The 136,981-nt window shown below is 35.8% G+C and overlaps 7 protein-coding genes and 1 long non-coding RNA gene across 50 annotated transcripts; 4 read left to right on the top strand and 4 right to left on the bottom strand.

The window, feature by feature from the left end:
* The first annotated feature begins 6,161 nt into the window (after window positions 1-6,161).
* On the top strand, window positions 6,162-9,256 carry LOC123899637 (E3 ubiquitin-protein ligase SIS3-like). Of its 18 annotated transcripts, none has more exons than XR_006805694.1 (9): window positions 6,162-6,439; window positions 6,529-6,572; window positions 6,804-6,886; window positions 7,111-7,377; window positions 7,478-7,547; window positions 7,723-7,816; window positions 7,991-8,093; window positions 8,298-8,454; window positions 8,990-9,256. XR_006805694.1 is itself a non-coding variant. In XM_045950819.1 (9 exons), exons 3-9 carry the CDS (start codon window positions 6,833-6,835, stop codon window positions 8,991-8,993), a joined length of 669 nt encoding a protein of 222 aa, XP_045806775.1. In that variant the 5' UTR covers window positions 6,162-6,439; window positions 6,529-6,572; window positions 6,804-6,832; the 3' UTR covers window positions 8,994-9,256. The 18 variants fall into 18 exon arrangements, 10 of the variants coding, with proteins under 10 accessions (XP_045806775.1, XP_045806772.1, XP_045806774.1 ...); XR_006805693.1 differs by having other exon boundaries at window positions 7,723-7,829; window positions 8,001-8,093; XM_045950819.1 differs by having other exon boundaries at window positions 8,378-8,454.
* Window positions 9,257-18,685: 9,429 nt separating this feature from the next.
* Window positions 18,686-19,354, bottom strand: LOC123896174. The gene has a single exon (XM_045946597.1). It carries the CDS (start codon window positions 19,352-19,354, stop codon window positions 18,686-18,688), a length of 669 nt encoding a protein of 222 aa, XP_045802553.1.
* A 23,342-nt stretch (window positions 19,355-42,696) lies between these two features.
* On the top strand, window positions 42,697-44,592 carry LOC123899598 (putative pentatricopeptide repeat-containing protein At1g64310). Its single transcript, XM_045950767.1, is given in 4 exon segments — window positions 42,697-43,023; window positions 43,025-43,812; window positions 43,815-44,196; window positions 44,198-44,592. Coding segments are annotated over 4 exon segments (1,401 nt in total). The 5' UTR covers window positions 42,697-42,880; the 3' UTR covers window positions 44,286-44,592.
* A 2,071-nt stretch (window positions 44,593-46,663) lies between these two features.
* Window positions 46,664-60,345, top strand: LOC123900108 (transcription factor UNE12-like). Of its 5 annotated transcripts, none has more exons than XM_045951423.1 (8): window positions 46,664-46,789; window positions 46,879-46,956; window positions 47,306-47,405; window positions 58,312-58,431; window positions 58,522-58,587; window positions 59,657-59,722; window positions 59,860-59,945; window positions 60,090-60,345. In XM_045951423.1, exons 4-8 carry the CDS (start codon window positions 58,330-58,332, stop codon window positions 60,142-60,144), a joined length of 375 nt encoding a protein of 124 aa, XP_045807379.1. In that variant the 5' UTR covers window positions 46,664-46,789; window positions 46,879-46,956; window positions 47,306-47,405; window positions 58,312-58,329; the 3' UTR covers window positions 60,145-60,345. The 5 variants fall into 5 exon arrangements, with proteins under 5 accessions (XP_045807379.1, XP_045807382.1, XP_045807383.1 ...); XM_045951426.1 differs by having other exon boundaries at window positions 59,860-59,976; XM_045951427.1 differs by having other exon boundaries at window positions 59,860-59,991.
* On the bottom strand, window positions 49,438-51,456 carry LOC123896173. Its single transcript, XM_045946596.1, has one exon. It carries the CDS (start codon window positions 51,454-51,456, stop codon window positions 49,438-49,440), a length of 2,019 nt encoding a protein of 672 aa, XP_045802552.1.
* Window positions 60,346-66,918: 6,573 nt separating the features above from the next.
* On the bottom strand, window positions 66,919-86,366 carry LOC123899413 (vacuolar cation/proton exchanger 3-like). 16 transcript variants are annotated; one of them, XM_045950526.1, is made up of 11 exons: window positions 86,172-86,366; window positions 72,581-72,637; window positions 72,409-72,472; window positions 71,923-71,979; window positions 70,953-71,081; window positions 70,356-70,472; window positions 69,933-70,233; window positions 69,181-69,819; window positions 68,993-69,078; window positions 68,690-68,755; window positions 68,351-68,490 (listed from the first exon to the last, which is right to left on the bottom strand). In XM_045950526.1, the coding sequence occupies exons 2-7, from the start codon at window positions 72,628-72,630 to the stop codon at window positions 70,156-70,158; spliced, it is 495 nt and encodes a 164-aa protein (XP_045806482.1). In that variant the 5' UTR covers window positions 72,631-72,637; window positions 86,172-86,366; the 3' UTR covers window positions 68,351-68,490; window positions 68,690-68,755; window positions 68,993-69,078; window positions 69,181-69,819; window positions 69,933-70,155. The 16 variants fall into 16 exon arrangements, 3 of the variants coding, with proteins under 3 accessions (XP_045806482.1, XP_045806483.1, XP_045806484.1); XR_006805590.1 differs by lacking the exons at window positions 70,356-70,472; window positions 70,953-71,081; window positions 71,923-71,979; ... (1 more) ...; window positions 72,581-72,637; window positions 86,172-86,366 and adding exons at window positions 66,919-67,530; window positions 67,644-67,765; window positions 67,883-67,979; window positions 68,068-68,162 and having other exon boundaries at window positions 68,272-68,355; window positions 68,458-68,490; window positions 69,933-70,146; XR_006805591.1 differs by lacking the exons at window positions 70,356-70,472; window positions 70,953-71,081; window positions 71,923-71,979; ... (1 more) ...; window positions 72,581-72,637; window positions 86,172-86,366 and adding exons at window positions 66,919-67,530; window positions 67,644-67,765; window positions 67,883-67,979; window positions 68,068-68,146 and having other exon boundaries at window positions 68,272-68,355; window positions 68,458-68,490; window positions 69,933-70,146.
* A 14,384-nt stretch (window positions 86,367-100,750) lies between these two features.
* LOC123898149 (LOB domain-containing protein 25-like) lies at window positions 100,751-103,221 on the top strand. 4 transcript variants are annotated; one of them, XM_045949039.1, is made up of 2 exons: window positions 100,751-101,060; window positions 102,107-103,221. In XM_045949039.1, exon 2 carries the CDS (start codon window positions 102,115-102,117, stop codon window positions 102,706-102,708), a length of 594 nt encoding a protein of 197 aa, XP_045804995.1. In that variant the 5' UTR covers window positions 100,751-101,060; window positions 102,107-102,114; the 3' UTR covers window positions 102,709-103,221. The 4 variants fall into 4 exon arrangements, with proteins under 4 accessions (XP_045804995.1, XP_045804996.1, XP_045804997.1 ...); XM_045949040.1 differs by having other exon boundaries at window positions 100,849-100,999; XM_045949041.1 differs by having other exon boundaries at window positions 100,849-100,999; window positions 102,102-103,221.
* A 14,088-nt stretch (window positions 103,222-117,309) lies between these two features.
* LOC123899106 lies at window positions 117,310-119,834 on the bottom strand. Of its 4 annotated transcripts, none has more exons than XR_006805509.1 (5): window positions 119,189-119,834; window positions 118,772-118,970; window positions 118,390-118,584; window positions 118,168-118,281; window positions 117,310-117,788 (listed from the first exon to the last, which is right to left on the bottom strand). It is a non-coding gene; the product is annotated as an uncharacterized LOC123899106 (long non-coding RNA). The 4 variants fall into 4 exon arrangements; XR_006805511.1 differs by having other exon boundaries at window positions 118,168-118,297; window positions 118,855-118,970; window positions 119,189-119,827; XR_006805508.1 differs by having other exon boundaries at window positions 118,855-118,970; window positions 119,189-119,814.
* Between the last annotated feature and the right edge of the window lie 17,147 nt (window positions 119,835-136,981).

Here is a 136,981-nt window from a genome sequence, read left to right as displayed (position 1 = left end):
AAGAAGTCCAAGTCTGTGGCTTTACAGTCAACTAGGACTCCTTCTAAAGCTCTTAAGACTCAGCTTCTTGACTTTGAAGAGGAATCTTCTGCAGATGGCCAAGAGGAGGAAATGGGTGAAGATGAGTTTGCTTTATTCACCAAGTTTCAGCAATGGAACAGATTTAACAAAAGAAACTTCAGAAGTAACAGCTCCAGAAATTTTGTCAACAAAAAGGATGATCAGAAGAACTGCTTCAACTGTAAGAAGCCAGGACACTTTATTGCTGACTGTCCAAAAATGTCTGCTAAAGACAAAAGCAAAAGATACAGCTCAAAGAAGCAACAATTTAAGAGCAAATTGAAAAAGAGTCTGATGGCTACTTTTGAAGAGCTATCATCTGAGGAAGAAGTTGAGGAAGAAGAAGAGGCAAATCTAGCCCTGATGGCTTCAACTGACTCAGATGCAGACTCAGAGGATGAATCAGAATCAGATTCAGAAGTAACAGATGAGGTATTTTCTGACTGTTCTAAATCTCAACTTATAACTGCACTTAACAAGGTCATTGAGAAACATCTCAGAGTGTTAAGTAAACAAAAAGTTTTACAAGAAAAGCTTAACACTCTGACTGAACAAGCAGAACATTTTCAAGGTCTATATCAAGAAACTCTGAATAGAGTGAATGACTTTGAAAAGGGTTGTGCTGTTTGTCACAAACCTATTGATGAGCAGGAAATAGCTCTTCAACAGTTTGTGCATCTCAACCTTGGGAAGAGCAAAGCTGCTAATAGAATTTATAATGTTTTGAGACATAGAGGAGAAGGACTTGGCTATGAATATGGTAGAACATATTCAAAGCTGAAGACCTTTGCCAAAAAGGTTGGAAAATCTTGGGTTTATTATGTTGTTCCACCCAGTGAAGAGGGAAAGAATCCTGGTATTGTTGAAAATGACAATGATGATCTGAGTGATTTAGAAGCTGACAGCTCAGAGGAACCAAGTTCCTCAGGATCTGGAAAGGAAAGTTCAGAAGATAGAAGTTGTTCAGAACCTGAGAACATTAGTTCAGAAGTTCTGAAAACTTCAACATCTGGGATTTCAAATTCTGGAACCAAAGGGACTTCAGTACCTGAGTCTAGTCAATCTAAAAGCTCAGAAGTTTTTAAAAGAAAAAATTCAAACTCCAAACCTCAGATGCAGTACAGGACTCAGATTATTTATGATTCTAGAGTCAGTAGATATAATCAATCAGAACATGGGATTGGTAATAAATACAAACCTTGGAATCATAAACAATCCAAATCCTGGAATAATAACAGATTTCAAACAAAGAAAAGGTTTCAAAAAGGTTATTATTCCAAACCAAGATCTTTCTCTAACACTAAACAACATAGTAAGCATTTGTGGACTAACAAGCGTGGACCCAGAAAATGGGTACCAAAAGCTGAAATAATGTATCATTCAGATTTACCAACTAGGGAAGGATATGTCCTACCTATAGTATGGAAACAAGTCCTATGCAAAGGGAGAAGGGCTTATGTCCTAGACAAATGGCTGACAAGTTCTCAAGTTAACAATCAGAACTTGAGAAATGAAGAGGAAGAATACTGGGATGACTTTATCATTAACTGTGATGAAGAGTTCTACCGCAATGATTAAAGTTGTTTCTCATACAGCCTGCCACTCAAAGAAGTATCATGAATCACTCATGGTATCTGGATAGTGGATGTTCAAGGCATATGACTGGTGACAAACAACTATTTTCTAAGCTGACTATGAAAGAAGGAGGATCTGTTGGCTTTGGAGGTAATCAAAAAGGAAAGATAATAGGTACAGGTACAGTAGGTAATTCTTCCCTATCTATTAATGATGTTTGGTTAGTAGATGGACTCAAACATAACTTATTGAGTATAAGTCAATTTTGCGACAATGGTTATGTAGTTGTCTTTAATAAGGAATCATGTACTGTGTCTAAACAATCTGATAACTCCATGGTATTCAAAGGTCTGAGAAAGAACAATGTTTATAAAATTAATCTTTCTGATTTGAATGAACAAAAAGTGATGTGTCTTTTGACCTTGAGTGAAGAAAAATGGATCTGGCATAAGAGGTTAGGCCATGCTAACTGGAGGTTAATCTCTAAGCTTAGCAAGCTTGACCTTGTCAGAGGTTTACCTAAAATCAAATATCACTCAAACACACTTTGTGGTTCTTGTCAAAAAGGAAAAATTACAAAATCATCTTTTAAACCTAAGAATGTTGTTTCTACCTCAAGACCATTGGAACTTCTTCACATTGATCTGTTTGGGCCAGTTAACACTGCCTCTATCAATGGAAAGAAGTATGGATTAGTGATTGTTGATGACTACAGTAGATGGACTTGGGTAAAATTCCTAAGAACAAAAGATGAAGCATATGATGAGTTTAGTGTTTTCTGCAAACAAATTCAAAATGAAAAAGGCTACACGATTTTAAAAGTTAGAAGTGATCATGGTGGAGAATTTGAAAATGAACCTTTTGAAAACTTTTGTGAAAAATATGGCATCTTGCATGAATTCTCTTCTCCTAGATGATGTAGGAGGATTTCTTCTGTATTTTATTATTTTAGTTAGATTTAGTTTTATTATATTTTAGGTTGATTCCTTATTTTTATATTTCACCTAGGTTAGTTATTTTTATATTTTAGGTAGATTTGTAATTTTTATTTAGCTAGGTTTGTTATTTTTATTTTTACAATCTTTTAGGAGATTTGTTAATTTTATTTTTCACTCCTATTTAAGCTAAATTATTGTAGCCTTGAAGGCAGTTTTTTTTATTCAATAAAATATTCGAGTTTTATCTCAATTTTCGGTGGACTCCGAAACTCTATCTTGACAAGTTTGTGCTTGCGGCTTGTCTTTATCAATTAGGTTTAGCGTTTTGCTAACCTAGCGCTTCCGTACTGCGTCAGTTGGTATCAGAGCAGGTTTCTCCTGTTCTTTTCTAACGTGATCAGATGGGAGATCAACCGGTGACGAAAGCAGAGTTTTACGGTGCCATGACGGCTTTAACCGCGGCCATCACAGCTCTGACAACACAGGTGACAACGTTATCCAACAACAATCGAAACTACAACAGCAATAGAAACAGTAACAACAACAGAAACGGCGACAACAACCCATCTATTCATGACTCGAGTTCTGAGGATGAGGAAGTTGTGTCCGAAGAGGGAGGTAAAGAGAATCCAACTAGGATAAAAAAAATTGTCTTGTGCAAGTCTGACGATCCACAGCTTGATGTCGACCTACCTGTGGCGGCTCCGTTTAGGCTAGATGTATTTGTGCGAAATCCGGCAACAACCTCACCGCCACTAGAACCTCCGGACACTAGGATGCAGGCGGCGACTTCCATCTCAGCAAAACCTCCGCATCACAGCCGTCACATTGAACTTAAGGATTTGCTTATAGATCGGGTTCAATTCGGATTTTACCTTAAATCTTATGGTTTAGGCACTAGCTCAAACATGTTAACTGAGTTGGGTCAAATACCCTTTTGTGATAAATTTCAAATTTTGTGTTCTATCTTTGAGCAATGGAACCCCGGTGGTTATTTGGATGTGTTGACACGAGACAGGTCCTCTCACTTAATTCAATGGGATCCAGGAGGGTGGTCTCTTGTTCATTGGAGGAGTCAACCTGCAAAGGAAGCTCTTTATCAAGACGAGAACTCGGGGTCGAGTTCTTTTGAGGTAGAGGAGTCTGATGTAGGAGGATTTCTTCTGTATTTTATTATTTTAGTTAGATTTAGTTTTATTATATTTTAGGTTGATTCCTTATTTTTATATTTCACCTAGGTTAGTTATTTTTATATTTTAGGTAGATTTGTAATTTTTATTTAGCTAGGTTTGTTATTTTTATTTTTACAATCTTTTAGGAGATTTGTTAATTTTATTTTTCACTCCTATTTAAGCTAAATTATTGTAGCCTTGAAGGCAGTTTTTTTTATTCAATAAAATATTCGAGTTTTATCTCAATTTTCGGTGGACTCCGAAACTCTATCTTGACAAGTTTGTGCTTGCGGCTTGTCTTTATCAATTAGGTTTAGCGTTTTGCTAACCTAGCGCTTCCGTACTGCGTCACTAGAACTCCTCAACAAAATGGGGTTGTAGAAAGGAAGAATAGAACTCTGCAAGAAATGGCCAGAACCATGATGCATGAAACTAATGTAGCAAATTTTTTATGGGCAGAAGCTGTAAACACAGCATGTTATGTTCAAAATAGAATCTATATCAGATCTAAGTTGAACAAAACTGCTTATGAATTGTTCAAAGGAAGAAAGCCTGACATTTCTTATTTTCATCAGTTTGGATGTACTTGTTATATCTTAAACAACAAAGTCCATCTAAAGAAATTTGATGCTAGAGGTTATAAGGGTATCTTTATAGGATATTCTGAACGCTCAAAAGCATACAGACTGTATATTTCTGAAACACACACTGTGGAAGAAACTATGCATGTCAAATTTGATGACAAAGAGCCTGACCAAGTGTCAGAGCTTGTGGAAGGTTTGTCTAGATTTCAGGTATCAGAGGATCAGTATTCAGACATTCCAAACTACTCAGAACATCCATTCTCTGAAGAACCTCTGAATATGACAGTTCCTACAGACTCTGAACAACAAAGAACTGAAGCAACTGCTGAACCTGCTGTTGATGAGTCTGAAGATGATGAGCCCCCAAGAAACACTTTCAAATACAAATCATCACATCCAGAGGAACTGATCTTAGGCAACAAGGATAGTCCAAGGAAGACAAGATCTCAACTGAGAAATGAGGAATCTTTAGTTGGTCTTATCTCAATGATGGAACCTTCAAAGATTGATGAAGCTCTGAAAGATGATGCTTGGATTGTAGCAATGCAAGAAGAGCTGAATCAATTTCAAAGAAATGATGTATGGACTCTAGTGCCCAAACCTTCACACAAGAACATTATTGGAACAAAATGGGTATTCAGAAACAAGCTGGATGAACAAGGTGAAGTGGTAAGAAACAAGGCTAGATTGGTTGCACAAGGTTATAGTCAGCAAGAGGGGATTGACTATACTGAAACCTTTGCACCAGTTGCTAGACTTGAAGCAATCAGGTTACTTCTATCTTATGCTGTTAATCATGGAATAACCTTGTATCAGATGGATGTTAAAAGTGCCTTCTTAAATGGTTTTATTTCTGAAGAAGTGTATGTTAAGCAACCTCCTGGTTTTGAAGATGTCTCAAACCCAGAACATGTTTTCAAATTGAAAAAATCACTGTATGGTCTGAAACAAGCTCCAAGAGCTTGGTATGATAGACTCAGTAATTTCCTTCTTGAAAAGGGGTTTGAGAAAGGGAAGGTTGACTGCACACTCTTTAGAAAAACAACCAAAGAAGACATTTTAATCATTCAAATTTATGTTGATGATATTATCTTTGGTTCAACTAATGCTTCCTTGTGCAAGAATTTTTCTAAGATAATGCAGGATGAATTTGAAATGAGCATGATGGGAGAATTGAAGTTCTTTCTTGGAATTCAAATCAATCAGAAGAAGGAAGGAACTTATGTTCATCAATCAAAATATACCAAGGAACTTCTGAAGAAATTCAACCTAGATGATTGCAAGATAGTGAACACTCCTATGCATTCAACTACCAACATGAGCAAGTCAGAAGATGAAGGAAAAGTAGATCAAAAGGTCTACAGAGGTATGATTGGTTCCTTACTCTATCTGACAGCCTCTAGACCAGATATTTTATTCAGTGTTTGCTTATGTGCAAGATTCCAGTCAGATCCTAGAGAATCTCATCTTACTGCTGTAAAGAGAATCTTTAGGTATCTGAAAGGAACAACTAATCTTGGACTTCTCTATAAGAAATCCAATGATTATGTGCTAAATGGATTCTGTGATGCTGACTATGCTGGAGATAAAATTGAAAGAAAATCCACAAGTCACTACAAGAAAATTGTCACTTTGCGACACTTGCATTGCGACGATTTGACCAAAACCGTTGCAATGTGCTAAATGTTAGAATTTTGAAACAGTTTATGCGACGGTTATATGAACCGTTGCAATGTTTGGACTTAATTTTGAAATTTTGCGACAGTTATATGAACTATCCCAATGTTTTGGCTTTGCCGCCCCTTAAAATTTTGCCTCTTTCTCTAGTAAATAAAAAATTCACTCAAATTGTTTTTTATTTTATTTTTCTATAGAAACAACATATAACCTTTTTATTGTTTATCTTTCCCCCAAATTTCCCAGAATCGCAAATCCTCCACCGAATCGCAAATCCTCCACCGAATCGCAAATATGGAACCACAAACCCCTCCGCCGAATCCCTAATCGAAGACTTAAACCCCTTCGCCGTTCTCCTTCGTTCAATTCGTCAATTTCTCCGCCGTTTTCCTTTACTCCTCCGCCTTTCTCCACCGTTCTCCGCGGTTCTGAGGTATCGAGTAACTCCATCTCTCTGTTGTTTCATTGTATTGATTGATTGCTTGCTTGTTGTTTATCTTTAGCTTGTTGTTTTGTTGTTAGGTATCGATTCAATTGTTCTCTCTGTGAATCAAAGAAGCCCCTTTGTGAGTTGTTCTTATGGTCTCAAGTTATGCTTTGTGTTTTTGTTTCTTTTAATGGATTTTTTTATTTCCCCTTAGAAGCCCCTTTGTTTTTGTTTCACTCTCAATTTATGCTTTGTTTCTTTTGCTATACTGTACTATTTTTTATTTCCCTGGATATGAGGTTTTAATCTTTGTGCTGATTTTAATTTTTAATGATATATTGATGATGTATGGAACAAATGCATTTTGTAGTAGTAGTGACCGAGCCTTGAGGATTGTATATGGTTATTCCAATCATGAAAACATTGGTCACCTTAACCCAGTTAGACTTACAGGTATGTATCCATTCATTCCAGATTACATGTGCAGATTCGCCGACTTCCATTGCGTGTGTATGTAGCATTTCTGCTACTTATTGTTAGCTTTTTTTTTTGACACAGTTACTTATAATGTATCTAATACTTAGACGTTGAAGAAGATATTTCCAACTTCATGGTTTTTGTAATTATATTTTTAGTAAGTGGATTATTTGATTTACTGCTATGGTTGAATACTAAAGCAATTTGAGAGGATCACTTCTGCCAATGCTGGAGCCATTAGTATCAAGTGGACCACTTCTCATGTTATACTCCAAAATTCCTTCAAGTGTATCCTTTTTCAATTCACCTTCATGCTTTTTTTCCCTAATTTTTCTATCATTTTGCATTTTCAATTGCCACATAGTATGCTTGTATTCTTGACACTTGAATTCTTAGAGTTATTGTTTCAATTAATTGGAAACGCTATCATATATTCTTGTACATACCCATTGCACATATGGATTGTGGTCAGTAACTTCCTTTACTCCTCCTCCTATTTATTCATTTTTACTTTTTAAGATCGCTTAGGATTTTTATCTTCATTATTAATCCCTTGATGTTCTTCAGGTGGACTATACTGTCGTGTTTGTTTTTCGGCTCTTGATGTTTGTCGATAATGGGTTTGCTGCAAGAATGGGTTTGTAAGCCCTTCCAACCATTCACTTTTTATATATTTAGCTGGTTTTCTTCATTATTACTATGGTAGATGAGATGCGGAGTTACACTGTTCTGATGTGTTTCTTTTAATCTATCTAATTGAAGTTAAGCTATATCTAAATGTACAATAACCCACACTTTATAATCATCGGCAGTTAATCATCTGCAGCTGCCTGAAGAGGAGCAGAAATGGGGATTTCTTATCTGGTTACTTTTTAGCTACTATGGACTTCTTTGCATTGCTTGCATGTCAGTGGGGATGGTTTGTGCTGATGATTTATTAACCATTAGATATTTCTTTGAGTTATTACCATGTCACAATCTCTTTTCACTCCATTTGATGTGCTGTTCTTGTTCTTAACAACTTATAAACATAGAATATCTGCAAAAAAATATTATTCATCTTCATTATTTCATATCTAGATTGTTGCAGGAATCATTTTGGCTTAACCCCTTGCAGCGGTTGACTCGACGACAAGCACACCCAGTGCGTTCCCAACAGGGTATCCCTGTGTCTGAATATGGGGTAAGTTTGACTTTATTGCAATATATTTAGAAGTTTTAGTAACATATGTCATGAAAATTGTAATCTTAGGACATGTTATTGAATCTTGCTTATCAGCTGATGCCATCATATTTGATAAGTGATAATACAATATTAGAGTATGAGTCTATGTTGCTCTGTTTTCATTTTAGTCTTGTTTTGATTTTGTCAACCTTACCATGATAGTTTCCACTTAAATGCTCAAGACCAATTTGTTTTTTTCCTCGAAGTATTTTGATGAATACAAATGTGGTGCATACTCTAAGGATAAGTTAGATGAAGTGAAGGACGAATGGACGAAATATATGGTCACAAATGTTATCCCCATGGGAAGTTGGATAATGTAAGTATACTCTACTATGGTTTGGGTTTATTCCAATTTTTAGTCATTATGATTGTTATGTTGCTGCCATAGAGCCTATTATTTTAGATTGCAAATGGTTAATGTCTAAGTTTGAGTTTGTCTCAATTAAGTATGTTAGGAGAACTATATATGAAAGTTGTTGCTCTTGATAATTTATTTAGTTGGACCGTTGGCTCAAAGTTATGTATGGGATATCCCACATCAGCTGCAAATTGCTCAATGCAACAATGTTCAATTTCAATTTCACTAGTGTTAATTTTTTATCTACTTGCTAGTTCTTGTTCCCTTTATTTGTGTTGGGTGATGCTAGGAGGCGAAGCAAACTATATGGTGCAGTTTAACTTGGCATCTGTTACTGTTAATGAGTTCATTTATTTGATCTTCTTGAAAAAGAGATGCATTATGCTATGTTTGAAAATACCATTATCTTGTGGAATTATGCCATGAACCAAGTCAATTTGTACATCTCAATTCGTTTTTTTAAGTATGCTAATATATACTTATATTTTTTCAGGTAACCGAATAAGAAGAGTCGAGCGATGGTAGGCGTTTCTGAGTCAAGTTAACACTAATTAAGGATTATGAAGCAACATCACATACTAGGGATTTTTAGATATTTTATGAACTAATTTTGACGTAATGTTATGTTTAACCACTCTACTAATATTTCTGTTTTAGTTTTTGAATGTTTGAAGTACATTAGTTTCTTTCGTTTGGAACTTCAAGTACTTGAATTAAATTTTTGATGTATGGATCTTGTCACTATTGAATGAATTATATAAATGAGAATAAGTTGTTTATATTTATATATTTGTGCATTTTAATTTCTTTTACTCCGGCATGGATATCGTAATTGTTCTTTAATAAGCCATCAAAATGAATAAAATGCTTTTTTTTATAGTGAATAAAAAATGTTTTAAATTATTTTTTTTAAAAAAAAAAAAACAAGTTTGCGACGGTTTTGTAACCGTTGCAACATTTGCTATTAAATTTAGTATTATGTGGGGAAAAACATAGCGACGGTTTGAAACTGTTGTAACAACGGTTTTCAGAACTGTCGCAAAGTTCTCTTGCGACACACAAATCAGCAACGGTTTGCCAAACGTCGCAAATGTATAATTGCAACAGTTTCAACCGTTGCAAAGTGCAATTTTAACCGTCGCAAAGTACTTATTTTCTTGTAGTGAGTGGCAATTGTCAATTTGTTGGTAAAAACCTTATCTCTTGGGCTAGTAAGAGACAAACTACTATAGCTTTGTCTACAGCAGAAGCAGAATACATTTCAGCAGCTAAGTGTTGCACACAACTACTCTGGCTAAAATATCAGTTAGAAGATTATCAGGTAAGCAGTCACAATATTCCTTTATATTGTGATAATACTGCAGCCATTCATTTATCAAAAAATCCTATCCTACACTCTAGAGCCAAACATATTGAAATCAAACACCATTTTATCAGAGATTATGTTCAGAGAGGCATTATAGATATTAAGTTTGTTGATACTGAAAATCAATGGGCTGACATATTTACTAAAGCTTTACCTGTTGAAAGATTTGATTTTATAAAGAAACATCTGAACATGTTTTCAATCTCTGAATGAAATTTTTTTTTTGGCAATTAAAGTGTAAGAGGTTATGTATATCAGAACTTATGATTCAGAACATCTGAAACACAAGCTCTGAAGTACTTAACTCTGATAGAGAATTTTAAAAATCTCAGAGGCTCTGAACTATTTAAGTGGGAAACGTTTAGCATTCGCTGCTGAACAGTTGTCCATTAAAATAGCAGTTACCGAGTAAATTTCTGCACGTGGTCTACGTGTGTCAGGTAATGGGTGGTTAATGATGACTTTTAGTATTCAACTTTTTTGTCAATTAGCGTAACTTCCCAAATTTGCCATTTTTGTGTTAACTGTGTGCATTTAAATAAAACTTACACAATACACTTGCACACTTCTCACTCTCACAACCTACACTTTCTTTTCTCTCTAAACCTCCAACAAAAATCTTCTTTCTCTCTCTTTAGTTCCTACCTTTACCTAAACTCCATCATGGTTGGTTCTTCGTCTTCGTCTTCAAAGATCCCTCCGTTTATGTTCAGACATCTTCAGATTGTTGGGAATGAAATGGAATTCCCAGAATCTCAACTAACGTAAATGGGTATGATGTGAAGCCGTACTTCTCTGCTCAAGGATGGAACAAGTATTTCGACATGTTGAATGGTCCTATCTATCCAGAACTCTTGAAGAAATTCTGGATGAAAGCAAGATTTTCTCTAAGTTTGAAGCTAAGCAAGAAGAACTTGCCGCAATCGAAAGAGATCCTAGTCTGAAAGGAAAAACTAGGAAGGAGATGGGTCTATTAGAGTTCACTGGTACACAGATTAAGTCTAACATCCGTGGTATCAATCTTACTTTTTCTCCAATTCACTTCAATGCGTTGTTGGGTTTGGACAACTCTGGTTTGGTGCTGGATGATTTCGAAAAGGACACAAGATTCAGAGAAGAACTTCTGCACAGGATGTGCATTGATATGAAGTTGAAAGGAAAGGTTAAAGGTCTGACAGATGAGTCCAGGGTTTTATTCAAGATTATCTTATCAACTATCAGTCCAAAAGTTGGTGGTACTGATACTATCTCGTGGCCTCATCGTCACCTGATTTACTTTCTTCTGACTGAAAGGAAAGTAAATTTGGGTAAATACTTCTTTGAGAGGATCTGTGAAGCCATCTTCCAAAGCAAGTCTCAGAGGAAAACAACCATTGTTTATCCTAGATTGCTTTCAGATCTTCTGTTCCAAGGTCACATTGTTCAGAATCTAAAGAAGTTTTATCCAGAGCTTATGGCTCAGAAGCTCTCGCCAGAAGTTCTGAATGCAAGCTTCTTAACAAAGATGCACTTAATCAACACCAAGCTGGTTCAACCTAAACAAGAGTTTAGAGTTAGTCTGGAAGATCGCCTGTATGTGGATGGATATCCAGTAATCTCTGAAATGGATGCTGAGCACATCATTCAAGATTATCTGAAAATTCTTAAGGATGAAGGTTATACTGTTGATAGGAGTATGGTTCCAAAGGCTCCAATAAACATGTATAAGCCTAAGAGGAAACCTAAAAGGAAAGCTGATTCTCAGGATGAACAAGTTAAGCCAGATCTTCCTGCTCAGAAGAAAGTTAAGGTTGAGCAAACTATTGATGAGCAAAGAACCAAGAAGAAACATGAAGCTGCTACTAGTAAGACTGCTGAAGCTCCGTCTAAAGAGCCAATCATTATTGAGGAGGATAGCTCATCTGATGAGACTGAGTCTGATGATGAGACTGAATCCGATGAAGAGACTATTGGTGCCAAGCTACGTAAGAGACAAATTCCTGATCCTAAAGGTAAGACTCCTAAGTACAATTTTAATGAAGCTGAGATTGGAATAGGGTTTACCAAACCACTTAGAACTATTCTTCCCAACATTTCAACTTCTGATAACCCCCTCTCTGAGCTAGAAAAACATCTTAGCCCTGACCCCCTCAATAATCAGCCTTTCACTCATGAAACCCACAAATCTTCATCACCCTCTAAAACAAAATCACCTTCACCTCAACCCCAACCACAAAAAGAATCACCTGACATTCCACCATCTGAACCTCAACCAGATATTCCAACTGCTGAACAAACCTCTCCCACCACACAACCTTCTCCACATGAATCTCCTGAACCAACCTCTGAACATAAATCTCCTGAACCAACCTCTGAACACAAATCTTCTGAACCTTCATCTGAACACATATATCCTGAATCAACATCTGACATCTCATCTTCTGAATCAACTCCTGAACCCAATCCTAATCCAAGTACTGAGCATGCTTCTCCTGCACGCATTCATACTTGTGCCCCTAAACCTTCAGAAGCAGAAGTTGTCATCATTGACAACCCTAAACACTCTCCCATTCCCAATATCTCACCCTCATCCTCTGACCCTTTTGGTAACCTCTCCAATCAGCTTTATGATGATTTACTTAGGTTATCACACATTCAGGACGGGTTTTTGGTGTGTCCCTCTGATGTGGATATGGAGGTGTCACTAATCAAGGCTAAAATCTGCAATGCTCTGGATGCTATGGGTGATGAGATCAAGACTGTGATTGGACAACGGGATTTGGATATGGTACATCTGCTGAAGGACAGCTTAGCAAGGGCTAGTTTGAAAAGACTGACTGTGTTTAACCATGAAGAGCATGAGCGTGCTAAGCTGGCGGCTATTTCTGCTACTGCAAGGCATATGTCTGCTTTTAAGGATTGCTGGGTGGACTCCAAGCTTTTCAAGAGCCTTGAGGATCAAAGGATTGAGAATGAACGTCTGGCTGAAGCTGCTGCAAGACTAGCTGAAGAAATTCCTGAGCTGAACCAAGAGGATGCTCCAGATGCTGATATTCTGATGATTGATTATCCAGAGGAAGGTGAACCCTCCTCTGATAAAGGCAAGGCACCTTTGGTTGAAGATCAGCTGCAGATTCTTCAAGAAGCTCTGAGGGAACAACAAGAAGGTTTGGAAAGGCAAAGGACAGCTCAACTCAATTTGGAATCTAAAGTGGATGGTCTAGTTTCCAACGTGGGTTCTCTGAATGACAAATTTGACCAGCTCTTAGCCTTTCTCAGAAAACCTTAGGATTCTTTGCACCTTATGTCTTTAATGTTATTTATCGTCTGAACAATCTTATTTTAAATTTTCTCTTATTTATTGGTTTGATATTGTTTTGTTGTGTGATGTTTACTTTTATTTTTTTTAAACAAGACAATAAGAACACAAGCTGAATTTAAAAGAAAATTTTTATTAATGATCTAACAATGTTGAGTACATTGGTAAAAAGAAAAAGACGACCTAATCCTAGTCAGATGGATAATACTCAGAAGAAATCTCAGATTTCTCCTCAGCATCCTCTGATGAAATTTCTATGGGATCTGGGTTCTGCTCTTCTTCTTCTTCTTGTTCTTCTTCTGGAACATAGCCAGCCAAGAACTCAACATAGTCAGCATCATCTTCATTTTCTTCAGCTTCAGAATCTGATGAAATGATTATAATCTCAGCATCTTGTGGTTTCTTGTTGTCTTCTTTATCTTTCTCATCTTTTTCGCGTTCTTCTTCTTCTTTCTTTCTCCGAACCTCTGCAATACGTGAACTAAATCTTCTCATTCTTCTTGATTCTTCTTGATATTTTTTTTGGTGTGAAGAATGTATGTTAACTCGTTCACCTTTTATAAACCCTTTAGCGCGTTGTTTTTTGTTTTTGAAATAAATTCACCTTTGTAACAACCACTCTTCTTCTTTGACTGTCTTGGTTATCTAATTTTTTTTTACTTTTTGATAATGACAAAAGGGGGAGTAGTTACGCATTAATTGATAAGTGATAAGTTTCAAAGCTGAAACCACGCTCACGCTTTTATCCGTTAAGTTAAAAGTTGTTTCTTTTAAGTTGTTTTACGTATTTCAATGTGGAGACTAAGTAAGTTGAAACTGAAATAAATTTCATAAGTAAGGATAAGTTAAGAGTGCAATTTTAACTTAGCCTTATGAGACTTAGGGGGAGAGCTTGCAAACCTCTCACTCTGAAGAAAGATATGAAATTTGTTTTATTCCAAATTATCTTAATCTTATACTAAATTAAAATATCATGGATAAAACTTAAAGCTTAGGCTTTAAGGAGTATCAATCTTAGGGGGAGCTTGCAAACCTCACAAACCTAAGAGAAACATGATAAGTTAATTTAACAACAATTGTCAATTAATACTTATGTTTGTCATCATCAAAAAGGGGGAGATTGTTGGAACAAAATTGATTTAAAAATGTTTGCCCCTAAATCTATTAAGGTTTTGATGATAACAAAGTATTAATAAATAATTGGAAGGACTAAAAATTTAATTTAAGTGTGCAGGACTTAGATTCAATTAAGCTCTGATTAAAGATCAGAAGATAAGGAGTTCAGAAGTTTGCAAGCGTTCAGAAGATTTTGAAACTCAGAAGTTGTAATCTTCAGACGATGAAGTCTTCAGAACTTCTTAAGGTCTAAGCTTCATCAAACTCTGATGATCTTCTTGAAGTTTGTAAAGATTCTCTTTTGCAAGTCAACTCTTCTACCAATGAAGAAAAGGACCTTTCAAGCCTGATCAGAACAGCTACTCTCTTTTTGTCTGTCCTCTCTTGAGAACGTGGGTCATCAGTTGTGTTAGCTGAATAAGGAAAGTCTTCTCTGCAGTAGTCAAAGTACCTGAAACTCTTACTCAGTTTTAGATACAACCAAACTGCATCAAGACAGGCTGCTTGAAGACAAAAGGTTATCTACTTCAACGGTCATCTTTGCAACGACTCTTTTCTAGTTATATATATACTAAAGGAATCAGTTGTAAAGATAATCAAGGATTATTAACACGCACGAACAAACTCTGAATTCCACATACAAGCTCTGAACCTCTGAACTGTGTTGTTGCACTTTTAGTTCAAATATTTAGTATTTGTTCTTCTAGGTTCTGATTAAGAGCTGTTGTATTCATTCTATTTTTCATTAAATTTGTACTTGAGAAGTCTCTTGCTTGTGTGCTTGAGCATTGTGGTGAAGTCTCTTGCTTGTGTGCTTGAGCAGTTGTAATCTTGTGTGATTATAGTGAAATCCCTTGGAAGTGCAAGGGGACTGGACTACTCTCGTTTTGTGAGAGGAACCAGTATAAAGTGCTTGTGTGATCTCTCTCTATCTCTTAACTTGTCTTATTGTATTATTTATCCGCTGCTGTTGAAGTTAAGTTAAGAACTTGAAAAAGTTTTAAACTTGACTAAAACACAATTCAACCCCCCTTCTTGTGTTTTCACACCTTCAGTTTGAACCTCGAGTTGTGTTTACCGACCCAAGTTTTTCTTAGCAATTTTAGAGCTTCGGGTATGCTTTCTCTGGTGCTTTTCTTTGTATTTTTCTTGTGTTTCGCTACTGGTATGTGTTAGAAGATATTAGTGAAAGAAAATTGAAGTTTGAGGGTGGTTTGAAAGGATTTCGAAAATTTGAAAAGTGGTGAAAAGATGAGTTTTTTTGGTTATTTTTCTGTCTCTCTCGTGTTCTCTGTGTCCTCTGAAATCGCCTCCCTTAGTTGGTTCTCAATTGGTTGCATTTATAGGCAAAGATTAGGGTTTGATGTCAACAAAAGAGGGAAGAGGAGACCACTACTTTGGTTGTTTAGAGATGTTTGATCTTTTTTGAGAAAAGGTTAGAAAAAATTGGTTTTGAAGAAAATGGTGGGGAGTGGGAGGAGCATGTGATGCTGCGTGCTGTTGTTGTCGGTTTCCTTTTGATTTTTTTGATTTTTTTTGTTTTTGTTTTTTTTTTAATAATAACAACAATAATAATAGAAATTAATTTTTTTTTTAAAAAAAGGGTAGGATAAAATTAGGGTACAACACCACGCGCAAAAGGTCAACTCCAGATGAAGTTCCCTATTCTTCGAAGAAGCAGAAACCTACCCCAGTTACTCTTTCGAGCACTCCAAATGAGGTAACCCTTTTGGCCATGAGCTTACTTTTTAGCTATTCTTTTACTTGAACTCAAACTTATTGAGATGTGGCTTACAGGACACAACCAATCTTCCAACCATTAATGAACAACCAACAGCTGCCACCATGCAAGACCCTCTTCCCTCTGATCAGCCATCTAAGGACAAGAAAAAGAAGAAGAAGAAGAAAGACAAGAAGGCCAGCCACCTGGCTTCTCATGAAGATCAACCCAACGAGCCTGAAGCAAAGGAAGAAGCTTCAAGACCTTCTGAAGATCCTCCACAAGATCAATCAGAGAAGAAAAAGAAGCACAAGAAGCCTTCCTCTTCAACTATCCCTGCTGAAACACACATTGTCGAGGCAGAAATGCCTAAGGTGTCTGAGGTTGATCTTGATAGGCATGTGCAAGTAAGTAATCTCTTCTGGATCTTAATGTTTTCTCTTGTCTTTAACTTCCTGCTTAACTTTTGAATTTTGTTCTATTCCAGCCACAAAATTCTCCACAACCTGTGCTTCAGGAGGATCCTTCTCCTACTAAAGTGGTTAAGGACGTAGTTGAAGAGCTAAATGCTGCTCAGCAAGACACTTTGTTGGAAAGGACTCCTTCCCCCCAGCTAGTCGAAACTCTTATTCCTAGTAACCCACCATCACCTAAGCCTACTGGCGCACTCCATCTTGGCGCAGAGGACGCTATGCTTGAGCCCAATAATGAAGATGCTATTCTTAATCAAGGGCCACCACATGAAAGCCCTATATTGGTTCAAACACAAATGCCAAATCCAAGTGGACCGGTACTGGATGCTGCTAATGCTGAAGCTAACCAGAATGTGGGGGTTGCCAATGAACAGGACCAACCTCTCGAATGCGAACATTCCATTACCAATCAGCCACAACCAAGTGGACTAAGCCATGGTTCTGGTTCTATAAACACCAACAGCTTCGACTCTGATGATGATGATGCCCAAACTGGAGACTCTTATGATGAAAAAGGTACTTCAGTCTCAAAACCTCCTCCTTCCATCATTTTGCCAGCCAAACTAGCCAAAGAGTTAAAGGATTTAACCCCAACAGACGCACTTAGCAAACTCCTTTTGAACCATGGTACCTCCAACCCTAATGCTGAGGACAAGGAAAGCTTACTTGAGCAAGAGCAATTTGATCATGAGCTGAGGTTTAAAAGAGAGATTATTGATGGAGATATGTTAGGATTGCTTGAGCGTGATTCTTCCATCTACTTCAACATCAAAGCCTTGTTCAATAAGCTTCAAAATCCTAGGACTAGCGAAGCAACTTTCCTCCTAGTTACTTAAGCATAGGCCTATTTGGAGCAGTATGTCAATCAATCTCAACTCTTGACCAGAACTGATGAGCTTCTGAACTCTCAACTTTCTGCACAACAGCACCATTTCGACCAAGCAGCCCATTGCAATGCAGAAGTCACAAGGGTCAAAGCTACTTCTTCTGAGGCTCTTGACCAAATTGTGGTTTGTGAGGACAACATCAACAAATGGCAGTCTGAGATCAAGGAGTTGGAAGAGAATATTCGACAAGATTGATGAGCTAGCCCATGAAGGTCTTCAGCATTATAGTGATGGCTTGGCTGTCCAGAGGCAAGTTGAGCGTCTTTCAAATGACAAGGAAGTGTTGCAGCGTAAGTTGGTTTCCATTCGAAACCAATATTACCAATTTAAAGCAGCTAACCAGAAGCCACCTTCTTCGTCACAGTAGCGCTCTTAGGACTTTTGTAACTTAACATAATCTTTGTGCTTTTATTGTTTCTTTTGTTTCACTCGAACAAACTGCATTTTGACTTTACATTCGAACAACTTAGGCGTACCTTTTTAATGTATGCCTTCTTTTGGTTTTACTGTTGTACATTCCTTTTTTGCCCAAGTTATTTTTATTCTTAGGACCCACAACTATTTGCTTTTCCTAATTTTGGCCAACATTCAAAATTCGTTTAATAACTTCTCCAAAAGGATAAAACAAACAGGTTTCCAATGCAGTCAAATCTAACTGACTACACCCACTTGAGCATTTATTGAGACAACGCTTTCCAATGTGAAACTAGTTATGGTTAGTTGTAACCATTCATGCATTTAAAGCGCATTGTTTCAACCCTTGTGAATCCATCTATAAATACTTCATCTAGAGTCTTTCTATTCCATTCTCACAGCTAACAAACCAAAAAGAAAACAAATCTTTGAAAATAAATAGGGACAAAGATCAATCTCTTACCACCAAAGACTCTAAAGTTCAACGTCCCCTTGGGAGGGGAAGGATAAAGAAACCAGCCTTCAAGCCTGCACGCACCAGAATTCTTCGTCCTAGGAGGGCAAAAGATAAAGAAGTAGAAACCATCATCCTCTCCTCTGATTCCTCTGGTTCAGATGATACTGACTCAGACTATGCTGAATTCCTCAGCACCTGGGAGCCTGATGAGCATTACCCAAGATCCCTTTCCTCTGAGAAAGAAGAATCTCAGGCATCTGAGCACTCCAATTCTGACTCGAAAGAAGAAGAAGCTGAGGACCAGGATAAACCCTAAGTGGTGATCCTGTAACATTCAACCATTCTTGTATTTTCTTGAATCTTTCTTGAACGATTTGGTTGTAATGTTTTATTTTTAATGAATAAAATTTTATTTTCTTGGCAGTTTTATTTACCATTTTGCATCTTTCAATTCTGAACTACTCGTTCTTTATGCGTATTTCTTGTAACGTTGGCTTATATTTCTTCAAATATTTGCCATTCATGTTTACTGAACGTTGTTCAGAAGTTAATTCTTCAATTTCATAAGCTCCATTGGATAATACCTGAGGGATCTTGAATGGCCCTTCCCAGTTAGGTGACCATTTCCCAAAGACTCTATCTCTTCTATTCATGGGAAGAATAACTTTCCAAACCAAATCTCCTAAGTTAAAGGTTTTAGGTTTAACTTTTTTATTGTAAGCTTTGACAATTCTTTCTTTTTGTCGAACTAATACATCCAACGCTTGCAATCTTTCCTCATCTACATTTACCAACTCATCTAACGTCAAGTTCCAATAATGGTCAGTAGGTAGTTCCAATTGCCTTTGCACTCGAATTGATTGCATCATAACTTCCACAGGCAATACAGCATCATGACCATAAGTCAGTCGAAAAAGAGTTGAACCTGTTGATTCCTTAGGAGAATTTCTACATGCCCATAAAACTTGATCCAAAGTTCTGTGCCAATTATTTGGCTTGTGAGCAATATGTTTTTTAATTAAACCAATTATAACTTTGTTAGCTGCTTCGACTTGACCATTTGCTTGAGCATAGTAAGGTGTCAAAGTTATCAACCTAAAACCTGCTTGTTCAGCAAAGTCTTGCATTTTTCGTCCAATAAACACTGTCCATTGGTCTGTAGTAATAGTTTCAAGGAGCCCAAACCTATAAATGATGTGGTTTTGGATGAAATTAATCACAGCCTCCTGATCCACATTTGTTAAAGCCACAACCTCTATCCACTTTGTGAAATAATCAATTACAACCAGTATATAGCGCTGTTTTTTGATGCAGCTGGCCTGATTTCACCAATTAAGTCTAAGGCCCAACCCCTGAACGGCCAAGGTTTGACAATCGAATGTAATTCACTTGCGGGAACATGTTGTATCCCTACATGTTTTTGACATTCTTGACACCCTTTTGCATAATCTATGCAATCTTTGTCGAAACAAAAGCCATTTCATCTTGTGGCCTGCTTGATGGGCGCCACAGGCCCCACTATGAACATTGGAAATTGCTACATATGCCTCATTTTCATTAAGACATTTCAACAAAACTCCTTCAGGTGTTTTCTTAAATAATTCATTCCCAATGATTGTGTAGCTTAATGCTCTATACTTAACCTTTCTTTCAGCTGTACCTACTGGGTTCTCCAAGTAGTTGACAATGGGTTTCCTCCAATCATTATCAGCTAAGTAATCAATGACAAAGATTTCTGCCATCACCTAATCGAAGTGCAAATCCACTACTTCAAGGTTTTCTTCGACACTTTGCTCACTTGCCCCCAGCTGTCCAGATGCTGTCGACACATTGGGCATCGGCTCACATGAAATTAGTTTCTCTTTAATCTCAACTAATTCCTCTAGTTTTTCTTTTGTCGTCTTATAACCAGAAGCAATTTGAGCCAAATCATTTGCTTCTTGATTCTCAATTCGAGGTACATGCTGAATATCACATGAATCGAAACGTTTTAGCAAAGAAAATGCGATAACAAAGTACTTCATCAAATGCTCTTGAATGCATTTATACTCCTTTGTTAACTGCTTTATTACTAATTCGGAATCACCTCTTATTTTAACATGTTTTGCCCCCAGGTCTAAAAGAATCTTTAAGCCTGCAATTAAAGCCTCATACTCAGCCTCATTGTTGGAGCAAGAACCATTAATCTTATACCTAAACTTTGTTGGAATTCTCGATGGAGAAATGATCAAGATTCCAATTCCTGTACCATGTTTATGCCTTGAACACTCGAAGTATAAAACCCAAGGTTCAAAATCTACATAAGTTACTGGAACTTCGACTACTGAATGATCAGCAAGGAAATCAGCAACTATTTGGCCTTTGACAGCCCTCAAAGGTTGATAAGTTAGTGAGTACTCTATTAAAGCCAAAGCCCACTTTCCAATTCTACTATGCAAAATTGGTTTCTACAACATATGCTTAATAATGTCAAAGTGAGAATAGACATAAACATCAACTGGCTTAATATATTGCTTAAGTTTGGTACAAGAAAAATACAAACATAGACAAAGCTTTTCAATTGAACTATATCTAGTTTCAGCATCATTTAAAATTCTACTTAGATAATAAATAGCTTTTTCTACACCATTTTCATCCTCTTGAGCGAGCATGCTTCCAATAGTTGAGTCTGATGCTGAGATATACAACTTCATTGCTTTATCTCGAATAGGAGGCATTAAAGTAGGAGGCTTCGACAAATATGTCTTAATCTCATCAAATGCCTTTTGCTGTTCTATTCCCCATTCGAATACATCATCTTTCTTGAGTTTTAACAGTGGAGAAAACGGTTGAGCCTTACCACTTAGGTTTGAAATAAACCTTCTCAAAAAATTGATTTTAGCTAGCAAAGACTGAAGCTGTTTCTTTGTTCCTGGAGGCTTCGTCTCCATGATAACCTTTGTCTTGTTTTGATTGATTTCTATGCCCTTTTTATGCACAACAAAGCCAAGGAAATCTCCTGCACGTATACAAAAAGCACATTTCAGTGGATTCATCTTTAATCCACATTTCCTCATCCTTTCGAATGATTTTCTAAGATGATCAATATGTTCATCATGAGATGAGGATTTCACAACAATGTCATCAATGTAAACTTGCATAAAAATCTCAATGAAATCATGAAAAATTGAATTCATAGCTCTTTGATATGTTGCCCCAACATTTTTCAAACCAAAGGGCATTACTACCCATTCATAAGTGCCCAAGGCACCAGGGCAACGAAATGTAGTTTTTGACACATCATCTTCATCAATAAAAATTTGATTATAGCCTGAATAGCCATCTAACATGCTTAAATATTCATATGCCCTGCTGCTGAATCAACTAGCATTTTTGCTACAAGCATGGAATATTCATCTTTTGGTGTAGCATTGTTCAAATCCCTATAGTCTATACAAACTCTAAGTGATCCATTCTTCTTAATAACAGGAACAATATTTGCTAACCATTCTACATTCCTGGCTGTTCGAACGAACTTGCACTTGAGCAACCTTTCAATTTCTGCCTTGATCTTCGTCATGATTTCTGGTGCAAACCTCCTTGGAAGCTGCTTCACAGGTTTCTTGTCTGGTCAAAGTGGCAACCTATGTTCTACCAAATTTCTGCTTAACTCAGGCATCTCACTATAATCCCATGCAAAGCAATCTTTGTAGTGTTTAAGCAATTCGACCATTCTATCTCTTAAGCTTGGATCAATATTGGCGCTAATATAAGTTGGCCTTTTAATAGAGCCATCTCCAATGTCAATCTCCTGCAAAGGATCTTGAGCTTGCATTCTTTGACTCGAACTATGTGGATCTTTTTCAAAACCCAAAGGTTTATCATCATAAATGCAATCCAACCTTTGTTTCTCGCCATTATTCGAATCATTAGCCTCTAAGGCCAATTCATTTCCTGAGTCAACATTGGCTTCGACAACCATATTTTCTTGTAAATTAATGGTCTCTAATGCCATTTTGATTCTATTTTCGGCTGCATAAGCCGTAATTCGATCCCATGCTGGGGACTTAATCATCATATTCATTGAAGTTGACCCATCCAGAAGCTGGTGGGTAAGCATCCTCAGATAAGGGCTTTTCAATGTCTTCCCTCTCCCAACAAAAGCCATGGGTTGGATGCAACTTGACTGAGTGGTATACATTTCTCGACACCACTTCATTTGGATCGAAGGCAGCATCTTGCTCACCACAAGGAGCAATTGAAGCCAAATTCTTATCAAAATTCTGGAGAGTCACAGTGCTCGTTTCTGAAACGTATGCACTTTGGTCTGCCTCTATATTTTCGACTAAACCATCCTCTCTCCAAATGATTAATCTTTGATGCATAGTTGAGGGAACAACCTCAATGCCATGAATCCACTCCCTTCCTAATAACAAGTTGTAATTAGGTCTGGCAACAATGACCATAAAGAGGGTTTTTCGAACTGTGCTTCCAACACAAACCTCTAACTGCACTGCTCTTAGAGAGTGACCAGTTTTGCCCTCGTAATTTGCTAACACCACATTGTGGGAATGAAGGTCTGTATCATAAAGACCTAATTTCTTCAACATGAAGTGAGGCATGATATTAACTACAGCCCCACCATCAACCAGGACCTTATTTACCCCCCACATCATTCACCTTTGCTCTAATGAACAGAGCCTTCAAGTGGTTTTGCATCCCCAAATCTGGCTTTTCGAAAACAGCTTTCTGTTCCTCGACACAGCCATTTTGCATAACATAATAACACATTGGCTTGTGATCAGCCAAATCGAGAGCCTCAAAGTCTTCTTCTACCTCATTGACTTCTGTAGGAATGTCATATTCCAAAGGCAAGATGGACACAACGTTAACCATCACGTCGAAATCGGATCCCTCATCTAAGAGGTATCATCATCCATGTCATCTTCGCCTTCTACCAACTCTTTGGTATTTTCAGCTTTTGGCTCTTCCACTATTATGGAAAGCCTTTCTTTCATTGGCCTCTTGGCCACTTCAACCTACTGGACCACAACGGGATTGCCCCCAGCCTCATCATCTTTACTTGCCAATTTCTTCTTCCTCTGAAACCTTCGCCACTGAGTGCGAGTCATAGGATTTTTCCCCTTATAATTGTTTCTATAAGAGTACTTATTGGCTTCTGTGGCAGCATTCACCTTTTCTTTCCCAGCTGCCACTTTTGAACCCTTAGGCTCAGAAACAATGTTAAAATTAACATTGCTTGAACTTCCATTCTCCATCATTCTCTTATTGAAAGTCACATACTGCCCACTTACCCACTAGTTAATGGGTGCTCTTCCAGATGGCTTGAAAGTGTTTTGGGGGCCAAGCCTCTGATGAATCGAAAGGCCTTTGGTAATAGGCTTTCCCCAATTAGCTCCTTTGTATGGCCAAGATTTTTGATTAGGCTTAGTCTTTGGCCATTTTCTTTTGCTTTCAGCATAAGGCACAACACTTTGAAGGCCTGCAGTAACCTCTTTATCACACACAGCGCTGCACCTAGGGCAAAGCATCACTTCAGAGTTCTTGAGTTTGCACCTATTCAAGAAGTCCACCAATTCTTCCTCAGCATTAGGATACACTTCACGCACCCTTTTCTCATACTCTTCCTCAAGGATAGCCTCAGTTAGAGCAGCAGCATCTACAACCTCAACCATGTTGCAGTCATAGACTTCGACATAAGTGGCATCAGCAGTTGGCAGAGGATCTGTGTCCACCTTCATTGGAGGCTTCGCCTTATCAGCATATTTCAGCCTTCCTTCATTCAACGCTTTTTGCACCAAGTCCCTGAAAACAACACATTGATAAGTCTCGTGTCCCAAATAATTATGAAACTTACAATAACCTCTTTTCTTTCTTTGTTCTATTGGTGGTATTTTCATATCTTTTGGCACAACTATTTGACCATCAGCCACCAATAAATCAAAAATTTCATCACACTTTGTAATATCAAAGGTATAGATTTTTGTGACAAACTTATCATTTTTGGGTTCGACTGGATTTTTTCCATTCGAAGGCCTCAACAATTTACATGTGTAAGGAGGCCCAGACTTTAATTCAGCCACATTGACATCACTGTCCTCAAATTCTAAGTATTCATCATTAACTTCATATTCAATTTCATTGTCATAAGAGTCAATAAAACTAATTTCTTTCTTTTTCTGAAACTTAGAATTTCTAACATTTTCAGCTTTTAACCTTTCGATCTGTCTCACCTTATCAGCTAATTGTGACATGTCTCGAAGGTATTGTGTATCTAGTTTCTTCCTGATCGAATAATCTAGGCCACCAGTAGCCATTTCGACTAGCTCATGTTCAGGCACTTGGGTAAAACACCTGGCCTTCAGCAAACGAAACCTATTTAAGTAATCATCAATTGACTATTGGTTTTTTCGTTTGACACTAGCTAATTATTTGAGACTTATCTTGGTTTGGCCCATATAAAATTGCTCATGGAAAACTCTTTTCAATTGGGCTCAACTATGAATCTGTTGGGTTTTTGTATGTTGGCTACATTTTGCAAAAACATCCTTTAGCCAAGTGTTGAGACATATGTGCTGACCCTAAGTGTTGTGACAAATGTGGGTACACTTTGGAACAACACCTGTCTCTGTATCTGTGCGCGCCAGCTAGCGGGTTTTAATTTCTACTCAATCTTTTGAAGATTTGATTGAAGAATTGTTTCAAGGTTTCTTACAGAGGAAGGCGCACGTGTTTAATGTGTTTCAAGAGGCAGCCGAAACCCTAGTTATATTTTCTAAAGGAATTATATTTTTGGAAAATATATTTGTGTGTTTCAAAAATAGAACTATTATTTTCAAAAATATATCACTGCTGCCGCAATTCAAGAAGCCCTAATTTTGTCTTGAAGCCCAAGTCGTTCTACTACTATAAATACGAAGGCAAGCATATGGTTTCAAGCATCTAAAATCGTGTCTTACAAAGCGTGTGTTTTAGGGATTTTAGAGTGTTAATTGTGAGCCTTTCTTGTGTCTCATTGATGCAAGCTTAGGACCTGAGTGTTATTGAGTTGTAAGTGTGAACTTCTCCTAAGCTTTGTGTAACGACCCGTTTTTCGTATTCGTATATTTTATTAAATGTATTTTATTTATTAATTGGCTTTTATTATTTTAGTGAGCGACGAATAATTATTTAGCCGATCGTAAGTTATTAGGCGCGAGAACCTTGTTTTGGGCTTAATGGGGCGTGAGAGGCATGGGCCTAAGCCATTTGGGCTTGGTTCATGACACATGAGAAGTAGTATAAGTAGCAAGTCCAACTTATGAATAGTATCATAAATTCATTTCTTGAGTTTGAGTGAGTAGAAGCAAGATAGAGCAAGAGCTAGGGTTTTGGCTAAGAGAAAACTTGAGCAAGAGAAGGCTTGGATCATCATCTTTGCTTAAGGTAAGAGATTAGAATTCATGATTCTTGAGTGGTAAGGAGAGGGGAGATTGTCTATGTCTCCGTTCCCGAACTCTCCCACTCAATTTCTTTTAGACTTTCGATAAGCTTTTGTATGTGAGTATGATGTTCTTCATCATCACTTTGTATGTGTTAATCACTAGTTTGATTCCATGATGAATATGTATGTGTTTGGATCATTTTTGGAAAGTTTATGAAAGTTGCTTAAAACTCAAGAAATTGGCTTGATTTTGATTATTTGAGGTATTTGGATGTTTGGAAGGGATGATTAATGTTCCTTGATACCATATATGTTTGGAATGGCTGTTTATATGAATTTATAACATGTTTGGATGAATTTTTGAGTTGATTTGATGTTAAACCGCCTTAGAAAACTCAAGAACAGATTTTCTTTCTGGTGTAGTTCGCTTAGCGAACAGTAGCTCGCTACAGCGAATAAGCTCGCTACAAGCTCGCTACCTGTTCGCCATGTACCTGTAATCCTCTGATGTAGTTCGCTACAGCGAAAGGAGATTCGCTTAGCGAATAAGTTCGCTACCTGTTCGCTATGGATTCGCTTAGCGAACAGTACTGAACCTGCAACTTTTGTTATTGTTTATAAGTGTGATTAGGCACTTGTATCATGGTTTAAGAGTATCCTTACATGATTGTTGATACATGTTGATACTGATAATGCTTATTGTTAATCGTTATATGAATGATAAACGTGTATGCAATAAGTTGTAGCTTAATGTGAGCAATGTATATGTTTTAGCATTAATTTGCAATGATAAGAGAATGATGTATGTTTTATGACATAAGTGTAAATGAAACCTTGTGTGTATAAAAAGGAGTATGCAGATAATTATCATGTGAATAATTATGAATTGAGTGATAGGATATTGTGTTATCCTAATGTGTTAGATGTTGGAATTGTGTTTCCGCATCAGTGAATGATTAGCTTCGAGCTAGATAGCGTCATGTATTTGATGTGTTTAAAAGTAATCATGCATTCATGATTGTATGTGAACATTGGAAACTTGGGTTCCAATAACGAAAATGGATTATGTGTCCATAATGAAGCCGAGGATCGGATTAGATGAATCCATGAGTCCAGAGCTGCTATCCAACAGGATATAAAACTGTTTTGGCTTATCCAAGGGAGATAAGATGGTTCGGTAAGTTCCGACATATCCAGCATGATATAAAACTGTTCTTGGTCCACCGTTGGTGAGACATCTTGGTACCACATGCATTTAGTTATGTCTAGGGATGGCATGACAGTGAATTAATTGGCATTAGATACCTTAGGGTAAATGCGCATATATTTGATAAATGGTACGTGACATTATTTGGTTGAATTGTGTCGAACTTTATTAATTGATAATCGTTTAGTGCGATGTTTTGGCGTGAGTTAGAATATGTATGATGTAGTTCGAAAGTGTAAGGTCTTTCTTATGCTCGTATGATATGCGATTATGTTTTCTAACTCTCTGCTTTGTGTTATTTGCTGGACCTTTGGGGGTTCAGATATTCAGGCTGAGGACTGTGCCGACGTTTAGACTGCGGTATTAGCTGGGTGTTGAAGATACCTTTTGGTGAGGAGACTTAGCATAGATTACTCCTCTTAGTACTAGCTTTTGACTAGAGTTTGTAAATAGTGAATGCTCTGGTAATGTAACATCGAGTCGGGGTTACGCTTGGATTTCATCGTATATCGGTGTTACCTTTTGATATGCTAGTTCTTGTATAAGTGACATCCTTAGGGATGAATATGGCTTATGTATATATATATGTATATATATGCATGCTTGGTTTGATTGGAATCCGCTGTTGCTTTTCATGTTAAATTTCATGATGCTCTGTGTGTATGCTTGTGTTTTAATTACCGCGTGGCACTCTGCCTTTACGCTTGTTAAAAAGTTTTTAAAATTACGTTTTTAAGGGTAGTATGGGTTAGGGTGTTACAATAGTGGTATCAGAGCAGGTCGGTTCGTGTGAACCAATTAGGACTTTTCTTTTCCCCGTATGAGCATGTGTAGGGAACACTGTTAGTACTTTCTAACGTCTAGTTGTGATTCGTTCAGGAATCATGGCTGCTGCGAGAACGAATGCTCAGATTGCGGAAGCTTTGGCCGCACTCACCAACATAGTGGTTAGAGATCATCAACCTGGAAGAGAGGTAGAGATGAGGTTGGAAAGGTTCATGAAGCAGAAACCGCCAACATTTACCGGAGGTTACAACCCGGATGGAGCTCACAAGTGGCTGGAGGAACTTGAAATAATTTTTGAAGCAATGGATTGTTCCGAGGAAGGGAAGACAACCCTTGGGACATATGTGTTGCGCGAGGAAGCGAATGTGTGGTGGAAGAATGCCAAGTTGAGGCTAGGACCCGGTGGTATGGCTATACCATGGGCAATGTTTAAAAGAGAATTTTTGGTTAAGTATTTTCCCGTGGATGTGAAGAATAAGAAAGTGGTGGAATTCATGGAGTTGAAACAGGGAAATATGACGGTAGCTGACTATGCCGTCAAGTTTGAGACTTTGTGTGCGTTTAGCCCGCATTACAACACTATGGAAGCGGAGAACGACAAGTGTGTGAAGTTTGAAAGTGGTCTACGTCCAGACATCAAGCATATGATTGGATTTTCGCAGATAAGGGATTTTGCGACCCTTGTGAACAAGAGTAGGATTTGTGATGAAGATGGTAGAGCCAAGGTGAACTACTACAAGGCTGCGAATGACCGAAAAGGGAAAGGACAAGAGCGCGGAAAACCTTATGATAACCGCGGTAGGGGTAATACAAGTGGTGGTAAGAAGCCGGTGAATGGAAGTTGTTACAACTGTGGAGAAAGGGGTCATATGTCTTATGATTGCCCTAAGAAAGGAGATAGGTGTAAGAATTGTGGAAAGCTGGGCCACAAGACCGAGGTTTGTAGGACAAAAGTGGTGTGTTTCAACTGTGGTGAGGAAGGCCACAAGAGTCCGACTTGTAAGAAGCCCAAGAAGGTGATGGGCAAGGTGTTTGCTTTGAGTGGAGAGGATGCTAGCCTTGAGGACAATCTCATTAGAGGTACGTGTTTCATCTATGACACTCCTTTAATTGCGATTATAGATACGGGAGCGACGCATTCTTTTATTTCTTTGGATTGTGCGAAGCGTCTTAGTATTCCTTTAACGGATATGACGGGTAGGATGGAAATAGAAACTCCTGCTAATGGTTCAGTGATTACCCGACAAGTATGTCGTAATTGCCCCGTAACCATTTTTGGTAGGCATTTTGGTATGGATTTAGTATGTATTCCACTTAGTGGTATGGATGTGATTTTTGGTATGAATTGGTTAATCTTTAATCGAATTCATATCAACTGTCGTGAGAAGGCCGTTGTTTTTCCGAAGCCGGAGGAGAACTTGCATTTGATGAATGGGAAGGAAGTATCGGAAGCGTTGAAAGAACATGCCGAGATGTTCATGATGTTTGCATCATTGAAACTCGAAGGAGGAGTTAAGATAGAAGAGTTACCGATCGTTTGTGAATTCCCAGATGTGTTTCCGGATGATATATCTGACGTGCCTCCAAAGCGAGAGGTAGAGTTTTCTATCGACCTAGTACCTGGAACTAGTCCGATATCGATGGCGCCGTATCGAATGTCAGCGTCAGAGTTGAATGAATTGAAGAAGCAACTTGAAGAGCTGTTTGAGAAGAGGTTTGTTCGACCGAGTGTTTCGCCATGGGGAGCGCCAGTGTTGCTTGTGAAGAAGAAAGATGGAAGCATGAGATTATGTATAGACTATCGTCAGTTGAACAAAGTGACGATCAAGAATAAATATCCACTTCCGAGGATAGATGATTTGATGGATCAACTAGTTGGAGCTTGCGTGTTTAGTAAGATCGATTTGAGATCTGGATACCATCAGATTAGAGTGAAGACGGAAGACATACCTAAGACTGCATTTAGGACGAGGTATGGGCACTACGAGTATTCAGTTATGCCGTTTGGTGTGACCAATGCACCTGGAGTTTTCATGGAGTATATGAACCGAATTTTCCATTCATTTTTGGATAGATTCGTGGTGGTGTTCATTGACGACATTTTGATTTACTCAAAATCCGAGGAAGAGCACGAAGAGCACTTGAGGATTGTTTTGCAAATCTTGAAGGAGAAGAAGTTGTATGCCAAGTTATCAAAGTGTGAATTTTGGATGAAAGAGGTGAGTTTCCTAGGGCATATAATTTCAAGTGGAGGAATCGCGGTAGATCCTGCGAAGGTTGACGCTGTGTCACAGTGGGGAACGCCGGAATCTGTTTCAGAGATTAGAAGTTTCCTTGGTTTAGCCGGTTATTATAGGAGATTCATCGAAGGTTTTTCGAAGTTGGCTTTGCCGTTAACCAAGTTGACGAGGAAAGATCAAGCGTTTGTTTGGGATGGTATTTGTGAGAAGAGTTTCCAAGAGCTCAAGAGAAGATTGACTACTGCACCCGTGTTGATTTTACCTGATGCCAAAAAGTCGTTCGTCGTGTATTGCGATGCTTCGAAGTTAGGACTTGGTGGAGTGCTTATGCAAGGGGGTAATGTGGTAGCTTATGCTTCAAGGCAACTGAAGGTTCACGAGAGGAACTATCCAACGCATGATTTGGAGTTAGCCGCAGTGGTGTTTGCTTTGAAAGTGTGGAGACACTACTTGTATGGATCGAGGTTTGAAGTGTTTAGTGATCACAAGAGTCTGAAATACTTATTCGACCAGAAGGAGTTGAATATGAGGCAACGAAGATGGCTCGAATTCTTAAAGGACTACGATTTTGAATTGAGTTATCACCCCGGAAAAGCCAATGTGGTGGCCGATGCATTAAGTAGGAAAACCTTGCATATGTCATCATTGATGGTGAAAGAGTTAGAGTTGATTGAGGAATTCCGAGACTTGAGTCTTGTGTGCGAGGTTACTTCTACAAGTGTGAAGCTTGGAATGTTAAGATTGACGAATCCTTTTCTTGAAGATATTAAAGAACGTCAGAAATCGGATAAGAGATTGATGGAGAAGATGGTACTCATCAATGAAGGTAAGGAGACCAATATCAAGATTGATGAAAGTGGAGTCATGAGATTTCACGGAAGAGTTTGTGTACCGGATGTACCCGAGTTAAAGAGAATGATCATGGAAGAAGGTCACAGAAGTGGTTTGAGTATTCATCCTGGAGTAACCAAGATGTATCAGGATTTGAGGAAGTTATTTTGGTGGCCGGGAATGAAGAGGCAAATTTCTGAATTTGTTTATTCATGCTTAACTTGTCAGAAATCGAAGATTGAACATCAGAAGCCGTTTGGTTTGTTGCAACCAATGTTTATACCCGAATGGAAATGGGATAGCATTGCAATGGATTTTGTGGGAGGTTTACCAAAGACCAAGAAAGGTAACGAGGTGATTTGGGTAGTGGTAGATCGTCTGACGAAGTGTGCTCACTTCATTGCTATCAGGAAAGGTACTTTGGTGCCTAAGTTGGCCGAGATTTATGTGGAGCAGATTGTGAAGCTACATGGTATTCCAACAAGTATTATTTCGGATAGAGATCCGAGATTTACTTCTAGATTTTGGGAAAGCTTGCAAGAAGCTTTAGGAACGAAGTTGAGGTTGAGTTCAGCTTATCATCCTCAGACAGATGGTCAGTCGGAGAGGACGATACAATCCTTAGAGGATTTGTTGAGGGCTTGTGTTTTGGAGCAAAACGTGAATTGGGATTCTTGTTTGCCGTTGGTAGAGTTTACGTACAACAACAGTTACCATTCTAGTATCGGAATGGCACCGTTTGAGGCTTTGTATGGGAGAAGGTGTAGGACACCTCTGTGTTGGTATGAAACTGGAGAAGGTGCAATTCTTGGACCAGAGATTGTACAAGAGACAACAGAGAAGATTCAGATGATTCGTGAGAAGATGAAAGCGTCTCAGAGTCGACAGAAGAGTTATCATGATAAGAGGAGGAAGGATATTGAATTCCAAGAGGGGGATCATGTATTCCTACGAGTTAAATCGACTACTGGAGTAGGACGTGCGTTGAAGTCAAGGAAGTTGACATCGAGGTTTATTGGACCGTTTGAGATTTTGAAGCGAGTTGGGAAAGTTGCGTATAGGATTGCATTACCGCCATCATTGGCGAATTTGCACGATGTTTTTCATGTATCACAGTTGCGCAAGTATGTGTCTGATCCGACACACGTGATTGAATCGGACGATGTTCAAGTGAGGGATGACTTGACCATCGAGACTGTGCCTTTGAGAATCGAAGGGAGAGAAGTGAAGAGGTTGAGAAACAAAGAGATTGCATCCGTGAAAGTCGTGTGGGGAGGACCGGCTGGTGAGAATGCGACGTGGGAGTTGGAAAGCAAGATGAGAGATTCTTATCCCGATCTGTTTCTAGGTAATTTCGAGGGCGAAATTCTTTTAAGGGGGGTAGGATTGTAACGACCCGTTTTTCGTATTCGTATATTTTATTAAATGTATTTTATTTATTAATTGGCTTTTATTATTTTAGTGAGCGACGAATAATTATTTAGCCGATCGTAAGTTATTAGGCGCGAGAACCTTGTTTTGGGCTTAATGGGGCGTGAGAGGCATGGGCCTAAGCCATTTGGGCTTGGTTCATGACACATGAGAAGTAGTATAAGTAGCAAGTCCAACTTATGAATAGTATCATAAATTCATTTCTTGAGTTTGAGTGAGTAGAAGCAAGATAGAGCAAGAGCTAGGGTTTTGGCTAAGAGAAAACTTGAGCAAGAGAAGGCTTGGATCATCATCTTTGCTTAAGGTAAGAGATTAGAATTCATGATTCTTGAGTGGTAAGGAGAGGGGAGATTGTCTATGTCTCCGTTCCCGAACTCTCCCACTCAATTTCTTTTAGACTTTCGATAAGCTTTTGTATGTGAGTATGATGTTCTTCATCATCACTTTGTATGTGTTAATCACTAGTTTGATTCCATGATGAATATGTATGTGTTTGGATCATTTTTGGAAAGTTTATGAAAGTTGCTTAAAACTCAAGAAATTGGCTTGATTTTGATTATTTGAGGTATTTGGATGTTTGGAAGGGATGATTAATGTTCCTTGATACCATATATGTTTGGAATGGCTGTTTATATGAATTTATAACATGTTTGGATGAATTTTTGAGTTGATTTGATGTTAAACCGCCTTAGAAAACTCAAGAACAGATTTTCTTTCTGGTGTAGTTCGCTTAGCGAACAGTAGCTCGCTACAGCGAATAAGCTCGCTACAAGCTCGCTACCTGTTCGCCATGTACCTGTAATCCTCTGATGTAGTTCGCTACAGCGAAAGGAGATTCGCTTAGCGAATAAGTTCGCTACCTGTTCGCTATGGATTCGCTTAGCGAACAGTACTGAACCTGCAACTTTTGTTATTGTTTATAAGTGTGATTAGGCACTTGTATCATGGTTTAAGAGTATCCTTACATGATTGTTGATACATGTTGATACTGATAATGCTTATTGTTAATCGTTATATGAATGATAAACGTGTATGCAATAAGTTGTAGCTTAATGTGAGCAATGTATATGTTTTAGCATTAATTTGCAATGATAAGAGAATGATGTATGTTTTATGACATAAGTGTAAATGAAACCTTGTGTGTATAAAAAGGAGTATGCAGATAATTATCATGTGAATAATTATGAATTGAGTGATAGGATATTGTGTTATCCTAATGTGTTAGATGTTGGAATTGTGTTTCCGCATCAGTGAATGATTAGCTTCGAGCTAGATAGCGTCATGTATTTGATGTGTTTAAAAGTAATCATGCATTCATGATTGTATGTGAACATTGGAAACTTGGGTTCCAATAACGAAAATGGATTATGTGAACATTTGTGTGTGTGTGTGTGACAAGTGTGTGGACAGATGTTCTTACATCTGGTGACTGTTTCTGCGCTAATGATCTATGCTCGTATTGAGGGGGAGTGTGAGTAATATGCATGTGTTGAGGGGGAGTAGTGAATATTCTTTCTCTATCTGATGTTTGTATGCATGAATTCAGGGGGAGTGTGAGTGATAGTATCTCTTGATCGCCTGAATGTATTTGATGACAAGTGTTGTGCCAAGTGTTATGGGACCTGACTAATGAGTCCACTATCCACTATGGCTGAGAATTTATTTTTCTCAGATGTTTTATTAGGAGTTTATTTCTCCTACTTCTTAGCATCTACTATGGGAGTTTATTTCTCTCTTGTGTTGTTCCATGAGGCTAGTTGTTTTTATTCCGCTGTTGCATTGCCTCGGATGCTACTTACATCTTTTGGAAGTAGTTTTCCTAGTTATGTGATCATGTTGACTCGAAGGAAAGGGAATACTGTATCTCTCTATATACTGGTCTAATATTGTTTTAGCCAAAATTTGCCAAAGGGGGAGATTGTTGGGTTTTTGTATGTTGGCTACATTTTGCAAAAACATCCTTTAGCCAAGTGTTGAGACATATGTGCTGACCCCAAGTGTTGTGACAAATGTGGGTACACTTTGGAACAACACCTGTCTCTGTATCTGTGCGCGCCAGCTAGCGGGTTTTAATTTCTACTCAATCTTTTGAAGATTTGATTGAAGAATTGTTTCAAGGTTTCTTACAGAGGAAAGCGCGCGTGTTTAATGTGTTTCAGGAGGCAGCCGAAACCCTAGTTATATTTTCTAAAGGAATTATATTTTTGGAAAATATATTTGTGTGTTTCAAAAATAGAACTATTATTTTCAAAAATATATCACTGCTGCCGCAATTCAAGAAGCCCTAATTTTGTCTTGAAGCCCAAGTCGTTCTACTACTATAAATACGAAGGCAAGCATATGGTTTCAAGCATCTAAAATCGTGTCTTACAAAGCGTGTGTTTTAGGGATTTTAGAGTGTTAATTGTGAGCCTTTCTTGTGTCTCATTGATGCAAGCTTAGGACCTGAGTGTTATTGAGTTGTAAGTGTGAACTTCTCCTAAGCTTTGAAGCACGGAGATTGTTCTAGTGTGTTGTGTGATTTGCTCGCAAGCTTTTAAGCAAGAGTGAATCCTAGTTTTCATAGGAGTGTGTCTCCACCTGTTGCAATCGTTGAAGTTTGTAACAACGCTGAGTGTGTTGTTAAGGTGGGAATTGGGACGGGGTCTCATATCTAGGAGTTCCTAGGTAGAAGTGTCATTGGGTAGTGATTAAGTGAGAAGTTGTAAACGGGTGAGTTTAGCTTCGAAGTAATACTGCTGATAGTAGACTTCATTCCTGGACTGGTATCCCCCAGAGTAGGCTGTTAGGCTGAACTGGGTTAACAACTCTTGTGTGCCATTTACTTTATTGTCTTTATTGTTTTATGTTCTGTGCTCTGTTTATAGACAAGTGTTGGCGCACCTTTAGCAACACCTGTCTAATACAGACAAGTGTTGATACACCTTGATCAACACCTGTCCACTGTGTGCCAGGAATTTCAGAATCGAATTGGGAGGCAAAGTTGTGAACCAAGTAAAAGCGTTCTTGGTAAGCGAATTGGGAAAGTACTTCATTCGCAGACTTTCATTATTTGCCAAATTCCTAGATTCAGCTAAGTACCTAGCAATGTGTTCTACAGTTGACTCACTAGTATCCCCAGCAAACTTAGTATACTTTGGGACTTTCCAACCCCTTGGCAACTCTGTTTGTAACACATACTCATTGAATGCAGAGACAAAATTCGGCCTTCGACAACCTGTGTTCAGGCCATTTTGGGCCAGAATCGTTTCGACTATGTTAGTCAAGTTATTTTGGCCAAGTAAGTTATTGTTCTGAACCTCTCGGACCACCTCATCAGCATCTTGGTTTCTCCTAACCATCACCACTGGAGGATTTTGATTAACCACTAGAGGATTTTGATTAACCACTGGAGGGTTTTGATTAACCTCGTATGGGTAATGAGTCTCCTCTTGTATAATTGGTGCAGGTGTTGGGTTCAGCACTGTTTCATTGGCCACATAAGCTGGCCTTTGTTGCACTGGAATTGCAGACATTGCAGGTAATATTACTTGTGGAGTAACCGGATTTACTCTTGGTGGTGGAGGGGGTGTACCAAAAAAATCAGCAATTCGACTCATTTGACATGCTACCATTTGGTAACTGTCATTGGTATTGTGAATTAATGGATTAAACACAGTACCAATTTGCTGCGTCAAGAGGTTAACCATTTCATGATTACTCTCATCCATTTGTTGTCTTAATGAAAAAACAGACGCAATGGTTAAAGGTGTGGAAGTTACCCTAGAAGAGGTATACCTATCAGGTTCGAACACTGGCATTTCAAGACCAAGTGTAGGGGGAGGCCCATACATAGGATTGAACCCTGAAGATCCTTTTATACGTCCATAACCGGCAGTTACAGACGGGAATGCCATAGTTGTTATTGTCATGGTTGGAATGACATCATGAACGTTCGAGATTGCAGGACTAGAAACCGTCGAAGCAGTTACTGAACTAGTCGTGCTCGAACTCTGTGTGGATGGATCGATTCCTCCACTCGAACTTGCCTCACTACTCATTGCTCTAGAACTTTGGTTTTTACTATAGAGTTATATCTTTGAGTAGTTCTAACCATAACCTATCGAATGTTACGAACAGACAACAAGTTTCTCATTCCACAACACAAATGTTATTAAACAAACACAAAAGCAGTCCCACTAGGCGTGCCAATTTGTTTACGTAGGAATTTGGTAAACAACCGCTAGTTTAAGTATTTAAACTCGAGAGATCAACTAGTAAATCTCAGGACAATTTTGTGTTTTGTTTAATTAGAAAAATGTTTGAGTGTTCGTCTAAAAAGTATAACAAACACTTAAGAATTAAATCTTGTGCAAACAATAAAAGAAAAAGCTAGTTCGAATCGCCTCGAAACAACAGTTTCATGAACAGATATCAAATAAAACTAAAGAACATTGCTGGAAAGTAAATTGCATTGAATGAAAAGCAATTACAAACTAAATGGTTCACAAAACATACATCTTCTCTTCAAGATTCCTTTCGTTCGATCGCTGAGTACTTAGAATTTTCAGAGAAAATTTTGTATAAAATTTTGTGACCCTGATTCTTAGTGAAAAACTACTATAAATACTATGGCGAAGTGGTAACTGCTCCTTGATCATCTGGACGTTCTTCGATTTGCCACGTCGACCCACGTTCTCCACGTTCGACTCTTCTTTCTTCAGTGCGCGCCAATTCTCTATTGGGCCATTGTTGTTTCTATGGGCCTGGATTGGCTGGCCCTTTGATCTGCTTCACCGTTTCGACGCGCCTCTTGGCGAACTAACCTTCAAGCAATAAACTTCGATTCCTTCGAAACTCCTTCCCACTTCGACACAGTTGAAGTTTCGACACAATATTTGAAAGTTTTATTTTAACAACATAACCTTCAAATAAATATTGGACCCACCACTTGTATTTAATTGATAAATACCAAATTTATGCCCAACACCTATTTTAAATAAGAAACGCTTAAACAATCTCTTAAATTACGTTCATATATTTATTTTTTATTTTAATTTGAGTATTAAACAAACCATTTTCTCTATTATTTTTTTCTTTATTTAAAAAAATATTGTTGAGAGAAAATAATTTTGGATATTTAACTTTTTTTTAATAAAAAAATACTAAAATATAATCTAAATTCATGTGGAAAGAGGCGTAATGTGTTGAATATGTAAATTGATTTTGGGTTTGTTAGTTTTGGGCCTTAGGAAGTTTAAGCCCAAATTTAGTAATAAGTAGTAAGTCTAAAGAATGTTCTAGAGATATGTAGAAATAAGTAGAAGTCATAGTAGAAAATGTATGTAGTAGTAGAGAGAAGTGTGTAGAACTCTCTCATAGAATTATGTAGAAGAGTCTCTTGAAGTATGTAGAACTCTCCCTTGAAGGCTATAAATAGGGGAGAGCTAGTCATTTGTAAATCAAGCCAAAAAATTACAAACACTCAATAATATAAGTAGCATTCCCTTCCAACAAGTTTCATATCCTCTCTCAAATACTTAAACACTTTCTCCACCTATTAAAGCTTCCTTCCAACAAAGTGGTATCAAGAGCTTTAAGGTCCTCCTAAAGATGGCGAATAATGGTGTTCCTCTCCAAGTCCCGATGCTCACAAAGAGCAACTACGACAATTGGAGTCTGAGAATGGTGGCTCTCCTTGGCGCACAAGACGTGTGGGAGATAGTCGAGAAAGGCCTTGTAATCCCGGAGAATGGAGGTACTTTATCTCAAACTCAAAAGAATAGTTTGAGAGACTCGAGGAAGAGAGACAAGAAGGCTCTCTGTCTAATCTATCAAGGATTAGATGAAGACACGTTCGAGAAGGTCTCGGGAGCAACGACGGCTAAAGAAGCATGGGAGAAACTTCGAACTTCTTACAAGGGAGCCGATCAAGTAAAGAAGGTACGTCTTCAAACACTAAGAGGAGAGTTTGAAGCTTTGCATATGAAAGAAGGTGAACTTATCTCTGATTACTTCTCAAGAGTTTTGACGGTTACTAATAATCTAAAAAGAAACGGAGAGAAGTATGATGATGTAAGAATAATGGAGAAAGTTCTTAGATCGGTAGATCCAAAGTTTGGGCATATTGTCACCGTCATCGAAGAGACAAAAGATTTAGAGGACATGACAATGGAGCAGCTTCTTGGGTCGTTGCAAGCTTATGAGGAAAAGAAGAAGAAGAAGGAAGATATCGAGGAGCAAGTACTCAAGACACGAGTCGATTCACCTAGAGAAAAGCATGGTCGAAGCAACCAAAGACGAGGTGGCGCTCGAGAACGTGGTCGTGGTCGTGGATATGGAGGCGGACGAGGTTGGAGACCTAATGATGACAACAACCAAAGAGGAGAAATCTCATCAAGAGGTTGTGGGAGAGGATCTCCAAAACCAAGGTACGATAAGTCACGGGTTAAATGCTATAATTGTGAGAAGTTTGGGCATTATGCTTTCGAATGTAGAGCTCCTGGAAATCATAGAGTTGAAGAGAAGGCCAATTATGTTGAAGAAATAAACCAAGAAGATGGAACATTATTGTTGGCACACAAAGATAATGAAAGAGGTGGAGATAATCAATGGTACCTTGATAGCGGTGCAAGCAACCAAATGTGTGGGCTAAGAAGCATGTTCGTAGAGTTAGACGAATCAGTGAACGGGAACGTGGCTTTCGGAGATGAATCAAAAGTGGCAGTGAAAGGTAAAGGAAACGTTCTCATCCGTTTGAAAAATGGGGATCATCAATTTATTTCCAATGTTTACTATGTGCCAAACATGAAGAGCAACATCTTGAGTCTAGGACAACTCTTAGAGAAAAGTTATGACATTCAATTGAAGAATAATAATCTTTCTATAAGAGATCATTCAAACAAGTTCATTGCTAAGGTTCCAATGTCGAGAAATAGAATCTTCTATGTCTTGGGTTGCTGCAAATGTAGTTTTAGCAGGTAATCATACCAAAGCCCTTTCTTCTGGTACCATTTCTGATTTTTCTATGCTCAAAGCATTCATGGTAACCATACATCCTACAAAGCCTATGAACTTGAAGGAGGTTATTTGGCAGCCACCTCCCCCTCAGTGGATTAAATGCAATACTGATGGTGCTTCAACACCTACGGCATCTGCGTGTGGAGGAATTTTTAGAAATAGCAATGCAGAGTTCTTGTGCGCGTTTGCTTCTAAAACAGACATGGCCTCTGCTTTCAGTGCAGAGCTTTGTGGTTTTATGACTGCAATTGAAATTGCAGATGCTAGAGGATGGAGAAATATGTGGATTGAGTCAGATTCAATGCTTGTAGTGAATGCCTACAAATCCTCAAATCTGGTGCCTTGGTCTTTAAGTAATCGTTGGTTCAACTGTATTAAGCTTGCAGGTCACATGAACATTATTGTATCTCATATTTTTAGAGAGGGTAACCATTGTGCAGATAGATTGGCTAATGTTGGTCTTAATTTAGATAGGCTCACCTTGTGGAATGATATCCCTTTTGTTATTAAAGATAACTTTGAATCTAACAGGCTTGGTAAACCCTTCTATAGGGTTGTACTTAGTTAGGGAGGTTTTGGTCTAGTCCCCCTCCTTTTTTTTGTATCTCTATCCTCATCTATCTATTTATATATCTTTTGAGGCAGTAGCACTTTGCTACTCCTGTTTTTTTACAAAAAAAAAATAAAAAAAATAGAATGTTCGTGCTCAACATACAAAATGATGTTGCGCAATGTCTCAAAATGTGCTACAAAGAAGAGTCATGGCTTTGGCATCTTCGATTTGGGCATCTTAATTTTGGAGGATTAGAGTTGCTCTCTAAGAAGGAAATGGTCAGAGGGTTGCCTTACATCAACCACCCCAATCAAGTATGTGAAGGATGTTTACTTGGAAAGTAGTTCAAAATGAGCTTCCTTAAGGAGTCGAGCTCAAGAGCGCAAAAGCCGTTGGAGCTTATACATACAGATGTGTGCGGTCCGATCAAGCCAAGATCACTCGGTAAGAGTAACTACTTCCTTCTCTTTATTGACTATTTTTCAAGAAAAACATGGGTATACTTTTTGAAGGAGAAATCAGAAGTGTTTGAAAACTTCAAAAAGTTTAAAGCCCTGGTTCGTGATTAAAGCCATAAGATCCGACCGAGGAGGAGAGTTCACTTCAAACGAATTCCTTAAGTATTGTGAAGACAATGGCAATCGACGACAATTGACGGTACCAAGATCCCCTCAACAAAATGGAGTGGTAGAGAGAAAGAACAGGACAATCCTTGAGATGGCGAGGAGCATGCTAAAGAGCAAGAGACTACCAAAGGAACTATGGGCAGAAGCTGTTGCGTGCGCTGTTTATCTATCAAACCGTTCTCCAACAAGAAGCGTGTTGGGAAAAACACCACAAGAAGCATGGAGTGGAAGAAAGCCTGGAATTTCCCATCTAAGAGTCTTTGGAAGCATAGCTCACGCTCATATACCGGACGAGAAAAGAAGAAAACTGGATGACAAAAGTGAAAAGTACATCTTCATTAGTTACGACGCCAACTCCAAAGGCTATAAGCTCTATAATCCTGATACGGGGAAGACTATCATTAGTCGAAATGTCATTTTCGTTGAAGAAGGAGAGTGGGATTGGAAAACGAGTAATAAGGACTACAACTTCTTTCCACAATTTGAAGAAGATGATGTGGAACCAGAGGAATCAAGAGAAGATCTTGCTACTCCGCCGGCTTCACCAACCCCGAGTTCTGAAGAAGGAGAAAGCTCTAGTGAAAAGACTCCTCACTTTAGAAGTTTGCAAGAGATTTACGAGGTAACCGAAAATCAAGACAATCTTACTCTTTTTTGTCTATTTGCGGATTGCGAGCCCATGAATTTCCAAGAAGCATTTGAGAAGAAGACTTGGAGAACTGCCATGGACGAAGAGATCAAGGCGATAAAGAAGAATGAAACATGGGAGTTGGTCTCACTTCCAAAAGGGCACAAGGCGATAGGTGTAAAGTGGGTGTATAAAGCAAAGAAAAACTCCAAAGGAGAAGTTGAAAGATACAAGGTAAGATTGGTGGCAAAAGGATACAGTCAAAGAGCCGGCATCGACTATGACGAGGTATTCGCTTCAGTTGCTCGATTAGAAACTGTTAGACTAATCATTTCGTTGGCAGCTCAAAACAAGTGGAAGATACATCAAATGGATGTCAAGTCAGCCTTCTTAAATGGGGTCCTTGACGAAGAAGTCTACATTGAGCAACCACAAGGCTACGAAGTCAAGGGAGAAGAAGAAAAGGTCTTGAAGCTAAAGAAGGCACTCTACGGGTTGAAACAAGCCCCAAGAGCTTCGAATGCTCGAATTGACAAGTATATGTAGATGACTTGATCTTCACGGGGAACAATCCAACCATGTTTGAAGAGTTCAAGAAAGAGATGACCGACATTGGATTAATGTCTTACTATCTCGGCATTGAAGTGAAACAAGAGGATCATGGAATCCTAATCACTAAGGAAGGTTATGCTAAGGAGGTACTCAAGAAGTTCAAGATGGATGATGCAAACCCAGTTAGCATGCCAATGGAATGTGGAATCAAGCTATCAAAAGCACGAGGAAGGTGAAACAGTGGATCCATCACTCTTTAAGAGCTTGGTTGGAAGCTTACGATATTTAACATGTACGAGGCCTGACATCTTGTATGCGGTCGGAGTTGTAAGTCGATACATGGAGCATCCAACAACAACTCATCTGAAGGCAGCAAAGAGGATTCTTCGCTACATCAAAGGTACAACAAACTTAGGCTTGTACTACTCTGTTTCTGATGATTACAAGCTCGTTGGATATAGCGATAGTGACTGGGGGGGAGACGTGGATGACCGAAAAAGTACAAGCGGTTTTGTTTTCTATATTGGAAACACAGCTTTCACATGGATGTCAAAGAAACAACCGATTGTCACTCTTTTCACATGTGAGGCGGAGTACGTGGCGGCCACTTCATGTGTTTGTCATGCAATCTGGTTGCGAAACCTGTTAAAGGAGTTAAGTCTGCCGCAAAAGGAGCCAACCAAGATATTTGTTGACAACAAGTCAGCAATAGCTTTGGCAAAGAACCCGGTTTTCCATGATCGAAGTAAGCACATTGATACACGCTATCACTATATTAGAGAGTGTGTCTCTAACAATGATGTGAAGTTGGAGTACGTGAAGACAGATGACCAAGTAGCTGATATCTTCACCAAGCCTCTCAAGCGTGAACACTTTGTCAAATTAAGATATTTACTTGGAGTAGCAAAATCAAGTTTAAAGGGGGTGTTGAATATGTAAATTGATTTTGGGTTTGTTAGTTTTGGGCCTTAGGAAGTTTAAGCCCAAATTTAGTAATAAGTGGTAAGTCTAAAGAATGTTCTAGAGATATGTAGAAATAAGTAGAAGTCATAGTAGAAAATGTATGTAGTAGTAGAGAGAAGTGTGTAGAACTCTCTCATAGAATTATGTAGAAGAGTCTCTTGAAGTATGTAGAACTCTCCCTTGAAGGCTATAAATAGGGGAGAGCTAGTCATTTGTAAATCAAACCAAAAATTACAAACACTCAATAATATAAGTAGCATTCCCTTCCAACAAGTTTCATATCCTCTCTCAAATACTTAAACACTTTCTCCACCTATTAAAGCTTCCTTCCAACATAATGGGATACCGAAACCCGATGGGGATACCCGATCCCCGGGTTTGGGGTTATCATTTTTATCCCCGCTCGAATTTGGGATGGGTTTGGGGAAACCCGAACTTTATGGGTTTGAGTTTGGGGAGGGCAAAACCCGTCTCCGCCCCATTGCCATGCCTGATAATTACACTTACGCTTGTGTTATACGTGCATGCTCTGATAACTTTGATTTTCGTATGACTTGTTCATGGAAATTCTCTGTCTGCAGGATTGGGAATGAACCCTATTTGTTGTAGTGCACTTGTCAGTGCTTATTCAAAACTTGGCTTTGTTCATGAAGCTTGTAGAGTGTTCAATGGGATTGCTGAACCGGATTTAGTTTTGTGGTATTCTTTGATTTCTGCTTATGTGTGTTCTGGTATGTGGGATATAGGGATTCAAATGTTTAGCTCAATGAGACATTCTGGGAAGAAGCCTGATGGGTTTACATTGGCTAGGGTGGTTGTGGGTATTGCGGATTCTAGCTTGCTGAGCATTGGCCAAGGATTACATTGTTTGAGTCAAAAGAGTGGGCTTGATTATGATTCTCATGCAGGTAGTTTACTGGTGCGTATGTACTCGAGATGTAAGTGCATGGATTCAGCATATAGAGTCTTTTGTAGCATTTTCAATCCTGATTTGGTTACATGGTCTGCTCTAATAGCTGGGTATTCTCAGTGTGGGGAGTATCAGAAAGTGTTGCTCTATTTCAGGAAAATAAACATGGAGAGCAAGAAGCCGGATTCTGTTTTGATTGCCACTGTGCTGGCTTCTATAGCTCAGACGGCAATTGTAGTACCAGGATATGAGGTACATGGTTATGTTCTTCGGCATGGACTGGAATCAGATGTCAAGGTTTCCTCTGCTCTCATAGATATGTATTCCAAGTGTGGTTTCCTGCACTTGGGAACTCGTGCGTTTAAGATAATGCCAGAACGTAATATAATTTCTTATAATTCAGTAATTTTGGCTCTTGGCTTGTACGGATGTGCTTCGGAGGCTTCGCGATGTTTGATGAGATAATGGAGAGAGGATTGGTACCTGATGAAGCAACATTATCTGCTCTCCTTTGTGCTTGTTGTCATGCTGGCTTGGTTAAAGATGGCCGAGAGATTTTCCGGAGAATGAAAGAGGAATTCAACATCAAAGCTAGACCTGAGCACTATGTTTACATGGTGAAGCTTCTTGGCAGTGCTGGGGGGTTAGAAGAGGCCTACAATCTCACTCAGTCCTTACCAGAACCAGTAGACAAGGCCATATTGGGAGCCTTATTATCATGCTGTGATTTTTATGGAAATTCCAAGTTGGCAGAAACTGTAGCTCAGCAGATTTTTAAAAGCGATCCTTCTGACAATGTTTACAAGGTTATGCTTTCCAATATATGCTGGCGATGGGAGGTGGGATGATGCGAAGAAATTGAGGGATAAAATGACAGGAGGTCAAAAGAAAATTCGAGGAGTTAGTTGAATTGAAGGAAGTTATTATTAATTCTGAAAAATTGATAGGAGAGTGCAAGTTGCAACTGATGTCAGATATAAAGAGGCATATCAGAAAGGTTTGATAATGTGAAACAGTGTTTTTAACTTTTTCTTCCTGTATATCTTTTGACTTATTGGACTTGTCTGTAAAATTACATAGCTGGGGAGAATGCCACCTTATGTCTATGTCTGATAGAAATCACATTAAACCAATTTGATTGAAATATATCTGTAATGAAGGAGCTAGTTACACAGTAAAATGAATGTATACCATATAGGCTATGTGTTAGACAATCCATGAGGCTAGTGTAAATTATGATTGAGTTGTAATTAATTTATATCTTACTTTGATTCTTGGCTTAAATGCAGTTTTGCCCCCCCTGTTTTGATTAGATCGGAATTTTACCCCCCCTGTTTTAAAACGCGGACTTTTACCCCCCCTGTTTTATAATTTGTTGGATTTTGCCCCCCCTAAAATTCTGCTTTCGAGTCACAACTTTAAAGCTTCGTACACAACTCAATTTTGATCAATAATTTACCAAAAGGATACCGAAATGACCGTAATCGAGTTATCTTTCCACATAATCAAACCCCACTGAATTTGGAGTTACAAAGAGAGATTAATTACCGTTTTAGTGAAGGTATGTCCCCCAAAATGCTGCAAAAAATTTGCTTTCGAGTCACAACTTCAAAGCTTCGCATACAACTCAATTTGGATCCATAATTCACCAAATGGCTACCGAAATGACCGTAATCGAGTTATCTTTCCACAGAATCAAACCCCACTAAATTTGGAGTTATAGAGAGAGATTAATTACCGTTTTAGTGAAGGTCTGTCCAATTATTAATTCTGCAGAAATCTACTTGTGATCTTCAAATTCAACATCGTCTACCGAACACATCGTAACTCCAAATTCGACGAAATTGAAATGCCAACAAGGGTAATTTAGTTAGATTTCCATACATGTAAATAGTATTAAAAAATGAGCTACAGGGTGAGAGGAATGACGAGAATACCAGTAGTAGTTTCATACGATAATTAATTTGAACAGACCTTCACTAAAACAGTAATTAATCTCTCTCTGTAACTCCAAATTTAGTGGAGTTTGATTCTGTGAAAAACTAACTCGATTGCGGTCGTTTCGGTACCAGTTTGGTGAATTATTGATCCAAATTGAGTTATGTGCGTAGCTTTGAACTTGAGGCTCAGAAGCAGATTTTGTGCAAAATTTTGGTGGGGGGGGGGCAAAATCCAACAAATTATAAAATAGGGGGGGTAAAATTCCGCATTTTAAAATAGGGGGGGTAAAATTCCGCATTTTTCAAAATAGGGGGGGTAAAACTGCATTTAAGCCTTGATTCTTTTATCTCAGGATTTCTTCAAACATCTTTTTAAATGATATGGTTATGATTCCACATAAATTCACTAATTTTGTTACATCACACATATGGCACATGAATGGTTATTATTTTACAATTTATATCTCTTTCTGATTTAGCGTAAAACTGTAAAACTATATCAAAATAAATTCAACTACATGTTTTTTTTTTTTTTTTTAACAACAAATATATTATTATTAATAATTGGTCTCTGCACAAGACAAACAGAGACCGAGATATTTTTTTTTTTCAGTGGCTAAACTCAGGTGGTGCCTAGCTAAGTACTTTTTCGCGCTTTTCAGAAATTCTCTCTTTTTCACAGAGCTTGAACAGTGGCTCATTCTGGTGCAATCTTAATCCGATTTTCCTTGCTGAACCAATTGGAAACTCCAAGACATAGATCGGGAAACAGAAACCATGGAATCGGAAATGCAGTGGGTATTTTGTTCTTGTGCCAGGTTCATGCTGATGGATCACTACTTCATTCATATTTTGAAAATATGGAAAATTTATGCTTCATAGATAACTTGGAAATGCACAATCCTCAGTTTAATAATAGATCTTCCAAAGTCCAAATGACACTCTGGACTTGCTTGAAATTTGTGATTAATATAGTCACTCTTTGGATATAAAAGTTTAGGCCCTGGAGATTCTGTTCTATTACAAAGTTAGGGAAAGCCACAAACAAAAAAGACGGAAGGGAGGGGTCACTAGTAGAAAAATGACTTTTGGTTTAGAGATACCACTACTGGTATGTGAATACCAGTAGTGAAATACATTTGACCAAAGGATTCCACTACTGATATTTTAATACCGGTAGTGAAAAGTTCATAGACAAGGGATTTCACTACTGGCTTTCTTAAATCAGTAGTGAAAAGTAGACATGGTGGCAATGTTGTAATTATGTTGAAATTTGTTTTAATTGGATTTCACTACTGATTTGGTCTTCAACGGTAGTTAAATCCCTTAACTTAGAATGTATATACCCTTTCCTTCTCATTCTCTCGTACGCGAAATCTTTCTCACTCAAAACCCTAAGACTATTTCCCTTCCTCTTTCTCACTCAAAAATCCTTCAAATCCGCTGCACTCATCTTCGTTCGTTCAGATTCAGGTTCGTTTTCACCTTCGTTCGTTTCAACTCATCTTCGTTCTCTAATTTCACCTTCAAATTCACTCTCTGATTTCACCTCCAAGTTTCAGATCCGTTCTCTGATTTCACCTTCATTCAACCTTCTCCTCGGATTCTTTCAACCTTCAACTTCAATCTTCAAAATCCAGGTTCAGTTTCTCATTTGTTTATTGTTAAATTTTTAGGGTTTTTGAAATTTTAGTATGATTTTGAAATTTAGTAATTAGGTTTAGATTCAAAATTTGATGTTTGAATGAAAGTTATCATCATTGATTTAATTTTAGTATGATTTCATTGAGATAGTATATTTGAGCGAGCCTTGATTTGATGGGGTTCCTTCTTCAACACTTTTCTCGATACCCTGCTTAAAATTAAAAGGATGTTTAAGACTGTAGTATAATTCAATTAAATTCAATTCAGTTCCTGCATTGAAAAAAGTCAAAAAAAAACAAAATAGGAGAAATGCCTTTTGTTTAGGAGTAATGTCTAATTGTATAGGTGGCGCATTCTTGGTTCCTGATATGGTGGACAAAGTTCCTGCAACTGCAACTGTTTTTTCTGATGTAGAACCCTCCAACTAATTGCATATCATGAAAATGTAAGTAGTAGTTTAAGTAAAATTTATTTTCTATAATATTTCTTTTAACTTTATATGCAGTAGACTCAGGGAAAAATATACACCAAAATTAGTTAAAGCATGACAACACTACGTGTAACCAGAAGAACTTGTTTGAAAACTTGGTTACATACTATAAACTCACCTCTGAAGTTGTTTTACACTCAGAAGTAACTAATGGGCCTGATGATGTTATTGTCTTGGCATTAGTTGATATAGTTCCTTCAACAACATGTATCTCCATACCCTGCTTAAATTTAAAAGATATTTAAGATTGTAGTATAATTCAATTCCTGCATAATGAGTGAAATCTGGCACGCAGTGAACACAATGCTGCACAAGATGCTATAGCACACGTTGCAGCAAGACAGTCGCAGAACACAGTAAATAAATAAATAAATTGCAGAACAATAAATAAGACAGGAAATTGTTAACCCAGTTCAGTGCAACGTCACCTACTCTGGGGGATACCAATCCAGGAATGAATCCACTATAATAGCTCTAGTTCAAAGCCCTCGACCAACACCCGGTACTTGACTTATCACCTAGACACTACCAATGCAATCCTATCTAAGAACCTCTTAGATAATGAGACCCCGTCCCAAATTCCCTCTAACAACACGTACTATGTTGCTGTCAATAATATCAATAAGGATGGAGACACTCTCCTAGAAACTAGACCACACTCTTGCTTAAAAGCTTATGAGTGAATCACACAAACCAACTCCGTGCTTAAAAGCTTAGGAGCAGCTTACAATAAACAACACAAACACAGTCCTAAACTTGCATCAAAACGATACAAGAAAGGCTCACAAAAGACACACACACTAAACCTTAAAACGCACGCTTTATGAAATACAAGGTTTAGAAATCGCAAGTTCAATAGCCTTGAGGCTTCACATATTTATAGTCTTCAGTTGTCTTGATGTCCAAGTTAGGTCTTCAGGCTTGTACAGCTGTGAAAATTGCGGCTAACCCTATATTATTTTCAGAAATATAATTCCTGTTGTTCCAAACAAAAAAAAACGCAAAAATATAATATAATTATATTTTTGTTTTAAATAACTTTCCTTTGACCGACTTCAATAAAACTTGCTGAGTAAGTCTCGTCTTGCCTAAACGCACGTGCCTGAATATATAATTGAAGCAAATCTTGGCTCAGATTTGAAATAAAAATTCTGCACGAAAAACAGAGCTTCAGGATGCTGTACTATAATGCTACAGCATCTCAGTTCAGCATCTGGCTGGTTGGCTTTTGCAAAATGTAGCCAATCAAAACACCAACAATCTCCCCCTTTGGCAAATTTTGGCTAAAACAACCTTAGGCCAGTGCATAGAGAGATACAGTCTAAACTTTCCTTCGAGTCAACATAAGCACACAACTAGGAAAGAAAGTAGAACGATGCTAAGCTATTTAAACTTTCCTTCGAGTCAACATACGCACACAACTAGGAAAGAGAGTAAATAAATTCATCAGATGAATAGATAGCTAGCACGTAAGCATCAGAGGCATGCAACAGCGGAACATAACACATCTTAGCCTCAAAGTACAGACAGAGAGAAATAAACTCTCACATAGTGGATTCAAGATCGGAGAAATAAACTCCTTAAAATTTAAGCAACGCCACAGAGAATAGGAAAAATAAATTCCTATATAAGCATGCATATAAAAAGTAGTAGAAAAATAAATTCTACCTACTCCCCCTCAATATATGCATAAACTTTCACTCCCCCTCAAAACATGCATATCACATAAAACATGCTATACTAGATGCTATAGCATTTTTCATCACATCAGGCACATAAACACTTTTACTCCCCCTTTTTAGCCATAAATTCTGACAAATAAAGTCAGTACCATAGAATAGGAGCAAAACAGAGAACCATAGAATACCAAGTAGCACAGAGTCACAGGATGTCAGATCATAGAGGATCACATAGTACAGATTACAGACCATGAGGGCTAAGCCTTAAAAAAAATAACATCCAAAATAGAAAAAATTACAGAAACAGATCAAATTGAGGGACTTTCATCAGAGGCCATCTCCTCTTCTACAGTGTCACCACCTGCAAGATCATCATCATGAGAAGCGCCATGGGAAGGACCAACTCCATCCTCATTTGCCTGTGACTGCTCAAGCTCCAAGGCTTGGATTACACCATCTACCAGCTCCTTCTTCTCACCTAGCATATTACTAACCTCCCTGAGATTAGCAATCATCTGTCTCTTGGTCATACCTACAGCTGGTGTCTTCAAAGATGCTACAGCAATGTCTGCAGCATGTTTTCCTTCCAATAATCTAAAATCCATGGTTAAAGCTGAGGGTCTAGAGACAGGCACATCAGAGTTAGTGCAAATGTCAGGATGTTGTGACAAGATAATGCCACAGATCAGAGTGGGAAAGGCTATTGGCATTTTTACAGCAGTGGAAGAGCCATGGAGAATTGTTGCATTAAAAATATGAGTGCCATAATCAAAAACAGTACCAGTGCCTATGGCATAGATGAACTTGGCCAAACCTGTAGCTACACTGTTGGAGTGTGTAGTGGGGACCCAGTTGGCTGCACCAATTTTGTTCAGCAGAGCATATTTTGTGGTTAATTTAGCAGCAGAAAGTTTGCCAGCCCTTGGCCATGCTCTCACTTTGTCACCAGTGATGGTCCTGCATATCTCATTCATAGATGTCTCTAATTCAGCTGCAGGAGCAGTACTTCTTCCCAGATATTCGTTGATGACAACTGGTGAGAAATCAACACATTTGCCTCTTACATACACTTTTAAGTATTCAGGGCTTAAAGGATCATCACAGTCAGCTGGGATGTTTACCAAGAATTCTCTAGTCAACTTATCGTAGCATTTACCCAACTCAGATACAGTTTTCATCAGCCCTGCCTCCTCTATTAGATTCACAATGTCTTGACATTTCAAGAAGTCTTCATTAAGGTTTCTTTCAATGGCTATTCTTCTTTTCACCACAAATTTCCACCTGTTAACATTCTCAACACAGTGGAAGGAGACATTGTCAATTGGTACAGATGGAACATTAGGAGCCATTCTCTTTCTCTTGGCAGATTTCAGAGGAGATGCTTCAGGAGATGCTCCAGCATCTTGATCTTCCTCATAATCAGAGTCACTAGAAGAGACAGTTTTTCTCTTCACAATCTTCTTCTTACTTTCAGAGGGTACAGTTACCTTGCTCCACCGTTTCTTAGGTCCAATTTTAGTTTTGGTGGCTTCAGAAGGAGTAGCTATATCCTTTCCTGTATTACTTCTCAGCCTCCTAGATATACCAGCCCTAGGAGTACTCTTGAATTGAAGGCTTTCAACATCAATTACATTTGCCTCACTTGTATCAGGCATATTTGCAGTTTTACCCTTATCCTGAGTAATGACATCAGCAGGGATGGTGGTTTCAGTACCCTTTTCATTAACAGGAACCACAGGAGAGTTTGGTGAATCAGGGACTACAGAGGTACTAATATCAACATGTTCTTCAGATGCTGTAGCATCATTTGCAGCATCTAGCCCAGAACCTGCATTCTCATCAACTGTCATCTCAGACACAAGATTGGCCTTAGAGTTAGCGCCAATACCATCAATAGCGACATTAGGGGTTTCCAAAGAGGTTTCCCCCAATTTCTCAGCCGACCTAGGTTTTTCTAATCCTAGGGTTTCAGTTAAATCCAATTCCAAACTTAAATTCTTCTTACTAGAATCAGATGCTTCAACATTAACATCAACATTTGCAGTAGCAGGATTATCAAGATACAGTTCACGCATTGTATGAACCGTTTTAAGCGTAGATTTAGATTTAGAACACTTACCCCCTTTCTTCGATTCAGACGGCACACGAGAAGTCGATTGACTTCGTTTAGAGCTTTTCTTCGGTGTGGTCTTCTTCGTCTTCACTGTTTCCTCAGGAAAAATGGTAGTGAGAGGATACGCGATGGTGATTTGTTGAGGGAGACCATCGTATGAGGGTGATGTGGTGTCGTCGTTCTTTGCAGGAGAAGAAGTTTGAGAACTCGACATGATGTTTGTTGGATTTTGATGGAGGTTTTTGGTGATGGTGATTAATGGAGGAAGTTGAGAGGTTGTTGAAAAGAGAGAATGGAGAGAGATAGTGTGATAGAGAAAGTAAAGAGGTTGTAGCGCGTGAAACAAGAGGTTATGGAAGTTTTTGATTACTTCCCTTGATTTGCGTGCACTAATGAATGAAGTGAGGAGAAACACTTCAACTGCACGCCTTTTATGCTGTAACTGCTACAAATCTTCAAACAGGCAAATACCAAGTTTGCCTCGCAATTTTTCAAATTGAACTGCGTCTAGAGCCTTAGTAAATATATCAGCCAGTTGTTCTTCAGTTGAAATATGCTCAAGAGTTACAATACCTTCTTCAACTAGATCTCTAATAAAATGGTGCCTAATATCAATATGCTTCGTCCTACTATGTTGGATAGGATTCTTTGAAATATTGATGGCACTAAGATTGTCACAGTACAATGCCATAGCATCTTGTACCACATTGTACTCCAACAACATTTGTTTCATCCATAATAGTTGGGAGCAGCTGCTACCTGCAGCTATGTACTCTGCTTCAGTTGTAGATAAAGATACACAATTCTGTTTCTTGCTGAACCAAGATATAAGGTTGTTGCCCAAAAAGAAACAAGCTCCTGAGGTGCTTTTTCTATCATCTGCACAACCTGCCCAATCAGCATCACAATATCCTACTAGCATAGAGTTCTCACCATGAGTATACAAGATCCCATAATCACATGTACCATTCACATACTTCAAAATTCTTTTCACTTGAGCAAGATGACTCATCTTTGGCTCAGCTTGGTACCTAGCACATACTCCTACAGCAAAAGTAATATCAGGCCTGCTGGCTGTAAGGTATAATAAGCTTCCTATCATGCTTCTATAAAGACTTTGATCTACATCAACTCCCTTTTCATCTTTGGTAAGCTTTAAATGGGTTGCTGCAGGTGTTCTTTTATGAGCAGCACTTTCCATACCAAACTTTTTCACTATATTTCTTGCATACTTGCTTTGGGAGATAAAAATAGTATCTTCCATCTGCTTTACTTGGAGCCCAAGAAAGTAGGTTAGTTCACCTACAAGACTCATCTCAAACTCAGACTGCATTTGCTGCACGAAATGCTGTACCATCTCACTAGACATTCCTCCAAAGACAATGTCATCAACATAGATTTGTGCTATTAGAAATTTGCCTTGATCTTCTTTCACAAATAGAGTCTTGTCATTTCCTCCTTTCCTATAGCCTTGACTAATAAGGAACTCAGTCAATCTTTCATACCATGCTCGAGGTGCTTGTTTTAATCCATAAAGAGCTTTCTTTAATTTGTAAACATGATTTGGAAAGCTTGGATCAACAAACCCCTTTGGTTGTTCCACATATACTTCTTCATTTAAGTACCCATTGAGGAAGGCACTTTTCACATCCATTTGGAATAGCTTGAATTTTAGAATGCATGCCACTCCTAGAAGTAATCTAATGGATTCAAGACGAGCGACCGGAGCAAAAGTCTCATCAAAATCTATCCCTTCAATCTGTGAATATCCTTGTGCAACCAGCCTTGCCTTGTTTCTGGTCACAGTTCCACTTTCATCAGACTTGTTCTTGTAGACCCATTTGGTACCAATTACATTTGCATTTTCAGGTCTAGGAACCAAGTCCCAAACTTCATTCCTCTTGAACTGATTTAGCTCTTCTTGCATAGCATTTATCCAGAACTCATCAGTCAGAGCTTCCTTCACATTTTTTGGCTCAAATTTAGACACAAAACAAGCATTAGAAACTATGTCAAGTGTCCTTCTAGTAGTAATTCCTTGATTGGGATTACCAATAATCAGATCTGTAGGATGATTCTTTTGAGTACGAGTAGAAGGTCCTTTCTTTGGAGTAGCAGAGATTTGGTCAGATGCAGTAACCTCTGTATCATTCTTTGATTCATTAGTAGTTTCACAATCTACATCACCTGGTATAGATGCTGTAGCATCTTCTGCATCATCTTCAGCAGTTTCACTTGAGGTGTCATCTATTACCACATTTATAGACTCCATCATGGTTTTGGTTCTATTATTATATACTCTGTAGGCTCTACTATTTGTTGAGTATCCCAAGAATATGCCCTCATCACTTTTAGGATCCATTTTGGTTCTTGGTTCTCTATCAGACAAGATGTAACATTTACTACCAAACACATGGAAGTGCTTAACAGTAGGTTTCCTTTCCTTCCATAATTCGTATAGAGTAGTTGTTGTTCCAGATCTCAGGGTGACACGATTATGAATATAGCAAGCAGTATTCATAGCTTCTGCCCAAAAACCATGTGAAAGCTTCTTTGCATGTAACATTACCCTTGCAGACTCTTGTATAGTTCTATTTTTCCTTTCTACTACACCATTTTGTTGTGGTGTAATGGGAGATGAGAATTCATGTATGATGCCTTCAGAGGCACAGAAGTCAGAGAAACTGGAGTTCTCAAACTCCTTACCATGATCACTTCTGATCCTTAATACCACATTGTTTTTCTCTCTTTGAAGTTGAATACATAGATCTTTGAACACATCAAAGGTTTCTGATTTCTTTCTAATAAAATTTATCCAGGTGTATCTAGAAAAGTCATCAACAACAACATATGCGTACCTTTTTCCTCCCAAGCTTTCAGTTTGCATAGGACCCATCAAGTCCATGTGTAGAAGTTCAAGAACTCTGGTAGTGGTAAGATGCTGCAGCTTTGGATGTGGCATCTTGGTTTGCTTTCCAATCTGACAATCTCCACATATGCTACCTTCTTCAATTTTGAGATTTGGCAGTCCTCTGATGGCTTCTTTGGATATTGCTTTCTTCATGCTTCTTAGATTAAGATGACCAAGCTTTTGGTGCCATAGTTTTACTTCATCTTCTTTAGTGGTTAAGCATGTTGACATATTTTCTCCTTCTTGGGGAACCCATAGATAGCAGTTGTCTTTTGATCTGACACCTTTCATCAAAATCTCACCTTCGTTATTTGTAACCAGACATTCAGATTTGGTGAAGTTTACTTTCATTCCTTGGTCGCATAGTTGACTAATACTTATCAAATTTGCAGTCAATCCTCTTACTAGCAATACATTGTTTAGTTTAGGCAAGCTATTACTTCTGAGCTCCCCTATCCCAACAATTTCTCCTTTTGCACCATCACCAAAGGTAACAAAGCTAGTTGAGTAAGACTTTATTCCGACAAGAAATTTACTTATTCCGGTCATGTGTCTTGAACAGCCACTATCGAAGTACCAGTCTTCCCTTGATGAAGCTCTAAGTGATGTGTGAGCAATCAGAGCAGTAATCTCTTCTTCAGATTGAGTTGTATCACTTTTCTTCTCATTTTCTTCTTTAGGTTTCCATTCTTGTTGAGTAGGAGCAGTTGTGGAAACAGGTTTGTGCTGAGGACGTCTGTTAGGGTACCCATATAGCTTGTAGCAGTAAGGCCTTATGTGCCCTTTTCTACCACAGTAATGACATCTCCAAGCATGGTGCTTTCTTCTATTTCTTGACATGGGATGCTGCTGATGATGCTGCGGCTTCTGATAAGGCATTCTTTGCTTTTGAGTTTCTTTAGGCTCCATGTACATGAGTTCAGGACTGTAATTTTTGAATTTATTGACATTCTCATAGCTAAGCCCAATGTTTCTGGGCTTTCGAACATTTTTCTCTAAGATTTCCTCCAGTTGTCCATCAGCCTTATGAAGTTTGTCAAGATGCTCATCATCTTTATACAACATGTCAGAGAATTTTCTCAGCCGCCAAATGTCAGTATTTAATTTTTCAATGACTCCTTTAGCTTCTTCAAGATCAGAGGATAGATAATTTACCTTCTTTTGAAGTTCCTCCATCTTTGAGATATTCTCAAATTTTTCTGCTTTTAACTCATTGATGGTTACCTTTTGTTTCTCAATAACCCTGCAGATCTCAAGATCAGAGGACAGAAAATTTACCTTCTTTTGAAGTTCCTCTATTTTTGAGATATTCTCAGATTTTTCTGCTTTTAACTCATTGATGGTTATCTTTTGTTTCTCAATAACCCTGCAGATTTCTTCACTTTTAAGACAAAGTTCCTTGTAGGATGCAGCAAGCTCTTCATAGGTTACCTCTCCATCATCAGATTCTGTATCAGATGTAACAATACCTGTTAAGACTGAGATATGTTTAGCAGTTACAGATGCTGTATCATCTTCTGAGTCATCATCCTCAGACCAACTGACAGTTAGCCCTTTCTTTGCTCTCTTCTGATATGTTGGGCACTCCGGTCTGATGTGACCATATCCTTCACATTCGTGACATCGAATGTTTCTGTTTAAGTTTGATTTTTCATCACCTTTTGGTTTTCCTTGACTTTCATTGCTGCGTATAGTGCTTGGAGCATTGTTTTTGAAATTTGATCTGGGTCTCTTATCCATTCGTTTCAGAACTTTGTTGAATTGTTTTCCCAATAACACCATGGCCTCAGAGATACTCTCATTAGATTCTTCTTCATCCTCCAGTTCTTCTTCATTATTTTTAGATGAGAAGGCAATGCTCTTATTTTTCTTTTCACTTCTTCCATTTGCAACACTTTCATAAGTTTGGAGTGATCCAACCAGTTCATCCAACTTCATCTCAGAAATGTTTTTGGCTTCTTCCATAGCTGTGACTTTCATATCAAATTTCTTTGGAAGTGATCTAAGCATTTTTCTTACTAACTTTTCTTCGGGAATTTTCTCCCCCAGAGCATCAAATTGATTATCATAGTCTAGAATAGTCATATGAAAATCTTGAATTGTTTCTTCCTCCTTCATACGTAAGTTTTCAAACTGAGTAGTAAGAATCTGTAATTTAGACATTTTTACCTGAGGAGTACCTTCATGAACAGTTTCAAGAATCTTCCAAGCTTCCTTTGCTGAGACACATTTTTTGATTAGTTTGAAGATGTGCTTATCTACCCCATTGTATAATGCATATAATGCTTTTGAGTTTCCCAAAGCAAGCTCATCCTCTTCTTTAGACCAGTCCTCCTCAGCTTTTAGTTTAAGTGTTGGCTTTCCATCCTTGTCAATGACCACGGGGGGGTCCCATCCTTTCAGAACAGCCTTCCAAGTTTTGTTATCCATAGATTTTAGGAAAGCAATCATGCGTGATTTCCAATAATCATAGTTGGAGACACCAACTAGAAGCGGTGGTCTGCTTACAAGCCCTCCTTCCTTTTCAATGTTGCCAGACATTTTCCCTGGAGCTCACCCTATAACCAGAAAGGGTGCCTGCTCTGATGCCAATTGAAATCTGGCACGCAGTGAACACAATGCTGCACAAGATGCTATAGCACACGTTGCAGCAAGACAGTCGCAGAACACAGTAAATAAATAAATAAATTGCAGAACAATAAATAAGACAGGAAATTGTTAACCCAGTTCAGTGCAACGTCACCTACTCTGGGGGATACCAATCCAGGAATGAATCCACTATAATAGCTCTAGTTCAAAGCCCTCGACCAACACCCGGTACTTGACTTATCACCTAGACACTACCAATGCAATCCTATCTAAGAACCTCTTAGATAATGAGACCCCGTCCCAAATTCCCTCTAACAACACGTACTATGTTGCTGTCAATAATATCAATAAGGATGGAGACACTCTCCTAGAAACTAGACCACACTCTTGCTTAAAAGCTTATGAGTGAATCACACAAACCAACTCCGTGCTTAAAAGCTTAGGAGCAGCTTACAATAAACAACACAAACACAGTCCTAAACTTGCATCAAAACGATACAAGAAAGGCTCACAAAAGACACACACACTAAACCTTAAAACGCACGCTTTATGAAATACAAGGTTTAGAAATCGCAAGTTCAATAGCCTTGAGGCTTCACATATTTATAGTCTTCAGTTGTCTTGATGTCCAAGTTAGGTCTTCAGGCTTGTACAGCTGTGAAAATTGCGGCTAACCCTATATTATTTTCAGAAATATAATTCCTGTTGTTCCAAACAAAAAAAAACGCAAAAATATAATATAATTATATTTTTGTTTTAAATAACTTTCCTTTGACCGACTTCAATAAAACTTGCTGAGTAAGTCTCGTCTTGCCTAAACGCACGTGCCTGAATATATAATTGAAGCAAATCTTGGCTCAGATTTGAAATAAAAATTCTGCACGAAAAACAGAGCTTCAGGATGCTGTACTATAATGCTACAGCATCTCAGTTCAGCATCTGGCTGGTTGGCTTTTGCAAAATGTAGCCAATCAAAACACCAACAATGAGAAAGTGTCAAAAAAGAATACAAGGAAAATAGGGGAAATGCCTTTTGTTTAGAAGCAACGTCTAATTGTATAGGGGGCTCATCCCTTAATTATTTGATTTGTTTATATGATTATATCATGTTACTCACATGCTATTTATGAGAATTCTTTCAATATCATGTTTTTTTAGATGCCTCTCTCAACTTGCATTATGAATGTTTTGACTATATGCTGATCGTAGAATGATACACAAATCACTCAAATTAACTTATTTTCTTGCTATAGTGTATTCCTTTGTTGGTTGCACAATGATTTGTGTTTTGGGATCATGATGGTTATCTTGCTTCATATATAATAGAGTTTGCCTGTATATATCCTCTGTTTAATGAATTCCTTATCTTTCTGGCATCTTTGAACTTCTTGAATCAGATAGGATATATGTATACTTTACTTTGAGTATCTTTCAATGAATGGTTTATTGTTTTAGCAACCTTCTTTATTCTTTCCTCTTTGTTATTTTTTTTTCCTGTGAGAAGGAAGAGGGGTCATTGATCAAGTAGCATTTTTTTTTCTCTCTTGATGATATATAATCTTTGTGCAGGTTTTTCATGGGCAACCCATGCATACTAATGTTCCTGCTGCTCCACATCCTCCAGCCATGCGTCCTAGGGTGCGGGCTAGAAGAGGACAGGCTACAGATCCACACAGCATAGCTGAGAGAGTGAGCTTCAGGATATTTGCATGAATATATACTAATTTCTGGCTATTACGTTTGACATCTGTACTGCGGATTAACTTTGTTTTATCACAGTTACGCAGAGAAAGAATCGCAGAAAGAATCAGGGCGTTGCAAGATTTGGTTCCAAGTGTCAACAAGGTATGTGATTGCATATCATTTTATTACAAAAATATGGTTTTGCATTATTTGACTTGAGCAAGAGTAGCATTGTCTTTGGAGAGTAAGGGTTAAAGATGCATGTTAACTTGATACTTAATTTTTATAACATTTCATGTCACTGACTTGATAATGACATATAATTTATGACCAGTTTGTACACAAGTAGATTCATGTGTTGTGGATAAAAATTATATTACTCATCATTATTCCAAAACAACAAAAATCATGCTGAAAAAGGAGCTTTTAGAAGTGTGCATCAAAAATTGGAACTCACTGTTAACTCACCATCTTCACTGAATCTGTTGCCTTTTACAAATGTATAATGTACATTAAGTTTTACAAAGCCTGATTAAATCATGGTTTTGTTGAAGCTGAAACTACTTTTGTAAAGTGCGTGGAGCTTGTCTGAATATAATTTGTAGTTTTAAGTGTACATTTCTTGACACCGCTCCCTCCTTCTTTCCCACATACTGTCTTTCTTTTGCTTCAGCAAGGCCAAAAAGTAGGTACTAATGTAGAGTGCGAGGATCAATGATTTATGCATAGTGTTCTCAGTTCTGCATCTCCCTGTCAATATATGTTTATAAAGCCATGGATTTTATGTTTGGAGATTTATTTCTACAAAGTAATTTTGTAGACAACTTTATGTATGCCATGTTGACAAGTAATTACATGCAATGCTTTGAGTTTCTCGTACATGGCATCTATACATACAGAGATATGTTGAATTCTCAAATTTATTGTGGATGGAATTTGTTCACATAATCACATCTATAAAATCTCTTGATCCATTTTTTATGCATTGTATACTTAATCAATCAAAACTAACTTCTCATAAAAGGATAAAAAGTGGAGTAATTCTGCGTAAATTCTAATTTAACGAGCATGAAATTTTAAGAGTGCTTGATGTATGAAATAAATCAACTGGATATCATACGGTGATATTCTTGTATGATATGTGCTCTGCTCCATTACTGCGCAGCGTTTGTAAAGTAATGTTGATTTCTTCCATACTTTCTAACATTATGGTGAATTGCTACTTGTTCAGACAGATAGAGCTGCCATGTTAGATGAAATTATGGATTACGTCAAGTTCTTAAGGCTTCAAGTGAAGGTAAACTGCTATTGTTCTCCTTATTTGTCTTATCCAATTTGCAATTAATGAACTCTATTATATACAGGCAAACTGCAAATAATTCTGAACTCCTGGTTGATTATCTGCTTATTATCATCATCATGTGGCACTCGCAGGTGTTAGATATGCTTGAAGATGCTTGTGAATCATTGCTAGAAAACATTTTGGCAGAAAATAAACATATACAAGAGGTGGCAAAAGTGTAAGCAAACCAATCTGAATTCAGTTACTAGGTAAAAGTGTTGCAGGTGATAGAAATGAAGTTATTTAATAGTGTGATTAATATTGACAAATGCAGGAATTTTGAGGTTTAAAATTAGTCTAATGTTTGTGGTTTTGGTTGCAGGGACAGTTACCAGTATTTCATGTTTTGTAACACTTGGAATTGGAGGTGGTATTAATGGGCTCTCTGCTTGTTCCCTCTCCTCAAAGATGCTGGTGCTTTGTGGCTTTAGATGATTTTGAATTTAGTTTCTTAGTCATTAGACTTGGAATAATTAGTGATAATGTTAAGCACTGACTTTTAATGTGTTGCATGTAACTTGTTAGCTTGTTAGGAATTGACAATGATTTGTGGAAAATAATATTCGGAATTATGTCAATTTTCTTGTGCGTTATTAGCTACTAGTAATTTTGTTGTGCGTTATTAGCTACCAGTGACTTGAAATTATGTTGTATAATTTCTGCGCCGGAAAAGTGTAGACGATATAATTAATGCACAGGAAGCTACAAAAAAATGAAAAAAATAAAAAATAAAACTAACATACCACTACTGATATTTATAATAAACAGACGTGAAAACTAAGCATACCACTACGGGTAAAGGTAATGACCCGTAGTGGAATCCCCATTTCTTTAAAAAAAAAAAGGAAACCATACATACCACTACGGGTATGCGTAAATACCCGTAGTGGAATCCTCAATTCTTAAAAAAAAAAAACTGGAAACCATACATACCACTACGGATATGTGTAAATACCCGTAGTGGAATCTCATACATACCACTACGGGTATTTTTAAATACCCGTAGTGGAATCCCCAATTCTTAAAAAAAAAAAAACTGGAAACCATACATACCACTACTGATATTGTAAATACCCGTAGTGGAATCTCATACATACCACTACGGGTATTTGTAAAAACCGACGTGGAATCGCCATAATATTAAATAATAATTACAGAAGAAACTACACATACCACGACGGGTATAAAAATACCCGACGTGGAAAGTTGAACTTACAACGTCGACTGCATTTACTACTGGCCGCGGCCAGTAGTAGAAAGTCAGTTTGGCCAGTAGTTGTATCTCCTTTCTGCACTAGTGGGTGTTAAAAATTTGCATAATATGATGGTATATCCTTCTGAACCTTGACTTACCATTTCCAATAAACTATTCTGAATATGATATTTTCAATACACATTCAAACCTGAATACATAAACTGTTTAATTTCCTCATCAGTTTGACTCCTGATTTATGTAATCATGTTCCAAAAATAAATTAGTTGTTCAATCCTGAAATCCTAATATACTTGTGCATATTTTGCATTTTCTCACTGAGAGATAGTGTTTATGTTCCAATCATCTACGGTTGTTGGTAGACGGTAGTGTGCCTCAAATGATAGAGATCTTCTGTGTTTTCCCTCAAGATGCCGTCTATTTTAATTGACATCTGTGATGATGTATTTGAATACTATTTTGGATTTAATGAGCAAACTTTTTCATGGGTTGCATTTTGCTCATATAGTTGAGAATAAGTTAAATATCTGAAATTCAGCCAAATTCTTTTTTATTGGTTGTGTTATTTGGAGGAACACTTCATATCTAATCTACTGGCCTCATGTTACATGTTGAATTCCCTAGGCGAGAAAGTCTCATTATATTCACAAGCTACAAAAATTCTTTTTACCAGGCAAGCTTTTAATGAATTAATAATTCCCTGTGTGCCTTTTGTGGTTATTTATTTCCATTAATTTATCTCTACTCGCCTATTTGGTACCTGATATTAGCATGTAAGTTAAATGTTAGCTGGTATAGGACTGAAACTTTAACAACTCGGAAATAGATGTTAGAACATTTTGTATTGGGGGACTGCTGCAAATACTCGAACAAGAAGATGATGAAGACGGACATGATGATGGTGCACATAAATTTCAAAGCGTGTGTATCACACTAAACTTTAGGTTCGATTCGCCCCCACCATAAACTGGATGCAAAAGGGTTAACCGGCGAATCCCCTTCAGGATACTTTGGAAACCTTGACATGGATTGCATACTCATATCAAGCATATCAATCAATGATATTTTACAGAATAAAGTTCCTTACAATTCCTCTCGTGCACTAGAGAAATGAAGAAATATTTAGAAATATTCTTTAGACAGAATCATGACTCATGGAAACATAATTTCTGTTATGTGTTTTCTGCCTCCTAAGTGTCTCTATTTATAGAGAAACTTATGTCAAATGATGAAGGGACACAACCTTTGAAAGGATTTCAAAAATGTAAATTTGAATTTCAAATTAACCATTGCAACCTTTCAAATATATTTTCGAAAATATCCAACAATCCCCCACCATTTTCAAAATATATCAAAATCCATTATTCCGGAAATCTCATGGTTTCAATAAAGGTATCTCACGATTTGAACCATTACTTAGTAAGTTAAGTTTCCACTCATCCCCGAATAGATTGGTAGACAAGCTTTGAACCAATTATCCACTAGAAGAAGTGTTCATAACTCACATGAAATCTCGGTACCATTGATCGAATTATCAAAATGACACATTTGTTAAGGCCTTGTGTCTCATATCCTTTTCATGAGAATTTAAGAGTCAAGCCCTTGAACTCTATGAAGCGGCCCCACTTCATTCTCATATAGGTAGACTATATCATAAATGCACCCATAATTATGAATTCAAGCAAAAATATGCTATATGTCTATTAAGAGGAAAACCTCATCCTACCACTTTTTCTTTTATGGTCCAAGTACTTTTATCTCTTGGGATGTATTTATTATTGTCAAGTACTTCAATCACTTTAATAGTGTACTTTCATCATTGAACTCAAGACTTGATGTTATTCAAGTGTGAGTTGAGTTTCCACCATTGGTGATCAATTAGATATGGGCTTGTATCACATCCCTAATGATGTCTTCAATGACTTAACCATCATTATCCGAAAACATCATATCTTTGTCAATCCTTTCGTCAAAGAATTGCAATATTTTCCAACTTTATAACCTTTGAATATTCAATCAACCACATAGCTATGCTTTTTATAAACTTTGAATATTCCTTTATATTCTTGATAGTTTTAACCGCTATCACAAAACCATGACTTTTTGTCATTCTATTATCATTGTGTCATATACTCATATGCACAAACTTATGTCATTATTCTCTTGTTATAACATAATATTTAATAATCATTTCAATTTGAAGTTCAACTTCCACGTCTTGAATGTATCCTACATTCAATACATTAAACATGTATAACATCAACAAACATGATCATAAAGATTTGTCATGACCAACATTTATTTCATAAGATGGTTTCACCATGTCATATACCCCACATGAACTTAAAATATTCTGTAGAATTTATTTCAATTTCATTTAAGAAACCTTTTCATATTATTAGTTATCAAATAACTAATACATGTATCATAAATTCTAAATGTCAAAATCAAGTTTCATGTATAAATATGTTCTATGAAAATTCAAATAATCATCATAATAGAAAGATAAATAATGATTCAAAATCATTAACATTTTCTATAACATAATTTCCTCCATGAACAATTAACAACTTGCAATAATTTCAAAATACTCAATCAATCTTATAAGCAAGATAAGCAAGAAATTAACAATAACTTTCATAGCTTATAAAAAAAAAAACAATAACTTTCATAGATATCATACACATATAATATGAGATCATCACTTTTAAATTGAATAACTTCTTGCACAAAATAATAATAATAATAATAACACTAACATATGCATTTCATATTTTGACAATTCATATACCCTACTTTTATATTAAAAAAAGATCATATAAAAACATGTCTATAATATAAAAACATATCTATAAACCAAACTTATTTAAACTTGTCAAAATTCACATACTTTAAATAATTTCTAAATCATGCATATCATAATCATGCATATATTCATACAATTTAAATGTGTACCTTTCACCATAGTCATTACTATGTGTATTAATTTCTTCTTCAATATTACTTGTTAAAATCAACACCAAAACTGAATATGGAGTAGTTTTAGTCACAATTCTTCATGAACCAATGTGATTCTTCATCGATACACCGTTTCGGCCAATAATTCATTTATTAACCTATCGGTTGGAAATAATTTAATAACAGAAAAATCATGTCAATTTTAAATCAATCAATAATCCAATGCATAAGAATGAAATGATGATTTATTCTTCTTAAACAAAACTTCCATATACACACATATCCTTTGCCCGTAAAAACTTCGAATTTCAAATATGCCATTGATTGCAACATACATATGCATAAAGCAAATTTCATTTCATAAATTATAAACATAATTTCTATATCTTAAAACTTATTAAACATATACAAACATACATATGATTTAATCTCTGGCATGGTTTCAAAACATGAAAATTAAACATCATGAATCTGTGTATGTGTATGCATGAAATTGACCTTTCATATTTAAATTGCAATCAAATATGAAATAAGAAGGGTATCGATACTTATCTCTTCAAATTTTGTGAAAAGGCGGTAGTCATCCTCTTCAAATTTGCAGTCATCAATTAATCACAAACAAATCATAAATCGAACCTAAAGATTGTTAGAACATTTTGTATTGGGGGACTGCTGCAAATACTCGAACAAGAAGATGATGAAGACGAACATGATGATGGTGCACATAAATTCCAAAGCGTGTGTATCACACTAAACTTTAGGTTCGATTCGCCCCCACCATAAACTGGATGCAAAAGGGTTAACCGGCGAATCCCCTTCAGGATACTTTGGAAACCTTGACATGGATTGCATACCCATATCAAGCATATCAATCAATGATATTTTACAGAATAAAGTTCCTTACAATTCCTCTCGTACACTAGAGAAATGAAGAAATATTTAGAAATATTCTTTAGACAGAATCCTGACTCATGGAAACATAATTTCTGTTATGTGTTTTCTGCCTCCTAAGTGTCTCTATTTATAGAGAAACTTATGTCAAATGATGAAGGGACACAACCTTTGAAAGGATTTCAAAAATGTAAATTTGAATTTCAAATTAACCATTGCAACCTTTCAAATATATTTTCGAAAATATCCAACAATAGATGCCCGTACAATTGTCTATTAATGAGCTGCTTTAGTACATGTAACAAATTTAGCTCCTTTGTTGCAACACTTCAGAGCTCTGTATCCATAAATTTGACATATTCTTAGATGGGGGTGACAACAGATTGTTTCCTTAAATATAATGGTTTGATATATCGTAATCTTGCATAACTTTGTCAAAGTCGTGTCTTGTGTACAATGTTACTTTTGGCCTTTTAGGAGGCTAAATATTATTAATAAGATATGCATATATTTTAGACTTCAAGTGGATAATTTATTTTAAGTTTATGATTTATCTAGGAAGATGTTTCAATTTCTTTCTTGCTGGCATCATATTCGTTCTTTCTTGGCACTTGCATCAAATGTTTCCACTATATATGTTGGTTCAAAAGTCAAAATATGTTTTAGTCTCTAGTGATTCGCAAATTTCCTTGGAGCACAAATGAAATTACCTTATTGAATTTTACACCGTTAGTTTGAATTTATATACTTATAGGCGAAAAGAATAAACGGAAGCCAATAGACGTAATACAAAGAATTTCAAGCGAAATGATAATGTGGTTTGGTGGAGGAATATAAGGGTTAGAGTGATAAGGGATTTTGTATTCAAGTCCCCTCATTAACATTTGTAACAACATTACTAACATTTGTCATTTAAAAAAAAAAAACAAAGTTAGATTTGATAGATGAAAAATGGCAATTAAAACTGTAGGGTTGTTAGATGGATGAAAAAGGACAGTAGCTAGAGCCCAGAGGCTTGGCTTATAATGAGGCAATGGAAGAAGATGGGATTATTGTTGGGAAGTCTGTGTTAAGAGTCCCACATCGGTTGAGAGATGGCTTGACTAAGTGTTTATAAACTAGAGGCAATCCTCACCTTACAAGCCGGTTTTGTAGGGTTGAGTTAGGCCCAATACTCATTTCTAAGATGGTATCAGAGCCTCTCCACGATCCGTTGGGCCACCTGTTATCAGGTTTCCGCTATCGGGCCACCTACCGTTTATATCCACGCACCAAGCCCAATAGTGCTGGGCGTGAGGGGGTGTGTTAAGAGTCCCACATCGGTTGAGAGATGGCTTGACTAAGTGTTTATAAACTAGAGGCAATCCTCACCTTACAAGCCGGTTTTGTAGGGTTGAGTTAGGCCCAATACTCATTTCTAAGAGTCTGACTGGGAGCAACAACAGGCTAAAGATCTGGACATCCATGAGACCTGAATACAACATCTTCACCAAAAACCTTACGATAGAGTATATAGGTTACATCTCTCTTATATATCTTTCATTTAGCTCATTCGTAGTTGATGTTATACCAATCACTCACACTTAAAAAACTGCAACAGTCTCCTCCCCAAGTGTGAGTCTCTCACATCTCTATACTCCTCTTACTGCAGTTACCCACCAATGGAACACACTGCCTAACCACAATTACGATGTCTGTAACATATTCCCCAACTCCTAAAAGAGGGGAGAGTTTTGAATGGAAAGCGTTGATTAACTTCTATGGGATTTTCCTAATAATGTAGAAAATAATATTATGCTTTAACTACAACGTGCAATTGCAAAACTAGATATTATACATACATTGATTGGAAGGAACTAATGACCAAGTATGAAGAAAGAATGTAGAACTTAGTTCTTCAATCTTGCACATTTTCATTAAATTTGATTCATAATTTAAATTTCTTGTGAGTATTACATAGTGGCACCGTTTGAGATAGCATACCAAATTTAAATATGTTTTGTTTTAGTCCTAGAAGAGCTTGAAAGACACAATTTGAGTGTTCAAAGTAATGTTTAATGCACAAATTTCATCTTGAACTCGTTGCACCTTCCATGAAGCCATCTTTTACAGCTGAACATTTGTTTATGATGTTTTAAAGATGAAAATGAAAATGAGTAAACTGATCCATGAGCTACATTATTGGTACAAGTGTGTGGAATCTAGCTATATTTGGATTCTCACGATAGTTTTTTTTTGGAGCATCTTTATTTGAATTGTGAAAGCACAAATTATCCTTGACATCAGAAGACAACAAGTCTCGATGTACTTCGGAAACATGTCTTCTAGTATCGTACAGATTCTTTAACTTCTTTCTGTTTGTCTTAATGTAATTGAGAAGGTACACCAATACCATTAACAAGCTTCAAGGATTTGTTTTTTGTCAGGTAACTTCGTGGTTTGAAATTCCACCTTTTTTAGGTGAATTCAAAAAAAAAAAGTGGAGTGTCCGGGATTTGAACCCCGACTCTTGCATATAAGGTTCAAGGCTTTAAATACATTAGACTTTTCTGACCACTAGAGTATAATTAACTTCCGACCAGAAGTACCCGATGAAGTAAACTTCAAGAATTGATTGTGGTACGTTCCGAACCTTAGATTATTTGCATTCCGACCAATCAAAGAAAATGGAGCATCAAGGTCCATACCATAAAGAGCAATCCTATTAAAACAACAATTGGAATTAAACATTAACCACCAAATCAAAAGTGCGCACATTAGCAAATGCATCTACCACAATATCAAAGATAAAAAGCTTTACAAAAATCACAGCACCTCTGAAAATCTTGACTTTAGCGAATTGTATGACAACAACAGGAATGCCTGAAGCAGTTTTGCCAACTTTCTTACTTAAATCATCTACATAGTCACCACATAGAGCACATTCGCACTTCCCACTAGTAAAATAACAATTCACAAACATCACATCTCATAAACAATGAATGAAATCTATAACAATGAATGAATGAAATCTATAACAGAAAACTGTAATTTCGAATTTATCACCATTATACCTTGAATCGGTAAGCTCTATCACAACCATTTTTGTTACCTTACCATCCCTAATATACTCTCTTTCAGCAGAGATTGCAGTCATAACACCAATCACAACTGTTACAAACCACAGCATAATCCGAAATAAATATCAATTCAATAAAAAATCATTCCAAATATGGAGAACTTTGTTTTAAAAACTAACCAACTAAAAAATTCGTAATTATGCAGGTGTGCAGAAACTTCAGCCAAATTGGTGAGAGACGATCCATACAAAGATATATCTGGACAAACAGAAGCCTGTACTTTTGTCTTAATTTGGAAATTAAGCTTGTAAGGATGAAGCGTGGTTCTATAAATCATCAAATAATCTAGAAATTTCAAATCTTCTAGGGTAGATTTCTCTTACCTTAGTTTTTCCAATACCCAAAAGAATAAAGAGAGAAGGTTGATTCTGTGTACCTTAAAGTTTCGTAGCTTGAATTTTGTCACCCTAAAATAAGTGTGTTTAGTATATGAAGTTCAAAATAAAAGCATCAAACCATATACTACATTTCAGAAAATGCATATTAAATGGTGACTATAAATCAATCACCTTCTATATATGGCAAAAAATTAAGCTTATAACCTACATCACAAATAACAAAGAAAAAGATCAAAATCATTTTTTATTTTTATTTTTATTTTTAAAACGGATGTATCAAGATGAAGAAGAAAAGAGTAACTCGAAATCACAAACAAATCATTAAATGGTTTATGAAGTGGCATCACATGTCAACTCCTAAGATGATCAAAGAAAATGTTAAAATCAACTCCTAAAACTTTACCTCAGTTTTGAAGTGATATTCGGAAAGTTCTGTTTTTATACTGGATTGACCAACTTCTGCACAAACCTAAAACAAAACAGCAAACATAGATTTAATTGAACAGATTGCATAAAATCCCCAAGTTAGAACCAAATCATTCTCATGAAAAAAAAGAAAGAAAAAAAAAAACAGATAAAGAGTTAAAATTTGGGGAGGAAATATTGTAGTGAAATTGTCATTGCGTTTTCATGATCGGCATTCTATTTTCATGAGCTGTATTTTCATCTCCAAAGCAATCAAGCTAAGGAGAAATTGTTTCCTTACACAGTAACTAATTGAGCTACATTAGCCTGCTGCTTTACTAATCTACAAAAAGCATCTATACTCCAATTCAAGGCCGCTTCTTTTTCCTGTAACAAAAGGAGATTGAGCATTAGCAACTCCTAATCCTCTTAAACATTGCAGGACAAACATGCATTAGATCATAAAAAAAACCAAACAATGATAAGAACCTTCTCAGAGCTGGATGACCAAAACTCATCCCAGAATCTCTTGAAATCCAATTCCAGCTCACGTCTGTCCCTGATTTAAAGTAAAGGAAAATCACAATCACATCTAATTTCATAATCAAAGCATGTCATAATATCAAACCATTCTTAAGAATCGGTTCTTACCAATTACAAAAATACAGGAATTTGAAATAAGATACACAAGATAAAAAGAATTTAACATAGAGTATAATGAAAATAGACCAAACAGTAGTAAACCAAGGCAAGACATTTTCTACCATCTGTCAAAAGCTACCATTTTACAATAAATTTATTATGCAGCAACTTACATTTTTAGTGACGGATGAATGTGTGAAAGAAATAAGTGATTTGTTTTCATCATTCTAAACATGTTTTAATTCTAGCCAATAAAACTAATTAGCATTATTATATGGCTCGAAAAGAAAAATGGTGAAGATGACTAACACCAAAGTGTACAATAAAAGGCAATGCCGACAAAAATACCAGGATCAACATCAATTTTTTCATGATCCATGCCATTAGGTACAAGAGTATTAATGTATTGATAAGGTCCCTTCCCGTTGATAAGAATACCATCTGGAATTCCGAGAGTTTTCCAGCATTAAGTTTTGATCTTAAATCCTATATTTATCAAAGAAACATGCACAAAAGTACTCAAAAATCAATCACAACTTATAAAATTTCGAATCACCGATATTTACAAAAGAAAGAATTAACGAAGAATGATAACTAACCACATGGTTCTGTTTATACCAATCACCAATCATAATGAAATTTTCATCATATGGACCAAATCCACCAGAAGCTCTTCGGAAATTAGTAGAAGGGGAGTAAAAGAAACTCCCACTTTGATCCTTGACTTGAAACTGATATGTCCAATTCCATTTAGGAGGAATCAGACAATTAGTACCAAGAACTCCGTCTTGCCACGAGTTCATCCGCATTTGAATACCAGGCCTACCACAAACATTTTTTGTATCCTTGAGAAATAAGCAGCTCAAAAACTTTGACAGCAATAAAACACTCTCTTCTGATCTGAAACAATTGAAAATTGCACACAAAATAAAATCAGAAACCTTGACTTCAACATGAATTTATATGTTAGACTTAGATGAAAGGATTAAGAATGGAATTGGTAACACTCTCTAAATTCTTACCAGCATGTTCTTGAAAGCAAAAATGATTGCTCCTGCATGTTCAGCTGCATTGCCAACTATTGGTAGCAAGATTATGCTGAGGAAGCTGACAGACAAACCCCATGAATCTGATGCATTCTGTTAAGAATGAAATTTGTGCAATCAGCTACAATTAAAAAAAAAAACTTCACTGTTTTGTGTGTTTGAAAAAAGCTTATTTCCTAACTTATATCGACCAATGAACTTGTTTAGATAAACAACTTAATTAACATATAAGTGTTTATAAATAAACTATTTCTATAACAAAAGATAAAATAAAGTCAAACTATTTTCATATAAGGTATAAGCTTTGTAATAAGCCATCATTGAGAGCTTATGGAATTAAGCTGAAAACAACTTATAAACATATCATAAGTTATTTCTATAAGCTCTCTCAAACAGTCTTACAAGGGCTTATACCGGTAATTAAACTCAAATAATCAAATCCAAATAGGCTCATATAGTCATAGGTTATATGTAACTGCTTATATATATGATAAACACTTATTCAATAAGTGATTAACTAAGCTGTTTATAAAAAAGAATTCCAAATATATCTAAACATTTTTGTAGAATTACCTCAATTGTATCCACCACATATTCAGACAACAAAGCAATGAAAACAGTCATTTCATCCAACCAACCAAATGCACTCCAGAATCCAATCACAGCCTCTTCTTCTGCCTCCATGTTCCCACCTTCACATGCCTGTCCAAACAATGCATCATAGTATCAATACTTATAATAAACATTAAAATTAAAAAATTTCATAATTAAGAAACATACATCTTCAGCTTCCAAAAATTCCATGATACTTCATTCTTTAGGGCTTGATATAAACTCAACATGAATACTTCAAAAGATAAATGAATTTATAGGTTATAAGATGAAATTGATTAATGCCTCAAAAAAAGATTAAAGGGGTCAATAAACCTTTATAATGAGTGACCAAACATGATATGCTGGGTAATGGTACAAAAATCACTTTAATCTAATAACCATCAAATAAAAAATAGGATATTGTGTCCTTGCCCCCTAAGAAGAGAAGAGAACTAATGGTTATTATTCAAATAACCGAAAATTAGATAATAACTATACAACTAAATACACATAAACTAATATTTATCATATCTTTGCACTAATAAGGCATGTTTTGAAAGAACTATAAAAAAAGTTGTTTGGTGTGGTGATGCAAAACTAACATATTTGTTTATATCACTCTAATCATCATCGTATTAGAAAATGTTTAAAGAATTATACAAAAAGGCTACGAAAGCATGAATGTAAATGTAACAAACCACTTCTTCTTCTATCTCACATTCTATTCCTATTGAAGCAAACCCTGCATGCAAGAGTTAATCTCATTCAAGTAATTCTCCATCTAGTATACATTAGTATATTGGATTCCTCCTTAACAACAATATTGATACAAAAATAGATTTGTAGTACAAAGATAAATAAGCAAAATTCATAAATGATATAATTTGAAACTACAATTTGATGAAGAAACATGAAAATAATTATATTAGCAAAACAGTTAAGCTCTTACACTGTTTGTCTGACTTTTTCGAGCAGTAAAAGATCCAACTTTCGAAAACAACAAAATCTATGCATTTAAAGAAACAACAAAATCATCATAATGAACAATAAACCCCAATAATGAACAATTTAAGTTTTAAAAATGGATGAAAATGAATATAGAAAAAAGTCAGAAAAGCCAATCTTTTTGAATTGAAATCTATGTGTTCTTTTAATCTGTGAAAACATTTTCAAAGCTAATTCTCAAGAATATTACTTTCATCAAAGAGAATTCAATAATGGTAACAATCTTTGTCATCCCTGTCATAAACAATCTTTTCAAAAACCTCTTTTCCAAAATCAATATATATATATAAAAAAAATAAACACAAAAAACAGGAACTAAAAAGAGGTAAAAACCAAAAAATTTCATGTTGTCAAGAATATTCACAAAAAACTAAAATCAAACCTAACTCAGAAGGGGAAAAGTGAAAAATTCAAAGTTCAGAAAACTTACCAAACCAAACCCGAATTTGTGAACCTTCAGAGCCCATGATAGAATTGCCTTCTCTATAGAGATCCTGGAATCAGTTTGATAACCCAAAATAAAAAATTTCAAAATAAAATATAAAGAAGGAGTGATTCAGCGAATAAAGAAAATGGAAGAGAGATGAAATTATTTCAGTAACCTGAGTTTATTGACATCCAAATACCCAATTTCATCGACAATTTCAAACATGCAAGATTGTTGGATATTTGAATTGGCTTAATTTTGCTAAAACAAATATACTAACAAGATGTTGGAAAACATGTTACAACATCATACTGTATCAAGGAAATTTCGCGCATTTATGAGAGCATCTGCTATATATGGAAATCCACTGATAAACACGCTTATTGAAGATTTGATCTGATCAGGAGCTTTAAGGATAAGACAAAATTAATGGAATAGCTGGATGACTTATCCTATCTTATAAAGTCCCTTAAACACTTTTGGAAAGTCTTGATATATCCTTAATGAAGATTGAAAAAGTATCAGATCACCTTTTATGATTCTCAAGGAGCGTCCTATTGATTCTGAAGCAAGAGGAGCATGCCATTATGCTATATATACGAAGACCAAGCTCAAGACTAAGTATCTCATTGAAAAATATTAGTTACACATATTGAGTCTTTGTTGAGTCTTTTATTGTTTGATTGTAATTCTTGCTTGTGGATTCTATAACACGAGTTAAGAAGTAAGTTTATTATTTTAAGGTTACTCCTAAGCTTTGAAGTACGGAGTTTACCGTGTGTGATTCACTTGAAGCTTTTAAGCAAAAGTGAAGTGTTGTCTTGGTAAGTTGTTGCCACATCTTTCCCAACATTGTATAATCAACACAGGTTGTGTTGTGTGAGTGGAAGTGAGATGGAATCTCATGTCTAGGAGTTCCTAGGCAGAAGTTGCATGAGTAGTGTCGAGGTTATAAGGCATAAACCAGGGGTTTGCTGGAGGTCTTAGTTTAAGGCGTAAATCCTAGGGTTTGCTGGAGGTCTTAGTAACTAGAGCTATTAGTGGATTTCCTTCCTGGATTGGTATCCCCCAGAGTAGGCAGTTGGCTAAACTGGGTTAACAATTACTTGTGTCATTTATTTATTTTCTGTCAGTTTTTATGTGTTATATAAGATGTGCCAACAATAGAAACAACGTTAATCATAAAGTAGTTGTTGGGACATCTTAGGCAACATCATTCTAGTGATACCAGAATTTCAATTGGTATCAGAGCAGGCACCCTGTTCTGTTATTTTGGGTGAGCTCCAGGGAGAGTACTTTCTGGTACAATGGATAAAGAAGGAGGGTCAGTGTCTAAACCTCCTTTACTGACAGGTCCTGAGAACTATGATTATTGGAAATCTCGTATGGAGGCTTTCATAAAATCAATTGACAGCAGGACATGGAAGGCTGTGTTACGTGGATGGGAACCACCAATGGTTCTTGACAAAGATGGCAATAAAACTGATGTTAAGAAGCCACATGATGAATGGACTAAAGATGAGGATGATTTGGCACTTGGCAACTCCAAAGCCTTGTATGCAATTTTCAATGGTGTGGATGCTAACATGTTCAGGCTTGTCAAAAGATGTATTACTGCTAAGCATGCCTGGGAAATTCTGAGAAAAGCTCATGAAGGAACATCGAAAGTGAAGCTATCTAAGCTTCAGATGCTCAAAACAAATTTTGAGAATCTCAGAATGAAGGAGGAAGAAACCATTCATGACTTTCAAATGAATGTGCTTGACTTTGCAAATCCGTTTGATGCACTTGGAAAACCTATCTCAGATGAGGAGTTAGTTGGAAAAATACTCAGATCTTTGCCTAAAAGATTTGATATGAAGGTGACAGCCATTGAGGAGGCTCATGATCTTTCAAGTCTAAATTTAGATGAACTCATAGGATCACTTCAGACCTATGAAATTGGCCTAAACAGGAGGAATGAAAAGAAAGATAAGAATCTAGCTTTTGCTTCAAAGAGTGTTGCTTAGCTGAGTTGCTTTTGAATCTGACAGTGAAGAAAGCTTAGCTGAGTCTATGGCTATGCTTGGGAGACAGTTCAACAAGTTGATGAAGAAAGTGGACCAAAGGTCCAAGCCAAATGGTAGATTCAACAACAACAAACAGTCCAGCTTTCAGAAAAAGACAAATGAAGATGAAAGAGGGGTAAGATGTCATGAATGTGAAGGTTTTGGCCATATCAGAACAGAATGTCCAACCTTTCTAAAAAGACAAAAGAAAAGTCTTGTGGTTTCATGGTCTGATACAGATTCAGAGGAGGAAGAATCTGCTAAGTTTGTTAATGCATTAACAGGAGTTTGTGTATCTGACTCAGAATCATGTGATGATGAAGTAACCTATGAAGAACTAGCTGCTACTTACAAAGATCTTCATAATAGAAGCATAGAGGTTTGCAAAGCATTGGAGAAACAGAAGAAAATCAATGGCAAACTACAAACTGAAAGAGATGAGTTACTCACAAACATTGATAATCTCAACATTAAAGTTGAAAATCAGAGTAGTCAAATTCATCAGTTGAAGATTGAAAAATCCAACCTCCTAAGTAAGATTGCTGAACAAAGAGAAGAAGTCACCAAGCTAAATGCTGACTTGGATCATGTCACAAAGGTGGCAAAAATAATGACCAAAGGTACTGATGTCCTTGAAGAAATGTTACAAAGACAGAACTATGGGAAACCTAAGCCCATTGGTTTTGAACATGAAAGGGTAAAGCAGCAGATGAAGTTCAACAATGCCACCATACACACTCCAATCAACAGAATCTTTGTGTCAGGAGGATTGTCGCAACAACCCATGGAACATCCTATGCCTAGGTTCTATAATTGGACATGTCATCATTGTGGAAGGAAAGGACATATTAGGCCTTTCTGCTATAGGCTGCACGGATATCCAAGAAGAATTCATCAAGAGCTACATACTCCTGCCTTTCCTAATGTTGCAACAAGACAGGAATGGAGAGAAAAGAAGAAGATCACAGGTCTGATAGCTCATACATCCTTAAGAGCTTCATCAAGAGAAACCTGGTACTTTGATAGTGGTTGTTCTAGACACATGACAGGTGTTGAACACTATCTTGAAGACTTGAAGTCATATGCTACCAGCTTTGTGACCTTTGGAGATGGAGCCAAAGGAGAGATCAAGGGAGTTGGTAAACTTGCAAACCATGGCTTACCAAAGCTAGATAATGTGCTGCTTGTAAAAGGGCTTAAAGCAAATCTAATCAGCATAAGCCAACTTTGTGATCAAGGCATGAAAGTCAACTTCACAAAAGCTGAATGTCTAGTTACAAATGAACAAGGAGAGCTGTTGATGAAAGGAGTAAGGTCAAGAGACAACTGTTATCTTTGGATCCCTAAAGAAGAAGATTTATCCACATGTCTTATTAACAAAGAAGATGAGGTAAAGTTGTGGCACCAAAAACTTGGCCACCTGCATCTCAAGGGCATGAAAAAGGCAATAGCTAAAGAGGCAATCAGAGGTATTCCAAAACTCAAAATTGAGGAAGGAAGTATATGTGGAGAATGTTAAATAGGGAAGCAGACAAAGATGTCACATCCAAAGTTGTAACATCTTACCACAACAAGGGTACTAGAATTGTTGCACATAGACCTGATGGGGCCAATGCAAGTGGAGAGCCTTGGAGGAAAAAGGTACGCGTTTGTCATGGTAGATGACTTTTCAAGGTTCACATGGATTGAATTTCTAAAAGATAAATCTGAAAGTTTTGATGCATTCAAAGAACTTTGTCTTCAACTCCAAAGAGAAAAGAACTCTGCTATTGTAAGGATACAAAGTGATCATGGTAAAGAGTTTGAGAATGCAAGCTTCCTTGAATTCTGCATCTCTAAAGGAATCAAGCATGAATTCTCAGCTCCAATCACACCTCAACAAAATGGTGTTGTTGAAAGGAAGAACAGGACAATACAAGAGTCAGCCAGAGTAATGTTGCATGCAAAACATCTTCCATATCAATTCTGGGCTAAGGCTATGCATACTGCCTGTTATATTCACAATCGTGTAACACTCAGAACTGGAACATCTACTACACTATATGAACTGTGGAAAGGCAGAAAACCAACTGTCAAACACTTTCATGTGTTTGGAAGTAAGTGTTACATCCTAGCTGATAGAGAGCACAGAAGAAAAATGGATCCTAAAAGTGAAGAAGGATTATTTCTTGGGTATTCAACAAACAGCAGGGCCTATAGAGTTTACAACCAGAGAACAAAGGTAATAGTAGAATCTATCAATGTTGTGATAGATGACCTGACATCTGCTAAAACATCTGACACTGAAGATGATGTTCCAACAACTTTGCCAACATCTGAAGAAGCTGTAGCAGAGAAAGAATCAGATTCAGATGATGAATCGACAATTTCTACACCTGGTCCTGTGAGAAAAGTTCCTTCAATAAGAATACAGAAGAACCATCCCAAAGATCTCATCATAGGAAATCCTAACCAGGGAATTACTACAAGAAGGACAAATGAAGTGGTTACTAATTCTTGTTTTGTCTCAAAGGTTGAGCCTAAAAATGTAAAAGAGGCTCTCACTGATGAGTATTGGATAGAAGCAATGCAAGATGAACTAACTCAGTTTAGAAGAAGTGATGTGTGGGATCTTGTTCCTAGACCCAATGGTGTTAATGTCATAGGCACAAAATGGGTGTTCAAGAACAAATCAGATGAAAATGGTGTTGTAACAAGAAACAAGGCAAGATTAGTGGCTCAAGGGTATACTCAGGTTGAAGGACTTGATTTTGATGAAACATTTGCGCCAGTAGCAAGACTGGAATCTATTAGGCTACTTCTTGGTATAGCATGCATCTTTAAATTTAAGCTGTACCAAATGGATGTCAAGAGTGCCTTTCTTAATGGGTACTTACATGAAGAAGTTTATGTGGAGCAGCCAAAAGGTTTTGTAGATCCTGCCAATCCTGATCATGTGTATAAGCTAAAGAAAGCTCTTTATGGACTGAAACAGGCTCCAAGGGCTTGGTATGAGAGGCTGACAAATTTTCTTGTTAGTCAAGGATACAGAAAAGGAGGCCATGACAAAACCTTGTTTGTTAAAGAACAGGAAGAGAAGCTGATGATTGCCCAGATTTATGTTGATGACATAGTATTTGGAGGAATGTCTGAAAAGATGGTGCAACATTTTGTACAACAAATGCAATCAGAGTTTGAAATGAGTTTGGTAGGTGAGCTAACATACTTCCTTGGTCTGCAAGTCAAATAGATGGAAGACACCATATTTGTTTCTCAAAGCAAGTATGCAAAGAACATGATCAAGAAGTTTGGAATGGACACTGCAGCACATAAGAGAACTCCAGCTGCTACTCACCTGAAGCTAACCAAAGATGAGAATGGCATTGATGTTGATCAAAGCCTATACAGGAGCATGATTGGTAGTCTCTTGTATCTTACAGCAAGTAGACCTGACATCACTTTTGCTGTTGGTGTGTGTGCAAGATATCAGGCCAAACCAAAGATGAGCCATCTTGTACAAGTCAAAAGAATCTTGAAATATGTTAAGGGCACCAGTGATTATGGGATTCTGTACTCCCAGACAAAGAACTCAACTTTGGTAGGGTATTGTGATGCAGATTGGGCTGAAAGTGCTGATGATAGAAAGAGCACTTCAGGAGGTTGCTTCTTTTTGGGTGATAATTTAATTGTTGGAGTAAGCCCTAAAAGCCAATCTATTTTGATAGAATCGTCTTTTGTATGATAACTTTGATTTATATATTTAATATATATAATAAGGCATTTCTTTATTATGTTTGTTTCAAACTAATAAAGTCCCTAGAATAGCTAGTCTAATTAATGGAACATTAAGTGTGACTTAATAGTGAGACTCCATTAAACATAATGACACTATTCTTAAAGTATCCATAGTCAAGTTTTACTGTGATGTGGGATAACAGTAAAACATAGAGACTATTATGTGAGTAGACTGATGACTTCATCTCACGAGTCATGGATATGAGATATCAAGTCTTCACATAGATATAAATATTAGGAGTAATATTTATATTGGATTGACCCGCCATGAGAATGCTACATTGTATGTTATGAAAAGTGTCATAAGTTATTCTCATAGTGATAATGGTGTATACCACCCTTCGACCTGAAACTGTAACACCCAAACCCCTTAACGCGTATTTATTGAATATAAATAAATAAAACACTTAAGAAAATTCAGGCGTCACATGTTATAATACAAAACCACGGCATAATTAAATCAATCATGCTAGCACAGCGGAAATTAAAAACGATATTTATCATAATGTATATCATACAATGATCTTAATTGTTCACACAATATCCCTAGGCTCTAGGCCATATCAACAAAGGATATTATGTTTACAACCCAAAAGATAGGATTAGCAAAGTTAAATATGCCATCACGGGCTTAGATACAAATCAAGCGAATATCCCATCACGGTATTACACCTAATCAGAGCAACTCTATACAACCCGTCAAAAGAGATATACAAATATATCTAAAGGAGTAGTCTAAGCTAAACTCCTCACCAAAAAGCGCACTACACGAGCACGAGCAACCTCTAACTTTGATCGGGATCCTCAACCTGAGAATCTGAACCCCCAACGGTCCAGCACATAACACAAAGCATGAGAGTTAGATCACATAATCAAAATATAAGTGTAAGCAAAAGGTACTTAAACACTCCTTCAACAACAACAAGCATATTCATAATTTATAAACATGCATCACCATTAACTACTCAATTACAAGTTCTAAACATGTATAATCAAGTACCAAATAATCAATCTACAATTCATTACACTTAGCCAAATTATATGTCACATATCACTTATCAAGTAATGCACACACATATAACCTAATGCAACTCTAATGCTTCAACTTCATGAATGTCAATCCTAGACATTACTAATGCATGTGGTACCATCTTCTTTATTAGAGTATCTCACCTCTAATATCCTTCTTTATCGGATAAATATAATCCGATATACTTCTTTATTGGAATATCCAATATCCTATTTAATTCATGAATGCATGTATATGTGTTCATGAATTCACTCACAAATAATTAGCATAAGCTCTTCATTTATTATGTGGAACACTATCCAACATACTTCATCATTAAGATTTAACAAAACCTTAATATTCTTCATTTATACTTCATACATGATTAACAATCATTATAAGCTTCAACAAGCATCAACAAGCATCAACAAGCATCAACAATCATGTAAGAATAAGCCACTGATTGAAAATACATGCAAAGGAAGACAGCAGATGAAAAATTGGTGAAAACTGCAGTATTTCCGCCTGGGGCGGAAATTTTTACGTTTGAGGCGTAAGTTTACGTTTTAGGCGCAAAAATTTACGTTTGAGGCGCAGAAAAGTCTGAAAGGTTGGCTGCTCACTGCTCTTCCGTTTCAGGCGGAAATTATTGCGCCTGAGGCGGAAAAACATGCGTTTTCTACACAAAAACGCCCAAAAATCCCATTTTTCATGTTATAAATCCCAAAAGAGTTTGTATTCAAGCAAAACAAACATATCTAAACACAAAAGGACGGTTCATTTCTCAGATCTACGCCATAAACATCGAAAAAGTAAAGATTGACACTTTTTCATCAAAACTCTCAAGAACACCAAGTTCTTGAGTTTAATCCATTAGAAAGCTCGTTCTAACCATTATTTCCGTTCATTAATCATGTTACAAGCATGTTAAACATATTAAGAACCTTAGGAACGATTTCCATCAAGAAAATCCATTCCAATCTAAAACGAAAATGGGGTGGAGGAAGTTCGGGTAAGGAGAAATCGACATTCTCCCCTTCCTCGAATCACCCACGACTATGGAACCTACTCTCATACCTGGATTCGAAGAAAACTCGAAGATTTGATCTTGATTCTCCTCACTTTCCTTGCCCTAGCTCTTGAGCTCTCTTCTCTCTCCAACTTGTCAAGAACAAGAACAAATGAAATGTTCTCTCTTGACTTGGCCATATGGCCGCCCCACTCATGTTCACAAGGCCCATTGGGCCTCAAGCCCAATTGGCTTGGCCCAATAACACGATAACTCTCACTATCGCTTAATAACTAAAGTACTCGATAAATACTCAAGTTATTAACTTAATTAAAATTTCTACGTTAATAAAATACTTTAACACATAAAAATTATTAATTTGAAAATTGGGTCGTTACAGAAACCACTATGGACCCTAGATGTGGAGTAGAATACTTAGTTGCCGTTCAAACATTGTCCGTAACAGGATGACTATAAAGTCGGTTGATGGGTACTCTACAAATCATGCTGAGGGACATGAGTGACCTAGATGGAATTTGCCCCTCTTACATAACAGGAGCAATATCTGTAGGCCTCTTGATGGAATATAACTGATAAAATGTGTGGCCACGCCGAACTAAGTCAATATGAGATATTGAGCTTATTCGTTGTTTAGTATATTCTGGGATCAGGAAATAAAATATTGAACCATACAAGGGTGACACGATCTATGCCTTGTGGTCAATATAGATATAAGGGCAAAGGGGTAATTATACATAAGATCGTTATCATAGAAAGGTTTCGTCAGATCACATGACATTCTCGTCACTTGGGTAGCAGTGATGTGTTGCTAGATACCGCTCACTGTTTATAATATTAAATATGTGATTTAATATTATTGCCAACGTTACGAGAACCTATAGGGTCACACACAAAGAACAGATAGATGAGAGAAATAAATAAGTAAGACTTATTTATAAAATAATAAGTAGGACTTATTAGTAATTAAATAATTAAGTATGACTTATTATTTAATTTATGAAAATAGAGAAATACGGTCCACCGTAAGGTACGGTGCAGTGCTTGGTTTGATGACCACACAAGTGGTTCTATAAATAGAACCCTTGTGATGAAGTTTTGTAAGCTAAACCTAATTCACAAAGTGAAACCTAGCCGCCGCTCTCTAAACCCTGTTCTCTCTGACTCTCTCGTGGAATTGGCTAGCACCGATCATCGGAGAAATTCTGTTCGTGTGGACTGAGTAGATGCATCGCTACTTTGCTTTGCTCGTGATCAGAAACAGTTTCTACTTCAAAGGTTCTGCACTTCAAGAGGTAAACACATAAACTTGTGGTTTTGTGTTCTTTGATTTGTGATTAATGGTTTAATCAAGATCCGTTCATCGGGATTGTTCCGCTAAGAGGATTAAATTTTTTGAAAAACTCCTCTTAAATCCCTTCATTAATCTCATGGTTCAGCAAGAAGCAGAATTGTGTGTCTCTATCTACTGCAGAGGCTGAATACATAGCTACAGGAAGCAGTTATTCCCAGCTGATGTGGATGAAACAGATGCTGAAAGAATATAATGTCGACCAAGATGTCATGACATTATACTATGACAACTTGAGTGCAATCAATATATCAAAAAATCCAGTTCAACACTCAAGAACCAAACATATAGACATCAGGCATCATTTCATTAGAGACCTTGTGGAAGAAAATTGCGTGGAACTTAAGCATATTGGTACAAGTGAACAGCTAGCTGATATTTTTACAAAGGCGCTTGATGCTAATCAATTTGAATTTTTAAGGGGCAAATTGGGAATTTGCCTGCATGAAGAAGCATAGCAGTTACTGCAGTTATGGCGTGCAAAAGGAAACCGTTTTCTCTCCCATCCATCAATGCACGCTAATTTAGGGAAATCATTACAAACTTCCCTTAAATATGTCATCACACGCATTCAATTACTTTTCTTCCAAAATCTAACTTTTGTCCGTAAACCCTATTCTCACACTTCTCTCATCAAACTCCATCTATTCATCTTCTCAAACCTCAAAAATCTTCATCCAAACATGTCTGAATCATCACAAACTACAAAGTCTGGCCGTTCTACTCGATCAAAGGCAAAGATCGAATCGTCTCTAATCATCAAGGATGCTGTACCGGTTACAACTGTTCGTACTTCCAAATCCAAAATTCAATCAAGTGTTGCTGAGAAGAAGGTGAAGGGAAAATCAGTTGAAAAGAAGAAAGCTCCAAAAGTAAGTGACGATACCTCTCCTTCTATTGATAAATCTGGTAAAGGAAGCTCTAAGAAGAAGAGAAGGGATTATAAGTCTAGAATCCCTCTGTCTATGACTGATTTGGTTTTTGAATCGAATGTTAACACATCTGAGAAAACATCTGAAATCAACAAAGGAGAACCTCAGAACCCTAATCCTGTGTCTAAAGTTGTTGAAACAATTATTTCAACTGCTTGTAACCCTAGTCTAGAAAATTTGGGATCTGACGCTGAAAAGAGAAATCTTAATTCTATGCCTGTTGAAACTGAGATGGAAGACACTCCTACAGAGGTTGAAACAGAAACTGCTAATAAATCACCAACAATTGCTGAGATGGTGGCTGAAAAATCAACCCCTGTTGTTACTGAAGAAGTTGTCATGACAGATGTTGAAACATCTCTGAATGAGAATGATGAAATTGAAACTGTTGAGGAAGAACCTGTGAAGGAAGTTGCTGCTGAGAAAGATGTTGAGACAACTGCCACAACATCTGAGTCCTCAGATGAAGAAATTGGAACTGCTAATGAGGGTACTTCTGATGATGAAGGGGACACTCAGTCTGAAGAGAGCAACCAGTCCATACCCACAGAAGAACCAGAGATTGAAGCTGACAAATCTATAGAAGCTGAGAAGGAAAAAGAAAAGGATGTAGTAGATGTTGATGATTATGTCACCACCAAGACTGCTGTAAAATCAACTGGTGGTATAACAAAAAGGTTGAGAAGCTGTACAGGGAAAGTTGTGGCCACTGCAAGCAAGACTCCTGCACCAAGACTCAAAACAAAAGGTGTTGGACCTGTAAAAGGTTGGAGTAAAGTTCTCTCCCCTCCTGGCAAGAAAAAGGATACATTGAAGAGAAAGAAGGAGTCATCCAGTGACTCAGATTATGATGCTGCTGAAGATGTTGCTAACATCTCATCTCCCAATCCTAAGAAGGCTACTGCAAAGAAAGCTCCTCAAGGTATTGAAGAAGCCCCCTGTGACAACATCTCTTTCCATCGTGCTGCCTTTGCACTGAGATGGGACTATATCTACCAAAGGAGATTGGCTGTTGAAAGGGAATTGACCAAAGATGCTCTAAAATGTCAAGACATCTTTGACTACATCAAGGAAGCTGGTCTGATGAAGACAGTCTGTGACTTCAGTCCCTGCTATGAGCTGCTGGTGAAAGAATTTCTTGTGAACATCCCTGAAGAATGTGATAACCCACTGAGCAAGGACTACCACAAAGTTTTTGTCAGAGGTAAATGTATCAATATTTCTCCTGTTGTCATCAATAATTACTTAGGTAGGTCTGTAGAACCTAAGGGTGAGTTAGAGGTTGCCAATGATATTGTAAGTGCTGAAATAACTGCTGGTAAGGTTAAGGTCTGGCCCAAGAAGAAACTGATACCCACTAGTAAATTGAATGTCAAGTATGTCATCCTCAATAGGATAGGGTCAACAAATTGGGTGCCAACTAAGCATGCAACCAATGTTGCAACCCACCTGGGTAGATTTATATATGCTGTAGGAACCAAGGTTGACTATGACTATGGGACCTTCATTTTTTATCAAACCATTAAGCATATTAGATCAACTGCTGTGAAGATGCCAATAGCATTTCCATCTTTGCTATGTGGAATCATCTTGGCTCAATATCCAGACATCAAGGTTGTGACTGACACACCTAAGAAGAGGGAATCAGGTTTTACTTTTCACCACAAGCTATTTGGTAATCACAATGTTACTGATCATGTTGGAACATCTGCTGCTGGAGCTGGTGTTATGACCAAAAGGGAGATTATTGCTGGTTTGAAGGTTCAATGTCAGGACATTGATAAACAGCAGGCTGAGCTTGAGGAGAGAAAGAAAGTGTTCTTGAAGATGATTGAAGGCTTAGAAGCTGATGAGGTCCCTGTCAAAGCTAGTGCAAATGTGGCTGCTGCAGGTGAACAAAACAATGCAGATGAGGATGAAGGATATGATACTGCTACAGATGAGGATGAAGCCTCTGATAGCAGTGATGATGAATGATTTTGTAATCTTTTTACTGTTTTTACTGCACTTTGTTATTTGGTTTGTGGGTTTTTGTGCCCTGGATTTAGCACCTTCTGAGTGCATGGTCTGTACTTTGTTTAATTCTGCACTTTGGATACTTTACTTTCCTATTTTGGCACATTTTGTGGCTAAAAAGGGGGAGTAGCATTTTGATTTGTTTGTTTCTGCTACATGTTGTTGTGTCCTTTGTTATGACATGTTTTGAGTAGCAGTAAGCAAGTATTCAGGGGGAGTAAAATTTTTTTTTACCCTGAGATGATGCACAAGCTGATGAAGTCAGGGGGAGTTTGCTGCTGAATGGATGCTGCCCTGATTGGACGAACATGTGCTAGAAGATGTGCTCCCATATGTCACAACATCTTTGATGACATATGACATATGATATGAGTAATCACTTGCTCTGATACCACGCTAAGATAAACGTGTTTTATTTTGCTCGAGGCTATTGATGATGACCCGCTGCTGACGCCTCTGATACTTATATATTTTTTAAGATGCTCTAACAGCCTTCTTTTGTGTGATCATGGTGATTTGAAGGATTGCGCTTTTTATCTCTCATAGGTAATTAAATGGTCTGGAATTGTTTTAGCCAAAAATTGCCAAAGGGGGAGATTGTTGGATATTTGAATTGGCTTAATTTTGCTAAAACAAATATACTAACAAGATGTTGGAAAACATGTTACAACATCATACTGTATCAAGGAAATCTCGCGCATTTATGAGAGCATCTGCTATATATGGAAATCCACTGATAAACACGCTTATTGAAGATTTGATCTGATCAGGAGCTTTAAGGATAAGACAAACTTAATGGAATAGCTGGATGACTTATCCTATCTTATAAAGTCCCTTAAACACTTTTGGAAAGTCTTGATATATCCTTAATGAAGATTGAAAAAGTATCAGATCACCTTTTATGATTCTCAAGGAGCGTCCTATTGATTCTGAAGCAAGAGGAGCGTGCCATTATGCTATATATACGAAGACCAAGCTCAAGACTAAGTATCTCATTGAAAAATATTAGTTACACATATTGAGTCTTTGTTGAGTCTTTTATTGTTTGATTGTAATTCTTGCTTGTGGATTCTATAACACGAGTTAAGAAGTAAGTTTATTATTTTAAGGTTACTCCTAAGCTTTGAAGTACGGAGTTTACCGTGTGTGATTCACTTGAAGCTTTTAAGCAAAAGTGAAGTGTTGTCTTGGTAAGTTGTTGCCACATCTTTCCCAACATTGTATAATCAACACAGGTTGTGTTGTGTGAGTGGAAGTGAGATGGGATCTCATGTCTAGGAGTTCCTAGGCAGAAGTTGCATGAGTAGTGTCGAGGTTATAAGGCATAAACCAGGGGTTTGCTGGAGGTCTTAGTTTAAGGCGTAAATCCTAGGGTTTGCTGGAGGTCTTAGTAACTAGAGCTATTAGTGGATTTCCTTCCTGGATTGGTATCCCCCAGAGTAGGCAGTTGGCTGAACTGGGTTAACAATTACTTGTGTCATTTATTTATTTTTTGTTAGTTTTTATATGTTATATAAGATGTGCCAACAATAGAAACAACGTTAATCATAAAGTAGTTGTTGGGACATCTTAGGCAATATCATTCTAGTGATACCAGAATTTCAAAGATGATCAAAATTTGAGGAATTGAAATTTGGGGGGTTAGGGTTGATAATTTTCGGCTCATCTGAGAGGAAGAAGAAGGTTTTGCGTGAAAGAGGTTTTTGGGTGAGTTGATTTGGGGTTTTCCGGAGGCGGTGGCCGGCGATGGCTGCCGGAATCAGAGATAAAAGAGAGAAGAGAGCGCATGAGAGAGAAGAAGAGAGAAAAATAATTTGATAAATGAAGAAAATTTGGAAAAATTGAAATATATACCTCCTTTGGATAAGCTATCCCCACCATAAGAGAACACTTTTCATGTGAAGCTTTGTATGGATGAATGAATTGATGTAGAAGAATGGCAGCCAATAAGAAGATTGGAAGAATAATCATTACATAATGTGATAGTTGACATTGTGAAGGAAGTGAAGTAAGTAGTGACATAATGTCATAGTTGACTTTGTGAATGCAATTTCTAAGAAACCTAGAATGCATGTACAATCCATGAATGTCAATTGCTTGGATAAGCATACAAACTTTGTAGTTAGATATGTGGAGCATGATAATTGGATGGATAGAAGCATGTGGTGGCAAGAAACAATAGGACATGATACAAAGGTGTTAAACATGGATTGGCCAATGGATTAGGGTTTGCAATTAGGGTTTCAAAATTTATGATCTTTTATGTATATATAGATATAGATATATATAGATATAGATTAATTATTCTTTTGGTTTGTTAAGAGAAATTATAGGAATATATTTTGATATAAATAAATTATAGGAGATTCAGTTTTATTATAGCTTTATTGTAGCTTTATTATAGGAGATTTACATACCCTAATTAACTAGTTATGAGTTGTATATATCCCATATTGTATTCTTTTAAAGTCAGACAAATACAAACACGATCTATTTTTCACAGTATTTTCCTTATGTTAATATGGTATCAGAGCATAGGTATCAATCCCTATTTTTTTCGGCAACATCTGCATATCTGCCTGCCCATCTGTCTCCTTGCTCTGCCTGTTTTTTTTCCTGTGCGATTCTATATCTGTACAAACTCAGTCCTCCATTATCCCGTTCATCTCTGCATCATGGAGAAAACTGAGATTGTTAAACCCATTACGACCACCTTGATCGGACAACCAAGCTACAATATTTGGGTTCAAGGAATGAGGAGTTTTCTGATCGGACGCAAGCTTTGGCGCATAGTCACCCGAGATGTCATCAAGCCAACTCGAGAAAAAAATGAATCTGATACAAAATTTGCTAAACGTCTTGAGGAATGGGATAGCAAAAATCACCAGATCATCACGTGGCTGCGCAACACATCGGTATCGTCTATTCACATTCAGTTTGATAACTATGACTCTGCAAAAGAACTTTGGGAGTTTTTGAAGAACCGCTATCAGACCACTAGACTTGCACACTATTATTAGTTATGGACCACACTTCTCAATACCAAGCTCTTACCTGGTCAATCAGTGAATGATTTCTTGCTCAAGTCCAACCAATTTGGCATCAAATATCTTTTGCCAAAATCAGTGAAGACCATCTTCATCTCATTCAATTCCTTATGGCTCTTCGTCCCGAATATGAAGCCGTACGAGCCTCATTGCTGCATCGAAATCCGCTTCCATCGTTGGACACTGCTATTCAAGAAATCATTTTTGAAGAAACACGTCTGAATCTAGACAAAACTCCTTAAGTGGATGCTGCTCTTGCAACTACTCGATTCTCACACCATAAATCGAATCATCATCCATGTAAGAATTGCAATCGCACCGGTCATGTATTTACTGATTGTCCTACTATAGAGTATAGGTATTGTCATGGTATTGGCCATATTCTAGAAAATTGTCCCAGGCAACCTCCAAAACAAAATTGTGGCTTCAACAAATCCAAGAATGTTCCAAAGTCTGGATCTTCCTCTATCTCTACTGCTGCTACTAAGGGTTCGACTGCCATTACTATGAGTGATATTGAAGCTTTAATCAAACAAGTTATGTCTTCCAACACCTCTATTGTCATGTCTGCTACTCACGGTAACTCTCGTTGGTTTTTTGATTCTGCATGTTGTAATCATACGACTACTGATATTAAATCATTGCCTTCTGTGACACTTGTTTCTTCTCTGCCACCAATTCATACAGCCATTGGCAATACAATGAACATCACTCATACCGGTCATGTATCCACCTCAAATCTCACCCTTCCTGACACATATTACCTTCCTAACTTGACACTTAATCTTATTTCTGTTGGTCAATTGTGTGAACAAGGACTGAATGTTTATTTTTCTCCCTCTGGTGTTCAGGTACAAGATCCACAGACGAAGCAAATCATTGGGACGGGTCGTAGGGTGGGTCGGTTATTTGAGCTATAATCTCTTCACCTTCCTAAAGATCATATCTCTGCTGCTACTCTGGATTCCCCAATTCATCAATGACATCTTCGACTTGGTCACGCCTCAGCGAGCAAAATTCAACCTCTAATATCTCGTGGGTTATTAGGATCCACAAAGTTTGAGTCTTTTGATTGTTTACATTGTAAACTTGCCAAACAACCGACATTATCCTTTAATCGTAGTATTTCTATTTCAGATTGGCCTTTTGATTTGATTCATTCAGATATTTGGGGGCCTTCTCCTGTTACTTCAATAAATGGTATTCGTTATTTTGTATTGTTTATTGACGATTTTTCTCGTTTTACATGGATATATTTTTTGAAAAATCGCTCTGAATTACCTGAAATTTATATATCTTTTGCTCGTATGGTTAAAACACAATTTCCTTGTGCTATTAAGATTCTTCGCACAGACAATGTGATGGAATATTGTGAATCTTCCTTGCTTCAATTTCTCAGTCAGCAAGGCACTGCGGTTCAACGTTCATGTCCTCACACCTCCCAACAAAATGGTCAGGCTGAACGAAAACATCGTCACATCCTTGACTCAGATCGTACTCTTCTCCTATCAGCCTCGTGTTCAGAAAAGTTTTGGGGGGTAGCAACTCTTAATGTTGTCTATACAATTAATTGACTTCCCACCATAAATCTTCAAAACTTATCTCCTTTTGAAAAATTGTTTGGTAAGTCCCCTGAATATTCCATTCTTAAACCTTTTGGATGTGCTTGTTTTGTTCTCTTGTAGCCTCATGAGCGCACAAAATTACAATCGCGTGCTCACTTGTGTTTATTTCTTGGTTATGGCACATAACACAAAGGATATCGTTGTTGGGATCCAATCTCCAACATATTACGCATCTCACGTCATGTTACCTTTTGGGAAAACACCATGTTCTCCTCTCTTTCTACATTTCATCATTCTTTTAGCACTGACTCATTTTATTTCACTGATCCCTCAGTTGAGTTGTTTCCAAGTTCTAATGTAGATGACTATAATTAATGAGATCAATACTCGTCCGCCCTGACCTGCTCCTACTGAACTTGCTCCGGATGTTGAGCTCAATACTCGACCGCCCTCACCTGCTCCTACTGAACCTGTTTCGGATGTTGATATTGTACCTGCATCTCGTCATTCCACTCGTGTAAGTAATCCACCTATTCGTTTTAATGATTACCATTGTTATTCTGCTATTAAAACTCTTCATGAACCTTGTTCTTATCGAGAGGCAAGTACTAACCCCATTTGGAAGCAAGCTATGGCTGAAGAAATTCAAGCTTTAGAAAAGACACATACTTGGGAATTAGTTGATCTTCCTCCAGACAAGATTCCTATTGGATGCAAATGATTCTATAAAATTAAAACTCGCTCTGATGGAACCGTAGAACGTTATAAAGCTCGCATAGTAGCCAAAGGGTACACTCAAGAGTATGGGATAGACTATGAAGAGACATTTGCTCCGGTGGCTCAAATATCATATGTTCGTATTCTCTTGGCCATTGCCGCAGTTCGTAAATGGAAGCTATTTCAGATGGATGTCAAAAACGCCTTCCTTCACGGTGATTTGACAGAGGAAGTATATATGCACCCTCATCTAGGTTATCATTCTCCTCATAAGGTTTGTAAGCTTCAGAAAGCCTTATATGGGTTGAAACAAGCTCCTAGAGCCTAGTTTGCCAAGTTCAGTTCTCTCTAGTCCACATGATTCTGCTTTATTCGCTCGAAGAAGTGATAGTGGTATTGTAATTTTGCTTCTTTATGTAGATGATATGATCATAACTGGAGATGACAAGACTGAAATATCAACATTACAACAATATCTCAGTCACCATTTTGAAATGAAAGACCTTGGTTCTCTTAGTTATTTTGTGGGACTTGGAGTTTCCCAAGACTCAGAAGGCTATTATCTTTCCCAGGCCAAGTATGCCTCTGACTTGCTTTCTCGAGCAGGCATCACAGACTGCAAGACTGAATTGACACCATTGGAAGTCAACTGCAAACTCACACCACTTGACGACACTCCTCTTGAAGATGCCACTCTGTATAGACAACTTGTTGGTAGTCTTGTTTACCTCACTGTCACTCTCCCTGATATTAAATATGTTGTTCATAAATTCAGTCAATTTATGGCTGCTCCTCGGTCATCTCATTTCTATGTTGTTCTTCGTATTATCGGCTATGTGAAAGGTACTCTTTTTCATGGTTTACGCTTCTCTGCTAATTCAATTTTGGTCCTATCTGGATACTCTGATGCAGATTGGGCAGGTGACTCAACAGATCGTCGCTCAACAACAAGGTATTGTTTCTTCTTAGGAAGTTCTCTTCTTTCCTGGCGTAGCAAAAAGCAAACAGTTGTTGCTCGATCAAGCACAAAATCTGAATATCGCGCTCTTGCTGATGCTACTTCTGAGTTACATTGGTTATGGTGGTTGTTAAATGATATAGCCGTTACACAATCTTCAGCTACTATGCTTCATTGTGATAATAGAAGTGCTATCCAAATTTCTCATAATGATGTTTTTCATGAGCGTACAAAACACATTGAAATTGATTGTCACCTTGTACGTCATCATGTTACTAATGGCACCATAAGTTTGATTTCTATTCCTGCTGTAGACCAAGTTGCTGATATCTTCACCAAAACACATCATCCGGTGGGCTTCAAAGATTTATCAAGCAAACTCCAGTTGGCATCCACAGTACCAACTAGAGTTTGAGGGAGGGTGTTAAAGAGAAATTATAGGAATATATTTTGATGATAAATAAATTATATGAGATTCAGTTTTATTATAGCTTTATTGTAGCTTTATTATAGGAGATTTACATACCCTAATTAACGAGTGATGAGTTGTATATATATCCCATATTGTATTCTTGTAAAGTCAGGCAAATACAAACACGATCTATTTTTCACGGTATTTTCCAATTCCACCTTCTGTTAATATGGTTGATGACTTGCTGCTGTTTATGTTTTTCTTTAATGAGAAAGTCAGAGGCGAGAGAGACAGCGATTGGAGAGGGATTAAATGGGTGAAGAAATTTCTGGGTTTGTGGTTTGGTGATTGAGGATGAAGATAATTTGGTGATAGGTTGTTGTCGATGTTCTTGGTGTATGAAGATTTTGGAGACTTGAAGCACATGGTGCATTAGGCAAGCATTTTGCTGCAAATTGGAGAATTGAGTGGTTTCTTATCGCAAAAATTCAACCATTGCAATGATTTAGATTGAAGGAGTATATGATAATAAATACTCCCTCCGGCCTATTTTATAAGCAAATATTTCAATTTGTACACTTATTAAGAAGTTTATTTTTTGTCTTGATTTTATGTATAAGTTTTATTACAATTACTATAATGACCTTATAATATAATATTAATTTTACATCGAGACTCTACAATCATCTTAAAAAGTAGAATAATTAATTAGGGTAATTTTAGAAAAATAGCATTAAATAAAATTGGTTTTGGTGACTTTTGCTTATATTTAAGGCCAAAAACTTTTGTAGACTTTTGCTTATAAATAAGGCCGGAGGGAGTAATGGGCAAAATGTAAGAAAAGTGATTTTAACCCTATTGCAGGTCATTTAGTAAGATCATGGGTGAACCTTAAAAAAAGAGGTCCATATTAGAGGTTCCCATATTAATTTAATCTTGAAAATTGAGGTTTAACCAAAAATTGGTAAAAGTTGACAAAATCTCTGTTAACAATAAATGTGAATTTCTTTTTTTTTTAAATAAATAATTTAGTGGTTAGAAATCAAATTTTATCTTTAAGGTGAATAAGTACATGCCCGGAGGCCAGTTCTATAGGGGGTGCAGGGTGAGCGACGGCATCGAGTCTCAAAATTTTGGAAGCCTCGGCTCAAAATTTTGAGGTCCTATAATAATAGTTATATATAATTGTTATAGTTATATATAATTAGTGTTGATAAAATATCAAATGTACTCAATGGATTAATTTTGAAGCCTTATAATGGCAAATTCTATGGTACATTGGATGATTTCTAATATACCGATACATCAGGTCATTAAATTAGTAGATAAATGAATATTTTTTTAAAAGAAATCATGTTTTATATCATTAAAAACATTATAATAAGAAAATATTATTTATCAAAACTGTCAAAAATATAAAATTTGATATTTTTTTAATTTTATTCCTAATAATCGTCAATATTGAATTTTTGTAATGAAAAAATGTTAAAAAATCAGTATAATACATGTAAACAATGAAATTGTGTTTTTTCTTATAATATTATTATCTCTAAAATACAATAATCGGCTAATAAATTTTTAATTCCTAAAAATAATTACTAATTTATCAATTTAACGACCTAATGTACCGGTACATTCAAATTATTCGAATGTACCTTAGAAGTTCTCTATAATAATAGTTATATATTACCAATGTTCATAAAATATCTTAATCAAGTAAAAAAAAATTACACGTTTTTTGATTAGCAATTTTCTCTCCTCTCAACCGAATTTTTTCCATACGTATTACCCATGAAATAGAACTGGTGACCACATGTTTAAGGGAACAAGGACCCTTACCTCTTAGACCAATTCATTATTGATGTTTCTTAGTTTCTTATACTATAAATTAGAGGTTGATTCTTTTTAATTTTTGACCATTTTTTTATTAGGGCCTATTTTTAATAGTTATACCAGGCCTCCAATTAGACAGGACGACCCTGAATAAGTGGTGTATCCAAAATTTAAACTCTAATTTTTACAAATATAATGATATATCTCTATCAACCGAATTAAACACATAGAAACTTGACGTGAATTAATTTAATTATTATTTAAAACGATTGTCTAAATGTGTACAAAATTGTGTGTAATTTAATTTGTACCAGCAGGGAAAAAACAAATGAAGCATAATTAATGTGGCACGTTCCCAAAGGTAAGAAGATAATATTTTTTTGGGTCTTGTTAACATGTGCCCTAAGGGCACATGTTAAGATATACCAAAATAGAAATTCAACATTTAATGATACAAGAAATTTAATGCTTCAAAAGTCAAAATGCACAAATTAACATTTAATAATTTCTATTTTTGCTTCCTTAACATGTGCCTTAAGGGCACAAGTTAACATTCTCCTATTTTTTTTTGTTACAAAGGTAAGAAGATAATATTATAAGTACGTTTGATCAGTAATTGAATTGCACAATTTCAGCTGTTTTATTTTAAAGCTATTCTTGGTATTTGATAAACTGGGAGCCAATAAATATGACAAACATTGAAATTCTTGTTTCCGACTGAATCACGAGACAACTTTTTATTTTCTGCAAGTTGTCTAAAATATCACAATAATATTTTGTTTACCAAAATCGTCCAACACAAAATTTATTCAAAACCTTAAACATTTATCCAGTATTTATCCTTAGTACTTTTCTGTCCGATGCTTTTTGCAGATCAAACAAACACAAGAGGAGTGCTAGCAACACACTCTTTAACAAACACACTCTAACATACTCTCTTCTATTGGTTAAAATTTATATGGGTCCCATAAAAGTTATATGGGTCCATATTTTTTTATGTGACTCATGTGAATTTCAAACAATAAAAGAGAGTGTGTTGGAGTGTGTTTGTTAAAGAGTGTGTTGCTAGCATTATTCAACAAACACTATATTTACAAGATAAACAAAATAGCCAAATAATTATTTTTGGTCTTTGAAGTCTTTTAAGTGTGTGAAATACTGTCACTATAATAAATTTTCTTAGTGTCTTACAAATATAGACTCAAATACTAAAATACGTAACTAATAAGAGACACTTACAAATATAGTAACTAATATGATATATAGCTAGATAAGGAACAAAACGGTGATTTACAAAACCAATACTTATATCGGTATATGGTAAAGACAGAAATATTACATTAGCATTAATAGTTTACTACTACAAGTAGTATATATGTGGGAGATTTGTGGCAAAGAAAATAAAAGCTTACGGCAACAAAGCACATCACAAGTCTGAGTAGCATAGCGATGTGTCAAAATCAATCGAAGAAAAAATGGTCTGATCTCATGGTTAGGTTCTGCATGCACCTGCAACACATGGGGTCATAACATCGGGGAGTGACTGACTGACTTCATTCAACTGTGGTTGGGACTGAAAATCATGATAACTACATGTTGAGAATGTGATAAAGACTAAGTGCACCTGCAACAGTGGTAGTCATATAGTAGTGGACCACTTTTCTTATTTGCCATTCATTTTTCTCTTTCAATATTCAACTTTGTGTTACCAAATATTGATAGGGCCCGTTTGGTGCGCAAGATAGGATAGTGACAGGATAGGATATACAATAGGATAGTGATAGGATAGGATATCAGCAGGATAACAGTTATCCTATCCTGTGTTTGGTGCACACAGGATAACAAACATGATAACTATTATATCATATTTTTAATACATATTTGTTCATACCAATATGATAAGATACATAACATATTTAAATGACAAAATTACCCTCGTAAAACAATTGTTATTTGTTAAAAATTATATTGTAATACTTTGAATTTTATTATAAATAAAAATATAAATAAGTAATTGTACAAAAAGAAAAAGTAATCAAATAACTTTAAATTTTAAATACATGATCATGAGAAAATAAACAAATTAAGTTTTTTATATGAATCATGATCAAATAAATAACTCAATTATACATGTTAGATAAGCTAAATAAATATATGATATATGTAAATAATAAAACTACCATTGCAAAAGAATTATATTTAAGTTGTTATTAAATTTAAATTAATATTCTTATTTTGCAATTTTTTAATAATTATTTTAATTTAAAATATTGTAATTTTAGGAGAATTTTGATTTTTTAGATTATATAAATTACAAAATTACCCTTGTGAGAAAATCACATATATATTTAAAAAATAATTATTTTATTATTAATTTACTATCAAATTATTTTATTAATTTTCAATTTTTTATTTTAAAATATATTTTATAGAATAAATCAACGATTTTTTTTCTTATCCTATCCTGCTGGTAACCCAGCTCAAATTCAGGATAAGGATTTTAACTAGAGAAACAGGATATGATAAGCTTCAGGATTAACTTATCATATCTTGTTGTGTCACCAAACACTGAATTGAGACAGGATATGATATAGTTATCTTATCATGTCTCTTATCCTGTGCACCAAACGGGCCCATAGTTTTTTTTATCCAGATTTCTTATTTTGTAGAAATTTAAATTAGGTAATTTGCATCTAATTAGATTCGATGCTTAACTCTTTTGTAAACCAAAAAATAAATTATTCCGCGTGGTTGCCTAGGTGATTTTCGAATTAATAGTTAATTTTATTAGCTATACATCACTTGATTAGTGTTGTATATTTCTAAAATCTTTTACAACACTAATCAGGCTAATCAAGTGTTCATGTGATCATTTCTCTTGTATTTTGGCCCATAAAAGGGACTCATTTCTCTTGTATTTGGCATCACTCAAATAAAAGTTCTTTTGTTATTTTTTGTTCCAATGAGAGATGAAAGAAGACGATTGATTATATGGACAACATTAAGAGGTGCGACTTCATCCCAAGCACATTCTAGACAAGAGGTTGAGAAAAGTATGGCCAGAACTGAGTAAAGAATGTGACGATGATTTCTCTTAGCACGACCATTTTGCTGAGATGTATATGAACATGGAAAGTCGGACAAGGTACCCGGCTCACAAAGAAAAGGCGAGAGTTTAGAACGATATTTTAGGGTATTATCTCGTTGAAAAACTTTAATGGCTTTAGAAAGTTGGGATTGAATCATTTCGGGAAGTTGGTATAAATTTTTTGAAGCTCGTACCTATTTTTCATTATATATATCCATGTAAAACGAGAATAATCATCAATAAATATAGCAAAATACAAAGAACCTTTCATAGTAGGTGTGGTAGCAGGACTCCAAAATATCATAATGCATGAGATCAAATGATAAAGTTGAAATAAGTACTTTTATTAAAAGATAAGGTTGATTGTTTAGTAGTTTGACAAGTAGTGTAATCAAAATACTCATTGGTGATAGATCCTAAATAACCATAAGACACTAGAGGGCGCAATTTTTCAATAGAACTATGGGCAAGACGATGATGCAAAAGTTGAGTGGAAGAATCTGTGGAAGCAGCATAAATGTTGGACTTTTGAGGAACATGCAGTTCATAAGCTATATAGCCTTCTGATCTTACATCTAGTCCCTATGAGTTGTCTGGTTCGACGACCCTTCACATGACATCCAGAGGTAGAGAAAGTAATTTCATAACTTAGATCATATGATTGACAATAGAGATGTGATTAAAATTTAGGCCAAATGCATATTTTGGGGTCATTTAAGTTTAACGTTTGGTTCTTAGTTTTTCTAAGTACGAAATTGGTGTTTTAACTTTATGACAAACTACACCGTTGACCTTTTAAAGACCCTCTGTTATAAAAATGTTTATGTGGTCGTTACTGTTTAATAACTACTATTGTTACTGGCAGCATTTGATCATTTAGACTCTACCAATAGTTGCATGTGTCATACAACCATAACATCCCTTTAAAAAACATCCATGAAGTGAAGCTCAATAAACGGTCTAGATTTTAGGAAACTATATTCATAGCTTTCAAGACACATATAGATTTTTTATAGCCTCGCAAGTGCACGAGAGTATTGATCGACAAAGACTAGCAAAGAAAAGAAGTATATCAATGCATTTTCTTTTATCTCGTGCTACGGAAATTCTATGATTTCTCCCATTATTTTTATTGTTTTAGTATGTTTCCTAAGTTTAGTTTAATTTTGCTTTTATTTTATTTACGTTACTTGTTTTCTGAATAAACTAATTTGACACCTTCTCATTGAGGATATCATAACTTGAGCTTCGAGTATTCGATTGAGTCGCGCGAATATGCGTTGAAAAGCTAACACAAAGAGATACAATTTTCATGTTGAAGTAAGAAGCCAATTCAGAGCGCAAAGAAATCACCCACCTTTTTCGAAACACCCTCTCCGAACCAACCACCCCATATGTCTACCCTACCATCCGGGATGTTCACTACCCCCCACCCCCCACAAAAAAAAAACAAAAACAAAAAGAAGAAATGTTACCTGAGGGAGCTTTGAAGAAGGAAAGAGCGTAGACAGGTAGAAAGGTCAAGACAAACTTAAGAAGAATCAGACGACCACCAAAAGAAATGAAGCAACTCTTCCATCCAGACAATCTATTCCTAATGTGAGACAACGCCGACTTCCAAAAACCAAAACGCCTCGATTCTCTCTCTCTCTCTCTCTCTCTCTCTCTCAAGTACTTATTGTACTCTTTGTACTCTTTATATATATATTATATGATATATTTTTCCATTAAAATGAACGAAACCTTTTTTTTCCATTACTCTTTTGTGATTTAATTTCGTTTTAGAAAAAGTTCATTAACCACTTAAGTTTAATATTTTTTATTCAAATAGCGCAACAGTAACCATCAAAGTCTAGCTCAAGTAAATAGAGTCTACCTCAAGTAATAATTGATACACTTGTTAAAAAAAGTAATAATCTATATATATAAATCCTAGATAGTTCTCCTACTACTCCTCTAAATCTTAATCCATTTAAACCAATGAAATTTTTTTATTTAGCCACGTGAGCCGCTTAAAATGCCACATCACTTATCCTTACATTATTGTCATCGCTATATATCATTTCTTTTCTTTTATTTTTTATGTTATAAACCTACAACCATATTCTTATAAATGAGTTTTATTATAAAAATTGGAAAGTTTACTCATAATTCTTATTCATGAGACATTTCATTTGCATAACAGTAGATTTTAATTACACATCACTTTCTCTAATGCAAAGTAACTTTTTAGTTCACATATTTATTTGCATTTGCACTAATTAAAGACCAAGTGATGTGATTCTTCGATATATATTTAGTTTCATTCTTACACCTAGCCTTTTCATTTTGTATTGCCAACTTTCATGTTTTCATGTTTAGGTAGGACAACTTCTTTTGAAGGAAGGTTAATATAACTTTGTATAGTTTTTATTATTATTCTCAAGAAAAGGTAACTATTTGTAATACAATTGTTTTATTTTGGGTCTTAATATCTTGAAGATAATTTTACTCATGACTATTTTTCATGTAAATGAGGGGACTTCTATTTTGTACTTTTGTTGCATCATTATTGTTCGGGAAGTCTATAAAAAATAGTTGCTCATGTAAGTATATGTGTATCTTTAACACTAATATTTTCTAACTTTAATTATTTTTTAATTTCTTTAATCCTATTGTGATATATGACTTTTTTTTTTATTTGACTTGAGAGAAGAGAATAGAAGACTTCTATTTTCACTTTTGTTGTATCCTTACTTATGAAAAATGATTGGTCGTATAAGTATTGCCGTCTTTTTGGTTCGGGTAGCTAGGACAATGTTCCTCTAAAGGCTAATATAAAAATAAAAATTCATGTGAATTCTTAACGTATTGTCTTTATATATATATATATATATATATATAGGAGGGTTATATTGACTCCAAGAGTAACTCTTTTGAGTTACTCCATATCCTAACCCTTTATTTTGTTTTAATCTAATGGACCAATATTAATCATCATTAGTAATTATGTGACCTCATCTTTCTTAACTATTCTCACAATATTTATGGATTCCATTTTATTTATTTCAATTTATGGTTTCCATTTATTACTTTATGTATATTCATTTTTTCCTAAAATATTAATACAAGAATCCAAAATTAATTATTGGTAAAAACAAAAACAGAAAGAAATGGTGCTATTTTTTCCCACATTTTTTTCTTCTTAATCTTGATCTCTTGCATAAAAAAAAAATTACTTTGATCTTACACTAGCACGTATGGCAATCATGAATTTCTTTTGGTTTTTTTGGTTGATAAATAAGAAGAAATGGTGAATGATTTTATCATAATCAATGGAAAAGAAAATAATGATTTATTTTTTTCAGAAAAAAAAAAGACTTTTTTTTTTGGTTTACGATGACCGTGGATCGAACCCAGGACCTATAACGTACTACCCAAATACATCATCAATAGACCAAACCTAGTGACTTTAAAAATTAAATAAATAATACTTTTGATAGAATAAAAGGAAATGTAAATATAGAGTAATTAAAGGAATCTATAAATATTGTGAGAATAGTTAAGAAACATGAGGTCACATGATTAGTAATGATGATTAATATTGGTCCATTAGATTAAAACAAAATAAAGGGTTAGGATGTGGAGTAACTCAAAAGAGTTACTCTTGGAGTCAATATAACCCTCCTCATATATATATATATATATATATATATATATATATATATATATATATATATATATATGACTTAGGAGAAGAGGATAAACGCTTCTATTTTCACTTTTGTTACATCCTTACTTATGAAAAATGGTAGCTCATGTAAATATATTTTGTCATCTTTTTAAGTGATTTTAAGATTATTTTATACAAACTTTTGAATAGATTATTTTGAGAGATTCATATAAAGATAATGTGAAGTATTTTCATTTTTATTGTGAGCCGCAATTTTATATCTATTTTACTTTAGTAGTTTTCTTTTATTTGGAAATTGGTTTTTAACACTTTAGTTTATCATTTCTTTATGAAGAAATTTTAATGATTTGGTGGATAAGCCGGTGCACATGCCATGTAAAGAAAGGTAAAATTATTTATAAAATTGTTACTATTGTATTTTGTTACTATTGTATTTTCCACGTTATAATATAAAACAACGCATCACACTCGTGCATCGCACGGGTAATAGTCTAGTTGATAAATAAAGTAGGTGAGTGTTGTAAATTTTGTAATATCGAATTCGATTTCTACTCTAAAAACCTCATGAGCAACACTAATTAATTTTAGTTAAAAAACACATTACGATTAATTAGCAAGATCGTGATTAAATATCAGCTTCACTTAATATTTTCTCAAAATGAAATGAAATTAATTAATGTGAGTGTGCATGAGTTAAGGAGGGAATAAGAATGGGAGACATCCCCACATTCCTGATAATAATATTAGATGCAAGGTCATAGTCATTATTCTTTTCAAGTGTACCTCCATTTTATTACCTTTGTCTTTTGCATCCATTCCCTTCTCCATCCACTCAATGCTGTTTTGCCCTTCCTCTCACATAATATTATTATAACCTTTTGCCATTTAATTATTTAAGCTTTCACATTCTCTATCATCTCTTTTATCTTTCTATCTCTTTCCCTTTGCATTCCCTCTCTCTCTCTCTCTCTCTCTCTCTCTCTCTCTCTCTCTCTCTCTCTCTCTCTCTCTTCCAATTAGGGTTTCCTCTTTAAGGGTATATAGTGCTCCTCCTCTAGCAAATCTGTGTCATCTTTTACCTCTCATTAATTAGCTAAGGCTATATTTTGCCTTTGTGAAGAAGGTACAAGAACAGCTTCAAAAGGTACTTTCCTTTTAGTATAATTCTTCTGATCAAAGAAACCTCTACATAGTATCACAAACAGGTAAAATCATGTTCATGTACATAGCTTCCCTCTTTTCTTTATATAATTATTTTCTATGTTTTATGTTCTTTTAAATATAGTAATGGTTTCTTGAAAAAATGGATCCTTTTGAAAAGACGCTGTTTAGGGCTTTGCTTAATTTATCATAGCTGCAACCAGATTTTGCTTATATTTTGGAACGAAGGTAGTAGTTCTTTGCTGCAGCTAGATCTTTGGTTCAATTTATTTAATTTTCAAATGAAATATATAACTTTTTAACTTGGTCATGCAGCTTAGTTCCAGAAGAAGAAAGATACATATATATGTAAAGTTTTCCATATATGCACTAGTCAAGAAAAAGAAGAAGAACATAAAACAAACCAATTAATAAACTAATCTTAAGGGCTAAAATTCAAGGGAAATAAAAAGGACTTTGTTCATTGATATTTTTCTCTTATATGAAATTGAAAAAGGAAGATGGAAAGAAAAGAAGAAAATAGATTTTAAACAGGAAATAAAGATAGTCATAGTCATATATATGTAATATAATATAAAAAAGTTATAACTGACCATAATTTATTAAATCAACCAACAAAGTAAAGTCTCATGTACGTGTATTGTTGTATATGTACTAAGTAGGGAAGAGTCAATGTAAGAGATTTTAGGAGGGATGGATCATATAATTAAAGTCTTAAGGGATCTATACTATAAGATTTGAGTCATCAATACTAACCCAAAATCTATATATAATATTTCTTCTTCTTCTTCTTCTTCTTCTTCTTTTGCTTTTCATTATATATATGTTTATGTTTATGAATCATTAATTACGATTTGATCAAATCAAAGAAAATAAAATGGTGAAATGTAACTGAAATTATGTTATTTAAAAAAAAAAAATGTAACTGAAATTAATTAATAGTTTTAGATCTGATAGTCTTTTAATTTTAGTGACCATTGAGTTTCATAATTATAAGATTGTAAAACTGATTAAGCAGGGAAAATTCATGGTTGGATGAGATCGATTGATAAATTTTATGACACAATTTATTGTTTCTTTTTTAGCGCAGGAAAAACAATGGCATCATCAAGCTCATACAATTCACCATGTGCAGCCTGCAAATTTCTTCGTCGAAAATGCATGCCAGGTTGCATTTTCGCACCATACTTTCCACCAGAAGAGCCACAAAAATTCGCAAACGTTCACAAGATCTTTGGCGCAAGCAACGTGACAAAGATCCTCAACGAACTCCTCCCTCACCAAAGAGAAGATGCAGTGAATTCACTTGCTTATGAAGCGGAAGCGCGCGTGAGGGATCCGGTTTATGGCTGTGTTGGTGCTATTTCTTTCCTTCAGAGACAAGTTCAACGGCTTCAAAAAGAACTTGATTCTGCTAATGCGGATCTTCTTCGATTTGCTTACAATGATTCATCTCTTCCACCTCTTCCTCCTCTTGTTGTTCCGGCTTCGTTTCATCATCATCATCATCATCAACAATTAACACCTCAGAGACAATTACAGTTTGGTTCAAGATTTGGTAATGGTGGTAATATTGATGGAAGTGGTTTTTACTCTTTTCCTTATGCTATTCCATGGAATGATACCTCTTCTGATGATTTAAGTGGAGGTGTAGGAGGAAGAGGAGGAGGTGTAGGAGGAGGTAATTTGTGAGTTCTGAATTCCTATCCAGCTAGGGTTTCTTAATGTTGTGTTATATATGTCTCTTGAGAGTTGTTTGGCATGGTCCATGGTGTGTGGGTAATGGGTATGTATTATAAAAGTCTAGGTTCTTTCTATGGCTATGAATGAAATTAGCCTTAGTTGGAGTGTTGTGGGAGTTCTTAATCTTTTGTGTTTTTTATTTAATAGTAATTTGAATAAATGTTTTTTGTATTTGTAATGTTGATGAGGGAGTGTTGTTTTAAAACCTAGCTAGCTAGTGAATAAGTTGGTATATAGGGCATGCATGATAGTATAATGTATGGCTACTAAATATCAACACTAGTCTTTGTTTCTGTATTAACTTAAAATGCAAAACTCTCTATTATAGGCATGTATGTGCAATAGAGTATGCATGCGGTTTGAGTTGACATTCTCTGTCATTTGTTTATTTATTTATTATTAATTATCATCAAGAATAAATGAAATGAAGCATAATATCGTTTTATTGATTCTAAGGCCTAACTCTATGGCTTAGTCTTCCTATATCTATCTTACTTACCCTAGCAATCATATATTCCTTGCCTTTGTTTTTTTATTCCAACTTTAATTTTTCCTTTCTCTTTGTAATTGTGGCTAGCAATGACTTGAAAATATTTGCCTTTTTATTTATTAACCCTTTGGTTCTTAAAGGAACGAGACTCCGGTAATCCAAAGTTTAACCACGAGGTAAGTAAAGTTATTTTTTAAAAAAAAAAAATAAAAAATCTCACCAAGAATCGAACTCAGGTTCTCCTGAATGATCCGTCCTTAGAGGAGCTCTTAACCAGCCAAATTTGTAGATTTATTTGCTCTATTAATGACCAAAATTGGTTTAGCCTGCATCCATATTAAGTACTCACTAAAATAAAGGCACTGGAGAAAGAAGAAGTGAGGTCAGTAAAGACCAGGCAGGAGTAGTTGAGTTAAGTTGATTATTATTGGCAAAATGTCACAATCAAAAACACAGAAACAAAGATATGTATATTTGGATTGAGTTCAAACTTCAAAGTATATATTGATGGTCACTCTCAAGTCTCAATCTCATGTAGAGTACTTTGTAACAACTTTTGATGCAAAAAAATCTGTGAATATATATGTAGGGTTTTTTTTTTTTTTTGGGGGGGGGGATGAAAACTCAACTAACAGGAAAACGAGCAGTGTTTTTTCTGAACTTGTGTCTCTATCTGCTACAAATCCAAACTTGTATTGAAATGTAGTTTTCATCATCAGAAAAAAAAAAAGGTAAGATGATGCATTAATTCAATATCTGCTTATAGCTACTGAGTGTGAAACTGAGGCTTATTTTTCTTGAATAAAAAATGTGCTAAATAGTGAGCCACACAGTCACTGTCCTCATTGCATCCAATCCAATTATTAATACAAAAAAGTAGCTATAGTAGTAGTAGTAGTAGTTCAAAGCTTAGGGTTTTTTTTCCCTTTTGTCACACACTTCCAAGAAGTAGCTACACCTTTGAAACTGTTACTATCATTTACTTCAAACACTCAACCCCAGACAATATTGCAGTGAAGTGAAACAGTGACATTTCATAATTCACAATCTGCAGCTACATTGACAATAAGTTGCATGCATGCCAAAAAATATTTCATTTTGTTTTGGCTTTAGATATATATCTATTAATAAAAAAAATTAAAAGTCCTGCAAATAAAACTCAGATGTTATGAAGGAAAAAAAAAAAAAAAAAAAAAACAGAATAAGAATAACATGTGAATGTGAAGATTTCGCTGGCCGCTAGGCTTAAAATATAACTCTTCGAAACAATAGTCAAGTGGTATGAGTTGAGACACAAGAAGGGTATTAAGGAGTTAGTTCCAACTTGAGATATATATTAGGCTTAATTAGTAAAATGGTTTCTTAAAGACATTTTTGATTTCAGATTGGTCCCTTAAAGAAAAAAAGGTCCAAATAGGTCTCTTAAAGAAAAAAAATGTCCAAATAGGTCCCTTAACAAAAAAAGGTCCAAATAGGTCCCTTAAAGAAAAAAATGTCTGAATAGGTCCCTTAAAGACATCTCCGTTAATCAGTTTGGTCACTAAAAAGAGGTCTGAATAGGACCAAACTGATTAACGAATATGTCTTTAAGGGACCTATTCGGACCTTTTTTCTTTAAGGGACCTATTCAGACCTTTTTTTCTTTAAAGGACCAATGTAAAACCAAAAATATTTTTAAGGGACCATTTTACTAATTAAGCATATATATTACTAATAATGAATTTCTTCTTAGATCTATAACATATATATTACTAATAATGAATTTCTTCTTAGATCTATAACATATATATTACTAATAATGAATTTCTTCTTAGATCTATTAACAAATTTATCCTCTCTAACATACTATTACTAACCACTAATATTTGATTATAAAAAATAAAAGTAAACTGGATAAAACCAGTTACTCTTCCTGTTTTTAGTCCAATCGACCGGTCCAGTTCGATTTTTAAAACACTAATTAGTAATATTATACTCATCTCTAATATATAACTCAACCAATAATACTAATATTATTAGATTGAATATCATCATCTTAATTTGAACCTAATATATCATAGTTGAAATTGAGTATCTAAATTTTAGATGTATTTCAACCAAATAAAAATGTATAATTCATCTAATGATACATATATGAAAAAATTGAGTTAGTACAAAAGTTAATTTATATCTAAATTTTAAATTAAATATATTACTCCCTCCGTTTTTTAAGGATCACTTTGTAACGCCTACATGTCAATTACAACTTTGATCACTAATATATTTAATTATTTATTATAAAAACAATATGAAAAATTTACATGTTAACATTTGTTTTTATATATTAATAAAAAAATTATGGTCAAATTACAACACTTAAAAATAAACCGATCTGTCCACAAATCCTAGTTCAACCGGTAGAAATATTGAAATTGCTACTGTTGAACGTGATGACTGAGGTTCCAACTTTGGTCACTCCACTTTGTATGTGTGAGTTTTCAATGGCTTTGTCATTTCGTATATCAAACAAATGATTTATCAACCAATCTTTCTCATGTACTATTTAGGATCCAATTAAATTATTTTCTTAATTTTTGTTATTTTATTAATAATTAATGGTTTTTTTTAAGCATTTTTCACAAAATGATGATTTGTGGACAAATTGACAGTTAAAATTCTGAACCGATCGATCCCTGGTGAGGTCAGAATCGTAGACGAAGTCGCAGCATAAATCTTCGAAATCCGAGAAATAATTATAATAGGAGGGGGGGGTTAGTGTTGTTTTTATCCAATGATGATAAATAAAAAAATTATTTAAAAAAGCCAAAATAAATTAAGCTTAGCAGTGTTTTTCTAAGGTACACGTTCAGCTTCATTTACTCTCCATGTTCTTAGCTACAAGAGAAATCAATAACAGTGAATTAGCATTTCATTTAAAATAAAAAAAAAACAAAAACAGACCAAAGCCGTCATTTTAATTGTTATGAATATCTTCAACTTAAACTGTTTAAGCAACGCCATGAAATTATCCTTATTTTCTCCGATGATTTGATTTTCTTCTTCTTTATGAACATTCATATGTGTGTCTGTTGTTTATTTATTATCTGGAAGTGAAACAGTGGAGAGAGCTAAATGGTCAGAGCGTCTTCTGTTTCTTTCTTTTATCTTGATCGATCCTTTCACTTTTGTCAGTCATCACTTTTTTCCCTCTTTCAGCAGCCACCCCCACACAGCACTTACACTGTTTTTAGATCATCACAAGGCTACTACTACTATTTACAAAAATCCAGATCATCACAAGGCTACTTCCAATGTGGGAGAGTATCTCATGATTTTTAGATGGATCAACGCTTCAAAATTTTTGAAATGGTTTTGAAGTATAAGTACTATTGCTACTGCCTAATAAAAAGTCTGAATTGAATTACACGCAATTACTATATGCAATTGTTGTTTATTTCAGACTTTTGATCTTTAAATTAAGAGTGGAGATTGTATACTATAGTAATTTAGTGAAAGGTAATATAAACCGGCTGATTAGTGTGATTGTTGTATTTATTTGGGACCTAATAAATCGTTACATTTTAAATGACATTTTTTTTACTTTAATTTGTCTCAATATAAATGACCTATACAATTTTCAAAATTATTTTTTTCAATTTTACCCTTTAATCATTATTACTAGTATCGAAAAAGGTCACTTGTGCAGCTATGAAAAGTGAATAATAAAGACATTTTAATAATTATACAACTCTCTCTTTTAAAGTGTGAGAAATGATCAAATAGGTCATTTAAAATGAGACGGAAGGAGTATAAAATTACCTAAACAATAATTAGTTCTTCCAATTCATCTTACCCTGTTTTTGTTTTTCCCTCGAGATCACCAAAAGCCTTGACTTTAACTTTTCTGGTATAATATTTAGAGAACCAAATCTAATTGCTGATCAACTTTCCCTCAGAATATCTAACCTTATATCCGTCATGTCCCTTTTAATCTGGTATAGTATTGTATTGGCATATTTTGGAATAATAAAAATAATTAATTGATATTATTAATTACAATTAAAGGAAAGGTAGTACTGTTATAAGGGGTCAGAGAAAAGTGAGTATTGTATTCTGAAGTTGTTGTTCCTCTCTGAATCTGAATGAATGCTAATGCTAATGCTAATGCTAATGCTATTGCTATAATAATAATAATAATAATAATAATAATAATAATAATAATAATAATTTGAGAATCCATCAATCTTGTTCCTGCAAGACGTAGAAAAGAAGCAAAGAGCAGGTGAAAAATGGCAGGGTAAGGTTATTATTAGAAAGAAAAAAAAAGGACAAATTAGAGAGAAAAAATAAAACTACTAACATCATGTGGGGTGAGGGGTCCTAATTATTTAAGGCTCCCCACAACAAATTCTTTATGTCTTAGTGGACCTAACAAATGGGACCACTATTTTGTAAGTATCATTTTCATTCATATGTTGAATCTCTCTCTATTGATTCATCATACACACACTACTCTCACTCTCACAAACATATATGTATTATATATATGTACTTGGTCTTAATGCAGTCAAGAGAGACAACCATGTCTATTGTCATTTATAATAGTTTTCACAGACACTCATTCAGACATGTATACGTGTTCCTTTGATATGTCAACTTCATTTTAGTGTACCCAAAATATTCCCACATTTAATTACAATCTCGTCAAAATACTACTTATATCAAATTTCACTTCAAAATTACTTCCCAACTGTTGTTTTCGGATTTAAAAAACCGTTTAAAAATAAATTTTTACAGCCACCGAAAAGATTATTGGGTTGAGTCGCGGACTAGGTCGCTCTCTTTAAGACGTTTCGTGGCACTGCCCAAAATTGTGCAAGCAAACTATCAACCACGCCGTCCCCAAGATAAAACAGCTCAGTTACAACTGTATACCGATATGATACTGCACGGTAGAAATCGGTCAAAGAATACACCTTCTTGAATGGTACTACAATACCACTCGAATTGATGCTACAACATCAATCTATGATTCATCGGTGATTCAGTGGTACTACAATACCACTCAAATTGATGCTACGACATCAATCTATGAATCAACGGTACTACGATACCACATGTGATACTACAATACCACATGTATTGATGATACTACAATATCAATCAATATAATGACACTAAGGTCATTCCAATATGGTACTAAGACCAATTTTAAATCAAAGGGATTATGATACTAAGACCATTCTTTATTTGAAGGAACTAGTGATACTTGATCACTTTTAAACCAAATAAGGTTTCTCTTTATTAAGAAAATTTCAACTTATAAAATATACAAAAAAATTTATCTTATGTTCTCTTTGAACAAAATCAATTGATGAATCACAATAGAAGTTTTATAAAAAATTATAAGTCTAACAAACAGTAGAACAAGTTCAATATAGACATATCAAACTTAAAATCTCCAAAGAAAATTCATATTCATAATCAAAACATAATTTGGAATCAAATAACTTTTTAAATCAATTTTACCGAAAAACAACTTCCTAAATCATCTTTCGAAAAATAACTTTCTGATCACCTTAAGTGACCTTTCTCAAGAAAAAGAATTCTTAACATGTTTAGTATAAAATTCTAAACCATGACAATTTCATCGAATTCAAATGAACAAATTTTATCTATAATATTTCCATCAGCAAATAGTTTTATATCTATATCATGTTCATACTAATATCAAATTCTATGATGAGTTTCAATGATATAGCATCACTACATAATAAAGGCAAATAAGAGATATTAACTAACCTCAAAATTGAGCCTACAACAGAATTACAGTATGGCTAGTAAATGAAGACCAAGATAAAAGACAAACAAGGTCTTCGCCGTATTTCGTAGCCACCATGATTGTTTAGTAAAAAACCAAAAGAACTAAAACTCACATGTTCATAGGCTTACTAAATTAATTCAATCAAGAATCACATTGACAAAATTCATTCTAAAGTATTTGCGCTGCTAGGTAATCAGTTTTGGTTTCTGATCTTCCATACAATAATATGAGCTACTCTAATTCTTTTACTTTGGCTACCACCATTCAATTTTTCGGTTAGAGTTTTTAAGCACCATTATAACCTTAAATAATGAATAATAAATAAATAAATAAAGTTTGTAACCGATATCAAAATTAATTTATTTATTTCCTCAAACTACACACTAGTATGCTACAACACACTAGTTGCTCTAGTACCCGATATGGGACAATTTTATTTTCAATTCACACACCAATGTGAACTTTCTCCAACAATCCCCCACTTGAATTTAAAAGAAAATTTCAAAGTATCGTAGGATGCTTCTAAAAGATTGTGCATAAGCAAAGGTGTCTATGACTTGAACCTTTACATAGCAAGTAAGAGTCCGATTTAGTAAGAGTGACACTTGTCTTGAACTCTATCTCGGATTTTTCTCAAATCTGCACACAACCTTTTCTTAAGGTGTATCTTTATAGCCCGTGCTTTTATGGTCTTGCACGTGTATCCCAGTTTCATGAACGCTCTAGGAATTCGCCTCTAAATTCCATAGGAACCGGCCTCAGTTCCACATTCATATAGGTGAGTCTATCAAGAGTACTCCTGAAGCTCGGTACTCCACTCATATAGAGTATAGATCTCATTAAGAGTATTATTATCTCATCCTTTCGCTTTCAGGAATGATGCTTTTCTTATTTTTACTTGCATGATCATCTTTAACTCCTCACAACTTGTTATTACCCATTGAACCTATTTCTTGGGATCTCCAGTCATTTAGGTTGGGTTTCCATCATGAGAAATTCATTTAGGCATTAATTAGTCCCATCTTTCCAGATGTATTATGGACTTCCTCTTTAGCTATTCCTTTCGTCAAAGGATCTGCTAAATTTTTCATCAGTGTGATCATGACCCATTCTTACAACACCTTTAGAGACTAACTATCTTACTGTGTTGTGCTTTCTTTTTATTCGACGTCTTTTACCATTATAATAACGGTTCTCAATTTATGCAATAGCCGCGGTACTATCGCAACAGATCAACACATCTGGCATAGATTATTCCATAAAGGAATCTCAAATTGCAAGCAATCAACTTGCTTCTTCACTAGCTGTGGCTAATGGTATCATTTCAGACTTCATATTGGATTAAGCCAATATAGTATATTTCTCTGATTTCCAAGAAACAGTTTCTCTACTATATATTTCAAATATATAGTCACTAATTATTTTGGAATAATATAATAATGTATTCCAATCTACATCACTGTATCATTCAAGAACATCAGAAAATCTCTAATAATAATGAAATATGAGATTCATGGTCATTTTTATCTCATGAATCTCTCAATAGCATACCAATGCTAGTTCTTCGGTTTACTAACAAACCTGCACAACAATACCACAACATATGCAATGCTACGACATATGCAATGTCGGGTCAAGTACAATCAGTGACATACCGAATGTCAATAATGCTTTCATATTCTGATTGTATTACACTTTCAACAGTGCTCTTCCATAGTGTTTACACTATGATCATATAGTATGCAAATAAGTTTGCATTCAGTAAATATTTATCTTTAAAACTTTCTCATCATAGTGAGATTGATTTAAGGAAATTTGCATTCATGAATCAATAATCTCAATATCCAAGATTACATTTACTTCGAAATTCATTTGACAATCATCAAATTGTCAAACTTTTCATGTCATTTCATATGACTTGTTTAAGACTCTACAAAGTCTTATCCAACTTATCGACTTTAGTTTTCATGCCCATGAGTTAAAAAAATATTTAGGTTGTTCCATAAAAAATTCTTCTTCCAATTCACTATTTAGAAAAGTAGTTATAACATTCATTTGGCCTTATGAATATTATTCTTGTAATTGGAGAAAACATGTTGAAAAGATATATCTTTGTTTTCCTTTCTAAAGTTTATTTATAATCATTCAATTTGTACTCATAGGCAAGTCTACTAAATGTCAAGTCTTATTAGACAATAGATAATTCATCTTATCATTTACGGCTACCACCATAAATCAGCATCCAAGAAAGACAGTTTCTTGGAGGTTCGTGGATCCTTTTCTAATCTATAAACCATGTAATCAGGTTCATACTTTTTAGCAACTTTTTGCTATCTTACCTCTTTGAGGTTCTATTACATCTTGTTCGATGTTCTCATTACTGCTTCTGATCACTGGAATGTGATCAGGTACAATGCCTCCACTAGAGCCCCCACTATTTCCCAATTTTAAAGAGAAATTCATTTTCATAGAAATCATCTATTGATTCTATGATCATTTTAGCATTTAGGCTACAACCTACAAGCTTTGATGATAACTGTGTATCAACAAATACACATTCATGGGCTTTACTAGTGAGTTTAACTCTCTAGGAGTCGAGAATTTGAACCTACGTCAAATTACTCCAAGTTCAAAAAATAAGACAAGTTAAATTGTCTTTTCTACAAAATTTCACAAGTGAATTTTGTTCTTGCACTTAGGCACTCTATTTAGCATAAAACAATTAGTTAATTGAATTCCCCCACTAATGAGATGCAATGCCGAAATTAAACATGACTGTAACAACTAGCTCGGTAAAAGGTTTTTTTATTTTTATTTTTCTTTACGGTTCATCTCAAAAGAGTAAGTTGTAGTTGTTTCATGTATAATTTCATTCTCATTAAAAAATGTGGGAATCATATTTTGTGCCTTAACAAAATGAAGTTACTTGACTTTCTTATTGAACTAATTTTCAATTTCAATTCCAAAGAATTGAAACATGTCAAGAACATCATTTATCACTTTTATTTTCCATAAGATTTATGAAAAATAATCTCAACATTCATCAACAAAAGTGATGAGTATCTTTTTCTGTTTCTAGTGTTGTTGTTCGAGACAACAAACACTTCGTTATTTTTCTGATCTTGCTTTACAACTTTTTCTTTCAAAAGAAGACAAGTTATCAGACTTTCAAGTGCATCTTCTTTAGACTTTTTATCATTTTTAAACTTGTTCAATTGTTTCAAATACAATTGAAATATAATCCTTCAACACGTTAGCAACTCTTTTATTGTTCTAAAAATATGATTTATTTTGTTGCTAATGTTTGAAGTGATTCCCTTTAAACCAAAATGGTTTGCCATAGTCAGCGACATAATAATATGTGAAATTCCTGGCACACAGTGGACAGGTGTTGCTCAAGGTGTAGCAACACTTGTCTGTTGTAGACAGATGTTGTTACTGGTGCGCCAACACTTGTCTATAAACAGAGCAAATAACATAAAACAATACAAACAGTAAAGTAAATAACACACGAGAGTTGTTAACCCAGTTCAGCCTAAAGCCTACTCTGGGGGATACCAATCCAGGAATGAAGTCCACTATCAGCAGTATTACTTTGAAGCTAAACTCACCCGTTTACAACTTCTCACTTAATCACTACCCAATGACCCTTCTACCTAGGAACTCCTAGATATGAGACCCCGTCCCAATTCCCACCTTAGCAACACAGACAGCGCTGCTATTCAATTCCACAATCACAACAGGTGGAGACACACTCCTAAGAAACTAGGATTCACTCTTGCTTAAAAGCTTGCGAGTAAACCACACAACACAATAGAACAATCTCCGTACTTCAAAGCTTAGGAGAAGTTCACACTTACAACTCAATAAACTCAGGTCCTAAGCTTGCATCAATGAGACACAAGAAAGGCTCACAATTAACACTCTAAAATCCCTAAAACACACGCTTTGTAAGAACACGATTTTAGATGCTTGAAACCATATGCTTGCCTTCGTATTTATAGCAGTAGAATGACTTGGGCTTCAAGACAAAATTAGGGCTTCTAGAATTGCGGCAGCAGTGATATATTTTTGAAAACAATAGTTATATTTTTGAACCGCAAAAATATATTTTCCAAAAATATAATTCTTTTGGAAAATAAAACTAGGGTTTGGCTGCCTCATGAAACACATTAAACACGTGCGCCTTCCTCTGTAAGAAACCTTGAAACAATTCTTCAAACAGATCTTCAAAAGATTGAGTAGAAAATAATAACATCCAGCTGGCACGCGCAGATACAGAGTCAGGTGTTGTTCCAAAGTGTCCCAACATTTGTCACAACACTTGGGGTCAGCACATTCGTCTCAACACTTGGCTAAAATATGATTTTGCAAAATGTAGCCAATATACAAAAACCCAACAATCTCCCCCTTTGGCAAATTTTGGCTAAAACAATATTAGACCAGTATATAGAGAGATACAGTATTACCTTTCCTTTGAGTCAACATGATCACACAACTAGGAAAGAAAGTAACACATAATAAAAACTACTTCCAAGAGAGATAAGTAGTATCAGAGGCAATGCAACAGCGGAATAAAACACAACTAGCCTCATGGAACAACACAAGGGAGAAATAAACTCCCATAGTAGATGCTAAGAAGTAGGAGAAATAAACTCCTAATAGTTTAACACGCATTTCTTCAACATAAGAACAACAGGGAAAAATAAATTCCCATAAGCATCTGAGAAAAATAAATTCTCAGTCATAGTGGATAGTGAACTCAATAGTCAGGTGCCATAACACTTGGCACAACATTTATCATCAAACATATTCAGGCGATCAAGAGATAATATCACTCACACTCCCCCTGAATTCATGCATACACACACCAGATAGAGAAAGAATATTCACTACTCCCCCTCAGTACATGCATATTACTCACACTCCCCCTCAATACGAGCATACGAACACTAGCATAAAAACAGTCACCAGATGTGGGAACATCTGTCAACACACTTGGCACACACGCACACTACTCCCCCTTTTTAGCCACAATTTAGACAAACATCATGCATAGGAAATCATAGGGTAGCAGACAATGGAAGTGTCAGGGTGCAGTTATTACAGACCATATAGCACACTCAGGTGCTAGAAATCCAGGGCCTTGCCCATAAAAGAAACAACAAAAGAAACACCAAAAGTACATCAGAAACATATAAGAAAACATCAGAAATCATATTGAAGAACTTTCATCAGAGTCCTCCATCACATCCTCAGAGCCATCCTCAGAGCCACTAGTTCCTTCTCCTTCTTGTCCATTAGGCTCACCCTCAACAGTCTCAGCAGCCTCCTCAGCCTTTAGTGCCTCAATCACACGATCAATTTTCAATTTTCTAGCCTCAAGGGCTCTGCTAGTCTCAGTAAGATCAGCAATCATCTGCTTCCTTGAAAGTGCTCCAGCCTGGACAGATGTGCCAACACCTGCTGCAGCATTTGTCCCATCCAGCAGCCTCTGCTCAATAATCAACACCCCTTTCCTTTTGCAAGGAACATCAGTACTCCTTAGTATATCTGGGTGTTGCTCAAGGATGATATTACATAGCAGAGTGGGGAGAGCAACTGGTTTCTCAACAGCATAGGTCAAAGCATGGCTTAAAGTTTCTTGAAAGAAATAAGATCCATAATCAAATTTGGCCTTGGTACCCACAGCATATATGAACTTTCCCAATCCTCTTGCAACATCACCTGAGTGGGTGGTAGGCACCCAATTATGGGCAGCAATCCTATTTAAAACAGCATAAAATGGGGAGAGGGAAGTTGCAGACAATTTAGCCTTGCTTGGCCATACTTTAATTCTTCCACCAGTGAGGACTTTGCAGACCTCATTATCTGTGGCTTTTAGAGGAGCCACTTCATCAGAACTTCTTTGCAGATATTGATTAATCACAATTGGTGAGAATTTCACACACTTTCCACGTACAAAAACTTGCCTATATTCAGGACTTCTTGGATCATTGCAGTTTTCAGCAACATTAATCAAAAATTCCTTAACAAGCCTGTCAAAGCACTTGTCCAAACCAACCACAGTTTTCATCAGACCTGCATACTCAAGAGCTTCTACAATACTAGGACATTCAAGAATATCAGCTTTCAAATTTCTTTCCAGAGCTAACCTTCTATGATACACAAACTTCCACCTTGCAGACCCATTTTCCAGATGAAATGAAACATTATCTAATGGAGCATAGGGAACAGATTGGGGAACCTTCTTCCTTCCTACACTCTTCCTAGATGTGCTGCCAGATGCAGCAACATCTGTCTCAGGTTCAAAATCAGAATCACTAGTTGGGGGAGCTTTTCTTTTCTTGGTCTCTGATCTAGGGACCACTTTACTGACAGGTTTTGGAGGTCCATACATAGGCTTTTTACCAGTATCTTTTCCAGCCTTTTTGGGTGTTTGGACAGGTGTGTTAGCAGTCTCTACACCTTTACCAACCCTACTTCTAGTCCTCCTAGCCACACTAGGCTCAGAATTTGCAGGAATAGACTTGTCACTCACTGTTGTTTCATTGACAATTATAACCTCAGGATCTTCATTGACAACCTTATCAGGAACAGTTTCTTTATCATCATTCTTAGGTTGGGGGCTCTCATCAGATTCAGAATAATCCACCAGATTTTCCTGTGCCAAAGATGTGGTAACATCTGGCACCACATTTGGCGCAGCGCCATGTGTTGCAGCACTTGGCATAACATGTGTCTCAGCACCAGTTTTTGTGGGAGACTCAGTAGTAACATCAACATTGATCTCAGTAGCAGCATCAACATTAGTATCAACAGCAATAGGGGAGTTAGGAGCACTTTTCCCCAAATTATCAGTCACAGTAGGTTTCTCTAAACCTAGGTTTTCAACAGAATTTGGAACATCAGAGTTTTGATTAAGTGAGTTCTTACCAGATGTGTCATTTAGGAATGCACTTTTTACATCCATTTGATATAGCTTGAATTTTAAAATGCATGCCACCGCCAAGAGTAATCTTATGGACTCCAAGCGAGCAACTGGAGCAAAAGTTTCATCAAAGTCTACTCCTTCTATCTGGGTGTATCCTTGTGCTACAAGTCTGGCTTTATTTCTAGTAATGTCACCATTTTCATCAGTTTTGTTCTTGTACACCCACTTTGTACCAATAACATTTACACCATCTGGTCTAGGTACTAGATCTCATACCTCACTTCTTTTGAACTGAGTTAGTTCATCCTGCATAGCATTGATCCAGTATTCATCAGTCAAAGCTTCTTTAACATTCTTTGGTTCTATCTTTGATATGAAACATGAATTGGAGATTGCTTCTTTTGATCTTCTTGTTGCAATTCCTTGATTTGGATTTCCAATGACAAGTTCCAGAGGATGATTCTTCTGTGTTCTGGTAGATGGTCCCTTGTTTGGTCTAGGAACCTCTGTAGTAGATTCAGAATGTTGATCAGGTTCAGGTTCAGTTTGATCATCATCAGGTGTTGGGACAGGTGTTATGACATCTGTCTCTTCAGCTGGATCTGCACTTGTTGTATCACTATCATCAACAACAACATTAATTGATTCCATCATAGTTCTTGTTCTGGAGTTAAAAACCCTGTAGGCTCTGCTGTTGGTTGAGTAACCTAAAAATATCCCCTCATCACTTTTGGGGTCCAATTTTCTCCTAGGTTCTCTATCTGCCAAAATATAACATTTTGACCCAAACACATGGAAATACTTCACAGTAGGCTTCCTATTCTTCCATAGTTCATACAGTGTTGTAGCAGTACCTTTTCTTAATGTTACACTAGTGCAGAAAGGAGATACAACTACTGGCCAAACAGACTTTCCACTACTGGCCGCGGCCAGTAGTAAACGCGGTCGACGTTGTAAGTACACACTTTCCACGTCGGGTCTTTTTATACCCGTCGTGGTATCCTAATTTCTTCTGTAATTATTATTTAAAATTATGGGGATTCCACGTCGGTTTTTACAAATAACCGTAGTGGTATGTATGAGATTCCACTACGGTAATTTACACATATCCGTAGTGGTATGTATGGTTTCCAGTTTTTTTTTTTTTTAAGAATTGGGGATTCCACTACGAGTATTTACAAATACCCGTAGTGGTATGTATGAGATTCCACGTCGGTTATAATGAATACCAGTAGTGGTATGTATGGTTTTTTTTTTTCGTTTTTTGCTTCCTTTACCATTTTTAGGCATCACAAACCATAATATAATGAATCACATAATTTCTTTTGAGAAAGAACAATCACATGTAACTACTTCATATATGATTCTTTTATAAATTTCATTACATTACTTATCGTAACAAGATACATACATATAAATATTAGAAAGTCTAAGGTCTCTTAAGAAAATTCTTGAACCATTAATTGTGCTGAGAGCTTGTGAGCTACTAACCATCCAATCATGAAGTCAATTGATCGCTACGCAGCAGGTCTCGCTTCATATGTTTACAACCGAACATGTACCTTGTGATAGCGCAGACATTCACAGCTAGCAACTCGAGATCTCAGCCCGCATCACCAATAAACCACGGAACAACAAAGAGCATGATACAAAAATACCAATCAGCCCTTCTATGCAAGTAATTCTGCTGCTGCTATACTATTACATGAAGGGGCTGGCATTAGTCAGTATCCATGATAATCAAGACACTCTAAACATAGCTTACTTCCATCCTTAATGTCAATATATTGTGTCCCTTGTGGCTGCATATAAAGAGAGACATCTTTCATTACATTCTTTTCACTTTGTACCATACAAACATCATATTCTTTTAATAAAAAAAATCAAACGGCATTACAAAATTCTAAACTTTGCTTACACCATTGTATTCTAGATTCTAGATACCCTTGACAGTCTTAGAAAAAGTTAAATTTTGAGCTCAAAGTAGCAACATGTCCAGCCTTATGTTATTTTATTTATGTTTGCACCAAGTAACATAACAAATTATACACTACCACATAAATCTCCTAAGTATTTTTACCCAAGACCCTAAAGTTAATCAATAAGTAATCACACACACTAATTTATATTTTATACAAATTGGAATTCTAATTAAAGTAAAATGTGAATTTGAATATATACCTTATGCAAGAAACTTTCACCGACAGTCCTAAACTTTTGAGAGATCCTTTCCGAAACAAAAAGTCCATGTTTATAACCTCTAACACTACTACAAGAAAAAGAAGCTCCTAGTTCCTAAAATCACAATTCACTTTTAAAAAACCATGAGACACGAACATAAAACTAACAAAATGTTTATTTGTTCTAAAGAATCAACTATAAGTCAATTAAATCGATCTTTACCTCGTTGATATGTGGAATGGCAGACTGTTCAATGAAAGCGGATAGCTGTACCAACACCAACACAAGACCAAGAAAAGCTTTGTCACCTTGATATCCCTCTATCAAACTCTGATTTGGAATAACAACAAAATGAACTATCAACTCTCTTGATTAATTTAGGATCTTTACTTTGTCGTCAAGAATTTTGCAGACATCCTGAAATGATTAATGGATACAAAGGGAGATTAAAACTAAATAAAACTACATAAATCATAAATAGTAGAATTTATATAAAAAAAAAATTAAAACTAGAATAGATACACAATGACAGCTACCACCAAAAACTTAATGAGAATTGAATGAAAATCTTATAACCAGTAGGATACCACGGTAATGGAAATACCTCAACTGATTAGAAAAGCTCTACATATTCTTAATGTTGAAGAAGACCCATGAATGAATATAGGAATATAAAGCAAAGCATACCATAAGGTTCACAGTACATGTTCTTCAATCATGGAACCAAATAAAGATCCAATTACCCAACACAGTGTTCATATTGTTCCATGGCCAATCCTCGCTTTGCTTAATTTCCTCAGCATCTGCATATTACATGAAATAATCAAAATCAAAGACAAGAATTCAGATTACAATCAACCAAAATATGAGTTGTTTAATAAAAACCCTAAAAATGGCATAAACAATCCAAATCATAATCGAAGACTCTAAACATATCACAATCAAAGGAAAAAAAGAACAAATGCTTAATAGAACAGAACCAAGAACTGAACATAACACGAAGCTTCAAAACTCAGCATACCAGCACGAAACTTCGTTCAATCGCAAACATAACAAACCCAAAATTTCATTCAACCGCAATTTACATAAACCCTAAAAAGGAAACAAGAATTTCGGCGGTGGTTCTGGTTACGTCGCCGTTAGAAAGAAACAAGAATTTCCAATCGTGGATTCAATTGATGCAGATCTCTCTCATCTCGAAGAACAAGATGTGCTTCGTCGATGGTTATTTAATTTCCGATCCTCAAGAAGAACGAAGAATGAAGAACATATCGAAGAAGAAGAACACGATTTGGGGTTTCAACAAGAAGAAGAACACGATTTAGGGTTATTGTGTTTGCTGCGCGTATATGTATGGTACGTCTAGGGTTTGGAGAATGAAAACGAATCAAAACGAATGAAAACGAAGAGATTGGAGAATGATTGAAGATATTGGGAATGATTGGATTCAATGAAGATGGCGATTTGGGATTTTTAGGGATTTTTAGGGATTCAATGAAATTGGGATTTTTAGGGACGATTTAGCCATGGCTTCGCGTAAGGGATGAATGAAGAGGAATGAACAAATTAATTAATTAATAAACATTCCACTACCGGTGAAAATCAAATCGGTAGTGAAATACAATTAAAACAAATTTTAACGTAATTACAACATTGCCACCGCGTCTACTTTTCACTACTGATTTAAGAAAATCAGTAGTGAAATCCCTTATCTATGAACTTTTCACTACTGGTATTCAAATATCAGTAGTGGAATCCTTTGGTCAAATGGTTTTAACTACTGGTATTCACATACCAGTAGTGGAATCTCTTATCCAAAAGTCATTTTTCTACTAGTGTTACTCTATTGTGAATGTAACATGCTGTATTCATGGCTTCAGCCCAGAACTTGTAAGGGACATTTTTGGCATGCAACATTACTCTAGCAGATTCCTGTAAGGTTCTATTCTTTCTTTCAACCACACCATTTTGTTGAGGTGTAATTGGTGAAGAAAATTCATGAATTATTCCTTCAGCAGCACAAAAATCAGCAAATTTAGAGTTTTCAAACTCCTTACCATGGTCACTTCTGATTCTTACAATACCACAGTCTTTCTCCTTTTGAAGTTGTACACAAAGATTTTTGAATTCTTCAAAAGTCTCAGATTTTTCCCTAATGAAATTTACCCAAGTATATCTAGAGAAGTCATCAACAATAACAAGAACATATTTCTTACCTCCAAGACTCTCAACTTGTATGGGCCCCATCAGATCCATATGTAGTAACTCAAGAACTCTAGAGGTGGACAAGTGTTGCAACTTTTGGTGCGACACTTTGGTTTGCTTCCCAATCTGACATTCACCACAGATATTGCCTTCCTGTATCTGTAAGCTTGGTAGTCCTCTGACAGCTTCTTCTGATATGACTCTCTTCATGCTCTTCAGGTTAAGGTGTCCTAATTTTTGATGCCACAGCTTAACCTCTTCATATTTAGTTAAGAGACATGTAGATACATTAGCTTCTTCAAGAGGGATCCACAAGTAGCAGTTGTCTTTTGATCTAACACCCCTCATAAGGATGTCTCCTTCATTATTGCTGACCAGACATTCATTTTTTGTAAAGTTGACTTTCATGCCTTGATCACATAGTTGGCTTATACTTATTAGATTGGCAGTTAGTCCTTTTACAAGGAGAACATTTTCAAGTTTTGGTAGACCATGGTCAATCAGTCTTCCAATACCTTTGATTTCCCCCTTTGCTCCATCTCCAAATGTCACAAAACTTGTGGCATAGGATTTTACCTCTTTCAAATATTTTTCAACACCAGTCATGTGTCTGGAACAACCACTATCAAAGTACCAGTCTTCTTTTGATGAGGCTCTGAGTGACGTATGGGCAATCAGACTTTTCCCACTGCTCTCAGCTGTATACTCCTTGGTATTGATTGTATCATCTTTTTGCTTCCATTCCATCCTTGTTTTAGTAATGGATGGATCAGACTCTTGTGGAATTTCACTTGGATACCCATACAATTTGTAGCAGTAAGGCCTTATGTGCCCCTTTCTTCCACAGTGATGACATCTCCATGAGTGGTATCTGCTTCTTGGTCTAGGTATAAACCTAGGTCTCTGCCATCTTTGCTGATGTGGTGCCACATGTGGCAACACTTGTCTCTGCTGTCTAGGAGACAGGTGTGACGACATTCTGTCATGCATTTTTGGAGACGGTTGTTTACTTATCTCAGGCATATATTTCCCTTCTTTGTTGTAATCCATAATCCTATTAACATTTTTGTATTCATACCCAATGCCTGTTTTGGATCTACTAGGAGTAGGCAAAGTTTCCAGGATTTCATCTAGATCACTTCCTTTGAATAGCCTAAGAACATGCTTCTTTAAATTCTCAAGATGAGAGTTTAATTCAGTTACCTCTTCATTCAGATGGGCTATCTCAGTCAGTTGTTTGATCTTGTCAGCTTCTAAGTTGATGATAGTTGCCTTCTATTCTTCAATGATCTTTAAACTATCTTCCCATTTAGTACTAAATTCAGAGATTCTTGACAGATTAGCAGCTCTCTCAATTTGCAACTTGGTGATTGCTTCTTTTTGCTCTTCAGAGATTCTGCAGACTTCTGCACTCTTTAGACACAGCTTTTTATATGATTCAGCAAGTTCATCAAAGGTTAGTTCTTCTTCACATGATTCAGTGTCAGATGTGCAAACACTTGTCAATACATGTATAGCTTTTGCAGTATCGGCTTCTCCTTCAGAATATTCATCTGACCAAGTTACAGTTAACCCCTTCTTTTGTTTCTTCAGAAATGTTCCACATTCACTTCTAATGTGACCAAACCCCTCACATTCATGGCATTTAACACCTTTATTTGGAGCTGATTTCTCATCTGTTACAGGTTTTCTGAAATTCCTGTAAGTGTTGCGACCAATGTCAGCTGCACCTGTCTTAGAGCGTTTGTCCATTCTCTTTAGCACCTTATTAAATTGTTTTCCCAAAAGAACCATTGCATCAGAGATGCTTTGTTCAGACTCTGTGTCACTCAGTTGATCTTCTTCCTCAGCATTTGAAACAAAAGCAATACTTTTGTTTTTCTTATCCATCTTTTCATTTGTAGCTACCTCATAGGTTTGTAGTGAACCAACCAGTTCATCTAGCTTCATATCTGTGATATCCTTTGCTTCTTCTATAGCTGTGACTTTCATGTCAAACTTCTTAGGTAGAGACCTGAGCATTTTTCTTACCAGCTTTTCTTCAGGTATCTTTTCACCCAAGGCATCAAATTGATTGTCAAAATCAAGTATGGTCATGTGAAAATCCTGAATGGTATCATCATCATTCATTCTAAGATTCTCAAACTTAGTTGTTAGGAGTTGTAGCTTAGACAGCTTCACTTTAGAGGTACCTTCATGAACAGTCTCAAGGATTGTCCAAGCTTCCTTAGCACAGACACATTTTTTGATGAGTCTGAATATGTGCTTGTCAACACCATTATATAGTGCATATAATGCTTTTGAGTTTGCAAGAGCAAGCTCATCCTCTTCTTTGGACCATTCTTCAGCAGATTTCAACTCAAGAGTTGGTTTACCATCTTTGTCCATCTTCACAGGTGGAGTCCATCCTCTCAGAATTGCCTTCCATGTATTGCTATCAATTTGTTTTAGGAAGGCCATCATGCGGGACTTCCAATAGTCATAGTTTGAAGCGCCAACCAAAAGAGGTGGTCTGGTAACAAAACCTCCTTCTTTGTCCATCCTTGCCAGAAACGATTTCCCTGGAGCTCACCCTAAAATTCAGAACAGGGTGCCTGCTCTGATACCAATTGAAATTCCTGGCACACAGTGGACAGGTGTTGCTCAAGGTGTAGCAACACTTGTCTGTTGTAGACAGATGTTGTTACTGGTGCGCCAACACTTGTCTATAAACAGAGCAAATAACATAAAACAATACAAACAGTAAAGTAAATAACACACGAGAGTTGTTAACCCAGTTCAGCCTAAAGCCTACTCTGGGGGATACCAATCCAGGAATGAAGTCCACTATCAGCAGTATTACTTCGAAGCTAAACTCACCCGTTTACAACTTCTCACTTAATCACTACCCAATGACCCTTCTACCTAGGAACTCCTAGATATGAGACCCCGTCCCAATTCCCACCTTAGCAACACAGACAGCGCTGCTATTCAATTCCACAATCACAACAGGTGGAGACACACTCCTAAGAAACTAGGATTCACTCTTGCTTAAAAGCTTGCGAGTAAACCACACAACACAATAGAACAATCTCCGTACTTCAAAGCTTAGGAGAAGTTCACACTTACAACTCAATAAACTCAGGTCCTAAGCTTGCATCAATGAGACACAAGAAAGGCTCACAATTAACACTCTAAAATCCCTAAAACACACGCTTTGTAAGAACACGATTTTAGATGCTTGAAACCATATGCTTGCCTTCGTATTTATAGCAGTAGAATGACTTGGGCTTCAAGACAAAATTAGGGCTTCTAGAATTGCGGCAGCAGTGATATATTTTTTAAAACAATAGTTATATTTTTGAACCGCAAAAATATATTTTCCAAAAATATAATTCTTTTGGAAAATAAAACTAGGGTTTGGCTGCCTCATGAAACACATTAAACACGTGCGCCTTCCTCTGTAAGAAACCTGAAACAATTCTTCAAACAGATCTTCAAAAGATTGAGTAGAAAATAATAACATCCAGCTGGCACGCGCAGATACAGAGTCAGGTGTTGTTCCAAAGTGTCCCAACATTTGTCACAACACTTGGGGTCAGCACATTCGTCTCAACACTTGGCTAAAATATGTTTTTGCAAAATGTAGCCAATATACAAAAACCCAACAATATGAACCAGTAATTTCTTCGGTAGTCATGGCAGAAAGAAACGTCTTAAAATTGTTGTTTTCGGATTTAAAAAACCGTTTAAAAATAAATTTTTACAGCCACCGAAAAGATTACTGGTTGAGTCGCGGACTAGGTCGCTCTCTTTAAGACGTTTCGTGGCACTGCCCAAAATTGTGCAAGCAAACTATCAACCACGCCGTCCCCAGGATAAAACAGCCAAGTTACAACTGTATACCGATATGATACTGCACGGTAGAAATCGGTTAAAGAATACACCTTCTTGAATGGTACTACAATACCACTCGAATTGATGCTACAACATCAATCTATGATTCATCGGTGATTCAGTGGTACTACAATACCACTCAAATTGATGCTACGACATCAATCTATGAATCAACGGTACTACGATACCACATGTGATACTACAATACCACATGTATTGATGATACTACAATATCAATCAATATAATGACACTAAGGTCATTCCAATATGGTACTAAGACCAATTTTAAATCAAAGGGATTATGATACTAAGACCATTCTTTATTTGAAGAAACTAGTGATACTTGATCACTTTTAAACCAAATAAGGTTTCTCTTTATTAAGAAAATTTCAACTTATAAAATATACAAAAAAAATTTATCTTATGTTCTCTTTGAACAAAATCAATTGATGAATCACAATAGAAGTTTTATAAAAAATTATAAGTCTAACAAACAGTAGAACAAGTTCAATATAGACATATCAAACTTAAAATCTCCAAAGAAAATTCATATTCATAATCAAAACATAATTTGGAATCAAATAACTTTTTAAATCAATTTTACCGAAAAACAACTTCCTAAATCATCTTTCGAAAAATAACTTTCTGATCACCTTAAGTGACCTTTCTCAAGAAAAAGAATTCTTAACATGTTTAGTATAAAATTCTAAACCATGACAATTTCATCGAATTCAAATGAACAAATTTTATCTATAATATTTCCATCAGCAAATAGTTTTATATCTATATCATGTTCATACTAATATCAAATTCTATGATGAGTTTCAATGATATAGCATCACTACATAATAAAGACAAATAAGAGATATTACCTAACCTCAAAATTGAGCCTACAACAGAATTACAGTATGGCTAGTAAATGAAGACCAAGATAAAAGACAAACAAGGTCTTCGCCGTATTTCGTAGCCACCATGATTGTTTAGTAAAAAACCAAAAGAACTAAAACTCACATGTTCATAGGCTTACTAAATTAATTCAATCAAGAATCACATTGACAAAATTCATTCTAAAGTATTTGCGCTGCTAGGTAATCAGTTTTGGTTTCTGATCTTCCATACAATAATATGAGCTACTCTAATTCTTTTCCTTTGGCTACCACCATTCAATTTTTCGGTTAGAGTTTTTAAGCACCATTATAACCTTAAATAATGAATAATAAATAAATAAATAAATAAAGTTTGTAACCGATATCAAAATTAATTTATTTATTTCCTCAAACTACACACTAGTATGCTACAACACACTAGTTGCTCTAGTACCCGATATGGGACAATTTTATTTTCAATTCACACCAATGTGAACTTTTTCCAACACCAACTTCACCTTTCATTAACTTAATATCATAGTATAATTGTTAGTAACTAATATAATATTGTTGGGTAGGCATGGGTTGCAGCGTTGCCGTTATTTTTTTTAAAATATTGTCCTAAGCAGAAATAATGGTTAATGTTGTATTACATAATTTAATTTCATTTTATAATATTTTTGTTAAGATAATTCAAAAAAAAATATTGTTAGAGTAAATTATAATAGGTCAAATATTGTATAATAAGGAATTAATCTCATTAAAAAAGTACTCGTTAGTGCAAGATTGTAGTCTCGTATGTATGTATATATTATTACTTATGATAATGTGTTTGAAAACTATTTTTCAATCATTTTGGTACGGAGGTAATAGTAATATGGACTCATACTACATGGTTTAGACTTGCACTTATGAATTTTTTAATTAATTCCTCTTTATAAAATATTAACATTTTGCAAGAGAGATTTTTATAATGTACTAAATATTACCGCAGAAAAAATATAAAAAAAGTCTTAAGACAACATCTTAATCTTATCTTAATCTTATCTTAATCTTAATCTTAATCTTATCTTAATAATATACAAACTCAAACCCATGTTTGGGCAAATTTGCTTATTTGTCCACCTCTAACCACATCCTTGCCAAATCATCATTTTATAATATTATTGTTTTGCCATATTAAGCTTTGTTGCCACATAAGTTGCATGACATGGAAGAAATTTCAAACATTTAAATTTCCCTCTCATTTTGGCTGAGTTGGGTCTTGAAATAGCAATAAGACAAAGATGTTTTCTCTCCCCACCCCCCGTGTTTCTTTTATACTCCCTGAATTTCCAATTTTACCCTTGCAAAAAACTTCGGTTTATAGAAACCGAAGTTTTTTTTGCCTTGAAAACCGAAATTTACTTTGAATTTGTACTAGAAAAAATTCGGTTTCTGCGAACCGAAATTTTTTGCAAGGGCAAAATCGGAATATTGGGGGGTATAAAAGAATCACGGGGGGTGGGGAGAGAAAACATCTAAGACAAAATTATTGTAATGGTGGCCCAGTTCAGATCAGATCCATTTGCAAGAAGGCCCAGTTCAATACAAACAAAATAAATTAATTACCTTTCTCTCATATCAGACCAGCTGTACTTCATTTGGGCAACAAATTTCTCTCTCTAGCGATGCGAACAGAAACAAAACCTCAACCCGTGAAAATGCTTCGCACAACAAACAAAACCCAAAATCCCTCCTCTGCACATATCAGACAATGAAAGCAACATCACCTTCATCCTCCAATCTCCTTCAGCTGTACTTCATTGGCTAGATATTTGTTACCCCTGTAAATGTCCCAATAAATTCAGATTCAAGTTGCTTATGCAGTTTTGGCTACGTAAGAAATTCTTATAATAATAACTATAATATGTTTCAAGTACCAGTTTTAATCCTTTTTAATTACTATTCTTTTTAATTGAGGGTATGAGGCTAATTAAGGTATCAATATGATATCATTGAACCTTTACTTTACATTTACCATGACATCTTTATGGTTCTTCAAGTTTTGAATTAACATTGATTCTTCAAGTAGAAATGTGATGAACATATTCAACTACACACATTGCAATACCTTCAAACAATTAACGTATGGATAGTGTAGAATAGAGTTCATGGTTTTGGAAAATTTTTGTAAGTGAGTATTCAGAGAGCATTAATTTTTGGAAGCACAATACACTATTGTTGAAGTTAGGAAGATGGTACCTTTAAAGCTAAATTTTGGCCTTACATTTTCAAGCGTCTAACTGAATTTGAATTTACATATTGGATCTTTGTATTTCTTTTTTCAGGTACTGCATAAGCAATGCTTCATATTGTCATTATTGCAATGCTCTGAGTGAAGAAGAATCATAACAATTCAAATTCTGTTAGTGGATCATCTAGAAGCAAGAGTGGATGATTGAACTCTTTAGATTATACCATTTCATTGTTCTCAATTAGTTGGTTTATAGGGGCTATAGCTTTTAAAATATTAACACTTATATGATATTGATGAATAAAATTTATATGGTATCTCTGAAAATACACACGAGAGGCTGTATAAGTTTATGTAGAGTTTGACATTAATATATTCTATTCGCTATTTTCCCGTGCAAAGAATGCATATTTTTTTGAATTGTGTAATATTAAATCAAATTTTACGGATAATTAAATCATACCAGTCCATCAAGTTGTTTATTGAAAACCAGATTTTTTACCTATAACATTTTGACATGATTTGTTTTCATAATATATAATTATCCATTTAATTTGATCACAAATTTATATAAAATTTGAAAATTAAAAATTATGTACAAAATTACTAAAATTTGGTGCTTCTTGTGCGTTAACACAGGTACTCAGACTAGCTAAAAATACCTACACCAAAAAAGAATGTTATTTTTTTTATCAATAAAAAAAAAAGAATGTTATTAAAAGTCGGTACTTCCAAGTTCAACTATCAATGTTGTTTTTCCGGATGTATGATTATGCATTATATTTTGGTTTTACATAGAAATAATGCATATCTTTTTGAATTGTGTAATATTAAGGCAAATTTCACGGATACTAAAATCTTAATTGCCCGACGAGTTCTATATTGAATATATATTTATTTACTATAACATTTTGACAATACGTATATTTACCGTACGAAATTACTACAAGACGGTGTTTCCCGTGCGTTAGCACGGGCACTGGAACTAGTTCAGAACACATCAAAGGCATTATGAATAGTTAGTCATGCCTTTTGAATTAACCAATGCACCTGCAACATTTCAAAGTTTAATGAACCACATATTTCAACATGCTTCAAGAAAATATGTCCTTTTTTATTTTTTTATTTTTATGATATATGGATATATAGTAGACATGGCAAGACCACTTGAAACATTTAGATGCTGTCCTAAAAGTGTTACAGGAGAATACTTTGTTTGTCAAAGTGTTCTTTTGGGGTTCTAGATAGAGTATTTTGGCCATATGGTTATAGGCCAAGGTGTGTCTATGGACAAGGACGGTTCAAGCTGTGTTGGATTGGCCTACACCAAAGAATGTGAAACAATTGAGGAGATTTCTTTGTCTTACTAGCTATTACAGAAGATTTATTAAATTTTCAACAACTTAAGTCTACGGTGACAACTGCTCCGGTACTTGCATTGCCAAATTTTCATCAGCCATTTATACTAAGAATGGTTACATAAGTTCTTGGGGTATGGTTTTGCTATTGAGTACAAGCTTGAGAAAGAGAACATAGCAGCTGATGCACTACCAAAAAAAAACTATCTAGCAGGGTTTCTTTAGCCATTTAGCGGGGGTTTTTATTCTCGACGGAATTTTTGCGGAGTTCTGAAAACTGCTGCACGATTACCATAGTATGTATATATGCACGGGTTTTGAGGGACCGCTAGTATCATGTTAAAATCCCCGCAAAAATTGCGGCACTTTATTAGGGGAGGTTCAAAACCCCAGCAAAAGTGAATAAAAATATAGAAAAAAAAAAGAATCAAAATACTGAAACTTTCATTAAAATATAGTAATAATCTATCTTTTAAAAGAATATTGTTCCCATCATAACTCTGGTTTTTGGAGAATATTGTTCCCAAATAGTTAAATAACTCAAACTTTAATAGCAACCTCTAATGTCTCTGTCGCACTACACAACCCTCCTTCATCAACCATCGCTTCTTCCGATCCTTCCAGGTTCAGACTTTAATAGCAACCTCACTCTAGTAACGCATAAACATCAATTATCTGTCCTTTTCTGTTTCGAATCTCCATGATTTGGGTTTTTTTCATTATAACCTAATTGTATTAAATTGTTTGATCTACTAGACTATAGGTAATATATTTGTGTTATGAAATAATTCTTATATGCTTAATATTTGAATGCCGGAGAACTTGTCGCAATGCCTTCATATATGCTTATTATACAATAATTTTGGAAATTTGCTGAACTTAAACTTTAGTGTTTCATGCCACTTTTATGCAGTATTAAATTACAAGTTTGTTGATTGTTGGTTCTTCATTTGGTACTAAAAACTTGCTAGTAAATGAACCATTTGTAGAACATTGGCATTTAACTGTGATTTGATAACGATTTAGTTGATTGAGGCTTGGAAGTGGGTGGGTATCGCAAGCTTTATAGTTATCTAATAATAAGTCGCTGAGAAACAAATGGTACACGCCTTCCTCTTGTGGAGAAGGAACCCGCCGTTCATGACTACCACGCAACCACGGGTCCTTCATTATATTGATTTTATCACCACTACCTATACTCCACCTACATCCAAGCATCAAAATTTTACGAGCTTTCCAAATACTACGCCAAGCAAAGCTCGGATTATAACCCAAAGAGGCTTCAAATAAAGAAGATTGTGGGAAATACCTTGCTTTAATTACTTTGGCAACCGAGTCCGAATTTTAAACAATGTTCCAGGCTTGTTTTGCCACCATAGCCAAGTTAAAAGCTTCGAAATTACGAAAGCCTAAACCTCCCTTAGTCTTAGGGCAGGCAAGTTTCTCCCAAGCCAGCCAATGTATGCCTCTCCCGTTATTACCTCCTCCGCCCCACCAAAATGCATTTAACATTTTTCAATATCACCAATAAAAGATGAGGGAAGTATTAACATACTCATGACATATGAAGGAATAGCCTGAAGTACCGATTTGATCATTACCTCTTTATCGGCTGTTGACAACGCTCGCCCTCGCCAAAAATTTATTCGCTTCCATATACGGTCTTTGATATAAGAAAAAGTTTTTTTTTGTTGCTCCTGACTATCATAGATGGTAAACCAAGATAAGTACCTGTACATAGAACACGTCGAACTCCAAGGATACCAGACAAGTCTTCTTTATCAGCATGAGACATATTACGACTAATAAACACTTCCGACTTAGATAAATTTATTTTTTGTCCAGAGGCTTGTTCATAAGTATGTAAAATCATCAGGAGTTGATTCACTAGCCCTGCAAAACAAGAAGCAATCATCGGCAAAAAGAAGGTGTGACACATCAGGGGCACCTCTATAAACTCGCACCCAATGTATGTCACCTCTACCAACGACCTGATGGATAAGAGATGTCAGCCCTTCTGTCACCAAAATAAACAAATATGGAGATAAAGGATCCTCCTGACGAAGCCGACGTCCCGGTGTAATAGGACCGACTCTATCAAAATTCATAAGCACTGAATAATTAATTGAGCTCATACACATCATCATCCGATCAACCCATTGGCCACAAAAACCCATGCTAGATAAAACACCACGGAGAAAACCCCAATCAACTTTGTCATAAGCCTTGCTAATATCAATTTTCAAGGCGAACTCTCCTCTTCGGCCCTTGGTCTTTCTCTTTAAAGCATGAATAACTTCTATGGCAATAAGAGCATTATCAAGAATCGATCTTCCCTCCACAAAAGCTGACTGTTCCTGTGAGACGCACTTATCAAGACACCTCTTCAACCTATTAACCAGCACTTTAGAGATCATCTTATATAAAACATTACAAATTAGTGTTAAAAATATGTGAGAATACTATAATAATTTTATTCCTCAGCTCAAGGCTGATATTTATAATAAAAGTACAACTGGCTATCTCCTTGATTTAGGAGAAATAAAAGGAAATAATGTTATGTTTAGAATCTTCTAGAAATAAGAAATTAGGAAACTAAATATATTCCAACACCCCCCCCCCCCCCCCCCCCCCCTCAAGTTGGTGCATAGATATCTGTCATGCCCAACTTGCCTATCAAATGCTCAAAGGTGGGTCTTGCCAAACTTTTGGTTAAGATATCTGCAGTTTGTTGACTTGAAGTTACAAAAGGCAAACATATGATTCCAGCATCCAACTTCTCTTTTATGAAATGTCGATCAATCTCAATATGTTTGGTTCTGTCATGTTGAACAGGGTTATGAGCTATGCTAATAGCAGCTTTACTGTCAGAGTACAATTTCAACGGAAGCTCAATTTTCATCTTAAGTTCTTCTAAGACTTTATGAATCCATAATCCTTCACAGATACCTTGAGCCATAGCTCTAAACTCAGCTTTTGCACTACTTCTTGCTACAACTCCTTGTTTCTTGCTCCTCCATGTCACAAGATTACCCCAAACATAGGCACAATATCCAGAAGTTGATCTTCTATCAGTAATTGAACCTGCCCAATCAGCATCGGTGAATATAGACACATTTCTTTCATTAGTTTTCCTGAAAAATAATCCATTTTCGGGAGTTGCCTTTAAATATCTCAATATCTTATAGACTGCCTCAAGATGTTCCTCAAAAAGAGAATGCATAAACTGGCTTACTACACTAACTGAGAAAGCAATGTCTGGTCTGGTGTGTGACAGATAAATTAATTTCCCAACCAATCTCTGGTATCTTCCAGTATCAACACGAACACTACCTTTTTCCCAAAGTTTTGCATTAGGATCCATGGGGTATCTGCCGGTCGACATCCACTCATTCCTGTTTCTTTCAATAAATCTATGATGTATTTCTGTTGGGAAACAACAATACCATCTTTTGATCGAGCAACCTCCATACCAAGAAAATATCTCATGGATCCCAAATCCTTGATTTCAAAGTCTATTGCTAATTTCTCTTTTACTCTTCCCATTTCAACTGTATCATTTCCAGTAAGAACAATATCATCGACATAAACAATCAGGATAGCTATTTTCCCATCTCGGGAGAACTTTGTGAACAAGGTGTGGTCAGCCTGCCCTTGAACGTACCCTTGTTTCTTCATGGACTGAGTGAATTTTTCAAACCAAGCTCTAGGAGATTGTTTTAATCCATACAAAGACTTATTTAGTTTTCATACATTTGGTCCAAACATGTCTTCAAAACCAGGAGGAATGTCCATATATACTTCTTCTTCTAAATCACCATTTAGAAAGGCATTCTTAACATCTAACTGATGTAGGGGCCAATCCAGGTTAGCTGCAACAGATAAGAGAATTCTAACAGTATTCAATTTAGCAACAGGAGCAAATGTCTCTGAGTAGTCTATACCATAGGTCTGAGTAAACCCTTTAGCTACCAATCGAGCCTTATACCTTTCAATTGACTCATCTGAATTATACTTCACAGTAAACATCCATTTGCATCCAACCGTCTTCTTCCCATCTGGTAGTGTCATAACACTCCAAGTTTTGTTCTTTTCAAGGGCTTTCATCTCCTCAAGTACAGCTTCCCTCCACTTTTGAACTTCTAGAGCAACCTGTACATTTTTTTGAATTTCTACACTAGACAATTTTGAGGTGAAAGCAGAAAATGAAGAAGACAATTTTGAATATGATATGAAATTAGACAAGGGATGTTTAGTGCAAGATCTAACAGGTTTTCTGACAGCAACTGGATCATCTATATCGGGATACAAGATACGACTCTCAGAAACAGAGATAGACTTACCTTTTTGGTTTTTAGGAGGCTGATCATTCCCCGGTTCAGATTCATGACACTGTTGAAATGTGGACTCATCACTTTCTTTGTGATTATTTCTCACAAAAACCTTTCCTTTCCAAATGTTGTTTTCTACTTCAAACCTATTCTCTTTGGGTGACTCACTACTTTGTGGCATTTCAATTAGATTATCATTATTACTTTCAAAATTCTCATGGTTTTCTTCATGAGGGAATGTAGGCTCAGATTCACCAAGTTCCTTACTCATAACAGGAGCAGGCTCAAATAAAGAATCATGGCCATTTTCTGTTGGTGCAAAACTATAAGTCTTAGAACTTTCTGATTCAGGCAAAGATAAATTATTAAAAAAACTCATGTCCTCGGTTTGAAACGAGTCTTCCTTTAAATTCCCCCCTGAAGATGAGTATCATCAAAAAAATATTTGTTTTCAAAGAATGAAACGTCTATAGTGACATACATTTTCTTGTTTTTTGGATCAAAACATTTATATCCCTTCTGGGTTGGGAAGTATCCAACAAAAACACATTTTATAGCACGTGGTTCAAGTTTTCCAACATTCTTATGTTCATGTACAAAGGTTGTGCAACCAAAAACTTTTAATGTCAAATCATTTGAAACACGAGTACTAGGAAAACATTCTTTGAAAGTATCAATTGGAGTTTGAAAATTGAGAACTTTTGAAGGCATTCTGTTAATTAAATAGGCAGCAGTCAAAACCGCTTCACCCCACAAATAGTTTGGTACTTTACTTGAGAAAAGTAAAGCTCTAGCTACCTCCAATCTTTTATATTATAAGCTTGTATACACAAGCAAACTCTAAACCCTAATTTGTTTTCTCTGTTTTCCCTCCATTTTATCTTGCAATTTTTATTAAAAAATAATACAATTTTGTCTTGACTAGGATTCGAACCCGCAACCCTTCAATGCAAGGCAATATTTCCAACCATTATGGCAAGTATATCAATTGTGATTAAAATTATGTGCAATAATTGATAAGCACCATCAATTTTAAAAGTATATCGTATCAAAATTATTGTTGACTATATTATTCATCACGAAATATTTTTATGTCTTTCCTGATCAATGATTTTTTTTTCTACCGGATCATAAATTTAGAGAATAATTATCATGTAAGATTTGGAAAGTTATTATCACGTGTAATTTGGAAAGTTATTATCACACTCAATTCTGCTAAATCAATTTTTTTTGCAATACAACCAAACACAACCATAATCATGTCACTAATCACATTCATTATTTTGTTTTTAATATTGCAGATTTAATATTAACCGATGATCAATTGATATAATATGCACTAGCAGACCAATTGTGATTTAAATTATGTCCACAATGTGTTAAGCTCCATCAACTTTCATAGGAAATATTTCATACGACAATTAAGCACCATCAATTTTCATTGCACAATTTAAACAATTAAAAACCGATAATCTCTTATATTATAATCTTGCTAACATAAGCTAACCCTAAACCAAATTTTTTTCCCCTCTCATTTTCTCTTTCTTTTTATTGCAGCTTTATATTAAAAATATACAGATTTGTCATCGAACCTGCATCTCTTAGTTACAATAAAACCTTTCAACCGCTAAAACATGTGCTTCAATTATGAAAGAATTTAGGAATCCTAATATGTTAACCCTATTTTCAATAAATTTGAACGGCGGAATTAATCACAATTTTTATTTATTTATTTATGGATGTCTACTTAAGTTTATGTTCTTGATTATGTCTTTAATTTTTTTTTTAACCTTTAATTATCATCAATTTTTTAACCTTTAGTTATCAGCAATTTTTTTTAATAAGTAAACAAAACGATGTGGTTCCAAAATTATTTAAAAAATATATAAAATATAAAATAAGCACATAAACAAATATAAAATAATTAGTCCATGAAGTTCCCTATACTACTCTTATTGAAAATGCTCTTAGAATTTTGTATTTTATTTTTTATTGTTACATATTACATCTAATTAGACCCATGCACCGCATGGGTCAAAGTTCTAGTAAATGTCTATTTTTTCTTTCTGCAACTCCATTTTGTTGGGGAGTATTAGGACATGAACTTTGATGTATAATTCCATTTTTAAGAAAAAAATCACTCAAATTAGTGTTAAAATATTCTTTGCCAATATCACTTCTAAAGACTTGAATATTAGTTTGATATTGGTTTTGCACCATTGTACAAAAATCTTTTACAGCCTGACAAACATCAGATTTCCCCTTTAACAAGTACACCCAACATTAGACTCTTTCAAGTGTTTGTTTCCTTACAAATTATTCCTTTTCCTTATAATTCATTAATCAACCAACAAATACACATATTTGGTACATATATTTTAAGCAAACATCAATCACATTATCAAAGTCAAGAAAACAGAAACTTTTTATCTTATATCAGCAATTGTATTTTTAAGTAAAATCCATCATTTCTTATTTAAACTCATATATAAGGCATGTAGTTGCTAACCATTTCTTCCACTAATCAAATGCTGAAATTTCAAACATTATAGGCCTATAGTTCCTGATCTCTTCAAACATTAAATTTAATCATACTGTCAACATCATCCTACATGCAAGATCAAAAAAATCACTTAACACTTTAGATAGAACCCACATAAACACAAGAAGATAAATGACCATTCCTTAATTAAATTTCACTTAAATTTAACTATCAATTGCTCAAATGATCAAGTAATCAATTGCTCAAATGATCAAGTACAAGGTGTACATAGATAATTGCAAAAAGCTACAATCAAAAAAAATTAGAACCAAAGTCTGACTTGCTCTAAATAGAAGTAAAATAACCCAAAAGCTATTATACTAGAAGAGCAAAAACAGAATTGACACATAGTGTTATACCACAGGGCGAAATAGCAACAGAAGCACTACACACCATATCGGTAGAAATAGAAAAACTAGTAGAAAATAGTCCCTGCATAAAAACCAATGACATGTACGGTAGAAACAAAAACATTGCGAAAATAGAACCGTCACCTGAGGAGTGGAGTCTGATATATGGTTGTTTGTTCTTGTCTTGTCTGGCTTCTAACAGATACAAAGTTTGTTTACTGTGTTGAATCAATGTAAATGTTGTCATGAGGAAGATAGAATCCGGAGGAAATTTCCCTAAAAATATAAGGGAAAGAACTTGCGTGAGGAAGAGAAATATTGCACAACAAAGTCTACCATGATAACAATCTAAGACATAAAGTACCAAAAAATTAATATCAAAGTTTGTATTTATACCAAAAATAGCTCATTTATAATAAGTTTTTGGGTATGTGGTATGAGCACACTACCTGTCATGTATCAACTTCTTTATTTTTTCAATCTTCTTTACTAAATTGGTCTTGTTATTGTTACCTGAGGGGGAGTTTAGAGAATCTAATTAATAAAAACTTATTGATCAATGAATTGTCTTATCCAACTACTTATATACAGTCACAAATGTTTTAGCCTACTCTTTCTGTCTTCCAAAGCAGCGTTGCATTGGAAAACAACCTACCATCCTTATCATGAGCATGAGCATACTATCATAGTTTCATTACCCTTCTAGTCATTGCCTAAACTGACTGACATACCGATATACTAAAACATAATACTCTTGAACATTCGGCAAACAAACTGATACACTGAAGAACCGTGAAGCATTAAGAACACCCCAATTCGAGACTCACTTGGGATTTCACGAAATTCTGTGACTATGAATCTAATCCTAATACTTTCAAAAACAAAATTGATTTTAAATGGGGGGAAATTGATATAAGAAAAGGGAAAATATTTACTTCCTTCGAGCCTTCAACGATGGTAACACTTCAATTTTTGGGTTCAATTTCGGATTTAGGGTTTAACAAGTTTTGGAGAATGGAAGAAGGTTTTAGGGTTAATTTGATGGTGAAC

Source organism: Trifolium pratense, linkage group LG7, assembly GCF_020283565.1.
Source record: "Trifolium pratense cultivar HEN17-A07 linkage group LG7, ARS_RC_1.1, whole genome shotgun sequence".
NCBI classification, from domain to species: domain Eukaryota; kingdom Viridiplantae; phylum Streptophyta; class Magnoliopsida; order Fabales; family Fabaceae; genus Trifolium; species Trifolium pratense.
The sequence above is the reverse complement of the archived record's forward strand: the minus strand, read 5'-3'. Positions and strand labels throughout refer to the sequence as shown.

Coding starts and splice junctions, on each gene's coding strand:
- LOC123899413 (XM_045950526.1), bottom strand. CDS start 72,630: ATGTTTGAAATTGTCGATGAAATTGGGTATTTGGATGTCAATAAACTC. Junction 71,980..72,408: donor ACAAATTCGGGTTTGGTTTG/GTAAGTTTTCTG, acceptor TTAAATGCATAG/ATTTTGTTGTTTTCGAAAGT. Junction 70,473..70,952: donor ATGTGGTGGATACAATTGAG/GTAATTCTACAA, acceptor CATTCTTAACAG/AATGCATCAGATTCATGGGG.
- LOC123896173 (XM_045946596.1), bottom strand. CDS start 51,456: ATGTCGAGTTCTCAAACTTCTTCTCCTGCAAAGAACGACGACACCACA.
- LOC123896174 (XM_045946597.1), bottom strand. CDS start 19,354: ATGCAAGACTTTGCTGAACAAGCAGGTTTTAGGTTGATAACTTTGACA.
- LOC123900108 (XM_045951425.1), top strand. CDS start 58,330: ATGCATACTAATGTTCCTGCTGCTCCACATCCTCCAGCCATGCGTCCT. Junction 58,588..59,656: donor TGGTTCCAAGTGTCAACAAG/GTATGTGATTGC, acceptor CTACTTGTTCAG/ACAGATAGAGCTGCCATGTT. Junction 59,946..60,089: donor ATACAAGAGGTGGCAAAAGT/GTAAGCAAACCA, acceptor TTTTGGTTGCAG/GGACAGTTACCAGTATTTCA.
- LOC123898149 (XM_045949039.1), top strand. CDS start 102,115: ATGGCATCATCAAGCTCATACAATTCACCATGTGCAGCCTGCAAATTT.
- LOC123899637 (XM_045950814.1), top strand. CDS start 6,833: ATGGTTATTCCAATCATGAAAACATTGGTCACCTTAACCCAGTTAGAC. Junction 7,830..8,000: donor CTTGCATGTCAGTGGGGATG/GTTTGTGCTGAT, acceptor AGATTGTTGCAG/GAATCATTTTGGCTTAACCC. Junction 8,094..8,341: donor TCCCTGTGTCTGAATATGGG/GTAAGTTTGACT, acceptor TTTTCCTCGAAG/TATTTTGATGAATACAAATG.